The 132496-nt window shown below is 28.9% G+C and overlaps 1 protein-coding gene and 1 non-coding gene across 4 annotated transcripts; one reads left to right on the top strand and one right to left on the bottom strand.

Moving 5' to 3' along the window:
- The first annotated feature begins 1986 nt into the window (after positions 1–1986).
- Positions 1987–2058, top strand: TRNAD-GUC (transfer RNA aspartic acid (anticodon GUC)). Its single transcript has one exon. It is a non-coding gene; the product is annotated as a tRNA-Asp (tRNA).
- A 17676-nt stretch (positions 2059–19734) lies between these two features.
- Positions 19735–126857, bottom strand: LOC136981629 (lysine-specific demethylase 2A-like). 3 transcript variants are annotated; one of them, XM_067277971.1, is made up of 17 exons: positions 126726–126857; positions 78947–79085; positions 66481–66559; positions 62521–62567; positions 59940–60112; positions 58805–58911; positions 54274–54367; positions 51598–51751; positions 48959–49074; positions 44962–45504; positions 43404–43496; positions 41641–41724; positions 35671–35913; positions 34506–34769; positions 31604–31861; positions 24278–24403; positions 19735–21741 (listed from the first exon to the last, which is right to left on the bottom strand). In XM_067277971.1, the coding sequence occupies exons 1-17, from the start codon at positions 126753–126755 to the stop codon at positions 20230–20232; spliced, it is 4062 nt and encodes a 1353-aa protein (XP_067134072.1). In that variant the 5' UTR covers positions 126756–126857; the 3' UTR covers positions 19735–20229. The 3 variants fall into 3 exon arrangements, with proteins under 3 accessions (XP_067134072.1, XP_067134065.1, XP_067134079.1); XM_067277964.1 differs by lacking the exon at positions 126726–126857 and adding an exon at positions 95297–95540; XM_067277978.1 differs by lacking the exon at positions 126726–126857 and adding an exon at positions 95297–95540 and having other exon boundaries at positions 34506–34754.
- Between the last annotated feature and the right edge of the window lie 5639 nt (positions 126858–132496).

The raw sequence follows: 132496 nt of genomic DNA, 5'->3' as shown, positions 1-132496 counted from the left end.
GACTTGCAAATTTTTAAAATCTTAGACCTTTCTCTGAATTCATGTTCACATATTTACTGTACGTATAAGAAAGTTATGTAGTATAAAAAATAAAAAAATATTTGTAAATTATGATAATTTCCAATTATTTTTTTAACTTTAATAATAAATTTCTAAATTAGTATTGTTTTACACTTCTATGCTCTATCACTTGTTTAAGTTACATAATTTGCGTTAAGACTCCCTAAAAGCTGGGGGCTCTGGCACAAGCCATATTAGCCTTTATATAACGAAAATTTGCCACTTCTATAGCGAAAATTTGAGCTAATAATACTGTATCCAGATAATTTTAAATACAGATCTCTTCATTCCTACATTATAAAATTATATTTCTGTATAATCATATATATTTAGACGAATTTCACTACAAGCAATCGATACGTATAATTAATAGAATTTTTTATTTCACAATAGAATAGCTAACTGTTTTTATTTACAAAAATGAATTATTTATATGTACTTAGTAATGTTTCTGTAGTGAATATGAAATGCATGGATTTGTTTTGTGAGCGATTGCGGTCTCAATTTCATATTTCCTGACATCATTTTGAGTTTCTAAACGACGGGAGTACCAGCTAAATCTTTATTTTTTTAAAAATGTGCTTATTATATCAGTCTAAAGAAATTTTTAAACTATTATATCATATTAACCGGTATCACAAGATTATTTTGCATTCATTTTACCTTAGTATGATTAAAAGATCAGATTCTTCACAAGTATTTGTTAGAATTATTGTTCATTAATTGTTCTCAAACATACGTTTTATTGGCACGAAGAGAACACAATTATTATTACTATTATTACTATTATTATTATTATTTTTCCTTAAGGAAGTCTCTTGATTATTACAAGTTTGGACGACTTTGCAGTGAAAAATTCAAAGAAAACACTATACATTCAATGTATAATCATATTACGGTATCTTTGAAAGAAGAAAACTGACTGCTTTCCTTTGTAAAAGTTATCAAAAATAGAATAGTTCAAACTCTGTTGAAAATATTTAATTAACTAAAATTTAAAGGTTACATATGGTATAGCCTATATAATATAGACCTTACTAATGGGGGATTAAAAAATCTTGAAGTGGTTTTAATTATAGTAAAACGTTTCTGAATACAATAACTCATTGCTTATAAGGGCAAAAATTTCCAATAAACCTATTTTTAATAGAATAAATCTGAGATAAAAAAAAATATTCAAGATAATCGTAATACTGAAAAGAAGTTCTTCTTTTAAGTATTACGATTACTGAAAAGAAGTTCTTCTTTTCAAATTCTAACACAATTCAAGACTGAAAAATATACGAATGAAGAAAGAAAGCATTGAATGATCGTTTGAATCGTATAAAATTTCATCACTCAATCGTATTTCTCAGAGTTTCATATTGCACTTATAAGTTATAAACGCATAAATATATCAATGTGGTCTAACAAAAATAACATAATTTCAACGAACAGAAAATTTTTGTTCTATTACGTTAAAACACCAAGTCTATTCGATTCGTTGAGATAGAAAATTTATATAAAAACGTGCACTATCTGTTTTATTTTTTAGAATTTCTCATCGTAAAATTGATGAAATGACGTCAGATTGTCACAAACACGAAGAAATCCAGCATTTAACAATTGCCTTGTGTGGTAAATGACACTACACTATCTGAATTCACTGCCGTTTCAAGTTATTTTTGAACAAAATTGATAATTTAAAAATATGTAGGCCTATATATTACTGTTTAAAAAAAATTATGATTTTGATAACTGCTGTCCAAATAAATAAAACGTTTTTAAACTTTTATAAGTTATGATTTTATAAAATAAAATCTAAAAAAGGGCATATTTTGTTTGCATTCAAAATCTCAACAGTCTATAATTACTTTTCCTATTCCTACACACTACTAACATTATTAGAACAGAAATAAGTAAAAGTAATTTAGAATTTAAGCTCGATCCTCGGTAGTATAGTGGTTAGTATCCCCGCCTGTCACGCGGGAGACCGGGGTTCGATTCCCCGCCGGGGAGAATTTTTTTTTCTTCTCAGATCAAATGTAAAATGTTTCACTAAATTTCCTCAATAGCTTATCCTTCAATATTATCTTTCTAGAACATTTTCAAAAAGAAAATTAACATATAAATGATCAAATTTAAAGCATCGTCCCACAAAGTTTTTGACCTATTAAAACTAAAACAAATTTAATAAATATGAAATTTACAATTCTTCACTTCACTTTTAAATGAATTAGCCACAAAGATTTGTCGCTACTAAATTAGTCATTAAAAAACAACTGGCGTACAGTTTGGCACGAACAACACCGGTAAAACTCTAAAATTACTCCAGATTTCCTGCATGACAAAGATTCCTCCATTCAACGATTTCTTGGGGTTTTTTTACTGCAAGACTTCTACATTAATGTAGAAAAACTGCTAATAGATGTTGTTATGGGATCTGCTTGTATAATAAAGCAGAAATAGCCAAAAACTACGTTGACGTTGTCATTGAGCACGTATTATCTTTTATGATAATCTCATCATCAATTTAAACGTACTTGTTCAAAATTTCTAAGCGAAGATAAAAACAGAAATAGCTGTGTCCTTGAACTATATTGTAGGCTGTTTCATTTACGTTCGTTGACCGGGTGCACTAAAATTAATCGCAGAAGGTTTTATTACATTTATGGTGTTAATCAAAATCACTTTTACTTCTGTTCTAAATTTATAAGGAACCTTTATATCAAATACCTTTTTATATAAAAGGAATAATCGTTTCTCGGTCATAAAGGTTTTCGTATTATAATAAATATTTTGCTATAGTTCCACCCTATAATAAATCTTTATTCTACTTTAGTTTTAGACGTAGGCAGATTTACGGGGGGAAACTAACTATAGACTGCGTGAAACCGGTAATATTCTCCAAAGCTATTAAAATCCGTCTAGAGTTATTTTTTCTTAGATAAGGAATTCCATTTATATGTTCAATCGCTAGATAACTCGAATCCGATCGCCAATGTCCAGTATTAACTAACCAAAAAGCAAAATATTATAAATATCTTCTGGCAAGTAAAGACGTATCTCCAGATGACTGGACGTTTATTAGATAATACAGAAACAAGATATTCAATGCCTGAAACGATAGTAAAATTTTCATCAATAACTATATGTTTTTGGGCTGCAATCTGAAAAAAATTGTAGACCTATGAATTCCCACTGTCGTCCGTTGTCTGTCTTTCCATAATCTCGAGAATGTGTTACATAGATAAAAGTCAATACTAGATATAAAAAGTTTAGGAGCAGAAGCCGATTTAATTATATATTAACTTCCGTTTAGAACGGATCTCACGTGACTTCAATTCAAATTAATGTTGTCTCTCCCCTGCACATCATATTTTTCCTGTTAACAATGGAGTCATGCCACAACTTCTGCTCATCGTGCAGATGCTATACCCGGCCTCCGTCCGACATTTTCCAGAATAGTTCGTTGACATCCCAAAGAATGTCGCCAAACTATTCTGGAAAATGTCGATAAATATCAATATTGCCACCAACAAAATATTATATTATGACATCGAAAACGATAAAATTTAATTATAATAGAGAAAGTCTTAGCTCTAAGCATGAAAATTAATCAAGTGTTTCCAAAGATGAATAATGTTAACCATTTGTCTCTGGAAACGTTTAATATTAGGTGAACATTTTATAAAAAATAAATTGTTTTGACTGTTAATCTAATCTTTAAGAAATGTTACAAAAATGTCATTCAACACAGTACTATATTTTTCAAGCTTAATATGATCTATCTTTTAAATATGTAATCTTTTCAAAATATCAAATTTTATTTAAATAAAATAAAATAAATTAATAAATAACGAAGTTGGATAACACTTTTTTGTGTTATTTAAAATAATCACGCGTTCTATCAAGGACACGAACACAATTCAACAAATAAATGTGCAATATCCCATCTTCAATCCAAAGTATAATCTTATCTACTCCCTATATCAAGGGTGGGCTAAATGTGGAATACCAACGAATAGAATATAATAGAATACAATTTTATCGATAAGAGCGATACTAAATAAAAATGCAATAAAGATATAAACACAATCAACTCTTACAGTAGTAATAATAAGTATTAAGAAAATGAAACAAACAACCTATTTCCAAGACACCTCTACACAATATACTGACTTGCGAGCAGAATTGCCAAATTTAGCGGAAAATTGTCTAGCCGCTAGATCAAATAACACGCTCCCAAAAATTTCGGTTGGCTCGTGAGAAAATTTCTCATCACAGATTCGGAATGCTGCGGTGTATCAAAAAACAAGTTTAAAATTCACATATTTTTTGACTTCGCGGCGGCATCGGAAATCGTTGAATCGCCACGAAAATTTTGAACAAGTGGACAAAGCCCAAGAAGCGAGCGAGCGAAACGAGCGGGGGTCGAAGCTCCAAATAATTATAAATTTATTTACAGCATTAAAATATAAAAAATAATGGCAAGTACTGTACATATTTTTCTATTGTTTTATTAAAGACTCGATCATCATTCATTTATCTAAAAAATTATTTTACGAAAAAAATTTAACAACTTCTCGCGTCACTGGAGTATACTTTTTTCGGGCTGAAATTTTCAAAAACTGTAAATCTATAAATTCCACTGCCATGGTCTGTATGACTATCCTTCCTTATTCTCGAAAACGGAGTTAGATAGATACATGTCGAGACCAGATATGGAAACCTTAGGAGTAAGAGATCCCGATTAATTATATACGAACTTCTAGTTTCACACCAGACGTCACGTGATTTCAAGTCAAAAATCCCCCCCCCGAAACGGAGAGCTAGATGACCGGCATCACTCTACTGTTAACAGGAAAAGTATAATGTACAGTACAGAGGAAAGACACTACTAAAGTTGAGAGCATTGTGACGATGTCACGGTTAATAATTGCTCATTCCGGAGTCCCATTCAGAAAACCCGCAGCTCCTCGCCAAGATTCTCAATTTGAACATTTTTAAAACTTCCAAATTTATCTTTACAAGTTTGTTTTGTTTTGTTTTTTTTTGACTTGTTTGAGTCTAAAATTCATTGTTTTAACTATCAAACTATCTCTATAGATCCAGTCTTTATCTCGTATTTGAAGCGTTTAACAAACACCGCATGTAAATTCTAAGCTGAAAACTTTTGGCAAACCACGTTTTTGTATTTACACCGAATTACAGAAAAATTCTACCAAAATCTTAATTCGATAGTTTCGATTTTCTCGTCTAATCCCGCCTTTTTGTGTTCTGAATTTTTCAACGGAAGTTTATAGATAATGAATAAAATACTTTTTGTGATTATCAGATTTATCGTTTATGGATAGAACTAAAGAAACATTTTAATCACGTGACATTTTCTAGTCACCATTTGTAGTTTTTTTAATTTTTAATAACGTTATCAAGGCTATTTCTAATAATAAAATTACCGGTTGGTCCTGACAATATTCTATCGATTTATTTTTATCATCAGTATTAACCTATCGTCACTAGTCGTCTTTCTCACCTTTTCCCAGATCTTGAAATTTAGCTGTGTGCACGGAAGTCCGCAGAGGGCAAACGGGGCACTTCCCCTCCCGAGATTGAGTAAAATGTTCCAAATTATAATCGTAACCGAGTGCCCTTAATATGAGTAAATGAGCAGTCATTTCGATTAAAGAAAAACTTGAAATTTGTTTACACAAAGAGAAATTTCCAAATGCTAGTCAACAAAAAATAGCAGAATATTTTTCTTTTTTTGTGGAAGAAAACAATCAGTCGCAGAAAGAAAAAACAAAGTGGCTGCAAGAGCCTTCCTCTAAGGCATTGTATCTTAAGATCTGCTAAACATGAGAATCTTGCAGATGCCCTGCCCTAGTAATGTGGATTAGCCAAGTTAATGTCAAGCATGGAATTGTAACAGAAGCTGTAATCATAGATAAAGCAAAAGAATTTGGATGAAAGATGGAAATTATAAACTTCCAATATAGCATGATTGGTTGGCATGATTCAAGAAGTGTCATGGATTTTCACACCATATGAATCAGCTGAAGTGGATGATCAAGTTGTATCAGATGCTCGTGAAACATTGACATGATTGAACAGTATAAGTTGCAAAATATTTATAATATTGGATGAAAGTGGATTATATTACCGCATGAAGCTAGACAAGACAATTTCCTGTAACACCTGAAACAATCCAAAATTGCTAGAGCTACACAGGGTTAATTCCACCAGTTTATAGTCCATTACAGCAAAATCATATTGTAGAAGAGCTGATACATGTTTTGAACCAGTTTCAAGTAACAGCATCATTGGAAAATCCCTTAACTTTAGAAGAACGTTTAAACCTTGGTGACAATTTCCCAACTTTTCAAGAAATGAACATAGAAGAGATCCTGTAAACTGCAAATCACATCAAAAATTCTGATTCAGATGATGAGACTGAAAAAGTGCATTATCCACCATTTGCTAAAGAAGCAAAAGAAAGCATTAGAATAGTAAGTGCCTTCCTAGAAGCATACTTTGTTGATTCTAATGTAATGTTTAATGTTTATGCCATAAATGATATTATTGATGAAATCCTTGAGCATAAAAGAAGTCATTAATACCAGATTTCATCATCTCAAAATAAATAATGTGTTTTGTATTTACTTGTAGTGTGTGTACATTTTACTTCTACACTTCAACTCTCATTTCTGCTGAAGAGTTGTATTTACATGTAATAATTAATTTTCTTTTCTTCAGCAGTACATATTTTCTAATTTCAAAATAGTGTCAAAAACGAGGGAAAGCACAGTGGCATACTGTCGAGAGTTGACTGTATATGCTCTCCACCTCAAATTAGTTAAGGCTTGCCCCCGTACCTCAAACTTTTCCTTTAACAATAGAGTCGTGCTGGTCATCTATTAACTGCTTTCAGGGGAAAATATTTGAATTAAAATAACATGACTTCCGGGTTGCATCGGAAATTTGTATATAGATAATTGGGACATCCTGTTCCAAAGCTTTCCATATCTGGTTTCGTCTTTCATCTATCTAACTCCGTTCTCGAGATTAAAGAAAGGCAAACGGACGGACGACAGTGTGAATTTATAGATCTAAAATTTTTTTCAAATTACAGCCCAATTGTTACTCATAAGCATCATTATTAGAATAGTAAATAACCATTTTTCTACAATTTTTTGTGAAGACATTTAAGAATTTATTTTCGTATTAATCTGTCATTTGATAAAATTAATACGGAGATAAAACCTTTCAAAGAGTCTAGAATCTACTACCGTAAATCCTCACCTAAACGTCCATAAGCGATTGATTTTTGATATAATTTTATTGGAAACATTTCACTAAATTTCCCATGGCCGATTAGGTGGAAGTTTCATCCATTTCACTCGTCCGTTACAGAACAGTGAAACGGATACTTGATCACGCTAGATGTTTTTCATCCTAAAGGCGATTTCAACTATGACCGACTGGACCGATTTCAAGACTTCGGAAGACTCGATAAATAAATAGACTCGATAATATCCGCGAATTTAAGATATTAATTAATCGTCCAGATCACAAAGGTAATTTTAAAAAATTCGAAAACCTTAAAACGATTGGCCGGTGTTTCGATTGGTCGTAACGAATCGGCTACCGACGTAAGCGTATTCAATACGAACGTTTTTGCTTATAGCCACGATACTCAACCTGCGGCCCGCTGAGCTTTTGTGAGTGGCCCGGACGTGACCCGTAAATAATGCAGTCAAAATATAATTTTGAAATTTTTGTGGCAAAAAATAGATTTGGTTACTTCGCCCACACTGCTAAGTCCCTTTTATCCTTTCTGTAAAAAAATGTGCTCAAATTTGTTCGCATCAACGTATCTGCGTGAAACGTCATACTCAAAAATGAAATATGCAAAGAACATATATATAGAAATCGGCTTACTGATTCACACCTAGATGCCGTTTTACGAGTAGCATGCAGCAGTTACAAGCATAATTTAAATGAAATTGTGAAAAAATGTTCGCAATATCAACAGTCACACTAAATTTCTAGGGTGAGTGAGAAATTATAAGTTTTTTATTATAATCGTTATGTTGCGGCCTGCGTGTAATAGCTATCATGTGTATGTGGCCCGAGAAAAAAAAAAAAGGTTGAGTATGGTGGGCTTATAGTATGAAATCTCCCTAATTATTCCGGTCCAGTAGCAGACGAACAGAATTATCAATTTATTAATTATTTCAGAATTTTCGCCCGTATATTATTAATTTAATATTATCGTAATACTCTGTACAAGGCCGATCGTATAAAAATGGATTTCCTTCCCCCACCATCTCAATAAGGTTTTCGTCGTAATTTCTGAATAGGATAGACTCTTGTTCGATGACGTCTATCCGTAAGAGTTATTTCGACGTCCGTAAATCGATTTTCTAGACAAAACTGTATAGTGAAAATTAGCGTTTACGATACTACGATGGCGAAAGTTTCACTCGATCGCCCGTGGGCATTTAAACGAGCAATAGGCAATTGGGGAGGACTCACAGTATATTTCCTTCTTTATTACTTGGATCATCTCTCTTCAATTCAAATAAATCGCCAAAATATTTTACTCGTAAAGCCTGGATACGCCATCGAATTTGAATTGCGATCAAGCATATAACAGGTGTCGGCTGCTTTCGGAGATTTTTTAGATTAATCTCCCTGGAATGCTATAAGTCAATTTTCAGCATATTTCTTTTTATGTATATAATATTTTAATTAATTAAATTATTATTTCGAATATTTTTTAAATAAAAAATTTTACATTCAAAGGCAGGTAAAAATAATAATTTTAATTCCATGCAAATTTTTATTCGGAAATTTCATAAGTTATGGTGATTTAAGTCAATGAAAAAAATAATGACTTTCAAAAAAGACAAAAGCAATAAAACAGATATAACTACATAAAAATCTAACTGAAAGTAATTGTAAGCTTCAAACCTTTTCCAATCTCTTATTACTTCCTGTGAATATACATAATTTATTAAATATAGTACGGTTACTGTATGCGGTCAGTACGTTCTAACACCTCTTGCATAAGCGGAAAATCGGATAAAATATAGAACTCCGTTAATTATTTTCTATACTAACATACTTATCGCATTCCCTATTCGCCGAATGCCAAATGATTTTCTAAAGTGTTTGTCCACACGTACGAGCATATTCATTATTTGCCGAGCATCGGTTCATTGGGGAACGACGAATGTTTTACCAGGTACCGAGATGTAGAAAATGAACAATTCTCAAACAATAATTTGTGCTGCCACTTTTATAGCTACGAGTATTTCATATCTGTTAATGAACAAAAGCCTAAAAGATGATGATGGTGGATGGTATCACTTCACCAAATAAGTGATGTGAATATGAATGTAATAAGTGATGTAATAATGAATGTGAAAAAGAATTTTTAAAAGACGAGCAATTATTTATCGTGACATCGTCACAATGCCAAGCTGTCATTTTTATTTAATTTAAAATATATACAGTCAAACCTGTTTTTATGCGGTGGGTAGCTATAATAAGTTTATTTAGCTATAATAAGTCAACGTGAGACATGACGAATCGCACGAGACTAGTCGCCAACTATACCGCACAAATTAAAAATTCGCATTAAAAAATCGCACAAAAAAGACCGCATAAAAACAGGTTTGACTGTACTCTTAATTTTAGTAATCTTGCTCCTGTACATCATACTTTTCCTGTTAACAATAGTTATGCCGGTCATCCTGGAGAAAATTTTTGAATTGAAATAACGTGACTTCTGGTGCAAACCGTAAGTTCTTATATGGTTAATCGGGGCCTCGCGCTTTTAAGTTTTCCACATCTGGTTTCGACTTTTATCTTTATTTTCGACCTTTATCTCGAGATAAAGGAAAGACAGACGGACGACAGTAGAAATTTATAAGTCTGCAGTTTTCAAATTGCAAAAAATACCAGATAAAACAAAACAATACATATTTAAACTATAAATTAAATTCAAAAATAGTTTTTTCCCTTACATGGGTGGTATCTTTGAAAAATATTTAAAAGAACACTTCATTAAACGCGACATTGTTTTAGCCCGGAAGTTGAAAAACAAAATTAACGCTACTTTAAAAGCTAGTAATTCGACAAAAATAAATACGAATGCAAAGAGGCGAATACTCGTCTCCTTTGATTGGGCACAAGAATCGGCATTCGGCGAATAGCCAACGTATGGATGTGCACTAAGGCAAATAACAAGATATCATGCTATTGTGAATATAGTAAGTCAAAAACTTTTAACAATTTTCGATAGTAGACTTTTTCGCTAAATTAAAAATTTTCATTGTTTCATCTACAGTAGGCACTTAACGACTTTTCTTTGGCCTATCAGAGGAACCGGCATCACTACCCTTGCAATTTTTGAGCCATGTTTGCAATTAGAATAAATGAAACAAAGGGAAGTACTAATATTAAACGGATATTACAAGTATTATAAGTGGAAACTCCAGATAAAGAGTGATGCAAGTTTCAAGGTTTAGTGCAAAACAAAGAAATAAGTCACGGTAACGCTTTCCCAGAATGAGAATGAGCGTGACTTAGCCAGCAGCAGCGAGACAACTTTGTCTTAAAAAATGGCAAGTTATTTAGTGCTCAATTAAAAAATTTTATTTTACGTACTTTTCATATTTTTCCGGATTACCAATAGCCTAAACCTGACCCGCGTATGGCGGATCCTGCTGTAATTATAAATATCTAGCGACTCTATTGAACAATTACTACTTAATTAGGAAAATACAATTTAACCATTGCATTTTTTCTGTTTTTCTTCTACTACATGGATTACTCACGGTTCTATTTCCAATACAGTATTTTGCAGTCTATACTGATCTATTATTTTATAATTTATCCTCTATAGTGTACATTATGCTGAAAACAACAGGAATTATTCCGTTTTGCAATCAAACACTAACTTTTTCGGTTGATTCGCATAATTTTATGATCAAAAGTCCAGCAACGAGTTGTGTAACTTTCCCAGCAAAGTTAAAATTGTGTGTGGCGCCACCTGTTACGGAATTTTATCATTAAATATTAATTTTTACATTATTAATTACTACAAAAGGAAAATGGCTTATTTTAGGAGAGGTCATATTGGGTTTTTAAAGGAATTGTAAATTCTAATAAGCAATTATTTATTGTAACGAAGTCACAACACTGGGCTGCAATTTTTAATCATATTTTTTTAAAATATGTGCTCTCCGCCTCAAATTAGTAGTGTCTTGCCCCTGTACTGTACAGTCAAACCTGTTTTTATGCGGTGGATAGGGACCGCATTAAAAAAACGCATTAAAAAATCGCACGAAACTTCACGAGTGGCTATAAAAAATAGTTTTCGCAGCACAATTAAAAAAATATTTTTTTATGCTGTGAATAGGGACCGCATAAAAAAGTCTCACATAGAAAATAACTCGTTTTAAAATCGTAGTCTTGGTTTCTAAGGAAATTACCTTCCTCTTCGCTTTGTTTTTGCCCTTATTCATTTTCAGGGATTATGTCTAAACATAAAATAAAAATCCTAAAATTTTATATCTAAATAGAAACAATAATACAGTACATTTACCTTTAATTTACGCTTTGAAATGAATCTTATCTTAATGGTCCAGGAATGTGAAAGCACTTTGAAGGTTTAATTAACGTAATTAAAACACACGTAGAATTTATTGACAACAGATGTCAGCACTTGACTGCATTGTCTTGTCTATCGTCTGTTTTACATATTTTTGTCCAGGTGGTTTTGTTGACTTAAAAAATAAATTATTTCATTTTTCGCATATTCATGCAATAATATTACTATAATAAGTTTATTTAGCTATAATAAGTCAACGTGAGACATGACAAAACGCATGAGACTAGTCGCCAACTATACCGCACAAATAAAAAATCGCACAAAAAAAGACCGCATGCAAAGAGACGAATACTCGTCTTCTTTGATTGGGCACAAGAATCGGCATTCGGTTTGACTGTATATCATACTTTCCCCGTTAGGCAATGGGGTTGTACCATCACCTACTCCTTACAGGAAAAAACTTTTAAATAGAAATAACGTGACTTCCGTTTTGCACCGGAAGTTCATACACAGTTAATCGCGGCCGGGGATACTATAGATTGCACCCTATGGAATTTCAAAACTTTGAGTATACATTTGAACTCAGGGAACCGAGATGAGTTCAACGATACCCTACTTTTGGACGGGGCGAAAAATAAGAAAGTTATCATACTTTTATGGCGATCGCGCGATGATCGGGAGTCGCGTCGCTCTCTCCGCTAAGCCTATCGCGTGTTTAAAATCGTCTACTTCAAAACCATCGATAATTACAAGATTGGATACATCGGTGATTCGAACAGGATTTGCCTGGTGTACGTATAAGTTTAAGCCTATGGGGAACTGCAACCTCCCGGCTCGCTTCGCTCGCCGCTTCGGCTGCGAGGCAGCGCTGTCCCGCGACCTCGGAATACACGAGAAACATCACCCAGATTATGAACAGTAAAGGATGAATCACTAACGTCCGGGAGGTCCGTCGGGAGCACGAACAGTATTGCCTTTCAGTGTTTTTTTTAATGGTTTGCAGACTTTACCGCAAGATGGCGGTACTAGCAACTACGGTGTCGTCTGCATGATGGCATTAAAAAAAGTATAACTTAAAAGTATGTTGACTTTCTTGTTTGTCTGTCTCCGGTCCAAAAGTAGGATACCGTTGAACTCGTCTCAGTCCCGAGTTCAAATATATACTCAAAGTCCTGAAATTCCATAGGGTGCAATCTATAGTACGGCCTCGCGGCCTCCTGCTCCTAAGCTTTCCATACCTGGTCTCGGATTTCATATAGATAAGGCTACATCCTACGTGGCAGCGTCCAGCGACCACGGGCGTAAACGCGCTTCCAAGCGGAACGGACAAACTGATTCAAGCAAATGTGTAACAGCGTTTAGAGTGCAGCGACCAACAGATGACGCGCTTCTACACGCGCGTGCAGGAAGTAGCTACCAAGCAAGTTAGATCGCCTTTCCACTGCTCGCGCTTTCCAAAGAAGAAAATGGCTGATTTTGTAGATAAAAAAAAACAAAACAGATATGATAAATGAATTGTGTATATATGTTGTATGTACTTTAATTAATGCCGTATTTTACGGACTATAAGACGCACTTTTTTCTTCGAAAAATTGCCTCCAAAATTTAAAAATTACGGTGCGTCTTATAGTCCATAGCGTCTTATATTCCGTAAAATACGGTAATCTTTTACGTAATTTAATAATTTCTGATTTTGTATAAATGTAACGTTTTAAAAATAAAACTTTTAAAAACTTATTTATATATCTATATATATAATCGAGACGAGTTGATGATGATGATAATAATCAGCGCAGAGCCCAAACGGTTAGGACTTGAAAGTTGAAATTTGGTACACAGTTAGGGTACGTCACAAGAACGCACACTAAGAAGGGATTTTTCGAAATTCCTCCCCATGGGGGAAAGGGACAGAATTAAGTCTTAACATTTCCATCGTTGATGGAAGTGTTAAGTAAGTAACAATGTAAGTGTGAAGTAACAATGGAAGTGTTACGTAACAATGAAATTGTTAAGAGAAAGCGACGCAGATGCAGTTTTTTTCGTTTTTGCCGGAAATCCAACATATTTTTAGACCCATCTAAAAATTCTCTAATTAGTCTGGAAAAGGGGGACCCAATTCTTAGCATTCGTTGATGAAATTACGTGTAAGCTGTTGACTATAACGTAATAATCTTAATCTTCGCTATCGTTACTTTTGCCCGAGCAACGCCGGGTCTATCTGCTAGTTATTCTATATTCTTTATATTTGTTGTGTATATAGTTAGTGATAACATTTACCTTTCAGATTTACCGTTTTAATGCTTGTCACTTACCATAGGGTGCGTTTACTTCTGAGCTAATTTTACTGACAGCTCGCTCAACCTATATACTTTTGTCCGAGTGCCGCGCTCGTTGGCAGAGTTGTGTGAACAGAATTAGTAAGCTGGAAGTGCTAGCCAGTTCGCTGTTGAGCTTTGCGCTGTTGTAATTCAATATGGCTGTTCCCATGAAAAAATTACTTTCTGTACAAAGTAATGAAAATTGAATTATTTTTGGAAGATTAAACGGCAAAGTATTTTTATTGGTAAATTTCAATTATTTGTTGTATAAAATGTTTACAATGATCTTTTTTTATTGTAAGGTTCAATAGCTTTAGATGACTTTTTTCATAAACGTATGAGAAAAAATTAAGTTCGATTCACTGTTTATGATTAAAAGTGAAGTTTACCTTACATGTGTTTGGAATCTTCAAGTGTTATGTTCAGAGCATTAAATAAACGAACAGCATTAATAACAATCCAAAATTACATAAGTTTGTATACTTGAATAAATTTTCACTTACATATGGGAAATGACTTCTTAAGAAATTGTATCATTTGAATACCATTTTCTCATTACAAACTAAACTTATATGATAACAGAATAATACTTATTTCTATTGAAACAAATTGCTGCTTCTTCAGCTGTCTTAATAGCCATATGCTTTCCATCAATAGAGCCTATAATTCCAGGAAAACCAGATTGGGTATTAAAAAATTCCATTATTCTTACAGTATTCTGCTGTGGTGGCCAAGAGATTATTTTTTTTTCATTTTCATTTAACACTAAGAGAGAATTAACAGCCTCATTTAAAATATTCCATGCAGTTCGTCTAAACACATTAAAACGATCGCCAATGAACTTAGAGAAAAGAAAGGAAAAAATGTTTTGTATTTAATATCAATTATTTGTTGATTTTGAACTCAGTTTAGTTCAAGGGTAGCCAACCTTTTTGGGAAGTGCCACTATCTGAAAAAAAAAATTATACGTGCCACTTCCTACTTTTCTAACATACTAAAAAATATAAAAAGGTGAAAAAATGTATAAAAGATACAGTCTCTTCAAGTCACTTCCGGTGTTCAGAAGTAGCACTATTAGCTCAAAAGTAAACACATCCATAGTAGCATTCGACGAAGTCTTCTCGCCGCCATCTTGTAAACAACACGCATCCACTCTGGACAGAAGTCGCTCGCGAGTTGGAAGCGCGTACAAAGATTAGTCGCTGGACGCTGCCCACGTAGGATGTAGCCTAACTCCGCTCTCGAGATTAAGGAAAAACGGACTATAGTGAGAATTTGTCTACAACTTTTTCAAATTACAGTCCAACAATAATAAGACTATGGGCTGTGCGCTTTTTCGTTCGTCTTTGTCCTGCCGTAAAACAGTGTCACGAGATTCACTAGATACGAACAATTTCTGATCTCGGTGTGGTGTTTGACTCCTAACTCACCTTTCATACATTTTCAACATTGTTATTGAATTGGGGAGACGTCGCACATGGCATTCGTTGAAGACAGTTTTTCTTCTATCTCGTCTAAATTTGTTGTACAGTACGTGCAGCATTTTTAACAAATAATTTTCAGTCTAATGGACTACGAGATCACGGGACATGAGTTTCTCCCACACTCATTGATAAAGTTGCACGCTTTAAATAAAATTTAAACTTTTTCCTAAAGTTCAGCAACTTACCTTTTCATGCGATGCATGTGCAGAGATAGTGCGTATCAGTCTTGGTCTTCCAAATTTACTTGATTGCATTGAAAAATATTTTGATACTCTTTCACACTATAAATATTTTTAATAGTCTCCGATCGCATGCTATTAAATATTAGAATAGCCAACCCAACAAAGTGAAACAGATTATCTTTGGAATTCTATTTTACTTTGTGTGCTATATTTGTATTTTTATTGGAGTTTGTTTAGGGGAGGCTGACAAGCGTGTTACATGCTGTATAATTTAAAAGGAATGTTTTATAAGTAAGTTTAACCTAAAATAACGGTATATTGTTTACGTTAATACATCTAAATCCAGCTTATTTAATAATTTACCAAATCTATTATATACAGAATATGCTAAGGCTATTTCCATTTTTTTAAGATATGAATTACATTTAATTTTTACATCTTTTGAAGCTTATTTAATGTAGATTAGTGGTATTGTATCCTCTTTACCGTGTAATTTCATTTAAAAGAATCAGAAACGAAAATATTCCCAATTTTCCTCTTGCTGTAAAGGCTTTCCTCCCTGTCATTCCGGCTATTGAACTTGCCTCCATCTAGTATAAAAAACGCTTCCGAAAAACTTTTCGAACAACACTGGACAACAAAAAAAATGTTTTTGAATGTTTCCTTTATTTCATGAATGGAATCTTACTAATTTTGGGGTGATAAAATCGAATATGACAAAGAAAAATTTTTATTAGCTCTAGTTTCTGTGATATACAAGAGGTGGCAGTATGTGATTTTAATGGCTTAAGAAGAAATGGCTAAGACATTTTAATCACATTTGTTAACAACATTGAAAGTGCTTTTGAATTTTTGAAAATGTTTGAATTTCAAATTCAAACATTTCATCAAGCCATTAACGTCACAGCAAACAACCAAATTGTTTTTCTTCTCAAAAAAAGGAATCAGATCCCTCTGACGTTCTCTGTACTGTGAGATCCTGACATCACGTTGGAGAAGATTCCGTTGCTGTAGTCTTGACCCTAGAAGTCCCGCTTTATTCTTTCACAAGACTAGATCTTGAATGAGATCACTAAATTTCGCTTAATTCAGTCTGCGGTGTATCATCTTTTATCTCAAAATCAGGGCCATGGAATGTGGAACACTTGTTGGGTTCTTCTTTTCCCACACTTTCTTCATTTTCTACTTCAAGCTCATAATGTTGGAATGGAGTAGGAACTGGTAAACTATCTGAATGTGGAATAGGTCGAATTGCAGATGGAATATTTGGGTATTGAACTGTTTCTTTTTTCTTCAAGTGACAATCCTGCCTTTATAAGTGAAGTCAGCAGAAATAGCAGTCATCTGTATGGTTTGTAGGCTCCCGCCAAACCTTAGGCACAGCAAAAGCCATAGATCATTTTTTATTTTTCAGTCATTCTCGTAGTATAACTGAACAAGAGTTGCAACATGGAGCCCATGACTTATCCTGCCCCTACCTTTATATCCAAATAATGGTGATAGGCAGTCTTCGGAAGAGGCGTCAGATTGTGTTTCTGTGACGAAAATGTTATTTCACTACGAATATAACAAAAATTGTTCACTAAATTTACACATATTCGTGGCATTTTGGTATAACTAGTATTACACTTCAAAAGTACTCCAAAACCAGAAATTTTAACCAAGAAAAACAGAAGCAATATTAAACTCAAAGTCATAGCTACATTTATTATGTTTATAACCTACAAACATATGGAGAACGTTTTGCTATTAGTGTGAGAGGTGTGACAACTCCCAAAAAATAAATTTTCTCCAAAATACAAATGCAGACTCTAAAAAATAACATATAACTGTATCTCCAAAGCAAGAGCTAATCAGTCATTTTTATGGAGATTTTTGAATTCAGCAGATGAAAATACATAAGAATATGCTAATTTTGAGCCCGAAACAAAATCATTGTTGTCCAGTATAATCAAAAATTAATAAAAGAATATCTCGTTATTAACGACAAGATTATTGTAAATTAAATTTTCGCCAGAATTGAAGGCAATTCTTTCGAATAAAATGGCACCTAAACGAAGACAAACTATTACAGGTAGGCGTAAAACGAAAAATTACATTCGATTAAATGCCATCGACTTAATTTGTAAGCAAAAATAAGGGAACATTTTATTGTGAACGTATTTACACAAATAATGTTGCTTACCGAGAAATTTAAAAAGTATTAATAAATTTTATGTAAATAAATTTCTTTTCCCATTTATTTGTAATTTAACAATAAATTTTTACAGCAAATATTTTACTGAATACAACTAGTACTCCATGTTATACGAGTTTTTGATTATCTGAAGTAACGTTGGGTCCATATTATCTTCGATAATTGCGACTACCATCCGTATAAAAGAAAATTTGACAAATTCTGAAAAATGTGCTATTTAATGCTGTTTATTCCACTATATTATTTCTTTTTACCTCCATTAATTATTTTTATTTAATATTAAGTGTGTTTACACAAAATAATAAACAAAACTCGATATTTTAAATTCAATAGTTAAAATATATCACAATGTTATAATATCACGTACAACTGACTTATCGTTAAGATTTTTTTTTGTGTGTGTGTATTATGTATAATTTTAATAAATTTTAATGGCTTCAACTTCAATGTTTAAGTCAAAACATTGAATCCATTATTAATATCTAAACATTTAAGTCAACTTAAACATTAGTCTCCAAAGAACCAAAAGCAATTTTTCCATGAAATTCTTTTTTCGTTCCAAAATCCATTTTTGCAGATGATGATATTTGCCATCACACTAAAATTATTCAAACAGATAAATCTTGATAATTTAAATTCCGTAGTCAAGAATTTTTTAATTAAATAAAATTGTTTCGTTTTATTCTGTCTTATCGAGTAAAATAATAACCTAGCCTTTATCATCTACAATAGAATCATTAACTGTGAATTCTAAAATTCTGAATAATATAAGTAATGTGTATTAGAATAAACAGATTTGAGCTCATCTCACTACAATGAAAATATACAACGATAATCCATATTGTGCACGTCGATATATTATGTTTTATTATTTAAATATTAATGAGAAGTGAAAAAAATATTTAAATTAATTTTATTTACGTACAGATCGAGAAGCGTGTATCAGAAATTTATCTTCTATTGTTGGTTGAAATCGTTGATAAAATAATCACACCTACGCACTTCAAATTTAAAAAAAATACAGCATTTTTATAGATAATACTGCCAAAAACATTTTGTTTCTATATTCATGTGTACATATGTGTATTTGTTGTTATCATCATAATACTAAATATTGGAAAAAAATTAATAAATTTTTAATCTTGAAGTTCTCATTTATTTTCGAGTGTTCTGAAAACTTAAGGATTAAAAAAATGTATCTAACTAAAGGTGATTTTAAAAATAAAATACGAATAAGTACAATAAATATAATTAAATAACTTATTTAAAAAATTCATTTTTTAATGAATGGAGGAGGGGGAAAAACTTTAAATCTGAGTTCTGAAATATAATTTATCTACAAATTTTACATCTTCACTCATAAATCGTTTAAATGGGATATATACATATATAAATATTGATCAGCAGAAATAAATATAACATTACTTTTTATTTTTTATTTAGATATCAGAAATCACCGAAATATTGAAGTACTTTATACATAAAAACTTTTCGCATTTTATTCAAAAGTTATGATTTTAATATATATATATATATATTTTTTTTTTTATTAAAAATGCTTGTAGTAATTGTCGGTATCAACTCAATTCAGCCATTTAAATATGGTATCGTAAGATAAGAAAATAACTGTTAAACCAACGAACAAACCAATCCAAAGAATATTCTTTTGTTATGTAAAACTTTGTTACTGTGCTCATTTTCCTTCCTGAAAATCTGATTTAGAAAAAAGCAATAGAAGTGTTTTCTTTACTTCACCACAATTTTTTTTCCTTGTTAAAGCATACACAATAATAATTCAATTGAAAAAAAATTATGATGATTATTTGATATAATTTATAATGATATAACTGTAAAAAAAATCTTTAAACAATGACTATAGCAATCTGAAAGCTGGACTTATTCATACAAGTTTTACTATATAACATACATTTTGTTGCTGTGAATGCAACAAACAGTGCTTAAAAGTTTGCACATATTAAAAGTTGAACATTTTAAGAAAAATAAGTACACCTAAATACATTTCTATCAAGAATTTTTCTTATTATAAATACAAGGCAATAAACAATAATCACTGATTGTGAGTTTGATTAAACTGTACAACACCAGCAAGGTCTCAATTGTGTTTATGAAAGACTACAAAAACAATCATGAAGACATTTCAGAGATTATACAACTTCCAACGAAATGAAAATTACACATTGATAATGAACTCATTTTATCCAATGTAGTAAACCTTACCATATAATTTCTAAGTTTTTAAAATTTATTTAGCAGAATATCATTTATGTGGCAGTATGTTACTGTCTCTCTGTAAGTATTTTGGAAATGTATTTTTGAGAAAAATACCATTGTAGGGGACTACATTTTTGTTTTACAAGGAATCACTTCAGTTATGTCTCTGCAATAATTTTCCTTCTCTGAATACAAGCATCTGACGACTTTGAGAAATAAACTTCTGACAGGCTGCCTCGGTAACCTGCATACAGTCTCGCATATCTAAGCAAGTCAAATTAGTACATCGTTTCAATGCCTCCAGACTCGTATCTGTAATATTTGAACATGAAGAAACATCTAAAACCATTAAACGTGAAGATTTTGCTGCACCGAGAACAGCTATTCCCATATCTGTCACTTTGTGACAATGACTGAAATCTAAACGAGAAAGAGAAGGTAAATGATGTGCAAGGAGACGTACAGAAACATCAGATATATCTGCTCCAGCTAAACGAACTTCAACCAACTGTCTTAAACGAGTTTTTGTTTCTACAAATCCTGGCCTCGAGTCAGGAGGAGGAGAAAGAAGATCTCTTATCACTGAATCAGTCAGTCCTTCAACCCAACTCAGATCCAAGCAACGAATAAGAGGACAATTACATGTACACAAGGCTGACACGGCAGCAGAAGAACAACCACTGAGAATCAATTCTTTCATTTGGGGAAGACGAGCAATCAGCCAAGCTATTTGTCTACGTGACACATTAGTCCAACTCAGATTCAAAGATATGGGTTGTCGTCGAACAATACCTATTAAAACATTGGCGGTTATTTTCCTTCTTGTTAAATCCATATGAGTCCACAATCTAGGATCGATAGACCAACGGTTCCACGTTTTACATACAAGCTGACATGTATAAAGATCTGCTGATGTTAAATAACAAAACACTGGAAACATCACTTCCTTCTCTAAAGCTAAATTAATTGTACCTGTCCTAGATAATTTTTGCTTTTCTTCAGCGCTCTCTTCAATAATTGGTGCAGGCCGTACAACATATTTTGGTTTGCGCAAATTTGCATTATTACGAAGCGGAATAGTAAATTTCTGTTGCGAAGGTGGTTTATCTCCAGGACCAGTTGTGTCTCCCTTTAAAACTTTATCAACTGGAGCACAGGTTCCTTGAAGAGCTTTTCCATTATCTAATATATTGTTGTTTTCATTTGTATTCATCTTTTTTGGTATCCCATCTTCTGATTTATCTAGTTTAATACATTTAGCTACATCTTTTTTATCATCTTGTTTTGTATTTCCAATATCTCCCAAAGTCCTCGCCTTCATTCTTAAGAGACTGTTACGACGAAGTTCAGAATTCTTTTTTAATCCTTTTAAACTCCTAAAAAGTCTCTCTCTAGCAGTTTCGCCATGTCTTCTGGATGCCATTCCAGGGCTCAAACGTGATGAACGAGGGCGTAATTCAAGTTCACTTTGTTTTGACAGAATAGATTTATTGACAGGTTTTGTAGCAATTATTTTTCCATGTTCGGTTTTTAGAGGCTTTTTAATGCTTACGGTGTACCTCGCACATGATCTTACATGTGACGATGCACTCTGGATTCTTCTAAGTTGAAGGGGATCTAAGGTGGCCTTATTATCTTTTGGAGAACTTCCATTATTGTTATCATCCTGTAAGCATTAACAAATTACTAAATGATGTTTATGCTAACATATGAACATACACACACCACACATTCATATAAAACTAATGAAGTGCATTTGCAAATTAAAGAATAGAGGTGTATCCATGCAAGAAAATACATCATGCAGATATAATATTCAAAGAAAATTCTCTAGCAATACAAGCTTATTAAAATATAAAATTCAAAAGAATGAAAAGCAGCATCACCACCACATATACAGATATATAAAGAAGTAAAGCAAAGCAAAAATACTAGAGGCTTTATTTGATTCATAGAACTTACAATTCCCAGATTAAAAGCATCAGAATAATGCATATAGCTGATAATTACATGCATAATACAAAAACAAACAAAAAAGTATTTATATATATAGCAAGCAATATAGTAAGTATGGATGCAACAGTTAATTTTAAAAGAACAGATAATAAACTTTTCTTCTATGTTCACAGCAAATTTAAGAAATTAATTTCTCTGCAGAAACAATTTTTATAATAAAAAATTAAATTTAACATATATTAATAATATCTTTTTAATTCTATATTTTAAAAAAATTTTCAGTATATTAAACAACACGTAATAACTAATAATAATGCTGAATAAAAAGCATTAGTATTTTTAATTTTAAAATAAAGTGCATAATTAAATGAATAAATATTTAAATAATTATATGATTAATCTGTATGCAAAATTAATAAGATAAGATTACACACAATATCTAAAGACACAATTTAAATAAATAAAATATAAAAATAATATAAGCACAAATAAAATAATTTGAAACTTTAAATTTAATAAATACAAATGCATAATAAGACAATACATAAGCCTTAAAATTAACTGAATAAATATTTTATCATCTAAATAATCTGATTATAGAATACATTCCAAGTGAAAAGTAAAAATAAAAAGCTATTCCAGAATTTTTTGTTATGGTTATATGCATTCAGCGCGGCTTTCCTGTAAGCCTAGAAATTTCACAATGGTGTTTGGAATGTCGAGCATGATTCCACTGACTTTCCAAACACCATTGTCAAACTTCTAGGCTTACATGAATACAGCACTGAACATCCGACGTACACGTTCTCACATTTAAAACTTCAGCCTCAACCTCGCTATTAAGCTTCAAAGTGGGTAAACAAAATCATGCGCTCCACACACACACAAACAAATCTATACATACAGAAAAAACCCACAATGTTTTCTTGCATTTCTGAATGTTTTGAAGTCCTGAGACCAAAAATGTAAAAATCTTGAAAGTCAATTTTTCACTAATTGCCATACATCCCCTCAGGAAAGTAATAAAACAGATTTTTTGCTAAAATTTCCACAGCTTTCCACAACTAATATTTTATCATAATATTAAAACTATTGCATTTTTTGATACATATGACAATTCTTTGTATTAAATTATTATTTCAACAACCTAATTGTACTGTTTTTTCATTGTGATAAGTTTGGGAAAAACAGCACTATATAATAATTAAATATAATTCGAAACAAGAAGCTAAATGAAGAATTCTTTGTATGTTTTGTTCAGAAACAAAAAAATAATTCAAAAACAACTTACTCAAGTTGTTTTTGGATTTACAATTAAACATTCATTTTTTTTTTAAATCAAAACTTCAGAAGATACATGTTCAAATAAACAACATCCATATTCTGAAATTTCACTCCAGACGTGAAGTGTAGTCATCACTGAAATACTTAAATTTTTTCGTTCACCTCATCTCACTGAGTAAAGCATTTTAGTCAAATGATGTTTATGAATGATTGAAATTATAATAAAACGTTTATTACTAATGGTTGTAACATTTTATGTACGATTTAAGTAAGTGACAATTTTGTGCCTATTATAAAGTTTTAAAATCATCATTGCTTTTTATATGTATGAATTTTGAAATATTAGATTTAGTAAACTCAAACTTTTTCTAAGTTTAAAATTAATATTTTATACTATCATTTAAAATATATATATTCTTGTGGAGAATTATTTATCCTGTTTTAGCTATTTTTATATTATAAATTAACCATTTTAAATAACAAAACCTGTATTTAAATAAATATTGCACTTATAATATTAAATATGGTTTAAAAAAACAATTGTTTTTAATGTTTGTAATTCAAATAGGGCATTGAATGCTTCAAGCAAAACTAAACAGAAATAGGATTAAACTAAAATAATTCTGAGTTACATTAGCATAACTTTTTGAATCAAATAGATTAATAAAAACTAGAAGTAACATATGCATTCACATTTTCTTTTTCTGTGTACTACATATTTTATAAAACAAATGCTTACTTGTATTTTATACAAGCAAGCATTTATTTTACTTTGTAAACAATTTATGTAGTAACGCTTGTAAAAGAATGCAATTTAAAAGAAAGGAAAAAAAACCAAACTAACTTCTGACATTAAACAATTAAAAAAATAAAATATGTGTTCAACAAAAATAACTTAATTTATCAATTTTACTAAAATGTTTTTAATACTACTAGTAAAAACAATCTTTTACAATACTTACCTCTTCTTTTTCTCTTGATATGTTATTTAGAGAATTATGAACATCTGAATTCAAATATTTACTATCAATAATATTTTGATTATCTTCATTTTCCTCCTCTTTTATGGTAAAATCATCCGTTTTTATCTATAAAAAAGTAAAAACATATTTAAATATAAATTTTAATGTAAACAACAAGTTTATATAAAATAGTATCAATCCATCAAAATAATTGTTAAAATTATTCTAGTTCATTCACTAAATGAAAATTAAACGAATAGATTAAAAGCTAACGCCTGAAAAAAACTTATTATTTCAAAAATAATTTTTTTTACTATAAGAAACCAACATCTTTTTATAGTCCTTATACTATTATTATGTTAGTTTTAGTGAGTTAGTTATACTTGGTTGCTGTGTACTATGCTAGACCAGAGTCAAGACATAGCAGACAAAACAAAACAAAAAATTAAATAAGTCTGTCAGTGTGTGTATTATTATTTTAGTTAAATATTTTAACTAAAGACAGATTTTTAAACTTTTGTAGATATTATTCATTAACATAGGTATGATGTTTTTTTTTTTCAAGTTCCAATGGTCCATTAGAAAAAAAAGAAAAAAAAAGACAAGTGTAAATAACAAAATGAATTTATTACCAAAAGTTAGGTACAAACATGCTTACTTTTTGACATAATCACCGTGAAGATTGAGGCATTTTTCATATCTGTGGACAAGCTTTTCCATCCCTTTGTCATAGAATGTTAAAGATCGTCATTAGTCTCAAACCTCTGCCCTCCTAGCCATTTTTCCTGTTCAGGAAAGAGGTGGAAGTTGCTTAACACTAAATCAGGGCTAAACGCTGGGTGTTTAAAGGTAGTGGAGACTTCCACCCCAGCTTAAAACTTTTTAATGTGAAGACTTCCACCTCTTTCCTGAACTGAAAACGTGGCTAGCAGGGCAGAGATTTGAGACCAATGACGATCTTCAAAACAACATTGTTAATTAATTAAGGCCATCTCAATTCACTGGTGGTAATATTCTATGACAAAGGGATGGAAAAGCTCATCCACAGATATGACAAATTCCTCAATCTTCACAGTGATTATGTCAAAAAGTAAGCATGTTTGTAACCTAACTTTTGATAATAAATTCATTTTTGTTATTTACATTCTTTTTTTTTATGGACCATCGAAACTTGAAAAAAACCTGCCCTAATATAATATAAAATTAAATATAATACTGAATACAAATGACTGTATTGATCCAAATATAAGTTGACCCTGAATATAAATCAATTCTCAATTTTGGAATCTACTTTTAAAAAGAAATTAGATCTGAACAAAAGTCAATCTTACATTATTAATTTTATTTGCATATAAAAAATTAGCAATTTTTTATTAAAAAAACATGGAAAATCATTAAAACAATATTTTATCACTTTCATCTTCATCAGAATGATCATTGTCATCATCCCAATTTCATTGCTGTCATAGCCATTGGCCTCCTTAAACAGCATATCACCTCTGTTCTGTTCAAGTGGTTGATATATAACATTTCTTAAAGATCTTTATAATTGTGTTTTCACCAACAATTTTTTTATAATTTCAGGTTATTCTAACCGTTCACAAAAATATGTGAAAGTTTTATTACTTTTTATCTATGTTATTGATTATGAAAATGAATCATTTTCAGTTTATGTACAGTACAGTACTTTTCTTTCTTTTCAAAACTACTTTAGTTAAAGATAAAAATTATTTTTTTGAATTTGTATTTACAAATATCTGGAAAATCAATCATCATAAATGTATTTCTTGTTTTTTAACTTTCCTACTAATTTTTACAAGTTACATTTAAATCAAATGTAAATGATAGGAAAATTTTATTCAAAGGGTTTGTTTTATACAAAGAAATATAAGTATCAAACACTTTCATTATAAGCAATAAATTGTAACTTATTGCTTCTTTTTGTCAATATCAATAAAAATGAAATTAATAAAAGTTATAAAGGGGGGGAAAAAATCGAGACATCATCCTATATGCTGGGTAGTAAGCTGTCTGGCATATTTCATGTAATTTTCATAAAGTATACTTATAGTTTTATGACTATACAAAATGAAACCAATTTTTCCTTGTATTATTTTTTATAACTTCCTAAAACATTTTTTATAAAGTCTAAAACATATAATCATATCAAATACAAAAATTTATAATTTACACTTTACAATAGTATAAATTTTGCAGTAAATTTTCAGCAATCTATCCCCAAGTTTTGATAACTGGAGTAGTAGAGACCCCTAGAAGTAAAATAATAAAATTTTTGTAAAAGCTATCAAAACTGACTGAATCTGTTGAATATAAAAACAATCAGCTTAGTTTGATTAATTGTTCAGAAATAATTAACTAATTATTAATTGGTTATGTACTATCATTCCAAACATTTAACTCTTGGCATTGTTTGTGAATTGTAGCATGGTAAGTCACAACTTGACTGGCATTTAGCATTACTAAATAAATCAAAGTACACCTATCCCTCGATTTACACGGAAGATAGGTTCCTGAGAAAAATGTGTAAATCAAATTTGTATCTTTTTGAATGTAAAACTGTGTAAATCGAAAAGTATGCAAAAAATGCATAATTTCGTTGTTTATTAATTACGAATTTTTTCAATTTTTTAAAGGTACATAAATCAAACAAAAATATTGAAAGGCAGAAAAAATATATTCTTTTATTAATTAAATACAAAGTACAAAGGAACAAAAAATAAAATCTGAAAGATTCATAAAAATGTAATGTAATTGTGTAATGTAATGTAATGTAATGTAAAAAATGTAATTAAAAATAATGTAATCGTTTGTTTCTTATGAATATGAAAAATTAAAATTTTCTGGTTTAAAACTATGTGCAATGAATGCAACTTCGTGCATATGGGGAGTACCCTATATCGGTTTATCGGTTACTATTTGACAGATTGAAATAAAACTGTCACCTAGTATCCTAAATATCAACTATAACATATAATTAAGGTGGATTGGAATATAGATGTAGATTAGAGTTAAAAATTGTTCCTTTTGATCATAGCCAGTTTATTTTCTACATTTATTTTTTAAACCGTGTAAAAGCGAAAACATGTAAAAGAAGTACCGTATAAAACGAGGGATAGGTGTACTGAATTTTAACATCAGAAAAAAAAATTAAATACCTTCTAAAACCGATAACCGGTGCGAACTATTTTTCGAAATGGCGAACGTTTTCACTGCCCCTCCTGGGCTCTTCCTCAGGCCAATTCTGGATTTGATAATCGAACAGCATAAATAAATGGAACGTGTTCCGAACGTGTAAAGACGGAACACGTTCCATTTATTTATGCTGTTCGATTATCAAATCCAGAATTGGCCTGAGGAAGAGCCCAGGAGGGGCAGTGAAAACGTTCGCCATTTCGAAAAATAGTTCGCACCGGTTATCGGTTTTAGAAGGTATTTAATTTTTTTTGTTTATACAACCCAGTGTGGGAGAAGTGTTAGTTTTAACATCAGTTTAACACTGTATATTATGTACCACAGACAGTTATATAAATCAAAGAAAACTTTAACCAGACTCAAAATATAAGTTGAGGCTCAAATATAGGTTGAGAGCTATTATTTTATCCTTTTGAAACTGAAGAAAAAACATCAATATTTGGGCCAATGTGCAATAAACCTAATTTGTTAAAATATTTTACATTTCTTTAGAAAAATATTAAAAATAAGTGAGAAACACATCTTCATTATCAATATTTAGAATACAACTGAGTCATTTTTGTCCATGTCAATAAAGTTTAAATTCTGAAATGTTTAAATGCCACATAAACTAGCACCTTTTCATATATTAATTTAAATGAGCTATTTCCCATTCATCATCTGTGAAGCATAGGAATAGGTTTGTGGTATTGCAAAATGTCATAGTTTCCAAGCAAAGTCATGGATGGTTTGATTAATTTTCATCTATGTAAAAAGGTTAAGAAAACAGAACATATTGATAATACTAATAGGGGCTCTTTTCTATTTAAAAATATACATTAAACAATTTCTTACTATAATGCAATTGCTTAGGTCAGACAAAAATAAGGTCAGTATAGTAAATAAAGCAGTGGTTTACATAAATCATTAGAATGTTCACTGAAAAAATATTATGCTTTAATTAGTAGAAATAATACTAACTGCACTACATTGACATGATGAATGTGTGACACTGAAGTTCAGGTTTCTTAGAACAATCCTCTTTTAATATACAAACTAAGAGAACATTGTCCAATCCATTTGCTGGAACAAATGTATATTTATATTTTCTCTATATATTCCAATGTAATTAATACCAGAGATGTACTTAATTAGAAAATACTTGGAAAGGAGTACTTGATTCACAAAATAATTTATAATTTCTATAATAAAATAATACAGTGGTACCTTGTATTTTCAATGACTCAAATTTCAAATGTTTTAGAGTTTGAATGCTAAATTAGACCAAAATTCATTTCAGGGTTCAAACAATGATTCAAAGACTGAACTGTAGGTGCAATGAATACATGCCTTGGAAGTGTAAAATAAGCTTCTAAACGAAGAATATAATCTCAAATTAGCAATTAGGTGTTAAATTTCACAATTGTTATAATTAAATTACACATCTACATTAAGTAAGGACAGCTCTTAAAAATATCCAAAAACTTTCTATTCAACCCAATATAACCTTTACTTATTAACCATGGCATCCAAGAAATGTGTGAAAGCAACAAAATCTAGCAAGCAAAAGGAAAGCTGCAATATCAGCAATTAACATGAAAAAGAAATGTATTACAAAGCACAAAAGCAATACATGTGTGGCAGATCTGGTGGCCATGTTTAAGATGTGGAAGTTGATGGTGTGCAAACAGTAAATGCAATTTTCATTTTATTATATGATATTTACATATTTTATTTATTGTTTTCATGTTTTAATTTATTATTAGGGTATCTTATTGTGTTATTTTTATCTTAAATTATATGTATTTGCTGTTTTAAGTTTATCAAAATGGGTATCATTTACAGTCTAGGAATGGATTAATTCACTTTGTTATTTCTAATGGAAAAAATTGATTTAGCCTTCATTGGCCTCCTGGAACAAATTAAATTTGAAGTATGAAGCAACAGCTGTATGTTTATTTGAAAGATAAAAATTATATACATATTTAACATGGATTGTCAATATCTTGTAAAACTTTTTTTGGCAATTAGTTCATTTTAATATATATTCTAAATGATTCCATTTGAAAATTCAAATATATTGTGTACTGTAATAATTGAAAATGATATAATGAAGGTTGAAAATGTTTCTAAAGTTATTAAATAGTTTTGGTGTCATTAACAAAAGGACATGTCAACTTTACATTTAAAAATGGTGCCGAGCTTTGTTCATTTTGAAAATTGTTTAAATTATCCTGAAGAATATACAGAGGTTCCTTAGAATATCTAAATTCATAAACCTATTTCCATTACAATGAAAAATCAACCAATAAAATTTTAGTCTATTTTTCTCAATAACTATATATATATATAATCGATTAATGTTACCCTAGGTATACAAAATGGCGGTGCTTCTGGTCGCCATCTTGACAGCTAGTTATGATGCCATATTCATGCAAATTATGCTACGCAGATGGTTAGTTACTGACTCCCTAATTTATAATTTTGGGTTTTAAAATTATAAATAATATTTTGAAAAAATACAATTACTTACATTAACATGCATCTTTTCCCCTTTTCCCACGTTTGTTTTCTACAAAAGTTGATTCTGGTTGACTTATCAATGTTCTTTTTTTCTTACTATTTTTATTGATCTTTTCATCAATATTGCATTTATTTTCTATTAATTTTTTAAACTTTTTCTTATTATTAGAAACTGGAGTAGCTGGAACAGTCTCAAGTTCTTTCCACTCAGGAATTCTTCCAGATCCTGGAAATATCTTGCTTAAATGATTCACGAATATGTTAAACTTTTCGCCTGGTTTTTTAGATGGCCAATTCAGGAACTTTTTGTACATAAAGGAATACATGTAGGAGTTCGAAAGATCCTTGGTGTAATGCCTTGGTAGATTTTTTTTTCATTTTTTAAATAGCCCCACAGTTTTTCGATATTTTGAGTATGATCTCCTGTTATTGGATTAACAAAGTTTTCAGAATGATTAACTGTCCTGTGTTCAATTTCTATTCCTTCTAGATCATCTATGTTGTTATACCCTTTCCGTTCATCGGTCAGAACTGCCTGAATTTACAAATTTATAAATAATCCAGTTTAACGTTACTTCGGATCAATCGTTCACTTGATAAATAAAGCAGCTCTTGTCTTCCCTACTTACGTCTTTTTTCATATTTTTGTTTGCATATAACTGTTTCGTCTATTTCAACGGTTTTGTTTGGTCCTCCAATTTTAAATGTGGTCAGATTGTGCATAGCTACTAGCATTACAAAACGTAGGTGATTTGACCAGTCGACTCCAGCCTTATTAGAAATGCCTGCTGCAACAGCTGATGTGGTTATAGAACAGTCCAATCTAATATATTTGACTCCAGGAAATTTTGCCGCATTTACCTTTAAACGTTCCGACAAATACTGAACTATTGCTTCTACACATTTGGTAATGCATAACACATGAGTCTCAGTCAATTTGATATGTTATTTTACTTAGTTGAGAACACTTTTGACACACATCCTCAATATGCTGTATTCCTAACTTTACTGCTAATTTAAATCCCTTATCAATTTTGGTATCCATACCTAATTCTAAAAAATCATATTCAAGCAATTGGAAAAATATATGGGTAGTGCATTCAGCCCAGAATTCTTCGGATTTAATATCAAAACTTGCCATATTTACCATATAATTAGTAATAAATTTCTACAAATTGAACATTCTACGTTGAGGTTACTTAAATTACCAAAAATCACAATTGTTATTATAATCCAACAATAGCTTTTCGCTAAATGCGTCGTTAGTATTAATTTGCATATTACAGCACGATACTACGCAATTCCCTCTACTACTGACGTCATTTGGTAATCAGGGGCGTTGCTATTATTAATTTGCATAATAAAACACTATACTTCACAGCTCCCTCTAATGCTAACATCATTTGTTAGTATGTTTCGAGATTACTGGAAGTGCCATCATTTTGTATACCTAGGGTAACATTAACCATATAATCTAATACAAGATTTTGATTTTTTTTTTTAAATTGCTTATCATCAATGAAATGTTTTTATTATAGTTGTATTTAACACATTGAAATAGATATTCTAATGAGTAGAAAATATTTATTTATTTATCAAACATCAAGTTACCTTTTTTCTAACAGATCCCGGTCCTGTCTGATCACATTCTTCAATTCTTTGATTTGGTTCAATTTTCACGGAAACTGATGACATTGTAAGAGAAGTTGCTGAGGTGGCATTTTCTTCTAGTTTAACTCTTTCAATAAGTCCTTCATTTACTTCATATATAGGAGGTGCTCCTTCTATTCCAATGCCATTTTCACTTCCTGTTAAAGAGGGCCTTCGTGATTCTGAAGGCTTCTGACGCCCTCCTTTCATCTGACGAGGCTATAAAAATTTTATATTATTTTTACATTAATTTCTGTAATAAGAAAAATTTATTATCAAAGCAATTCAATATTTTAAAATAAAGATCAAAGGCACGTTAATTTCAAAATTAAATTTAATAAAATAAATCTTGACAAATAATTAATTCACAAATTGAACCTATTTGTAGTAAAGTGTAAATAAATTTCAAGTTTTGTTTTAAGTATTTTCATCTTTCATAAGAGTAGTTCAAAAAGTTCTCAGAATAGAATTATAAATCTAGCATCACAGAATTTTTCAGTGAGAATAAATAAATCATCTACAATTATAAAACACTCCAAGAATGACTTGTACTGCAATTAGTTTAATGATAGATGGTATGAGAAATTAAACTTTGTGAACTGTAAATTTTTAATACAGAGCCTATAAAAAGAAGAGAAAGATTTACATCTATGCATGTAAGCAACACCAGAAGGGATGCAACCAAAATTTATATACTGTTTATGGTAACAATGCTTGCTTATATCTGACAGTTATGAAATGAATTTGTCAATTTCAAGACAAATATCTGAGTTTGGAAGATTAATCCCCATTAAAGGTGACCTTGTGCGCAAGCTGTAAACAAACAAAACACTGTTGCTATGATGACATTGCTGATAGAAAATTTTCATATCATAGTGTAGTTAATTATGCTGTGTTTATGTTTATATATACAGGATGATCACAAAGAGGATACAGAGCTCTGTACAGACTGTTGAACAAATTTCAACCAAATTTAGTATACAAACTGTCCTGGTATGCAGCTTCAATTTCGGAAAATAATTTTATTTTAAAATTCAGCCACTATGCAAAATTTGGCATTGCTGTCCATCTAACATGCATATTATATTTTTTTTCTTAAATTTTCAGTATAAAAGGAATCAAACAAGTCTTTCCAGAACTGCAGCAAAGAAACTGTCTGAACACCACAATCTTTATACAAGATCCATTGCATGTTGGCTTAAATGTGTAAGCCTTACTGCAACATTATTTTTCACGTGAGAGAATGGTTATTTGATAATTTCAAATATCATGATTGCCACAATCAACAGATCTAAACCTCTGTCATTTTTCATTATGGGGTTACATAAAGAGTTCTTTATCAAAGCAATGTTCCAAACCTCATCTTAAACAACCAAAAAAAAATCATGTGTCTGACAACTCTAAACAGGTCAGTTGTGTTTTGCAGTTAAATGTATAGTGCAGCAAATACAGTTTTCAGAATTTGGAGATGGAGAGCACACAAAATCATATCTTTGATATAATTGTCAATTCCACATCTGTAATTGAAATAAAATTATCATCTTTTGTTTCTTAACCCCGAGGGAAGGGGTTAAAGAGTAGATTTCAGAACTTTCTGTTGAAAGAACATTGTGCAAATCAATCCAATTTGATACATATATTGTCATGAATATGCAATTCTTTTAAAATTCAGCTGCTAGGATGAAATTTGACACCACTGTTTTCTTAATGTGCATATTACACATGTTTTCTAATGAATTTATAGAGTTAATTATGATCACCCTGTATACATTGATAACATTGCAATAATTTTTCATCTAATTAAAACAGTTTGTGAAAACTAACTCCAAACGCATTGATCAATAATAAAAATAGATCTTAACAAACAATACAAAGGAATTGTCATAATAATTGTTCCAGCTAAGCAGTTCAACTTATTGATGATGATACTGAAGATAATATCAATAAATTGAACTGCTCCAAATATATCATAAACTTTCAGGAATAACTGTGTTTGAATTGGTAAAGATAAACCTCTCCCTCAAATTCTGCATCAAAAGGTCCATATTCTAGAATAATTTTAATAAATACACCTAACCTTTCTTTTTATTCAGTCTATTTTTATGCAATTTTGAAATAACATGGTTTGACAAAAGAAAACTGATCCTCTTTTTACACAATCAATTTTTTACATGGGAAAAACATTCATTTGAAAATTTTTAAATTTAACTTTTTGTTAAAATTATGTTATTGTTAAAAATACTTAATCTTTTTATTGAAAAACTGGTTTTAACATTACATGTTTCTAAATCAACAGTTCATTTATCTTTTTAAAGCATAATACAATACTGTTTATACATCAAAGAACACTTTATGCTGATTTTATGTTTCCTATGCTTCTTGTGTATACTATATTTACATGCAAATAATATTAATGATAAATGATGTTAAAATGAAAAAAGCTTAGATTTCTTATGTAAACTCCTTATTTTTTGTTCCATTAAAGTTGTAGATCCTATCAAGCATTTTTTTATTGGGATGTATGTAGTGTTATTTTTATTTATACAATTTTTTTTACGCACCATTCTTTGAAACATATCCACTGCACAAAAAGAGAGATTGATGTAAATAACACTCAAACTAATGCTGAAAATGTTTAAAATTTTAAATGTTTTATAAAGTAAATGTTACCATATCATTTTGTAGTCATTTCAATTTATAATTTCAGCAAACAAATTTTATCAAGCATTTAACAAAAACTGTTTGAATATATTTATTCTAATTTTCATTACAATAAATTACTTAAAACAACATATGTAACTTTTTAAAACACTTTCATAAATACATTAAGCTTGAAATAAAAGCTTATAAAATTTTATTTTACCTTGATTTGTTCTGGTTTCCCATCTCTACAACATTTTGGACATTCCCAACTGTTTGGTAAATCATCATTCACAACTAAGCCATCAGTAGGAAGATCCGGAAATCGTTCTTTTAAACAAGTAGGATGAACAATTTCCCAACACTGTGAACATTCCATTAAGCTTGAATTTTCATGTTCTTGAGGATTACTCACTTTTTCCCAACCATCTCTTCCACAAATTGTACAGCATGCTGTATGAGGTAATATAGGCTGAAAACAAGACATCTGATGCTGTGAGTATGTACATCAATAGCTTAACAGGCAATAATAAAATTAGGAAAACATCTCATTACAATATATTTCACTTTAAATAATAATATAATAATCAGCTTAGTTAAACAATATTATAATAAATTGTTCTAAAAACAACAAATTTCAAATGACAAAAAAGTGGCTTTATGATAAAATTAAGTTAAGTAATTATTAGTCTTATCTTAGAATTAATTGTATAAATTTATTTACTCTTAAAAATGACTAACATTTCAGGAATATTATAACACTAATAAGATTATACATATTACAACACACAGATATAAGGACTATACAATGAGATCAAAAATCAATGACAAATGGACTAAATTATACAATATGAATTGTTCTTTCTGCCATTAATGTTATTGGTATTGTTATTATTATTGATCTATATAATCATAAGCAAATATTTCACTTAAACCAAAAACAAATATTCAGTTTAAAAGGGCAAAAAGTATATCATATATAAATCAGTTAATTTTATCTATGCTGCTGTTTTATGTTCTGCTAAATATTGTTACCATTGATCTTTTTCGCCATCAGTAAGTGATTTAAATCAATTACATAGGAAAAATGAAGATTATTGAACTTTTTCAATCTCAATTCAATCAAATTATTTCAGATTTGTTATAAAAATATTTGTTACACAACTTTTTATGTGCAGAAAACAGAAGGCATATGCCTAATTAAAAACTTATTTTATGTTAAAATAAACTGTCTTATTTTTCATGTCAAAATAAATAATAAAGTTGATTTCCTCTTACTAAATGACTAACAACAAAAAAATAATAATAAATACATTGTTAATTGTGCTCTCTTATAAAAAATAAACAAATATATTAAAAATATAAATTATGAAAAAATAAATACATACTGCCATACACTGTCTGCTAATACATGACTGTTTCATTCTTCCTGGACCTCCAAATTTTTTCATATCTTTGCAAAAATGACATTCACCACAATCGGCTCTCAAACATGCTTCACATTTTTTACATCGAGTACGCCGTCTTCTAGAACTACCAGCACCATCTTTGCCATTACTACCTTTTGCATTATTTCCTTTTGATTGTTTAGATGAAGTAGGTATCCCAGTACGAGGTTTGGGTCGAGGTTTCTAAAATTCAATACATTTTATTCACACTTAAAAAAAATGCATTATTAAACAATAATCTGTCAATATAACATTTATAGTGATAAACTCAATTCTGGAATGGTAAATTTTCACTTCTATTTTGCTTTCTTTTCATAAATTTATGCAATTTATAATGACATGAAGTATTCTGATATAAAATATTTACCATATATCTTGGCAGATAAGACAAGGTATAAATTTTTGTCGAAGTTTTATAGTTTTAGCTTGTATCTGTCCTGTAAGACGACCCCCAAACTATCAACAGTCTATGAATTTAGTTTAGATCAGTGTTTATCATCTGAATAATAATACTGTGTAGCGTATACGGAATTATGTCCTATTTGTAATTTTTCAAATAAACAAATTTGTTTTTTTTTTTTTTTTTTTTTTTTTTTTTTTTTTTTTTTTTTTTTTTTTTTGCATCTGGCAGCATTGCCTTGCGATTGTTGCAAGCGTTCGCAATGATTCGGCATTCTGGTAATGACCTTGACTGGTCACAAAAATGTCATATGGGCTATTCTATTTTGTGCACATACCCTACTCTCTACTAGTAAATAATTACGATTTGTCCGTTTTTTTATAATGGTTTTAATTTATATAAATTTCAATCTAACTTTTTGTATCTGTCCTATAAGATAAGGGGGCTTTTTTTTATGATTCAACTATCGTCTTATCTGCTGAGATATACAGTATTTGCTATTAAAGAAAATCATCAGTTAGAAATGCTGAATTGACTCTTCACAAATTACCTGATAAGCAAACAAGAAAAATAATTATTGGTGATTGAATAATTTAAATTATTAAAAGTAAGTTTATTTCTTACTGTTTTTATTATGTTTTTCATATTTTATTTATTTTTGCATTATTTTTATTTATTAATGTTACTATTTGAACAGAAATATTGTTGTTTTGTTTCAACTGATTTAATACTTATGATATTTTTGATGTTTCTAATTCTCTATAGATTTATAGAGAATCATAAACATCAAAGTATATAAGTATTAATGTAAGTTTTATTAAATATAAAACAGTCATAAAAATAATATAAGCTGATGCTAACTCTTATAGATACTTCATTTTCATATGTTTTATCAGAAATACTTTATCCCTAATTTAATATCTACAAAGATTCATGGTTAAAATTCTGATCTTTCTAACTGAAAACTCAAAGTCAATTTTTTAACAAGAATTTGTTGACAGCCCTCAACTAATCAGGTCACTTCTTAGTAAACTATGATCAACAAAATTCCTTCTATAGTAGTTACAACATGGCATCATACAATGTCACAAATATGCAATAACAATATTATCAAGTTCTTGACAAAGGAAAAATTAAACTCATGTAAAGTGTTAGCTAGTTAAGTTAAAATTTTGGAAGTGACAGAGTCACAGACAAGTATATGTATAAATGGTGTAAATAATGTCAATGTTTATCATGTCAAAGATAAACATTGACATTATTTACACCATTTATACATATACTTGTCTGTGACTCTGTCACTTCTTCACATTATTTCTGTTCACATTATTTACACCATTATCTACACCAAATTGACTTTTCAAGACAAAAAATTAATTTGTTTGGTATTGTATTTGTCATTGTTAGAAAAGATTCCGTTAAAAAATCAATATAAACACATTTCAACCAAATAAGTGTTAAGTAACTCCCAAAAAGATTGATGTTGGAATATAAGGTATGTAATTTGCTGTATTTGCTGAAATTCTACATGATTTTAAACAGATAAATTCTGCCTACTTCTGATAAGACTCAACTGCATTGTTTTATTCAGACACAAAAAATAAGTCAATATGGATTAATGTGTTAAGGAATTTCCACTGCTCACAAAGTTCAAATAATAGTCATTAGTAAAGAAAGGGAATGCATGTTCTGAAACTCTGACAATGCTAGTTATGCTGATTATCTTCCATATGGTGTTACAATTAATACAAAGTACCATATTAATCTGCTTCAAACAACATGCACAAATCATTTGACAAAAAAAATTCAGAAAGTTAGTTACCAAAGACCATCTTTCCCTAGGACAATGTCTGTTATCCACATAGACCCAATCTAAGATGATTCTGACAAAAAAAAATTCATACATTACATTATCCTCTAGGCTAGTAATGTGTACATTGTAGAGCATGTCTGAAAGAAGAGGCATGAAAATGCTCATAAGTGCACAAAAAACCATTCATGCCTTTATTTTATAGTAATTATTTAATTTTTTTATTTGTACAAACAGTGCAATTTTTCCACTAAATGTTCTACCAAAAAAAAAAATCCTAAATTAATTTTTAAAAACAAATTAAATCTATCTGTAGTCTTTTTTTACTTGCTTTTATATATGTTACCGTTAAAGTATGAAATCCGTTATTTCATAGAATACCTAGTTATTCCATGGAATAACTGATCGTGTCCGTTAAAGTGTAAAACTCTCTTGTATTTCATGGTTTAACTAGTTATTTCATAGAATAACGATCTGCAGCCCGTTAAAGTGTAAAATAATCTATATCATATATCTCGCACGACAAATACATTTACCTTCCACCCCTACTGCATTTATGAACTATTCCAGGCCATAGGAAGAGAACTTGTTTAGCGTGTTGGCGCCAGTTCATTCCGGTTAATTGATTGCTTGCACGTACAGTGCCGGCTGCTGTTCGTCAAATACTGTTTCCACGTGTCAGGTATTGAGATACATTTATTTTTTTAAGTTTTATAATTTAGTCATTTGTTATTACGTTAATTTAGTTTGCTTACGTTAAAGTGCAATTATTTTTAAGACCTTAAATTGCCTTGAACAATGAATTCTTTAAGTGATAACGTAAAAAAAGCTGCAATGAAAGAAAAGTTTGAATCTTTACTAAATAAGCGTGATGTGAAAGAGAACAGTGCTTTGCTCACCCGTGAAAAATTATTAAGTTTGATAGCTGATGTAAAGAAATCTAAAACATCAGATAAGAAAGTGCCACGTGATTATTGGTTACTTCAACATTACGATGTCCTTGAAGTTCAAGGAGTAGAAAAATTAATAGTCCCAGTAACAAATGCAACACCAGATGTAATGTTTTATTGCTCAAGTGATTCTTTGTTTGACATTTTGTACGAAACTCATTTATCTATTGGGCACGGTGGTAGAGACCGAATGATAAAAGAACTTAATCGTCGTTACAAAAATATTACGCAAAATGATATTAAGATTTTCCTGAATTTTTGTGAATCTTGTCAACAAAAACGCAAAGCGGGCAGAAAAGGTGTTGTTGTTAAGCCCATGATTTTTTCACATATGAATTCAAGATGTCAGGTTGACCTCATAGATTTTCAATCACAACCTGATGGAAACTATAAATTTATTTTAGTTTATCAAGATCACCTTACAAAGTTCGTGGTTTTAAGACCTCTTCAAACAAAGAGAGCAGAAGAAGTTGCAGGACAGTTGCTTGATATATTCCTGTTGTTTGGAGCCCCATGTATATTGCAGTCGGACAATGGAAGAGAATTTTGTAACAAACTTATTGATGACTTAAAAGTAACTTGGCCAGAGCTTAAGATCGTGCATGGCAAACCAAGACATAGCCAAAGCCAAGGCAGTGTTGAGAGAGCCAATCAGGACATAGAAAATATGTTGACGACTTGGATGCAAGACAACCAGTCAACTTCGTGGAGTAACGGGTTAAAATTTATCCAGTTTATGAAGAACAGAGCGTTCCATTCTGGCATTAAAAGGTCCCCCTACGAGGCTATGTTTGGTTGCGCAGCTAGAGTTGGACTGTCAACAACTGCCATTCCGAAGGAAGCACTTAATTCGTTGGTCGACGAAGATCAATTACAAAATACTTTGACTGCAATGAATGTTTCTTCTCAACCTGATAATGAAAAAGTAGTTGAACAAACAGTATTAAATAATCCCATTACGAAAGTATGTGTTGTCTGTTTAAAAGAATGCAGTGAAGATATAGTTTGCTTCAAATGTATGGAGTCTGTCCATATATCATGTTCGGAAGATTATGTTTCAGAAGATGAAGTTGAGCAGAAAATCTGCAAATTGTGTTTTAATGAACTTAATGTTCAAAGAGAAAGAGAAAAGTCTAAAAAATGTTTAGAAATTCAAGCGAAAAAGATGAAATTAATGTCGGATAAATCTCATTCTGAAGCCTCTGTGGGGTTTACCGTCCGTATCCCAGTGCCTGAAGTTGACAGAGGAAAAGGTGATGCCAAATCTATTTTAGCTATCATCATAAAAATAACCGAAGAAGGATTTTTCCAATTGGGCACAAGAAACGGCCGCATAAAACAATTATATTCCCGATCCCAGTTCAGTGTCTGCGAACAAAAATTAATTAAAATCGAAGAAGTACTGGATGTAGAAATATCGCTCCGGTCGGTTGCTACAGCTCAAAGTTTAGGTACTGGTCAGGGATTTAAAAAATGTTTGTGTAAAACCCAGTGTGTCAACAAAAAATGTTTTTGTTTTAAAAATAATGTTCTTTGTAATTCCAAGTGTCATTTTAGTAATCCTTGTTGTAACAAATGATTTTATGGTACGTTTCCATAAATACCATTTATACGCTGCATAAATTAGATAAATTGCTTCTTTTTCATTTTAATTGTCTATCATTAGTTTAATTTTATTTTAGATAAATTGTTTATTTTACACTTTAACTGTCTCTCATTAGTTAATTTATAGAATACCTAGTTATTTCATAGAATAACTAGTTAAAGTCTCAAATTAATAACATATTACATATTACAACGGACACAATCAGTTATTCCATGGAATAACTAGGTATTCTATGAAATAACTGCATTAAATACTTTAACGGTAACATATACATATATATAGGGTGGTCTCTCCTTGACCAATTATTTTAAAAACTAATAGATCAATGACAATAGATCTTTTCCTGATGTATAGTATGTCAAGCATGCACTAAATGAAGATGCAAATTCCTGTCTCCTTCAGTCCTACTGGAGAGAGCTATTATAATGTCAGTCCATAATGAATTGGTTAACATTGTCAATTACAGAGTTGTAGAACATGAAAAAATATTTTGGAATGCACTAAAAAAATAATAATACATATCAAATGGAATCCTAAAATAATGCATTGCTACCCACATGTTGTGCAGTACTTGTCAAACATAAAAATACTGCACAATGTGCACATAGTAGCAATGAATCATTGCACTTATTAGAAATGGAAATTTAACATCCATTAATCAATTCCATGTTCTACTAATGTTATTTTCATTATTATTTTAAAATTAAATGTCATTTTAATTAAAAATATTATCAATAAACATTTATTTCTTATAAATTGCTTATACTGTTTTGAGTAGTTAAGGAGTAATAAAATTCTTACATATAATATTAAGAAAATGTTCATGTATTAAAATTAATTTTTCATTTATTACAGAGAAGTGCTATTTAATAAATAAAGAAAAAACATTAGCAATAAATGAGTTTAACTAAACAATAAAATGAAAAAATATTTTTTATAGATAAATCTCAAATCAAAATTCTTAAGAAATGCATTCAAAAAATCTTAACAGATAAAAAGAAAAGATTCTTTCGATGGAAAATTTTAATTTTTACAAACTAGAATAATAATCATATAATTACAAATTATATTAATAATACTGCTTATTTTTTTTAATTGAAAATGAGTGGTTTTTAGATCTGATGCAAAATGAACATTTTATTACCTTTGAAGACTCTGACCAAAAAAGAACAGGTTTCCCAGTAATAGCAAGTTTTTCATCATCATTTCTATGTTCATGTAATAACATCTAGAAAAAATTTAAATGTTTATTAACATTTATAAATTAAATAACAACTTTGACTGAACACAAAAAGTAATTTAATAAATCATTTCTTCTAATTATTAAAAAGTTCTTTTGGACATGTTGCATACTTCTATTAAAGTGCATTCTTACTAAATCAAACTAATAATTAGTGAAAAATTTGATTTTATAGGATTATATATAAGGAAAGTCAAAAAGCTGTTAACATTTTCTGAACAGTAAGTTTTCATTTCGAAGTAATTTATAAATGTTTTTCTTACAGTTAACAGCACAATTTCTATAACAAGTAAATGTTAATTTTAATATTTTATTTATGCCACTTCCTGTAAGATAACCATTTTAAATAAAGAAAAGAATAGTTTTGCCTTGTCATATTAACTGCTCACTTTTCAATTTTTCTGTAGCTCTAATCTTCTCTTAAAAGGAGGCCTTATACACCTGATGTTACAGATCACAATAAAACTTTTTTGAGTTATTCTACAATAACATACATATCAGGCAAAAGCATTTTTCATATAACCTCTTCAATTCAAAAATAAGAAGTTACAATAATTTGTCTGCAGCATATAAATCAAATGTGTAGACAATTCAACAAGTACTTTTTTATTTCAAGCTACTTAAAACAAATTTGTTTGTTCATTAATATTAAAATATTAAATCAATTTCACATACTTTATTCCATCATTTAAGCTGGGCATAAATGTTGAATAAAGTATAAAAATCTCTTGTCCCCGATCAACTATTCACGTTTCTTCTATACTAAATTTAATTTCTGCTTTATTAAACACCATATTACTTTTCATATATACTTTCTTTTTTAATCCATTAATAATAGACAAATGTTCAATATTTAAAGTCTTGAATGATCAAAAATCATCTATTTTTAGTCTATATTGTGTTCAATTATGCAATTGCATTTGTTTCTTAAAATTTCTTAAACATTTCTCATTATTTTTATGAAAATTGAATACATTATTCTTCAATAAAATAATATTACACTTTATGCCAATGTACAGTAATGGATGATTAACACATCAGTGTTGTGGCGTTACAAGCGGTGGAAATGAATTGTATTTAAAAGCGATGCACTTGGGGATGAGTCCAGTTTTACAACACTTTAACAAAAACCAAAGTTGCGCCTTTTGCTTCAACCACAATGTTCTGGTATTCAAGAATATAAGGAAGTGTTTTCTAGTAGTTTCCATAATAAAATGTTATTACACTTCATGCCAATGTACAGTAATGAATGATTAACACATCGGTGTTGCCACTTGTAACGCCGCAACACCAATGTGTTAATCATTCATTACATTATTCTTCATTTTAATATATTCTTATAGTATAGTTTTATAATCTAAGTTACTAAATACAAGCAATATTAAGCATTCATCAGATAATCACTGGATCAATGAACTTTGGGAAAAAGCTTTGCTATGATAAAATGTTTAATTAAAAAAAGCATTTATCTTTCATAAAAATATGAGAATGCTTAGTTAAGTTTGAGGAGAGAACCCAAATTCACATCGTTTGCATTTTCACAAAATTTTTTAAATATCTTTCTTAAAAATAAAATACTGCTATTATAAATAAAACAGTGCGCACACTTTCAATAATTCAATAGTTAAACGTTTTTTAAAAATAATATATTATATGCTCAAAAATACCTTAACATCTGTAAGAAGATGATCTGGATTACGAATTAAATCTGGAACATATCTCTTATTAACAGGAAGTTGTTGAAGCCATCTCAAAATAGCCTAAATTTTATAAAATGCAAAATTTTAATAAATATGTTTAAAAAGTTAATATTTACATTAATGCTACACACATTTTAAATAATCTGTATTTACATGTAATAATCAAATAAATGCTTTTATTTAGAGCTGAAAATACACTATAAAAATATATAAAAATAAATTCATTTAAATATTTAATTCTATAAGCTCAAAACAAGAGTAATTATAATTATATTACAATCTAATTATTTACTGTAATAGCAATTATAGGCTATCAGAAAAATTAATATACACAGTTCTAAAATTAATTTAATGATTAATATTAATACAAGGTGGTGACCTAACCTTTATCTCTAATACAAATTACTTAGTTACAATGATTAAAATCTAGCCAAAAGATAGCCTCAAAAAAGTTCCAACTTTTAGATATCTAATTTCAAAATATTTTCATAAACTAGATTTATCACTTTCCTATCTATGGATAGTCTTGCTTGTTAAGCCAGATTTCCTCTGAAAGATGAAGGATGAGACCATTTGTTCACAGTTTTAAATGTTTTTTGATAGAGCTGGATGGCTTAGACTCATCTTTGATAGATATAGGAAGTATAGCTAATAAAAAAATGATTATTTCCACCTCTAAATGGCACACATTGATTAACATTTGATATTTTGTAAAATGGCTGCATGCAGAAAATTATTGATTAAGGTTTATATTTAATAAATGATAATTCAAGGTCAGCTTGCATTAGCCAAAAGAAGTGACAAATAAAAGTTTTAAAGCTTTTGTTTTCTATCCCAGTTGGTGTCAAACTTCTTAAATTAAAAAAAAAAAAAAAGATGTTTTATTCTAATTTTTAAAACATTTTTTCTTTTTAAGCATTATTCTGTTAATTGTTTCATGTTAAAAAAATACAAAGAAACAAATCCCAAAATATCATGACAATTAAGTTATTTTTGGTTCTTTTTTTTTTAATGATTTTTTGAAAATAACCAAACCCCCCCAACCTCGTCTGAACAGGAATTTTACAAGACTTATCATCAATCTAGGAAGTGTTAAATAATCTCAGATGTTTTGAGTCATCAAATAAAATAAAAGCAGTATTGCAGGAGACATTACAGATGGTTGCAAAAAATGGTTTACAGCAATGCTTCCAGAAGCTGTATGAGCACTGGAAAAATGTATCAAAACCCAAGGAAATTAGTTTGAAGGTACAACAGTGTTTTAAACCAATCAAGGAAAGAACTAAATGCCAAGTCTCCAAACTCTTAGATACTACTATACAAATTTTTTTCTTTTTTTGTAAATCATACCAAAAAAAATGGAACCACCTACCAAAAAATAACTCCATTCCAAGTCTTATAATGCTATTTATTTATATATACCATCTTTACAATTAATGATGCAGTTTTCAAATTTTAAAGATATTTTTTTTTATCATTAATAAAAATCATTAAAACTGTTTTAAAAAAAACAAATAAGACTTACTTTCAATCCATTTAATTCATACTTTGTTAAATGAACATATGGTCTTTGAGAAACTTGTTGAGTTCTTGGATTACATTTTGAATGTTCATCTTCAATTTCTATACTTCCAGTAGCATTACCATTTGTTAATTTAAGTGGTAATCTTGGTACAGCAGATCTGAATGAATTTTCTATTTCAGGTGGAATTCTACGACTATTTATTACAGTTGGAAATTTTGGACCTTCGACACCGACTTTCATTAACTGTGGTTTTGGTTCAAGCGGGGTTGGTAATTTTCCTGCACAACTAAATAACTTTAATTCACCATTGACTTCTGACAAACTAAGATTAGGTAATGGATTGATAGGAGCTGTTAGTTTAGTCAAAGGAGATGGTAACAATTTTTCTGGTTTAAAGCCATTCAAGAGAGAAGTATCAGGCTCAATTGGTTCTCCATCTTCTGTACACAGCAGATGAGATTTCCCAATTACACACTGAACATATCTTTGAAGTACATACCATAACATTTCCATATAAAATGGATATCTAAATTTCAATGGTACCTGTAAGAAATGAAAAAGAAAATATATACGTATATAATGAAATTCATCTCAATAAATTCCTTCATAACAAATTCTTGTCATAAAACATGATCATTAATAAAATATTGAAAATAAGTAAGTAAATACATATGTGGCTAATTATTAACTTTTTATGATGATAGTTACTAGTCACTGAAAAATAAATAAACTAAAATATATAGTAAAAAGAATTTTAAAAAATTACATTTTAACTAAATTTTTGTGAAATCTCTTAATCTGAATGTTTTTTAAAAAATTCTGAATTGTGTAAAATATGAGGTCTCTCAATTATAATTGATTTTCTGCATTATTTATTATTACATTAAATAGATATATACGTTAGGGTCGAAGACAAAAAATGCACGATGAAACCAGAATGCATTGTGACTTTAGAGAAAAAGCAACAACAAAAACTTTTGCACTCTGGTTACTTATAAGGACTACAATGCATTCCACTATTTTAAAAATGCCATGATAAAAAAATATGTATCATGACTATTAAAAAAGAATAACTACAATGCATCATGGTCATTTCTTGCTTATTCTGCAGTAGAAAAAAAAATAGAGTTCAAGATCTAAATGACTTAAATATGTATGATAATTAAAAACAATGGCAAAGCTAATTTGTTTTTATACAAAGAATGACATTTAGAATTACAGTTGATATCTTTTAAACAATATTCTTATAACTGCAGCTTACAAAACCTTGCTTTCTTCTGGATGTTATATTTCAGACTGACCAAAAACATAATAAACTTGAAAGCACATCATGTACATTGATGTTGTTATCAGCAGTTGTAAACTCACAGCAAGCATAGAATGTTTAAAAAAGCTTCTTTGGTTCACAACTGATAAAGCCTAGATGACTTGACATCAATGACAACTGTCAGCATATTTCTTGTTCAAGCCAAATTCAACTCAAATGCTCAAAAACCAATCATGGGCTGTTTGCTGATGACATCTGAACTGTGTTTTGCCCTTCTTCCTCAATGTGATTAAGATGGTAGATTGTTGTATGAGTGTGTAATGAAAATGCCTCCTTATTGTTTCTACATCATATTGCAATATGTTGATAATTCTGAAACATGTTCTAGCTATTTTTTAAAAAATCAAGGTATGAATTTCACATCATAATATATTTTAAACTTTCAGAATGCATCGTGGCTCTTTATAAGCAGCCAAGATACAAAATTTCTTATAACTATTTCTGTAAAACCAAAATGACTTTGCTCATTTTTTCTGTTCATTGAATGTCTTCAATCTTTGAGCTTAACATATATATAAATAAATTATTTTGATAGATTTTTTATGACAATATACCATTTAAGCAAACATCATCACTAAAATCCTATACATTATAAAATTACAAACTAACCAATGCCATATGTCATCAGGCTAGATAACGACTATAATACTAATTATGGTTTCTCATTTCCCAGTCTTTTGCTTGTCCCGGAATTGCAGGACAAAAGTGAACTGTTTCCTGGGATCCAGGGATAGAGTTAATTATTTTTAAGATATACAAAATATCATGAAATCAAATGATATAATTATTTTTCAGTTTTTAAAGTAATTTAATACATTCTGCAACCTCAAAAATCATATTAATAATGCTGTGTAAGATATATATTAAAAATTATCTTTGAATTACGTAGAAATTTTCACAAATAGATAAAATGTATTAAAGTTTGGTGGAAACTGCATACGATGACGACAACAACAAAATAAAAAATGCTTTGAGTTGAGTTGAAAATTTAAAAAAAATGAACTTAGATCAAACTTCTAACTTAAAAAGTAATTTTTGTTTTTAAATAAAACATAATACAAAATATTATTATAATTTTTATAATAAGATTTTAAAAAGCAAAGATGGTCAATACTCCAATCACTCGATCTGGTTCTTATTTAACTAATGAAAACTCCTGCTACTGAGAATGCCCTTTCCAATTCAATGTCTTTAATGCATTTAAGAGAAGACGGATATTATGTGTTTTTTCACCTATAGCCTGGAAGATTTCTAGTTCGTTTTTGAAATTGTAGTACTTCTTTTGCTCTCTAGTATTCTTGATTTGTCTACCTAGGCTGCTTTAATAGAAACATCAAGCTTATAGCCAAATAATTCGGCAGTTCGTTTGTCTTTAATAATCAGTTTATGAAGAAAAACTTCATACTTGCAGACTTTGTACTCGTTTGTATCCTTGCCCAATTTGCACAACTTGGCATTATTGAAGCTACTGGGCAGGGTTAAAAATTAAGACAGGATAAGCACAATTATTCCAGATATTACAGGTTCTGACAAGTAAAGAATTTTCAGTCCTGCCACAAATAAGCTACGTATTGATTATTGAACATTTGTGACATGCCATAATGAGCAAAGATTTAAAAAACTAATAAGTAGGTTTAAAAAATAAGAAAAAAAGTGAATTTTTAAGAAATTTGTGGGATTTCCCAGGATGAGAATTTCCCGGGTTAAAAAAACAACTGGGATCCCGTTTGAGAAACCCTAATACTAATAAATTATGAAATAATTTGGTACTAGAGGGAGATGTTAGGCACCATCTCTTAATAAATTTAATAATTACAATTTTTAATTAAATAATTTAGAACTAATTTAATTAAAAATTGTACTTATTAAATTTATTAAGAGATGGTGCTTAACACCTCCCTCTAGTACCAAATTGTTTCATAATTTATTAGTATTATAGCCATTATCTAGCCCAATGATCTACAGTATTCGTTGGCTTGTAATTTTATATCATTTAAGTTAAGCTGAACATGATTTTGTCACAGACCATTAATAGTTATAATTTTCTAATTTATATTTTTAATATGCTTAAATATTTGAATTATTTTAAATCAAACCCATCTGTTATAGAAAAGAACACCAAGTATAATTAATATCTTATCAGAAAAGTATACTTCTTTGTAATACTTTATCAATTTCATATGAATATGTTTAAACATACATTTTTATTATGTTATATTTTAATTGATACTTTATTACAAGACACTTATTTTTAAAATATAATCCATGCAGAATTTCATTACAACATAAAAATAATGTTAAAATTTCAATTCCTATGATTTAAATGCTGTGTAGAATAATATGCTATATTTATTAATTAATAAAACAAACAGGACAGCAACAATACATAAAAATATTCAATAAATAGAATAAATAATAAATATCTTCATAATTCATCCTTTCTGAACATCTCAGGAACACAACAGTCTCTACAATGAAACTGATCTTTTATTGGAGGCCACTTATTCTATTTTATTCAATATTTTTATGAATGTTTAAATTATGATTTTTACATTTAACTCTCTCTCTCTCTTTTCAAAATATCACAATAAAACAAATTATATAAATATATAGAAGAGTAATAGTTAATATAAATTACTTTAGAAATATGAAAACATTTTTAATTCTTACATGAGTAACATCTTCCACTTCAGCAATTCTTAACTGTTTTTCAATTCCAAAACTATGGAGGAAATTTCCTCCAAATACAAGAGTATCTTCTGGAGTAAATACAGCATGAATCCATCCTGTAAAATATTTCTATACTTTAACAACACATTGCTAATTATTATTTGTCATGATTATGTTTAGCTTATTTAAATTATGTGTTTATATGTAAATTTGTGTTTTTATACTTGTGTTTAATAATATATTTTATATGAACCAATATACAGAACAACCTTTCCAGATAAAATCATTCTCTATAAAATAGACTAAAATGCTTTTATAGAATGCAATTTATATTTTTGAAACTTAACACAACTTTTCTATAGTAACAAAATAAACTTTAATAAAAAAAATTATATTTATTCCTTTATAAAATTTTTTCTTAACATTATTTAAAGCAACTTTTAGTAATTTCATAGAAAAGTTATCACTTTAAAATATAGTTATCATTCATAATTTCTTCTATTAAAAACAGTTAATTTAGTAGTAAAAATTGCCATAATTTTAAAAAAATGAAAATTTTATATTTTATTAACTTTAGATGATAAGAAAAAATATTGTCAGAACGAACCAAAATGAATATCGAAAGCATTTAATTGGGGTGCATTAGTAAGCAATATGTTCAGTCAGCACCAACTGAATGGTACATCATTGTCTTATGTCTTGAAGCAATAATAATAATCATTAAACAAAAAGCAATTGATATCTAAACAAAAATATTTGAAATGTAAAAAACTTGTAACAAGTTAAAACTTATGACAATTTAGACCAGTGGTATGCAAACTGTGGGTCATGAGAAAATTTTTCAGGGTTGCCAAATTCAAAAAAATTTATTTGACAATAAAAAATATAAGGCTTTTCTTCAACAAGTATCAGGTACCAGTAAAACAGAGAAATAAAATTATATTATTTATAAAAATAGAATAGCATATCTCACATTGAATTCTTATGATGTAAAGTTTTTTTAAAAAGTATTTTTCATTAAATAAATATTTATGCTTATATAAAACCATTATGCACAAATAAAACCATTGTTTCATATAATTATGTTTTATTCAGATCTCTAATAAGGCAGAAACATAAGTGGAAATCCCAGAAAGAATTTCACTTAACTACAATTAAAGAAACGTCTACCATCTATCCAGGAGTTGTGACAAAATTTTACACAAAATAGGGGTCAGAAATGAAAATAGTTTGCACACCACTAATTTAAATGACAGTCAAGATTTTTCTTAGAAGTTTTTCTTTAGTAAAGATAAGTTTGGTGCTTTTAAGCAGTACTCAAAAGATTTTTATCTGTATTATTCTTTTTCACATTTCACCTCAAACCACCAAGCTTATCTTACCAAAGAAAAATTCCTAAGAAAAATTTTGACTGTCATCTAAATTGTCATAAGTTTTTACTTGGCACAATTTTTTTTTACATCTCATGTTTTTGTTCAGATTTTTAATTACCCAAATTATAACCAAATAATGAATCTGGCATTATCATTTTATTATTTTTACGTCTTAATTTCAACCATATTTACATTAAAAGAAAAATAGTGTGTGTTTAATCCAATAAACAATTAATATTTTCTTATTCATTATGTTATTTCTGATGTAACTTAAAGAATCATATGGATTGATTTAAAAATACGGGTCCATACAACACTTAAGAAATATATTGTTTTTCTAATTTACCAATCAATGATTATGATGATAATGATAATATATTATAAATACTATAATAAATAAACAAACAAATCAAAGATAATTTTTACATATATAACAACAACTCATAACCTGATTTAATTAATGAATGCCAAATGTTTTGCCAAAATATCAGACAATTTTTGGACTATGTTAATGATTAGTTACTAATTAACTTGACTAGAGGTAGGAAGATATACCACCACCATCTCATTTTAATTTTAATAATTATATTAAATTAATTTTTCATTTAGAAATTTCTGGAAAAAAAATAATCAGGTCAGAGCAGGTCTCAAACCTGCATGCAACTTCTGCATACTGTACAATTGGCAACACATCTGCTGCACAGTAGAAGTTGCATGTTCAAGTTCCATTCTGGCCTGATCATTTTCTTCCAGATATTTCAAAATGAAAAATTAATTTATTATAATTACTAAAATTAACTCAAGATGGTGGAATATCTGCCCTACTTCTAAACAAGTTAATTAGTAACTAATCATTAACATAGTCCAAAAATAGTCCAACAACAATCATTTCAAATTAAACAATATTTACAATTTATTATTTCAATTTACAAAAAATGGTACAAGCCTACAATGTATAACATAATTAATATAGTAAGATATACTAGGTGTTAACACACAGATGTAAAAAGAAATGTGTAAGTGAACAATTTTTAATTAATTTATTCACTCAAGCATTTATTTTTACATATGTGTGTTTATTAACCCCAGTTCATCTTATCAGATTTCTCATTATTTCAATTGTAAATAAAAGTCAAAAATCCTATTTCTGTTTAAATTTTTATAAAATTTTGAATTAACTAAAAAACAACAATCAGAGGATTTTAGGAAATATTTTTAAAATATTATCATTGATTATTATTATATATAACTGAAATAAAAACTAACCTGTTGGTATAAAGAAAGTATAACCAGCAAAAAGATGAACTCTTGCACATTTTTCAACTGTATCACCAAAAAACACATCACCCTGTTTACCAGATAATACCCACTGTTCATAAAGCTGCAAATTATGTTCAGTTGGTGGAATCAACCAAAACACCTAGAATGTAAGTTAATTTAATTAGTAATAAAAACTTTTCAAATTTATCAATAGCTTAAAACTAAACTTTACAAATATAATTTAAATTTTTGATTCATTTTCATTTATCTTAAGTACAATTTGATAAATTCTTTTTTATTTTGACAAGTGATTTAAAAAAGTGATTTATTAATAAAATATGAGTAAAATAATTACAAGTAGTTTCATTTAAAAAAAACAAATGCTTTATATGACTACATTATTCAAGTATTTTCTCATAAATCACACTTATATTAAATATCAAAGAAAAACAAATATTTAATATTCAAATATATAATGTAATGTAGGTTTATCTCCATAAATTATGGCAAATAGTAATCAATATAAAAGTAATTTTAAATTATATACTTTAAATTTTCATTTTAATTCTTGCATACTATCAACAACTTACTTCTTTTAACAAATTTGAACTTTGACTATTGATATATTTTATGATTCCTCTTAAAAAATATTCTTATGAACATAAAATTCTAATTATCATGATTACTTTTTAATATCCAGAATACTGTACATTTGTATTTTGAATCACAATTTTGTAGAATTATCCATGATAGTAGTAATTGAATATGATGTCCCCTTAGTGTATCAAACTATTTCTGTAAAATTAACACTTTAAAAAATTTTTCATTACATATATGAAATTTTTATGTAAAATAACAATATTTAACAAATTTTAATAATACTGTGAGAATCTGGGGCCAATACTTTTTGCTTAAACTGATAAAATTTAAAAATTTTAACAAACAAAAGCTTTTTTGTTTGTAGTTATGAGTCACAGAGAAACTTCTTTCAATTTAGAAGGAAGTTTTTGAGGAAAGATGTTGACTTTTATATTAACTCAACAAAAAAATTCCTTGCTGCTTCTCTCTTCAGGTGACACGAATTACCCCTAATTATTGGACAAACAAAATTTTATAAATAGGGCCAAACACAAATGCCCAATGCAGAAACTGGAAACCGAACTCGCAAGAAAATTTTTCCTTGTGAGGATGTATGTAAATATGTGAAAATAAATGTGAAGAAATAAGTTTTATTTAACAACATAAGAGTAAATCTACAATGTCTTGTTTTCATTAAACAGGAAATGATGTCAAAATTTTTAATTTTTTTGTTTTATAACCTTTAAACGTAAGGAATGATGATAGTAATAATAATGCTAATAATGCAGTAAAATAATAAAGTTACACATAAAAAAACTAATTTTGTGCATATATACTAATTATATACACTTATGCTACCTGTAATATCTCTCTAAATCCTTCAAAATCTCTCTAAAATGGAATGTGGTCTACCAATTTAAAAAGTTCTCCAGCTCTGATCTGAACTATATTAAATAGGTGTTTTCTAAGAAAATGAAACTGAGCTATGTAGGATAGGTTTTTCTGTTTTGGCTTGACACAAAAATGCAAATATAGTGATATGCTTCTAACATTTTGTATAAAGCAGTTTAAACATCCACTTGTGTTGCCAGAGGTCTACCAACTCCAGCAACCTGCATGATATGCATGCAACCAATTTTTTAAAATATGCACATTACATCATTGTGCATGTTATTTGTAAAAATTGTAAAATGTGCTCATTGTAAAAACCAAAATAAAAAATTGTCATAGAGATCAATGTAAATTAACAGCAATGGTAAGCTTGGCTGACTTGAAGCATGCAACCCATTTACAACTAACGATTGGCTCATAGACTTTACACAGCAAATTTTGATCTCAAATATCTCAGCCCATGATCAAACTTCAAAATTCTGGCTTTGGCATGACATCACCCTTGCTGAGTTGAATATATATGCAAAAAATCATGTTTAATGGTCATGTGGTTGTTTTAAACTTCAATCACAGGCAAAACACTGTGGCTTATGAAAAGCTCTACTCAATAAGAAAAGTCATTTGTTATTAAGACATTAAAACATTAATGAAAAGTTAATAAAGCATTTTCTACATCAACTAAAATTTTCTCTAATTAAATTTATGAATTTTATTATTTTTTATAAAGGAAATGCATTGTAATGTTACATTTTAAGTTTAATTGATTACATATATTTATTGGGGTTTTCATTCTAAATTTTGATGCTTATGCATAAAGAATGATCTTCAGAAATTATTTGTTGCCATCCTAAAGATATTGACAAAAGCATTTAATTTTAACAAAAAAGTTTGTAATGAAAAATACATTTAATTCTCATAATGAATCATTATGCTTAACTATTTATTTGGTATATAACATTTAAAAAAAGCATTTATAATCAAATTAACTTAAATAAAATTTTTATTTTGTCTAATTTTTTTTTCTCTCTTTATTTTCATTTTTATTAACTAAATTTTCTTATTTTGTTCTAATTTCAGTAATGTTCTATATGAGGATAAATTTACTTAAAATCAGTTAAAATAAAAGGGTACATTTACTTATTATTAGAATATATTCTTAAAAATATTAAATTATTTCAAAATATGAAGATTTATATAAAAACAGTAACAAACCTTTTGACCTTTAAGAATATGATACCAAACTGATGTTCCACCAAAATCTATATGAAAATCAGTATAACATCCTTTCACACTCATTAGGCAATATCTATATAATAATAATATAAAGTTCTTATATACATCTTCGATTGTACATAAATTATAATAATAATGATTATAAATAAACAATAACAAATAGTAATATAAAATTGAAATAAATTCTAAATATATTAAGTTATTTTTTAAGTTTCCATCCTTCAATGACAGCATCTTTTATTAGAATAGAACACTGAAAGCTATTTTACTATAACATTTTAATATATAATACAATGCATTCACTAGAATTTTTAATGGAAAGAATTGTCAGCAAAAAACATTACTTATTGACATATTCTTATCATCATACAACTAAGCAACCTATAGCCTCTAGTGAACTGTAATCAATAATCTATTGGGCAAACTCTGGTTAATGAATGTATTTAATCCAGCCTATGGTTTTGTCAAAATGCATGTAACAAATGAATAACTTATATTATTAACTGATACAATTCTTTATTTTTATAAAAATAAAGAATTGTAAGAAATATTCATTAAAATATTCATAAATATTCATAAAATAAAAAATTGTATTAGGTTGTTGCAAATGAAATGGCCAATTTTTACTTTTGACTTTGAACATTTATTAATTTAATTTAAAACTTAACATATTCAATCAAAATTGTTTCCACCAATGTTAATACACTTTCCCTAATGCAATAGAAATGCATTAATGTCAATTTGATAGAAATCACAAGAATGAGAAGCCAAAAACTAATTAAAAGTACTTGTTATTGCATCCTTTTTCCTTGCCAAAAACTGTCCAAATGTATAAAAAAGCAATAGTCTGTTGACAAAAAGTCTGGAGAATAAATCAGATGGAAAAGAATTTTATTTGAATATTTTCATTTTTGTGAAAAGTAATTAAAGAATTGAAGACCTCCAAATGATGCTTCCTATCTCCCTCAGAGTTCATGTGATACCCATTTGTTGAGCTTCTTGACTTTCCTTAACATATTTAAATGTTGAGAAATGGTTGAATAATGTCCAGTATGTTCAACCTTTTTTGCAATTTTCCAGACAGTCAAGTGATGTTCTGATGTTCAATAATGTACTTCAATTCTGATTTTTGTATTCCCAGAATAAAATTTTTTGAACCAATGCCTGGTGACTTGCTCACTCACAGAACTTTCACCAAAAGATTTATTGATATTTCAGATGCTTTGGTTTCATTATGTCCCTGCTTTATACTAAAAAAAAAAATTCTATTTCCTTTTTCCATGCAGTCAGAAAAAATACTCTTAAACATGTAGAACTCACAATATAAATGAGTTTACATTTTCAAATCCACATATTATATATGTGCTTCTCCAATTGCAAACATATAGCATTGTACACATGAAAAAAAGTTGAACTACAAGGCTGGAAAGTTTAAATTTTAAAAAAACACTGATTTCATTTGCAATGAACCAATATATAACAATCTTTCATTTCACAAACACACACAAAAAAATTTTAGTTGTCTTCATCACTTGAAACCTTTTGGACATTGCTATAACTTTCAACTTCTTTGAATTCTGTTGAATTGGTTTTCAAAAAGTCGGTTATGAGAGTCTGCTGAATGCTTTGTTACAATTGCTTTTAAAGGTTGTTGCATAAGACTAACAAATTTCCAATTGTATTTCAATAAGATAAACAAATATTTTCATATGAACTCTTATATTGAAACCACATTGTTTAAGTACTGTGTTATAACAAGGATTACCTGTATACCTATTTTCAATCATGGATGCCTGGAACACATCCCTATTTATTCCTAATAAAATAAATTTATTTTCTGCCAATTCTGTTTATGCTGTCTCCAGCAGGAAGGCATTACTGGCAATAAAGTGTATATCATCAAGATATCTTGGTATTGAAAACACACATTAATTATAATTTTTCTTTAAAAAAATATGTAAAAAAGACTAAAATGTATTGATTTTTGCTATGTCATTTAAAAAAAAAAAAAAAAAATATATATATATATATATATATATTATAAGTATCCCTTGTACAACACAATACTTCTACAATACAATTTCACTCTAACACAATTTTGGAAATCCTCAATACAAAATTTCACAATTTTTAAGTGTAAACTTCATTACTCGATATTTTTTTATTCGAGTAAGCAGACATATCGTCAAATTTGCCAACAGATTTTAGAATATTGAAATTTATAATTTATTTTGTGCCTTTCATCAGGTTTACTTTAATGAAAACTGATAGTGCAATTTTCTTCTTCCTTGCCCTAGCTTTCCTATCAGATGTTGTTGCCATTGCTTCCAAACTTTAGCTCTTAAGATTGTCACCATGTTTTGTTTTTATAGATTAATCTTTGTATTTTGTAAAGTTTATTTAAGCATGTTTAGGTATGTATTAAACTTTTTTAACTGTAGGTAAGTTGTCATAAAAATGACAAATGAAATACAGTGGTATCTTGGTACTCAAACTGTTCTGAACTGAAACAATTCTGTATTTGAGCACAAATTCTGGAAAAAATATTCAATACTCAATTGAACAAATGTGACACGCTACAACAAATTATCGATTAAAAACATGTTTTTATTTCGTCATTCATAGAAAATTATGATAAAAATAAAAAAATGAAAATTGTGTTGATATTTCTGATCACAATCAACAAGAAAGCTCAGGAGATGACAATAAGTTGGAAAAAAATGCCCTCATTTGACTAAAATTAATACTAACACATAATACAGTACTTTTAATTGAATATCAATTAATTATTGATTGGAAATAAATCATTGTTGTTTTAATAAACATATTTCTCTTCATAATAAAAAAGAATAGTATACTTTTGCTAACTTCTGGAACATAATCCTGTTTTGCATTAGTCCTTTATTTCGTATAGCACAGATTTGCATAATATGGCACTTTTTCAGAACAACTACCACATTAAATAAGGGATACTTGTATATAATTTTTCTGTAGTCAAGAAATTTTAAGTTACTGGAAAAATTTGTATGAGTTGGTGGAATCTGAGTTAGGTAGTTCAAAAAATTTATAATGAAGAAATTTGTTAATAATTACAAATATGTCGTACTAACCTTGAAAAGCCTTGCAGATGCTACTAAGAATGTAACACCCATTTGACCCATTTCTAGGGTCTTCTTCAGGTGTTTTATAAAATTTTCTGGTGTGATACAAATTCAGTTCAGATTTTTAGATGTTCGGTCTCCAATGTTTCTATCTTCAAAATTTATTTTTTTAAATTTGAAAATTTAAAACTCCAAAAGACGTGCACCTGCACCTGATGTTATAGCATCTTGTCATGAATAGCCTGCCATGCTCTTGATAGTTGTTTTTCTTCTTTAAAATTGATCGACAGGCCTTTGCAGTCCACTTTAAAAATTTCTAATGCCTCCAGACTTTGCAGTTGATTTATATTTCGGGTTTGTCAGATCACTGCTGTTTGTTGTAGATTAGGTGTAATGCTGTTTTCACTGGCATAGATCGCAAAGACGGTATTGCTTTTCTTTTTCTCAATGTCCGTTTTGTGCTTGCAGAAGCATTGTTTGAGTGATCTGACACATACAAGGTCTCTATCGAATCTTCTATCTCTTAGTGGATTTTTAAATACTCCTGGCAGTCTTTCAATTTTCACCCAATCCTTCTCATTTCTTAACATGCTGAATGTATCTGGCTCACGTCTGTAGGCTATTTTTGCATTAGTGTAAACCCCAATTTCTCGATGCAGGGACTGCATAGGGGTGCTCATATGTTATAGCTATACGGTAGGGAGATGCATCTTGTTGTGGATCCTTTTCTGGAATCCTATTTAATTGGTCTTTAGAGCATATGCAAGGCTATACAAGGTTAGTACGATGTATTTGTATTTATTATCGCTTTGTTCATTAAATGGATGTTTTTTAATATTAAAAAATATAAATATTTATGATAGTCTTTTTTTAAACTCTTTCCATCTTGCAGGTACTAAGAGGATCTTCTTTTTCATGTCCATTATTGTTTAGGCAGGTCAAGAAAAAGTGTGCCTTATGGTAAAAAATAAGGTTTAACACATACAACCCAAGACTTTAACCTGAGTCTCTAAGGATGGTAAGCTGATATCTTTATTGTCTCAGTCATTCAATCAACAATTGAGAAGCTTGTTTCAAAATGGATCAAGTGCCATATTTGTGATATTTGAACTAATGCTATAATATAACTCATTGCAAAACTCTACTATTTATGTAATAAGTTTGTGAGTCAAATAGCCTATATACATTTGGAAAAATAGCCTTTAATTTATGTTTTGTTTACAAATGAACATATTAGCTATGAAGAATAATGCCTTTTTGTAAAGTTCATATTTTCTGCACTTATGTCCATATGGAAATATGGTCCTCAATTATAGATGTCATCAATAATGAATTATATTATATAAAGTTATGCATAAAATTGAAATTCACATTTTTTTACATTTTGCTTATGATAACACTATACTTACTTTTGCACTTTTGGATATTTCATGTCTTCAATAACATTTGTACCTTCTGTTTGACTTTCTTTTAAGTGGCGTGGCCACACCCAATCTACCCAGTCAATTAATCTCACCTAAAATGAAATTAAAATCATACTTGTAAAAACTTAAGACATGATTATTATATAATTTTCTATCTTAAATTTTAACCTAATTAAACTGTGTATTAATTGTATGTCAAATTATATTTTAAAAATTATTATACAGACATAAACCAACATCTACAAACCTGACATACAGTACATATGTAACAAGCCAACAGTTATATCCAAAATTATGTAAACCCAAATTTTTTCTTATTAACTTTTGTTAATTAGCTACTAACATGACTGTCAATACTTACAATCTTTCAAAATAAATTATAGAAATTAGTAGTTATTATATCTAACATAACTGATCTAAGTATATGTTCAAATTGAAAATGTTTAACGCGTTCAGCCCTTAGCCCGAGATATCTCGGGCAAGTAGTAATGAGCGATACAAATAATTCTGGGTCAGCTAAAATCCTGTTTTTAAATTTTCCAACTAGAGACAGTTGGTTAACATTAAAAACCAACATGATATTAAAAAACACATATACAATATACATAAGACATTGACCTTTTCTTTGAAGACCCATTATTTGAAAAAGAATTAATGGAACTTTATAATTCATGTCAATAGGTAAATTGTGAAGAATTTCCAAATTTCCACCAGGGGTTTGCAGATGTGTATAAATACAACAATATTGACATGAATGATGTTTTGAAAAATTTTTAATACTGTGTCGTTGAAATCGGATCCTCAAAGGAAAGGTCGACATCAAATGTATATTGCATATGTTTTTTTAATAGCATGTCACTGGTTTTTTAATGTTAACCATCTGTCTCTAGTTGGAAAATTTAAAAAAAGGATTTGAACTGACCCAGAATTATTTGTATGGTCATTATTTGAAAGTGAATTAATCGTTGAGACTTTATAATGTCAAAGTTAATTCCATCTTACATCAAATGTTATATCCTGAAGTACATTAATGTAACTTTCTTCTTTACATATTATGATGTTTAATCTCAACAAAAATTACAGTGAAAATTTTACTAAATTAACAAGAAATTATACTTACTACAGTTGGTGATTCAACATAATTTTCTAATCTTGTATGACTAAATTCCAAACTAATCACATTTAACAATTTTTCTCTGTTTGGATTTTCATAATATCGACACCAGTCCTTCATTGTCATTTCTATGTCTTTTTGAGTGGTAACATCCATAACATCAAGAATGCGGCGACTGCCTAAAAGAAAAGAAAAATATTAAATTGTAAAAATATTCTGTAACAAATGTTTACAAAATCTTAAACAAAAATTAAAATCAATAAATATATCAATCTTAAAATTTTTTAAATTAACTCTTTCCTGAAGGCAGAAAATTTGTGTAGTTTAGTGAGTTGTTTAAAAATTTTTCTAATTACAGGTATACCTCATACAATATGGCACTTGTGGAACACAGTTTTACTCTAACACAGTTTGAGAATTTGGGAAATTTTCCATTCAAAATTTCACAATTCCATTATTTAATATTTTTTTTAATTCAAGTACACGTGTCATCTCAAATTTTCCCATGGATTTTAGAATATTGAAGTTTTCAATTTGTTTTGTGCCTTTTATAAGGTTTACTTTATGAAAACTAATAGTACAATTTGTTTCTTTGTCCTAGCTTTCCTATCAACCAAGTACTGTTGACGTTGCTTTCAGACATTAGCATTTAAGACTGCCACAGTGTTTTGTTTTTACAGATTCATAAACTTTACTAAATAAAAAGATTAAATACTTTTTGGTAAATGTTATTAAACCTTTTAATGTGGGTAAGTAATCATTTGTAAAAATGATGAATAAAATACAGTGGTATCTCAGTACTTGAATTGTTCCCAACTCGAACAATTCAGTATTTGAACACAAATTCTGGACAAAAATCACTTGGTACTTGACTGAACAAACAAGAGCCCTTAGGACAAATTTTCAATTAATAACATCTTTTTATTTTGTCATACACAAAAATTTTTTATGATAAAAATCAAAAAAATGAAGATGTTGCTGATATTTCTGGTCAAGATCAAGAAAAAAGCTCAGATGATAATACTTTGTAAAAAGAAAATGCCCTTGTTTAACTAAAAATAATATTAATGCCTAATATAGTACTTTTAATTATGTTTGTTAATTAATTATTGATTGCTTTAATAAACATTTTCTCTTAGTAAACAATAATATACTTTTGCTAACTTTCTGGAACCTAATGCTATGTTTTGTACTATTCCTTTGTTTTATGTAGCATGGATTTGCATATCACAGCACTTTTTCAAAAAATAACTACCATGTTAAACAAGGGATATCTGTATCTTAACAAAAAATTTTTGTAAAAGTTTTATTACTAGTTAATAAACACATTTTTCATAATTTTTTTACACAATAATTTTAACATGCATTTTTATATTTATGTATTTTTAATTTTTTAATAAATGTTTTTCTACTTTTTGTAACATTTAGCTCATTGCATTGGCTAAATTACAATCTAAAATATCAGAGAATTACATATTTCTGTACAATATACCAAATGCCATGTAAATGATGTAATTTATTAAGCAAATGGAATACGGCTACATATACAGAACACTACTTTCATTAATTAATAATTAACAGTAATAATATAAATAAACTGCAGGTAAACAGCAATTGCAATAAACAAATTTCTAGTAAGTAGCTTAAACTTATGAATTGCTAACATATTTAATAACAATTGCTAAAGAAAACTATGGTATTGAGTTGTTTTTCTTTAAATCAACGAACAAAACTGGACAAATTTAAACAAGATGTAATAAAACTCGATGTCAATATTTTAGGGATAGATTCTAGAGTTATAAATACACTTAAAATCCTTTTAAAGGTTTTTCAAATTCTGCTTCTGTTTTGAAATCTGGCCTGCCGAAAAATAAGTATTTTTCAAATTTCTCACCAAAATACTATTAGAGCTGCCAACTTTTTATTTTGTATTTTTTTTCTTTCAATGCTTCTCTAAATAAACTGTGGTAACTAAATATTGCTCAAATAGATCTTACTATAATTAAATGTAAACAAAACTTAATCCAGCCTAAGATTTTGCAGTATCCACCTGCTTTACAATAATAATAGTGTTTGAAAAGCAAGAATTTTTTAAATGTAAATTTACTTTGAATAATTTCATTCTTTTTTTACAAGATTAAACAGAATAATTTATAATTATTTACAACAGAATAATTGCTCAAACTATCCTCTGCAATGCAAGACATTTTGGGCAGTTCAATTTCCACATATTCAAAAAACAATCTTCAACATAAAACAAAGCTCCAATTTGTATGTGTTGGTAATACAGAAGTGGAAAACAAACAGCAGTATCCTTTTGACATAAAGTTTAAAGTTGATTTCTCTTATAATTTTTTGGCAGGCCTTGAAAAGAAAGTGGAATTTGTAAAATGTTCGTAGAGAATTTTAAGCTTATTTTGACCCTAGGACTTACTCTTAAAATATTAGCATGCAGTTTTGTAGTTTTGTTACTCCATGTATATTACATATTTATTTAAAAGTAGCTTTAAAATTTTATCAATAAAATTAAAAATTAATTAATAGATAATTAAAATACATATAAAGTAAAACTATTATTTGAACTTACCTACACACTGTCGAACATCATTAACAGTGAAATTACTGCTTGGCATCCTGTAAGATATAAAATTAATTTTAAAATAAAACTAAACTATTTAAGACTAATTAATTTAATACTTTAGTATATTTTAGTAAAAGTTTATACTTAACAACCTTAAGCATTCGGCAATACCAGGAAATATAAAGAAGATACTAAAGTGAGATAAACTTTTGTTATGGTTAGATGATAATGTGTAAAGTACAATACATTGAAACTATGTGAATGAGACACACAGTCCTAAATATTTTTTCTGATTTTGTAAGTTTCCATTTTGAAGAGTTTTCTTTTTAACACAGAAAATAACTGAGTTCCTAAGAATTCTTCTTGTTTAAGCAGGTTTCCATTTTATTAACATCCAGTTTTGGACAGATTTTATTGTATATATACGTACAGGCACTCATAGGAGTGCCTGTACTTATGAACAGGTTTTGTTGTAAGTCAAAATGTTCGTAGATTGAAAACGTAGGAAGTACATTTGAACACAAAATAACCATGTATTTTTAGTTTAAGATTCTTCAATGCACTTGATAGAATACATTATGCTCATTTATCTGCTCGCTACTGCTAAGTAGCAGGTGTTTCAAATGTGACTTTTTTCACCTAACACAGTTTTATAATGATAAATTTAGTTTCCATAGTAACAGAGCCATACTTCTTGCATTTATCTCCACTACTAAATTAACTATTAAATTTTGGATGCATTTTTGAAGCACTAATAGTAAAAGTTTATAAAAATTATAAACAATAGCGAAAAATACCATTATTCGACATTACCAACTTCAGTGCTACCTTGTGTGGCGATGGAATGTCAAAGTTTGCATAAAAATAAAAAATGACAATACACAATAGAAATAAATTCACATTAATTATTTATTATTGGGTAAAGACAGACTTCAATGCCACCCCACAACTGGAAAGAGAACCTCAGAACAGTGCAAAATTTAAATTTTAGACTGTATGGTCAAATTGTTTGCAAGTTGAACATTCACAAATAGGGGAGCACCTGTAAATCCTGCAATGACACTAAATTTTATTAAAGTGTTACAATACTACATATGAACTGTCCCACAGACAAAAGAATATAAACTTGTTAGAGTAGATAATTTGAGAACAAAAGCAAAATTTAAAATGGAATGAATTAATGTTCTATTATTAGCAAAATACGAAAATGTTTTTGCTCAATTTTTGTAATAATTTGTAATAATAAAATTCCATATTCAGATTGCTAACCACAATCTGTACATTATTTCAATGCTTTAACTAACTGCTCTACCATAAAAAAAATTGTTATAAATCTGCCAAATTTTCATCAAATATACTTAATTTATTATTTTTCAAACTAATTGTCCAAAGCAGTACTTTAAAAAAAGTTAGACCAGACATTTTGGAAAGTATAATAAATTACTAATTCCTAATTTAATCATTGGAATAGCTGACATATTGCAACCCAGTGACATAATGATCCATGAATAAAACTGACACTTCATTTTTGGTGATATGAAAGTATAGTTCATTGAATTTTGTTTATATTTCACAAAATAAATTGAATTATTGACAGTTTATTAATAAGCAAGTTAATAATGAGCAACCTTTTCTGGATGCAAACTGAAAGTGAACATCATAACCTTCATATGCATTTTTTCTTATGAAGTTGTAGGCTTTAATGCTGCCAAGTACTAACATACTCCAGAATGATTAGGTAGTAAAATAATATATGCTAATGATCTGCAAACTAGCAATGTATAACTTATTTTCATCTTTTTACTGGTCAGCTTAATTAGGTTGCATAATGGCATGAAACAGAAAACAGGAAAATAAAATTACATTGCCAAAGCCTTAGGAAAACATATTAGGACTTCACAGGTTACTAGGTTGATCACAGCCAGATTAGATCAATAATAAACAGAATAAAAAAAAATCACTGTCATTTAATGTTAATTCTTTATTTGAATATAAACATGTGTATGTTTGTCAGTCAATATAAAAAAGTTATAGAGAAATACTCAGAGCAACAGACTTTAAATAACTGAATTCCTGATCTCATTACTACTGATAAAACAGAAACATCTCTCTAACATTATATTAAATGCAAAAAGGAGTATTGTAGTTAATGATGAGTGTTGTTGAGTTTTTACAGTAGTGATATATAGCTAATTCTACAGAACAGTTTATTGTTGCATAGCAATTATTGCTGCTAAATAATAGTACAGAGAGTAACCCAAGACTTATGTCCAGTACTATGAATAGGAAATTGCATTCTCATAGTATTAAGGCATCTCAATTGGAAGTAAGTCAGATGTGTTCAAAGCCAGTATATGCTTATTTGTATAAGAAAACACATGTGATGGAAAAAATCATTACATAATAGTAATGATAGTTTGAAATTTAAAATCAATAGATTGAGCAATGAAAACCAGATAAATCTGAATAATTACAACATTGTTAGGCTAGAAGCAATAACAATAAAGTATATCTACAAGCATTTGTCAAATTAATGAGGTTCATACTTCTAGTTCTTCAAAAATAGATAAAGCTAATCAAGAAACTATAGAAGTGAAAAATCAAATAAATAATAATTCTCATGGAAATATAAGCTGTATTTATTTTATTTATGTTATTAATTTACTAATAATGCTGATATATTGGAGAAATTTTAATATTACTCTTTTTTTGTAATTAATTAATGTTTGTAATGAGCAAATGCTTAATACATTCAATAATGATATTAAATGCAATAAACAAGATGTCTAGAAAAAATATGTCAAATTTTTTTCTTCTTAAAATTTGATATATTCATTAATTGAATTAATACTAGAGAAAAGAAATAGCTTCCAGTTGCCACCTGAATTCGGATTCAGGTGGCAACAGGAAGCCATCAAATAATTTAATTAGTTGAAATTCCATTAAAAACCATTAAGTGTAACCAATTCCATGCACATTTAGATAAATTCTTTCATAAAAAAAAAATCAATTGAAAAATTGCTTTACTGGAGTTGACATGTACAGTGAAACCTGCTAATGTGACTACCTGCACTTTGAGTTGGTTCTTGAAAAATAATGCATTTTGCAATGGGAATATATCTGTGTACAGTGACCACTTGTCTATTGTGACCGTTGACCACTTTGGTCATGTCCCAAGGTAATAAACCATCTTGGGTAAAGTGACCATTAAAAAAAACCATTTTAAACAAACAATTTTATACAAATTTTAATTCAATTTGTAGTAATCATATTGCAAATACACAATATTTGAAACTATTGTACTTTGTAGATAAAAGTTTAAACTAAATTTCCTATAATCTTTTACTCAAGCTTCCATAATAAAGATTTCAAAAGAAATAGCAGTTTGATAAATTTAAAATAATCTGTATCATAAATTGAAAACAACAATAGCAACATGCCAACAACTGTGCATTTTTAGCAGTGAAATTTAAAAATTTCTGTTATGACAGAGATCATGTTGGGTCACTATTTTATATTTTGACTTTGCCTAGTAAAGTGAGCAAGAACTAACAATAAGCAAAGAACACTTTATGTGTTCTTTGCTTATTGTTAAGTTTCTGTGTGTGGATTTTTAATTCAAAGATGAGATTCATTTTCTTCTTTTTCAGTAACTACTCACTTGCTGACACTCATTAACTTTTAGAATGGAGAAGAAAGGGTATGAAGAGCTAAATCATCGGGAGAAGTGCAGACTGATCCACTTTTTGGAAAATCAAAGCAAGAGATAAACAGCTGAAGAGTTTTGAGAAATACACAAAAATTTAAATATATTTAAATTCTGTAATACATCTTTAAATGTATTTTTTTTTTTTTGAAAATTCTCTTATTTAATGGCTTAAAACTTTTCCAATTCCATTTTTTGTTTTCAAAATATTTACAAGAATATAAAATCATTCAAAATTAAAATTAATGAAAAATTATTACCGCATTCCTAATCCAGATTTATCTTTAAATACTATAGGGACTTCAAAACCATGTTCCTGAAGATATTTCAAGCTAAAATCTGTAAAAAAAAATGTTAAGAATTAAAATAATTTTTTAAGGGAATGTTCTATTAGTAAAATTTCACAAAAATAACCAAATTCAAACCTAATTTTAAATATAAGATCAATAAATAAAATAACTATAGTAGAATATGAAACTAAATGATAAATTTATCATAAATTTCATGAAAAAATCCTGGACAATTGGCCAAATATATACAAGGTGTATAAGCTTAAATCTACTGTTTGCTAATAGATGGCATAAGTGAACATATTAAGCTACCATGGAGACACCATACTTTTTTTTTATGATTTTGACATCTGTCAACATTAATCAGTGCACATCATCAGCAATTTCATACAACGACATACATTTTTCCTTTGGTAATCATGTCTAATTTTGTGCCAGAAAAAGAGCATATGCGGCAAGCTCTGCTTTTCAGTTTCAATTTGAAGAAATCGGCTACCAAAGCACATCGAATGCTTGTGGAGGCCTATGGCAACAGTGCTTTATTGGAAACCATGTGCAGAGATTAGTTTCGTTAGTTCAAAGACAGCAATTTTGCCCCGAGCAACAAGCGTGAAAATCGGCCCAGGAAGGTTGAGGACCATCACTTGCAGACTCTTTTGGACGAGGACAATACCCAATCGCAAAAAAATGCTTGCTGAGCAATTGGGTGTTACTCAACCAGCCATTTCTACGCGTCTATGTGCCATGGGAAAGATTCAAAAAATCAGAAAATGGGTGCCATACGAATTGAATGATAGGCAGATGGATTGACACGAAAACACATGCGAATCTTGCTCGCCAGATAAAAAAGAAAGTCGTTTCTGCATCAGATTGTAACAGGCGATGAAAAGTGGATATATTTTGAGAAACCTAAACGCGAGAAATCATAGGTTGATCCAGGCAAATCATCAACATCTTCCCCAAGACCAAATCGCTTCAGACGGAAGACAATGCTGTGTGTTTGGTGGGATCAGCATGGTATCATCTACTATGAGCTGTTGAAAGTTGGTGAAACTGTCAGTCAATGCCCACCGCTATCACCAACAACTGATCAAATTGCACCATGCTCTGTGTGAAAAAAGGTCGGATTATCAGCAAAAACACAACAAGCTGATTTTCCTACACAACAATGCACCATCGCACGCGTCAACATTGGTCTGAAACTACTTGGAGACACTCAACTAGGAGGTGCTATCCCATCCCACTTATTCACCAGACCTGGCCCCTTCTGACTATCACCTGTTTTCGTCGATGGACCACACGCTCACTGAGTGGCACTTTGATTCTTACGAAGGCGTCTGAAAATGGCTTGATGAGTGGTTTGACTTGAAAGAAAGGAATTTTTTTGGAATTGTATTTACACATTGTCGCTAGTGAGGGAAAGTACTTTGAATAAATTTGTTTTTCTTTTCTATGAAAAAAACACGTGTTTTTCTGACTAAAAAACAGCAGATTTAAGCTTATACACATGGTATAAAATAAAATCTACTTATTGCAATCACATTGCATATACTGATGATAACCAACTGACATTGTGGAGTAAGTAAATAAGATAACAATCATTGAAAACTGACGACAATGCTAGACAAAAATATAAGTTCAAGTAATATTTTAGACTGTAAATGAATATATCGTTTAAATGAAATGACAGCATGCAAAAATAATCAATTATATCTATTATTTTATTATGTTAAATAGTTGTGTAGTTACAAATCATTTGAAAACAAAATACAGTAAACACTTCCTTGATTAATGCTAATTTCATTTCATATAATGCCGTCTGCTCAAAGCCCCCCCCAAAAAAAAAAGGTCAAAATTTACACCAATTCAAATTATTGCAGCATTTTGTCGATTCATATATAATACAATTATTCCTGAACAAAAACCAATCAACAAAGGGTGTCAATTCATTGTGCTGCCTAAATCTATGTTTGTTTGGTTCAATTTTGGAAAAATATAACATTATGGATGCCATAGACATTATCAACTTCGCTTGGCAAGAATCAACTGATTAATGCATGAATAGTGTGTGGAAGAAAATATGGCTAGAGGTATCCAAGGTTTCTCACGAAAAGAGTCTATTGTTGACCAAATTGTCAACTTAATCAATACAGCAAAACTAGAAAATGTAAATGAGCAGGCTATTGAGGAGTTACTGCAGGTTTCTGGTGAGTGTCTTACCAATGATGTCCTTCAAGAACTGGCAGAACAAGGATTTCATGTAGAACTGGAAAATAGTGATTCTGAAAACAAAGAACCCAAAGAATTTCTCTACAGATTTCCTTAGTAAAAGTTTGGTAATGATAACTGAAATTGTCAATCAAATTGTAGCAAATGATCCAGATTTTGAAAGGAGTGCAAAAACATGGTGAGGCATTTAGGATGCAATCTCCTGCTACCGACATTTGCTTAAAGAAAGAAAAAGAAAGTAACAAATGACACTAGATGACAAATGACATGCCCCATTGCAAAAAAAAAAAAAAATCAAGAATTTCAGAAGAGCCAAGGCCTTCATTACAAAAATGAACTTTATATTTCTGTGTGCATACGTTTGTGTGTAACATACAGTGGAACCTCGCTTAATGAGCATAATTCATTCCAGAAACTTACTCGTAATGCAAAACACTCATTAAGCGAAACAATTTTTCCCATATAAATTAATGTAAAATATAATAATGTGTTCCATGCTGAAAAAATACTCTAATATTTATGTATAATGTTTATTCAAAGAAAACTGTACAATATACATTGTTAAAAAACGTGAATCATCTTCATCTTTTCTTCTAGCATAGAATGAACTAACCTGAAATGCAAATTCAAAAAACAAAAAAAAAATTACAGATAATATGTCTGATAAACATGCCAAACAATATGCAAAATTCTTGGGCTATGTAAAGACTATAATTAAATATTAGAAATTAATTAATTTGACTAGAGGTAGTGTCATCTCGTATTAAATTTAATAATTATAATTAATTAATTTTTAATTTAGACATTTCTAAAATTTAATTTGGAATTGGTCATTAAATTTAATAAAAGATGGCAGCATAACTGCCTACCTCTAGTCAAATTAATTAATTTCTAATATTTAATTATAGCCTTTACATAACCCAAGAATTTGACATATCGTTTGGCATGTTTATTATATAATGGGCTATAGTTGTTAATAATTATACGTAATGTGTGTGAACACAAACAACACTAAGATGCTAGCGGAACAAGTTCTAAACACAGACAGATGATGGAGCATGCGCACAATCCGGGACTTCCCCTCTCCTCATCACTCATTAAGAGAGTCATATTTTTACAATTTGTTTTGCTCGTTATGTAAGGTGCTCATTAAGTGAGGTTCCGCTGTATTATTATGCAAATTAATATAAAAATAACTTAAAATTAAAGTAAAATTTGTTTATTTTTGGTTGTCTATTCCCCTTTCTCTATTTACTATGGGTTAAAATGATCTCATTTAACACTGTTTCATTTATCGCTTTGTCATATAGGAACACATCCTAAGTGCTAAACAAGGTCTTACTGTATTTAAAAAATTTAAAAACTTAAAGACAATTATAATTTCAATGTAAATATCATGCACAAGCATGGAAGAAAGTAGCAAATGAAGTTACATAAAACAAATATGCAAATGAAGTTATATAAAACATTTACATATAGCATATAAAGATTTATTTATTTATTTACAAATGCTACAGGCAATTGTAAATAAATAAAAACAACAAATAACAAAAAATAAAATTACAAAATTGTATGACAATACCCAAGTTAAGAAAAGTTTAAAATTCTTTAACAAAACAGTTTAAATTTATGAAAATCAGCATAAAGTTTATCTTCGATTATATTAGTAACTTTATGGTGACAATAGAAAAAGAATTTGACAAAAACAACAAAATGACAAAAAAGAAGAGAAATACAGGTAGACTGTCTTGTATTGACTGAAGTAATATGTAAGTTGATGTAATGAGATTGGAGAAATTCATTGAAAAATTTGTAAGTAAGGATTTGATCAAAGTAATTGATACGTTTAAATAAATTTGGTAAACAAGCAAACTATGCAACGTCAGGCAATTCTGTATATAGTAAGTGAGCCAGTCTGTTAATTAAAAGAAATATTTTACCTATTTGTGAATTTTAACAGATAGGGAGATGCTGAAGCCCAAACAGGAATAGCATAATCAAAAATAGAGACTGGATGTTAGTAAAAAAAAAAAATTGAGATAGTCTTAAAATTACACCAAAACATGCCCCAATATATTGCTATTTTTTTTAAATTAAATTTTCAATATGTGTTTTAAACATAAGTTTGGCATCAAATATGATCCCAAGATCCGAGACAGAACAGACTACCTGTATGAATTGGTTTTCTATATATAAATAAATATTAGTACACATTTTCACTAAATTATAAATCATTACTTTACTTTTTGTGCTATTAATTAGTAAATTTAAAGATTTTTGAAAATTTGTTTAATTTAAGAATGTCAGATTGAAGAATATCCAGACAATTATTGGCAATTTAAATACCATCTGCATATGCAATAATAAAAGAGGAAAAAATTGTAGTAACTGAATTATTTATATAGGCAATAAAAAACAAAGTACTGAAAACTGAACCCTGAGGTATTCCTACAAGAGGAGAGAATTGTTCAAAAGAAAAGTCAGAGATTTTCAATGTATATATGCACAGAAGTAAATACAGTAATTGTTAAGCCATCCCACAATTTTGAAGTCAATGTCAAATTCAGTAGCTAGCTTTTTAAGGAGGATATATGGTATTATAGCATCAAAAGCTTTTGCTATGTCTATGTAAACAACATACATAGGAAGTTTAGATTTGAATTTAGATAAGATAGCACTTTGTATTTCCAGGAAATTACTAGTAGTTGAATGATGGATAATACCAGAGTGTAGACTGTACTGATATGGGAGATGATTGGGTGGCAACTAGAACAATATAAGCACATTTTAAATATTTTACGCATTGCTGGGGCAAAACAAATAAGACGAAAAGAACCAGATTCCTATTAGGCAAAACTGACATTATAGATATGGTCCATTGAGACAGAACAAATCGAAGATCTAGTATAACAGGTAATAAATGGAAAAATAGCAGCTGATAATGGCACTAATTTTTTGTAGAGTATGAATGGAATTGAATCAGGACTGTATGTAGAAGTGACCAAATATGTACATTACTTGTAATAATCATTGAGAAAACAAGAAACATGGCACTGGATGCCAACTTGCAGAACACAAAACTAGAGAAATTTAAAGATTTTATGGCAGTGGAGCAACCCAGAGGGAAATTGCTACTGCAATTAGCTGTTCTCAATGTGTTGTAGCTAATGTTATAAAACACATAATTGATGGAGTCACTAAAGTGTCATGGAAAAAAGTCATTTATCATCTCATTACAAAGAAAGACTTTTCAAAGATAAAAATCAAAGAAGCTACTGGACTTTCCTGTTCAATTTTGCCTATTTCTCAAGTTTTGCATTCTGAAATATACTGTATTTACTTGCATATAAAACAATCTCGCATATATGATAAGGTGTGACTTTCAAGATCAAAATAAATAAAATTAGATTTATTAATGCAATTCTAATTTCATTTTGTTTAATCATAAATAAAACATCAAATGCATGTAAATGCACACATTGTCCTGCAACAATTACTGACATTTTAAACTTTAAGGAAAAATCTTGTAAAATCGACAACATAATTTGTTCATGTAAAACTGGACAATCAGGAACCGTTTTTTGCCAATTTTTAATAGTTGAATCCACTCTCCATTGATTATACTTATGAGTTTTCTCTGAATTCTGATTTCTGAATAATCATCTGTTTTCATGTGGGAATAGATTAAAACTTATATCAGGTGCATGATTTTGGAATTTCAATTTGCAATTCAATTCAAAAGCTTTGCTTTTCCTATTGCTATTCATCTTTACTCCTGATAATACACAAGAACGATTCAAATGACCCAGATAAAATACTTTTGATTTTAAACACCAGAGGGTGAGTTCCGGTAAAAAATGCAAATACACAGTTCACAAAAATTATTGCAAAAATGCAAAGAATCCTTCACTCACGCATATAGGACAACCTAGGTTTTTTAAAAGTGAAAAATGATAAAGACCTAATCTTATATGTGAGTAAATATGGTACTTAAATACACAAAACTAATGAAGAAAACACCATTAACAAAGAAACATAAAAATGCTCGTTTGGATATGGCAAGAAAGATCATGAGCAGGAACTCATCAATGGTATAGTATATTATTTTTAGATAAAACAAGTTTAACCTTGATAAACTTGATGGCTGTCAAAGGGTACATTCGTAAAGTCGAATGAGTTAAACAAGAATGACATCATTGTTATTCTTATTTTGTTAACTTTTCAACCAATTCGTTTATAACTAAATGGCTGTTTCTAAAATCAAAGATATAAATGTTGCTAGTGCAGCCTTATCTGAAATATTTCTCTTAGATTGCTTCGGGTGAACAGTTATTTCTATCATTTCACCTTTTAATTCACAATTTAAACACTTGAGTAGATTCAGAAACATCAATATCATCAGGCACCATTTTCTTAACAAAGTGAACTAATTCTTTCCTTCGTGAACTTCATTAGAGTTTCGTTTGGAATGTCATCACTGCAGAGCATGTGCACTGAGCAAGACTACTATTTTTGGACCAAATTCATTACTAATGCGTTTAACTCGTTCGACTTTACAAACATACCCAAAGTATTGGCATGAGTTAAGAGTCAAAAGTGATTTGAAAATGAGTCAACAAATGAGTAGTGGCTCCTTGATGATTTGGACTGCATTTTCAGCCCACAGATAGACTGAAATTTTCATTTCTGGATGTTTATCATCTAAATCCTATTACACTCTGTTGAAAGATCAACTTAGTATGTATGGTCACCTTCTTAAAAGTGAAAATTTTTCCTCAGCTTCACATAATGCATCTTGACACAACTCAAAAATGATGACACAATCATTTTCTAAAAATAATATTAAAGTTTTGCCATGGCCTTCATACTCTCCAGATCTAAACCCAATAGAGAATCTGTGGAAGCTTCTTCTTAGATCAATTTACAAAGATGAGAGACAATTTTCAACAATTGCAGACCTGAAACAAGCATTAAAAAATGTTAAGATAAAATTCCAGATGAGCTGCTGATTAAATTAATTGATTCAATGCTGGATAACAAGTATGATGTTTTTTGTCACCAAGGAGGTTACCCAAAGTATTAATTCCTTAGGGTGCGACTATGCAGACGCGAATTTAGAGCGAGAGAGATGTTACAAACAATTTAGTTTTCGCAAAAGAAAACCATGCACAAACGAGAAGCGAGAAATAATGCTGGCGAGAGCGAATTTCTGGTTCTCACACATTTCTGACAGGTTTTGATATTTATTGCGTCTCGCCACATATTCTTGCTCGCTCGCGTCTGCATAGTTTCACCATTAAATTAAGACATTAATTCTTTTTAACTTATAATTTTGTCTCTGTAAAATTCTGATTTTTTTAAAATATTTTGTTTCCAAATAATTTGTGAGTATAAACTTTTATACATATTAAAATAATAGATATAATTTATTACTTTTGCATGTTACCATTTCACTTAAACAATTTACTAATTTAGTCTAAATATATTACTTGAACTAATATTTTTGTCTAGCACTATAACATTAAAAATGCATTAAACAATTAAAAAATATATAACTTAATAGTTATAAGTAATAAATATTCATTATTAATTAATAACAATTTATCCTAAAGATAACTGAAGTATCAAATGCTAATTAATAACATATTATCAGCCAAGTAGTGGTGCATATGATGCTACTAAAGCATATATACATTTGGCAGACTGAGGAAACAATGAAATATTTTTTCTTTCAAATGGCTTTGATTTTTGGGAAGAGAAAAAAGTCACAGAGAGCAGGATCTGGAGAATAGGATGTCCATTGTTCTTGTGGAATGTTTCACAAAAAACACAAATGCTTATAACTGTTCCTTCAACATGTCCTTTCTCCTGAATGCTCTTGTCTATACAGTACTTTACAAGTTAAATCAGTGCTGCCTAAACTTTTGAATTGGCAAGCCAAATTGCACATAAGTTGAAAATTGGTGGACAACAAATATTTAGTATATTTCATATAGGGCTGTTCATAAATTATGTAACACAGATAGGGATGTGGCTATGTAGATAATTGTTATTATGCATTACAAGGGAGTGACAGATAAAATATTCCAATAAATTATCAGGTTATCCTTCCTTAATTACTAGAAAAATCTGTATTTTACTGTTTTGTACATTATACATACAATTAATAAAAAAAAACATAACATTCAATACTCCTTCCTCTGTATTATTCTTTAGTATAAGTAAGGAGATTGATCAAAGATATACATTACATAAATTTAGGGGCAATTATGTATGACAGAATTATGGAGCATTATAGAGGGATGGGATGGTAGTTGAAAAGTATAACAATAACATACGATAATTTATGGGCAATCCCATACACAAAAAGTAGACTTGCATTATCATTTATAACTAAAGTGTCAGTGGTGCCCAAATGTGGTCCCTGGGCCAAATTTGGCCCAGGGACCACATTTGGGCACCACTGTTCTAAATGATATGTTTTAAAATTTTATTCATATCCTTTCTTTGAAACAAAAGTTTTGATAAAGTTTTCAACTCAACAGATTTTTCTAGTAATTAAGGAAGGATAACCTGATCATTTATTGGAAAATTTTATCTAGTATTTATAAAACTTCTAACACTATCAACAGATTACAACATTCTTACTTTATAAGTTTAAATTATGCTTTTGAACTTGGGAACTTGTTAGGCATTTTACATACTTATCAAGTTACCCAAATTACATATAGTAAGACCACTCTGAAAAAACTATCCCAATTTGCAATTTTTCACAAAATCTGGCAATTCTGCATATTGTGAGGGTGATTTAACCTTACTAATGATAATATTGAAATCCCAGATATTTACATATTCCAGACAAAATCCTAGACAGTTACATAAATTCTGGATGTCTGGCCTAATACCAGACAAAGGGCAAACCTAGTTACATTGTTTATATGTCTTCCAATTTATAAGAACAGCTTTAGTTCTTTAACTTATAAAAAGTCCATGAATTGTTTTTATAAATAATATCTTTTATAAAAATGGTTAAAGTCTAATTTTAAGAAAATTAAAAACAAAAAACCTTGATAATTCCAGCAAAAAATATTTAATAATAATAACGTTTTCGACTAATAATAATAACGTTTAAGAAAATTGTTTTCAAATAGATAACCAAAATAATATTTATAATATAATGTACAATATACATACAAATAACATACATGTATGTGTAAAATGGCATATCATATAAGTTAAATCATATAATTAAATGCAAGATGAATTTATCTTTCACAATAGGAATTAATAATTTGCAATTTTTATTAACATCAAACTTGAATATAAAATAATCCAAAAATACACAAAACATTCATTCCAATGAAAGAAAGGATACTGTAAAAAGACATCAAATTACATTAATTTCAGTTTTTATTCTGATTTTATATTTTAGTCTGGTTTCACCATTTTACATTATAAACTTTGTCAGTTTATTCTAATTGAAATAATTTCATTCCTTTTTTTAAACATTTGCACATCAAAGCTTTATGGCTTCAAGTTAACTACAGCAAAAATTCAATTTAACATTTTTAAGGAACCAGTACAAAACACATTGAAGTGTGAAATACATAAAATTCAAACATCTTTAAAACATGCAATTATGTACAAGTACTGTACATATTTATATGCATTCAGAATGGATAAGGTAAAGCAAAAAACATACTACCAGTATAAACACTACCATGAAAGTTTTATTTCATACAATATAATGTACTGTACAATAACTGACACCTGTAGATATGTTTTACACAAAGATAATGAATTGTTAATCTGTCTTTTGAAAGTTCTTATAGATATATGTTTCCTGTTAAGAATTTGATGAGTCCAAAACTATAATGTATGGCTGTGGCATCCTCTCACTATCTCAACATTACAAAACAATATAAATTGTTGAACTTTCTCATAACTCATTTCATGCTTGCATGGTCAGGAATACAAAAGTTACTCCTGACCATACAAACCTAAAATACAGTATATTTTTTCTTTTTCTTTTTTTTTTTCAAAAGCATTATTTGAGATAAAAATTCATCTAGTGATTTCAGTTTTACACGTGTTAAATTCCAAAATTATGCAAAAACGAAAGATTCTAAATGCAGTAACATTAACAATGTGATTTATAAAGATTTGAAGGGACCAATGAAAAAATACATTAAATAGTTTCTTTCCACTGTATGTTTATTTGCATATTTTTCCAAAAAGTTTGTATTCTGTAGATAAACTAGAATAAGCAGTTTATCTATGGAGCATGAAAACTACATGACAATAGTTGATATCTATATTACAAATGATTTATCATAGAAAATTTATCAGTAGAATGCAAAATCTCCTTTATTAGAGTTTTAAAAAGTTTCTAACCATTTTTGAACCTCTAAAATTCATCGTTAGTATATAAGTTTACAAAACAAATAAAACTTAACATAAAAATTAAAAAACAAACATTTTGGGATGACTTTCAATTTCAAAGCAGACAATATGTTCCACTTCTATAAGTATTCATGGCACAAAATGAACTTGTGATTTAGTGTCAAACTCCAATGATGTAGCAGCTTCCTGACACCTACCTAACTTTAAAATTATTCATTATCTTGAGTATAGGCTGCACTCTAATTTTGATATAAAAATTTTTGAGTAAAAACATGCAACCTATACATACATGCATACATGTAGTAATTAGATTTACTCATTTTTAAACATATTTCATTTCTTTGTTCAATAGTAGGCTCTAATCAATTATATTAACTTTAGTTCATGTACAGTACCATCATGTTGTTAGGAATAAATCATATATCTCATGTCTTTGAAACAATTTACAAACTTGTTAATGTTAAAATTACTTCCAAATCCAAACAAAATAGCAATACATTTGATTCCTTTGTGTTAATATTTTCAATTCAATACTTACTTTAAGTTTCCACCTGACAAGTTCAATCTAATACAAATAAACAACTGAAGTATAACACATGTAGCTTTTCCATTGACATCTGGCAGGTTCCATATTAACAGAAGACACTTTATGATAAAAATTTGAAGGTAATGCTAAAATAATAACAGAAAGCTAGAAAGCTTCCACAGGTTTCCATTTTCATCTTAACATGGTGAGTGCCAATTGACCACCTTTGATCATTTTGTTTCTTACTATTGAAATAACGTAACCACCTGTGGACTTTTCATTATTGGCTTTAGTGTTGCATACTTACCACAGTTACTGAATACTGAGGTCCAACAGGCATTTAGCACTGGTGTTGGGTTGGGCATTATACCATTGGAAAAACATATGCCTCAAATGAAAACGGGTTGGTATAATAAAACACGTAAACTTAATAGAAACTAAATTAATTAATTTTATTAAATTCCTACTATTAGTTCACACTCTCCCTATATATATATATTTATTTATTTATATATCTTGTTCAAATTTTCAATCGTTAATAAAATACTTTTTATTCATCCACTCAAGTTCAAATACATTTTTTTAAACTTGTAGTGGATGACACTTGATGTTAATACAGTTTTTTCAAATATTAATTCATTAATTAATTAAATTTAAACTGTGACACCCATCAGCAATATGCCGATTCAGACTGATAGAGGGCACAAGGAGAAAAAAAGCAAACTTTGTAATTATTTAATAAAAAGTAACTAAAATAAAATTTTTCTTTGTTGACCTAAGTAGGAATTGACTTTAAAAAAAATTTTTTATATTACTTGATTTTGCATTGTATTTAAAAAGAAGAGAGACAGATTGGATATTTCACTTTTCACATATCATGTTCACATTTTTGGCCTAGCATTAGTAGTACCATTTTGCCAACTAAAATTTTATAAGAAATATCTCTTTCTAATCACTCTGTTTTGACTTTCAACTTTCTTCAATAAGTAAATTTGCTTTGATTTAGAAAACGCTTTTATTAGATGTCCACCAGTAGAGACATGTACAAAGTAAGCAAAAATTGCTTATGGGCACTTGTGTCTACCTGTGGATTTTTCCAAAAATGCATTTTTCCCACAAAAATAGATGACAAACATTAAAATAATGGATTAGTCATGATTTAAAAATGCACAAAGAGTTTGGTCTCAGTTTCATACGAATATTTTATACATGGTACTAAATGTGTTAATAAAAAGAATTATGTATGTTTCAATAATTAAAAAAATTAATTATTGTTACCTTCGCCTTTCATTTCCTTGACAAAATATGATCCAAACAAATCACTTGAAAGTTTGTCTTCAACTGAAAACATTCGCCTGCCTTCAATTTCTTCATCTTGAAGACAATCTTCTGTGTAATGTCGTCTCTCCTTCACTCTCTGCAAAGCAAAAATTTTAAATATATCAACAATAAATTAACTCGTATGTGAATTCTTCAAAAATTAACTCTAGCTATTTGCTGACAAAAGTATTTAGAAAACAAATGTTTGCAGAGTATAATGATGACAATGAAAATCATTAAAAAGTAACTAGATCAGTTTTTCTCTTTTTTAATATTTGAAATAATCATATAAATATTTGCTCCATAACTTGAATTAGAACATTAAGATGTCTATAATACTTCACAACTTCTTTCTTAAGCAATTTACTTCTTCTATGCTAACATTTTTGATGTATTTAGCACCCATCTTCAGGAAATCATATATAAAATATCAATGTAAATTCCAAAAAACTATACTCTTTACAAAAGTATAAACATATGTAATGTTCCATGTTTCAAATTGTGCAAGTGTATAAAACCAACTGACATCTATCAGTGCATGCAGATACAGTAAAAAAAAAAAACTGTATAAATTGCACTCAGGTATATAAATAGCATTCTAGGTTCAGAGATAACGACAGTTCTATGGAAGATTCCCCAAGGCATTAACTGCATTCATTGAAGTCCCAGTTGTGAATGTGGTCTGCAAATGCTATATCTTTTAAAATGTACTTCCTGTAGCTTCTTGTATTTATGACCTGATCTTATTTGACAATCATGAATCCTTCAGTCTCTTCAAAGAAACATTCATGGACCAGTCAGCAGTCTGATGCAGTTCTATCAATGTGATCCTGGCTGAGATCATTAGTGTCTATCTTGGAGCTCTTTCTCAGCCAAGACTGTCTGATAATGTTTATGCACTTTTTGCAGAGTGCAAAAAAATAGATCCAGATCTTTTTTATGTACAGTTAATGGTGTATTATTTTTATCTGCAAGGATTACAGCATTATGTAATTGTGATGTTTCATGTTTTCTATGGGAAAAACTCTCACATTGTCTGTATTTGTTTATAGTTCAGGTTTAAAAATATCTGTGAAACCTCATTCTCCTCTTTACAAAAAGAGAGCCTTTCTATGGATGACTTAGGGTAGTGCTTGTTGTGTTCACATTTGTGTTTTTATTTGGAATGTGTGTCAAATGTGCAAAAGAATACATCAGAACTGGGATGACTTGTGTTGATAGCTTTAAATGTTTTTTCTTGCTTTCAGCTGTGTTGTTAGTATTGCATTTAATCTGCTGCTATATTCTTTTGTTAGTTTTTATTTTATTTGTGATGTTCTGTGAGTTAGCTTGTTGGAATCCTAAATATTTGTAGACTTTTGCCTTCATCCATAAATTCAGCATTGTCTCCATTTCCAAGAACAAAATTACATTTCCTCAGGAGTTTTTTGTTTTTTCTGTGTGAAATATTCTGATCTGTCTAGATCAGAAATTCCCAACTTGTGTTCCACCAATAAAATTTGGGGTTTCACAATGAAATCCATTCAGTCTAGTAATGTATGAATGTGCCAATGCAGATTTAGAACGTGAAATGTAATTATTCTAGTCAAGAATATAGTCCTCATATGCCCCATACACATAATAGAGTTATAGTTTTATAAACAGTGGGGACCAATTTATCAATAATGGAATAAACCAAAATCATGATATAATGTTTGACAAGGTAATGGAATTTAACTATCATGAATCCTTCAGTCTCTTCAAAGAGACATTCATAGATCACTCAGTAGTTTGATGCAGTTCTGTCAGCATCATCATCATCAATTCTTTATTAGGTACAACAAAGTAAGTACTGTACATACCTAGTACAGCTAGGCACAACTAGGTAAATAGAACATTGACAAAATTACAGTAATGTCACTATAATAATAATTAGTTACAGTATGCATGGAATTACAAAATGAAAAGATAAAATAGGGAAATAAAGTAGATGTCGTGACAGTGTTACAAACATTAAAGAATTAAGATTGCATTTGCTTATGAAAATAAGTAGGTAATTACAACTAGTACAAAGGATAAAATATAAAATTTAAAATGTTAAAAAGTAATGCTACTTACAAATATATACAGATATAGTTAATAGAGAAACAATACATTAATTTAGATTAATTTACAGATATTTACACAGAATCACACGAAAAGTGTTACAAAAAGCTGGTATATATACATAGGTGCATATAGTTGAAACAGCATAGGTTTATACATTAAGACTATGACATCTGTTTGAAGACCTAAGTGCATGGAACTTATTGACAGTTTGTAAAAAGTAGTGGTAAGCAGTCTTGTTCTTGACAAGGTCGCTGTAGTTGCATGGCCACTGAGTACTATTAGTTTGCACAGTAGTGCTAAGTTGAAGCCTTTCAGCTTCTAATGAAGGACAGGCACATAGATAGTGACGAGAGCTATCCTCAATGCTGCAGAAAGGGCAAAGATTCGTGGGAGCAATAGCAAACCTGTAGAAGTAACTATAAAAGCAGCCTTGATTGGTAAAAAAACTGGGTGATCTTATGGTTGGGAGTGATCCAGTTAGATCACTCCCAACTATAAGATCACCATAAAAACTTCAAAGAATCACTTATATTCAGAAAGAATTTGTGAATGACTGATTCACTATGTTGATCCCAGTCCTCCTGCCAGCCTTGCATATGGTCTTCCCAGAGCATTCTTACCGTTCAGATGCAGATTTTATTGTAGGCAATGGGAAGTGTGCTGCCATTGCAGGGAGCTTTTGCCAAGTTGTTGGCATGTTCATTACCTAGGGTGCCCTGATGAGAGCAGGTCCAGTTAATATCGTAGGAATCGTTGGAGTTGTTGTTATTAACTATAAGGTGAAGGGCAATGGCTGAAACACTGTCGGTGATAATGTTAATTTCCTCGTTATGATAATTGTCGGTGCACCCATGGATAGCAGAGGAAATAGCAAATAGTTCTGCTTAAAAGACAAAACAGTAGTTGCTTAGATGGATTTTCTGGTAGTAAATTTCACTGTTATTGAGGTACATCACAAAACTGCATCCTACATTGTCTGAGCACTGCGAGCCATCTGTGTAAACAGTAACATTGGAGTTGGAATTAAAATTAAAGTGAAAATTGTGTTTTATACTAGGATAGATGGAACTTGAGAAGGGGATTTCCTTTCTAGGTCAACACCATGCATAATATTGTTCCTCCCTCCTGCTTCACCTCTCATATATCACAATGCAAATCAATTAGTGTGTCGATAGGTAATAGCTTCCTATCAATTACTTGAAGACTAACTGGGGGCTGTACAGTATGCCTTTGTAATTAGAGGTAGGGCTTTTCTCTGTGCCAAAATCAGCTTCCTCTTAAGATGTACTTTTTGAGCTGATATTTCCCAGCTACTGGCAGCATATGTAATAATAGGCATGAAGATTTTGTCATGGATGATGCCCATAGCATCAGCATCAAGATCCCAGTTAATTTTGGCCACACTAGCAAAAGTATTAAAAATAAGACTGGTGCATTCAGTAATATATTTAACATGGTCATTCCAAGAAAAGGTTGTGTCGAGTACAACACCAAGGTATTTATATTCTTGAACCTTGACAGTTCATTTTAATAGTGGGGACTCTAGCATACAAGTTATGTTGACCTGGTTTTGTAAAAACAATGCCCTTGATCTTGTTAGGGTTAAAGGTCAGCTTGTTCTTCTGGCCCATGTGTAAATTTTGTCTAGAATATTGTTGAATCAGTTCTCCAGAACTGCTCTTGACCTGCCTCTGATCAGAATCATTACATCATCAGCTACAGTGTGATCCTAGCCAAAAACTGCAATCAAAAAAAGCTGTTAAATGTAATATTCCATAAGAGGGGGCTGCAGACAGACCCCTAAGGGCAGGCAGCCACAAGTAACCTCTTTTTGGAAGGTATAATCTCCATACTGTGGGATGGAAGTTCTATCTTTCATATAATCCTTTACTAGTCGAAATAAGTTTGTAGGGCATCTGATGATTTTAAGACAGTGCAAGACCATAGACCACCATGTACTGTCAAATGCCTTGAAAATATCTAAAGTGATGCCTAAGACATACTTGTGTTGATTGAGAAGCAGTTTGGTGTTATTAACAACTTCATTAATAGCATCATCCATTCATCTTTGGGTGAAAACCATATTGAAGCTCAGACAGATGGCCATTTGCCTCCACATGCCAAGTGAGCCTGCCGGCAATGAGTTTTTCTAAGATTTTCCCCAGTATGGGGAAAAGCGAGATAGGGCAAAACTCATCTGAGTCACCTGGCTTAGGAATTGGGATAATTTTTGCAGTTTTCCACACCTTTGTAAAGATTCCATGGCAGAAACAGCTGTTGTATATATTGCATGTGATATAAAACATCAGGGGTTTGATTCCATATTCTTTTGATGATCTCAGCAGTGATGTTGTCGATCCGGGGCTTTGTTTTTGTCAAGATTGTGTATCAATTTCCTGACACTCAAAATCAAGTATGTTGGAAGTGTCTATATCTTCTTAACTGCTATTCCTTAGGTCCTTCTGCCATTCTCTGTCAACCTTCTAGGTGGTCCTGAAGGCAAAAGCAATTCATCTGTGCCTCAATAGTATCAGTGAGACTGGCAGTGTAGTTGTCTCCTACCCTGATAGTACTGAGTATATGATATTTTTTTAGCTTGCCTGTGCCGAGTTTAGTCAGGTAACCCCAGGGTTTGGAGGCCTGCACACAGAAATCACACCATGAGTTAATTTTTGACTTCCTAATTTCATCTTCATATTTCTTTTGATGTGTAATGTAGCTTTGCTTGAGCTCAGAACGAAGTGGCTCAGTGTGACAGTGCTGGTAACTCTTCCGTAACCTGTTATTAAAGGTCCTTAAACAGGTTAATTCACTACTCCACTATGGAGCAGGCTTATGCTTTAGAGTAGATGTTGAATATGAATGTTACACGCAGTGATGATGTGATGAATGTTGCTGTCAAGTATACACCAGATATTTTCAGTATTATTGCTGTTAGGGTTGATAAGATTCTTGTATTCTCTGGTTGGGGTTGGATAAGATTCATGCTGTCCCAATCAGTATGAGACAGGTTGAAACAACTGCCGTTGCTTATGGGAGAGAAAAATGACTTGATGGGAAACAAGATGTAATTGTGTTTAGTCAGGGTGTCCTTCTGCAGAACATCTGAATTGCAAATTTTATTGTAACATGATGAAGAGCAGGCTGTCATATCAATCCAGCTTTTACCTCTAGTAGTCATGAAAGGAAGAGTCAGGATTGTTAATGATCAGTAGGTCGTTAATGGCATAGAATTCCTCAAAAGAGCCCCCATGGTCATTGAGGTTCTCACCTCCACATGTTTGAGTGGGAGTTAGTATTGCCTGCCAGAATGATGTGAATACCAGGAAAATGATTGATGACAGTTTGAATATGATTAATAGTATTATTAAGATCACTATGGTAGGGACAGTAAAAATTAATGAGGACAAACCTCTCATGTGCAATGTTTATTCCCACACAAACAACGTACTCATTGCTGAGGTTCCTGTGATGTAAGGTGGCAATGTTCTTATGAGTGAGAACAGTCATAGTCCATGGATAGTTAAGGGTGCCCTTTATGGTTGTATAATGAGTGGGGAGAATGTGATCATTACTATCTTGGAGCTCTTCTGAGACAAGACTGTCTGATAATGTTTAAGGACTTTTTGCACAGTGCTAAAAAATAGATCTAGATCTTGACAAGGTAATAAAAACCATAAAAATGGTAAAAGTTGAAGCAAAGCTAGAAAATCATTCAAAAAGGAAAAAAAAACCTTAAAACTACCCAACATATAAATAATAATACAATCTTTAAATATGCTTTAATTTGTCGACATCTGCAAAGCGAATCTATTGAATCTAATGACAGGAGTGTCACCTCCAATGGTACAGTACTTTGATACTAGGAATGGGATACTTATGTCCCATTATTTGTAGCATGTTGGAGTGCAATGATACAGTATACAAGGGGGCATATCAGCCAAAGATTACTAGTGTTTTGCACTGATATCATTTTCTGATATTTTAAGTATTTTTCATATAAAAATATAGTGGAAATCATATAAATTTATAGTACTTTTAGTATAGTGTATATCCCAAATTAAATTACTATGGAGCATTGGATAAGAAAGAAATTCTGAAAAAAAATTGAAGCAAGTATTTCAAATGTTTCTAATGACAAGGAGACAAAAGGCAGATATCAATAAAGATAGAGATCCAGACATTAGCACTGTTTAAAATATTGAAAAAAAAAAAAAAGTTTAACTCTTTACATTAATTACCAGTTTGAATTAAATAATATTTGCTTTCCATTATTAATTTGATTTTTTTGCATTTTCAATAAATTGTTTGTTGTTTCTATTTGTTGTTTTATTTATAATTATTAAAAACAGTCAGGGTTCAAACATTTTTTATTAAGGTAAAAAGAGTTTCATGATAATTCTAATAGACAACTGTACTACCATATAGATGTCTATTAGAATTATCATGGAATGTTGTCCATGTATATGAGAAGTATTTTATTGTTCTATTGTATCAAATTTAGTATTGTTTAACCTATTGGATGTTGGATTTAAGGCCAAACAAAATTGAAATGGACTAAATGAGTCTCTCTGGAAAATGCTTTGCCTTATGTATACAGGTAACCCCTGTATAACACAGGAGTTATGTTCCAAAAAATCGCTGTGTTATGCGAATCCGTGTTATACGAAACAAAGAACTAGTGCAAAAAAAGGGGGTTAAGTTCCAAGAATTAAAAAACATGCCATTAAATCCTTCTTTAAATTGGATTTATTATTCACAAGTCGAAAGGCAAATACAAAATTACAAATAAAAATAACAATATACCGAATATTATACCGTAAAAATATAAAATAATTTATATTGTTAATTTAAATACTTGCTAGAGGTGCCCCCAGTGGCCATTTTTGACATACATTGATAAAATCCAGTTTTTCAGCTTTATATAGTAAATTTTTTTCATGGGTAAAATGCTTATTTATTATTTTACCAGAGGATTATTCATCCTATATGATGATCTCAGCATGAGTATCATCAACTAGTAACAGTTTTTATTACATTTCATGTTGTACGAGAGTTTTATTTAATTCCCGAATCGTGTTAGAATGAACACGTGCTATAAAAGCACCGTGTTATACGGGAGATGTTCCCAATTCTCAAACCGTGTTAGAGTGAATCCATGCTATAGAAGTACCGTGTTATACAGGGGTTACCTGTACTTGGTTTGTGTATATGCTGTGAAGTCTCAGGTAAGATGTTTTCCAGTATTTCATTGTGTTTTCTAAACATGCAATGTGGTGGATATTTTTTTTAATAGATGTAGCATATACAATAATTATGTGGGGTATGCTGTTGAATGCCTTCCTGTAATCTACATATATTAGGTATAAATTTCTGTGATGCTTGAGTGCTTGTTGTAGAATGACTGAATCTAAGAATAACTGTTTTTTCTCATCCCTTATAGTTTCTATGAGAGCCTTCTAGTTGCTTTTTGAGAATGATATGTTGTTCTATGTGATGATATATTTTATTTGTGATTCATGAAGTGAGTATTTTGGAGAATGTAGGAAGGCACATGATTGGTCATTATTGTGCAGGATCAATGGAGATGTAATTTTTGGGTTCATGTATATGATGCACTACGTAAGAAATTTTGGCATATACAGTGGGTTGCTGATTGTGTGGGTAAAATATTTAGCTAGTACTTGGTGCATTAATATAAATTTTCTGTACAAGAATTTGTGAATGTTGCCTGCCCCAGGTGTTTTCCAACTGTGTGTTCTTTGTACTGCATGTTGAATGTTGTGTATGCTTATTTCAACACAAAGCATGATTGGTGTTTTTGTGCAGGTTTTCTTCTTTTTCTTTGATCCAACTTATCTTTGTTTTGTCTTTGTATATGACTGAACTAGATCAAAGAGCATACCAATTTTATCATTATTATTAATATACATTTTACTAGTTTACTAGTATCATTACTTTTATTTCTGCTTAATTTGACAAATTAAGAAGAAATGAAGTAAAATGATAAAAATGTTGTCATTTGGCAAACATTTTGATTTCTTGATAATGCAGTTTATGCAGCTCAATTTTCAATAAACAATAATAAATTCACAAAAAAACAACAAAATCCAGTAGAAATAAAGTGAGGTACCATATTCCCATTTTCTGTTGGATTTTCTGGTTTTTGTGTATTTATTATTGTACCATATCCAGTTCTGTGGGATACTGATTATCTACAATAAGCTGTTAACAAATAAAATAAAAGAAATGGGAAAAAACAATGTTTGTGATGAGATCATCTGAATTGCATAGTGGAAAATGTTTAAAGACAGATTTTATGTAGGTTTTATTTCTTTTATAGAATATTTTATCAAGGTACATGTCAATAATTAATTTCCAAATGCTTTAATACTTCTTCAGTCCATCATCAGGAAATAAGGCCATAAGAAACAAAAATTTTGAAAAGAAAACAAAGTTTAAACACTTCAAATATATTCAAATGGTAGTGTGTTCTCTACAACAAAAATTTTAAAAAAATTTTAATTATGTAATAATTTGCAGAGATAACTCCACTGGAGATGGGCATTTCATCATCATTAAAATTCAGTGATCCAAAATGTTTATTTTGGTTTATGTTAAAATTTTTGTGGAAATTTTGTTTATATTACAGACTACAGACTGATTCTTAAATGATTAAGAAGTTTAAAAGTATTGAAATTAGTATTTGTTTCAATTTTTGAACATATAAAATAGCCAATAAAACAGTTTTCAGGTGTAATGAGACAAAACTAAATTATTTTATTTTAAGAGAACATAAATTTCAGTTGAATGGTCTAAATACATTGAATTGAACTGAAGTTAATAAAAACAAAACAAAAAATGCTATTCAGAGTACTTATTTTGTTAGTACAGTAGAGCATCAATTATCCGACCCCTGATTAACTGACTTATCGGTTAACCGACCGCATTCTAGTCGGCAAATTCAAATGTCCACTAGTGATGTAGCACTACAATATTTAGTTATGTCTTGGCTACTTTAATATTATTTTTGTTAAATTTTTGCATGTTTTAGCTGGCAGCACTGGCTTGACCATGAAAGGGAGGATAGTATTTAAACCAGGTCTAATACACTATACTAATAATGTATTTTTTCATACTTTTCGGTTATCTGACTTTTCAGTTATCCGACCAACCCCAGTCCCCAATTAAGTCGGATAATCGATGCTCTACTGTATTAGACTTTGTATTTTTTTATAAATTTGAAAAAGTTCAACAAATCCTTAAAACTACTTTAATGGAGAGAGAAACCACAAAAAAATCAACACACTTACATCCAGTCCTAACACTTTTGAACCTGCCAACTCATTATCAGAAGTTAAAACAATAATAAAAGTGTTCATTGAAAAATTCTTTAGAATTCTTCTATTCTAAAAGCCAAATTCATTCTAAACTTTCTGAACTGCAACCATCCAAACAGACAATCTCTGAATTCCAATATCAAACCATCTTAGTTTTCTTTAATTCAAAAATATATTCTCTCTTACTATCTTTCACTTTAACTGAGCACAATCTCTTTTTCTCACCTTCCATCACTGGTATCTTTCCCATTAAAGCAGTTTCTAATGATTTGTAGTTTTAAAGAGAGTGATCCAATTAGTCTTAATTAACCTAATAAAAGGAGAGAGAAAAAACTTAGCAGAAGAAAAATACTTCAACAACTCCAATAATTTAAAATACATTCCCAAAAGCTTGCTTATAGTTGAACAAAAACATCTTGTCACTGATGATTGTAAAACTGACATCATATTAATAAAATTTTATAAATTTATAAATTTTTACTATACTATTTTAATATTTATCAATGAACTCAACAATACTAATTTGCTATGTTAACTTTTTTAAGTGCTAATTAATTGAAACAGATTTCAAAATAATTAATGGTTAATTTTAAATCAATTTTTAATGTGGTTCAAAAGCATATCAATTTTGAATTAATTTATTAAGTAAATTTAAATGGCATGTTCAGAGAAAGATGGAGTGAACACAAAGGGCCAATTTTATAACCATTTATGTCACTAGACCTAATACTGATCAAATATTTCTAAGATGTTTCATAAAGGATCAGTAGTGTTTCAACAACTGACCACAAATCCAGATATATAACAAAAATAAGTGAATTTTTTAATAGAGAATCCAAAAATATAAAAAAATGGAATGGTTCCATTTGAAATCTCAAACTTGTCCTCAGTCCACTGAGAAGGGCCTCCCCTTCTCAGTGGACTGGGACCAGGCTTTATTTTTATGGCATTAGAAAGACCACTCAAAAATCATTCTTATCAACTTTTTTATCAGAAGCAATTTTTTGAGTTATTGACTTGTAACACCTTATGTGAAACATCTTGTACATAACTTAGAATAACCATACAATCATTCAAGTTTGTTACACAGACCAAAGTTATCTCTATCCACAATTGACTACATTAAATAGCTTGGAAAATCTAACAAGTTTAGCATAAAAATTCTAGGCTTAATTAATTATATGGTTGAATCTGCCATGACATTTGCAAAGTCCTTTATTGAACTGAACCTGTTGTGTAAAGAATTAAAAAATGTGTATAAGATTAATTAAGTATTTATAACTAGGACATTGTGTGACTTTGTATTTACAACTAGGACATTGTGTAACACGATAGAATTGAGGTGGAGCCAAGAAAAAGTGATCCTTGCATAGAAGAGGCGATTCTTGTATCTAATGGATATGGACAAGTAAACTTTGCACTTGCTGCCATAAAAGAGGCTATCTTGTACATACTGGCCATGGGAAAGACAATTCTTGTATCTGCCAGCCATGGAAGACTTGATCCATGCACCGGCCAGGTATGGAGAGATGATCCTTGCACTTGCCAACATGAAGAGGAAATCCAAGAACAAAGCAACACCATCGATTGATTTGTTCTTGCTTTTCACACCTATTTTCTGTGAATGAACGCAATGCTGTTTTTATTTTTGATCCCTAAGCCTAAATTCCATTAGACGTGCGACTGAGCACATCTAATGGAATCAGAGATAATGTCACTTTAATACCTCTATACATAGAAAACAAAGTCAAAGACCACTATTTTTTACATTTAAATGGACCCTCATTTTTTTTTGAGCCACCTCCCCATTAGTTTCATAAACTTATATCCAACCCCCCCAACTCATTTTCCCTTGTGTGAGAAAGGCTTGGAAATATTCTTAGAGAAATTCTATGAACCTCACACACTGTGTTCTTACCGAAGTGTATTCCATATATGAAAACCATTAACACAATGTTTCTTCTTACCCATTTTAATGGAGGAAAGGAAAAGGTTGTCAATGACCCTATTTCTTGCCTATGGTTACTGTCTGTACCCTGCCCACTTACTTCTTTTTGCCCCCTCTAGATTTATAACTGCCACGGGCAGTAGCACCCACTTTGGAAACCACTGCTGTAGAAAAATGTCTGACAAAGTCACACGATTCATGCAATACCAGCAATACCACTTTGTTGCATGTGCCTTTGCACCTTATATCTTGAAAATAAAGTCACAGACCCCCATTTTTTATTATATTTTTGGATTCCTCATTGCAATTAATGGAAAATGGTAAAGTTTAATCAAAACCGATTCAACAGATTTTGAGAACTAACACAATTCTCTATGCCACCTAAAGAGGCTTCATTAATGCTCCACCTCAAATATTTAATTTAGTCTATGTTCCTTGTACATCTTAATCACATAATATTCCACATCACACAGCAGCATTTCTGATCTCATTATTGATCTGTAGAATCTGTTCTTTAATCTTATAGTCACTTATCTATCTTTTTCCTATTTCATCCAGTCAGTTATTACTATTTGGTTTGTTACGTCTAGTAATCTACATAATATATCACAAGTCTCAGTTTAAAATCAGTATATTAAATCATTTTAGCACTACTAAAAGTTAATTTTTCTACAATGATGATAACTTCATTAAATAAGATTTTTAAAAAATCCAAAACTTTTGGGTTTTCTTAGAAATAAAACAGTAAAGTTTTCTTATGTTTTTTATATAATCCTGAAAAATATACTAACAATATTCATAGTTAAATAACTTGACAAGAAATCAACTATTAAATTTATCTAATAAGATTACTGAAAAGATAATATTTATTTAAATAATTTCTTCAGTGATTGAAAGGTAAACGATAAAACTTTAATCAGATAAAATAGGTACAGTGATACCTTGACATACGAGTTTAATTCGTTCCGTAACCTTGCTCGTATCTCAAAGCAATTTTCCCCATTGAAATTAATTGAAATGCCATTAATCCGTTCCAGCTCCCAAAACACCACCTCAGTTGTTTTTGTTAAGTGTTTTTGAATAAGAAAAAATGTATTTACAAGAAGAAACATTTATTTATAAATAACAAATACATATTCTATAAAAACATAATAAAAGAAAAAGTGAAGTGCTTACGGAAGCGCTTAATTTTCGTCACTGGTCTTCGCTTTTTTCGTCACGCTTTGCTCATTTTCACGCAGATCGTTTAAAAAAACTGTCCAAGGAGGTTTGTTTTTTCCTCTCTTTCAGGATATTGCGGAAATGAGTTAGGCAAGTTTCGTTGAACAACTCCGATGCACGACCAGTTGCAACTTTTTCGGGGTGATTTTTATCCACGAACTCTACAACTTTCTCCCACATTGCCAAGATCTCCTTTATATCTCTTGTTGAGATAACCTCCTCCATCTCTGGCTCCTCTTCAAAACTAATTTTTCGTTGAACCACCATTTGCTGCTGCGAATGTAGATCGTGTAACTCCTCGGTTGTCAGCTCCTGAGACTGTTCCTCGACGAGTTCGTTCACATCTCTCTCATCCACCTCCAGACCCATGGATTTTCCCAGAGAAACAATCTCCTCTACCACTGACACTTCGGGTTCCAATCCCTCGAAGGCCCTTTCAACTACAGCCTCAGGCCACAGCTTCTTCCATGCAGAGGTTAAGGTCCTCGTTATAACACCCAGCCAGGTCTGATCAATAATTTTTAGGCATATCACGATGTCAAAGTGGTCCTTCCAGAACTCTCGAAGGGTAAGGTTTGTGTTCTCCGTCACCTCAAAGCAGTGCCGAAAAATGTGCTTGGTGTACAACTTTTTAAAATTAGAAATCACCTGCTGATCCATGGGCTGCAGGATAGGAGTGGTGTTGGGTGGTAGGTATAGAACCTTTATAAACTTGAACTCTTCGAGTAAATCATCTTCAAGATTTGGTGGGTGAGCAGGGGCATTGTCGAGGACGAGAAGGGCTTGCATGGGTAGGTTGTTTTCCTGTAGATATTTTTTAACAGAAGGGCCAAACACCAGGTTTATCCACTCCACAAAGAATTTCCTGGTGACCCACGCCTTCGGATTTGCCCTCCACATAACTTGCAGTTTTTCTTTTAAAATCTTATGTGACTTAAAGGCTCTGGAATTTTCCGAATGGTATACTAGCAGAGGCTTGATTTTGCAGTCGCCACTCGCATTGGCGCAAAGTGCTAGAGTTAATCTATCCTTCATGGGTTTGTGACCTGGCATCATCATCTCCTCTGCCGTTATGTAAGTCCTATTCGGCATCCTTTTCCAGAAAAGCCCTGTCTCGTCACAGTTGAAGACTTGCTGGGGGATGTATCCTTTGGCTTCTATCAGTTCGGAAAACGTTTTGATGTAAGCCTCAGCTGCCTTCACATCCGAACTTGCTGCCTCACCATGCCTGACGACGGAGTGAATGCCGGTCCTTTTCTTAAAGTTGTCAAACCAGCCCCGACTGGCTTTAAACGAGTCTTCCAATTCCTCGTTTGTGGAAGTGTGTGGGATCTGCTTCAGCAAATCACCGTAAATCGCTCGTGCCTTCTCACATATGATGCTTTGTGTTAAGGTTCCTCCTTGAAGCTGCTTCTCTGTCACCCACACCATCAGTAGTTTTTCCATCTTTTCATGGAGAGAGGTCCGGAGCTTAGAAATTATTGTAACGCCCTTAGCTGGCGTTATACTCTTTATCAACTCCTTCTGTTTAAGCACAGTACATATCATTGATGTGCTACACCCGTACATCCTCGCCAAGTCAATTACTCGGACACCTTGCTCATGTTTTTCTATGATTTCACGCTTTAACTCAATAGACATCTTCTTCTTCTTCGGACCCATGGTTATAAAAATAAATGTGATAATATTTTGTAAATGTACAAAAAGCAAAAAACGCGAACCCAACTTATCAAAAATGCTTCGAAAACGAGGGAACAAGCACACAGACTGAGGTCTAGTCTGAAGTGGGAAAAACCGTTAGACGCTGCACACACGTCGTGTGCAGCGGTGTAGTGTGCGATTCCTCGTATCTCAAACCTTGCTCTCATCTCAAAGCAAAATATCACTCACTCGGCAGCTCGTATCTCAAAACACTCGTATATTAGGGCACTCGTATATCGAGGTACCACTGTATATGTGAACCACAAAAACAACAAGAGTATATTAAACAAAATATTTGTGATGTTAATTAATAAAAATTCATTTTTATCAAAATGAAAATAGTATCACTGCATTCAATTTTCACAGTATCAACTTCACAGATAAAGACATCTTCAATATTATTTATTTAGAAAATCCTATAAGAAATTAAAACAATGTCATTAACCTCACAAACTTTGAAATACAAAAACAAATGACTGTTTTTTATGGTTTCACAGTACACAACTGAAGATATTTTATTTATTCTATATTATGATACTGAGAGATTTTCAAACAGAACAATATATAAATCCAATAATTTTTTATTTGTAAAATGGAACAAGTGATGGTAATTGATTTGATTCATACCCGATTTTCAGATATTTACTGGAATATATAAATATACCAATATATGAAATAATTACCACTTGGCTACTTTTGTATGTAAACAGACCAAAAATTCATATAGTATTTGTTTTGCATGTAATTAATAATTTCGAATTTGATATTTCTGTATACAGAGTAGTTAACCATGTATAATCAATCAATTCTATATAAAATGTAAGATTCTACACAACATTCCTATTATCAAATATATCATATCTTACAAAAACATAAAAATTTAATTTCCTTTCCATGCTGGTAAATACCCTTATTAGTTTATATAAACTAATTTTTTTCTCACATTACTCTTTAATTTAAAGCCAAATGATTGTGGGATTAGATCTGGTTATAGGGCCTATATTAATAATCAAATGCTAAGTAATTTGGCTTTTTAATTTAATAAATTAATAAAAACATAAAAATTTCAAGAAATGCTTTAAGTATTTCCCCCCCCCAAAAAAAGATCTCAATCAGCTTTTAATTCATTTAAATGTCAATGTTTAGCTTATAATTTAGTATATACCATTCTGTTTTTAGAAATACTGTACTATAGTAAAAATAGAATGTTGAGATGGACGTGTGGAGTGTGAAAGAAGGATAGAATAACAAATGAGTTTATTAGAGGTTCTGTTAAGGTGGGTCCATTGAGCAGGAAGATGCAAGAATTTAAGTTGAGGTGATTTGGCCATGTAGAGCAAAGTAGCAAAAATTATGTCAGAAAGAGGTCAGAAAACTGGCAGCAAAAAGAAAGGAGGAAGAGAGGAAGACCAAGGCTGCATTGGAGAGATAATGTAGAGGAAGAGTCGAATCAGAGGAGACTTAAGAGAGAAGACACTCTCAATAGGAAGAAACGAAAGAAACGTATTAGAGAAGGAAACGTCGACCCCATATAAACATGGGAAAAGGCAAAGATGAAGTAGTAGTAGTAACAATAATTTTAATGACTCCAATTTTACTTTAAACCAGATTAAAACATTAATTTCTTCATCTGGTTTCATAAATTCCTGTAATTTCTTCTTAAACAACAAATAAACTTGCAGAATAAGAAAAAAATTAGACATGTTTTAGTTCTAAATGTAAAAATATTTTAGTATTGTTTTTCAATAGATGCAGACAACTTTCAATGTACAGTGATCAATAACAAACGTGAAAGTGATCAAAGGAATCAGATTATGTAAACAATTTTGTTTACATTCTTCAAATCAAAGAAACTGAAGGAAAAAAAAGATGAATAATTAAAAATATTGCCAGATAATTATGACAATTGCGAAAATTATCATTGACGTATTGTCAGGATTGATTATATTTTAAAATTCAAATTAATCTTTAGATTTTCTAACTCTAAAAAGTAAAACTATTAATACATACCATTTCGTCGCCAGGCATTTTGATTAGGCTTAACATGAATCAATATATGATTTATAAACAAGTCCAATATCTTTAAAAATGTTCACTTGTGCATCCCAAATAAATTCCTGTGGCCGTCTCGAGTTATTTATTTACTAAAAAAAAGGCATGCACCAAATTATTTATCAAAAACTGGAAATTGATAAGACGATAATATCAATGTCGCTTTGTGAGTTGGCTGTCTTTCGGTAGCGCCCTCTGTTGAGGAAGAATTCAACCGGAAATGAACGATTTCGGAATAGTCAGAAAATTACAAATTTACAATAAATCTATAAAAAAACGCTTTAATTATAAATTGTATCGTGATAAATTCGCTTTATCTCGAGTAGAATATTTTTATTTTTAATATTGCATTGGTATAATTAAATGTAAAAAAAAAAATATTGAAGTTTTTTCCCCGTATTTATTGGAAAGGAAACTAAAGCTAACCTTAAACTGATCCAGCTTTATTATTATAATTTTCGTTAATGAAGAGAATAATAATACATAATATTTAATATATTCAGTAATAACGTCTATATTAGTAAATTATAATTGAATTACAGCATATAATATTTATGAAATTAATTTCCACTGTTAACTTTTAGTTAAAGCGTTCTATTATTATTCACAATAAAATCTTTGAATACAAGTTGCACGAATTTCTGATTTAACTTTAGGTTTCTGGTATTTAATCCGTATACAAAATGGGAATATCTAACTATTTTACACTTCAGGATTTAATACATATAATTTTATATCCCAATGTCCGATTTATGCTTATGAATAAATGAATAACGCAAAATTCAGTAGTGTAAGAACATATATCTCGGAAATTCAATACGCTAAGCGCCAGCGACATAGCTCTAGAAACATTTTAAGTTATGTAAAAAATATTTTGCATGGAAAAAAATCAGAAAGTAGCATAAACGCTTAATAGACTTTGTGGAAAAATTAAAACCGTTAAAATGAAGCTAATAAACTTCCAACTACGAATTTATTATTATGTTATTATCAAATAAAATATCATTTTATGCTACATCAAGGATTTCAACGATTTTGTAAATGGAATCGGAAAAATTTGGTTGAAAAAAAAACTTTATATAGAATTTTGAATTTATGCGTTTATCCCCTTTTGATACTTTCTTTTTAGTTTTTCTTGGATATAAAATAGTAGTAGCGTTAGCGAATTTATGACTAAAGCCTGGTTCCTACCAGAAAGCTACAATCCATCTGCTACCGTCGCACCGCCGTTCCATCAAAACTATTCCAACTTCCGCTACACATCGATCTGTCTAACAAGTTCCCTTCTTTCAACAACAAAAAAAAAAAAAAAGTCAACGTCAAAACAATTGTAAATGAACTCTTACTAATCAAAATATATATACAGTATATAGCGAATGAATCATCTTGAGTAATTTATTTACTCACATTTTTCTAAAGAAATTATGAAAATCAAATACATTATACTACGTATAGGTTTGTAGAACAAGTATTTTATAAAAGCTAATTTATCTTACTTAATGCCATTTTCTGATGATAAAAGACACATTAAATATTTGCAATTCATTTTAAAACTTTACAAATAAACTCTAGAAGAGTTAGGGAAAAATTAAATTGTTATAAAAAAAATAAACTTATTTTCAGTATAAAACAATAATATAAGGAAATTCTTAGAAAACGACAAAAATTTATTCTGAGATAAACAATGTTTAGTAGGAAATTAAACATGTTCTTAGCAACTAATCACTGATATTTCTGCTCTATATCGTTCCAAAAATGATTTTTTTTTTTTTTCATTATTTATATAGGCCTACTATTGCTATCCTACTTAGCATAGCAAACATGTGGCTTAAATTTCGCCGCCGAAAGATATTTAAAAATAATCTAAAATTATTTAAAGTCGTGTGAAATTAAATTATAAATAATACGAAATTTTCGTTATTCTAATTTTTTACTTTTAATTTAATATGAACTTTTAGTTAATGATTTGATATATGAGATAAGTTCTAAAGCATTTTAATCTGAATATTTATGTAGAATTACTTTAAAACTCAAAGTAAAATATTAACAGAACTAATTTGAGTACTCAGAAAAATCACCTGTTCATCGATAAACAAAACTGTTAATCATATTTTCAAAATAAAAAAACAAATCGAAAAAATTCAAACAAGAGTTCTCAATCTGAAATGCAATAGCGAAGAATTTAACAGAAATCTAATAATCAATCAATTTAATAATAAACTTTTGTATGATATATTTCTCCCATATTTTTTATTAAAAAAAAATACTTCCTCATTGACTACATATCACACGACGAATCGTCCTTACCTTCATGATCATCAGAAATATCCTACACCATAAAATAATATTGTGACTGTCTTTCCATCGATTTGTTTCCCGTTTGGACGTTATCAGAATCACAGAGATCAACTTCACTTCGTAGATTCTGAAGACAATACTTCTCTATAGCATACACAGTCTATATTTTCTTGAACCTATTACAATCTAAATTTAATTTTTATCTAATAAACTGATATAATAACTAATATATAATAAATTTTATTTTATACTCTTAAGTACTGCAATATCAATAAAGTTATTTATATCTGTCTATTTTTTTATTTCTATTTTTAATTAAATATATAATGATGTGTATATATATTTTAATCAGAATAATTAGGAAACCTATAAAATTAGAAAACTGTGAAACATTTGTAAATGTTCTCGCTTCTATATTTCTTTCTTAGTTTGCTATAGGCCTATAGCAGGCCTATATTTCACTGTATATATGTATATATAATTTCTGTAGCTTTACAATTTAAAATATTAATAAAATTCAGTTAATCATTAAAATTATTTTAATACTAGGGAGCTTTGCCCCCGACCGCCGTATGTGGCTCGACTCCCATTCTCTTGGCTCACGGACTTTACCCACTTATTCTCATTATGACTATTCATAACAAAAATCCCAAAGACATGAATATCTTCATCTGTTTATAATTATATAGATAGATGAAAAGAAGAATTCCGTAACGTAAACTAAATTCAGATCCATTTCGAAATGCACCTCTATATTCAAATTAATTGGAAAAACAGCTTTTTATTCTTATCACATAACAATACATTTCTTTCAGATTTTTATCATCAAAATCGAACATAGAACAATCTCCAGATCCAGAACAAAAAAAAAAAAATTATAAAATCAGCCGAACATCACGAATTTTTGAAAGTCCCACAGAAAAACGTTCCAATTCCAGTTATGTTGATTCGCTTTGCTCGCTCGTCCCACAGGTTTCGCCCATTTATTTCCAATATAGAATATTCATTTTAAAAAATTTCCTGACACATCAACCCCGCAAGGAGCCAATACAGTTCCATTCGCTTCGCTCAACCTCCCGCAGGATAGGCATTCCAATTTCCCACACCCGTTCGTTTCGCTTCCCTCTCGTTCCAATCCTCTTTCGCTTCGCTACTTGTTCAAAAATTTTTGCGAAGATTCTTCGACTTCCGGTACCGCCGTTTCTACTTCCTTCTTGGCTGACATAAGTGGCTCAATCCCTCGCTCGCTTCGTTCACTCTCCCCCTCATTTCCAATATAAACTATTCATAACAGAAGTTTCATGATGATTTTAAGCCTAAGTATTTTATATAGAGAGAGCAGATTATTTTTGCTTCGAACGTTCTTCCCAAAACTCACAATATTTATCGTACTTTAATTCGATTGTTTGCAGTTAAACTGATAAAGAACAAGAAAGCTTGCTTCTATGTAGTAAACATAAACGCAAAATATTTATTTTAATAAAATATTAATAAATAAATATTAGCATATTACTTGTACAGTATTTTTAACTACTTTTACATTAATGAAAAAATCAAACTCAATATTAAAGCAACAGTTACATATCGCAGATTTTCTATAAAAATAGTAATTACACTGTATAATAGAGTGCAAGTAATTAAAGTAATATCTTATTCTTATAATTCTTCATATAAAAACTTTTAACTAAATACAAATTTATTTACTATAAGCAGCAGCAGCAGCAGCATTTTCATCATTAATAATACTAAATGTTTGTATTTACGTTATTAGAAATGATAGCGTATGTCTTACAAATAAATTACACAGTAAAACCTGTGAAAGTAGGAATTGCCCTATTATAAACTTTTCACTAGTTCAGCCTTGAAAAGAAACTGATTACTACTTCAGAATTTGAACGTACTTTCTTTGCTACATTCATTGAAATGTCCTCAAAATAAAAGGAAAATTCGCAGAAAATAAAATATTCATATAAATGTAAAATACATTCACAAACTAAATTAGAAAATGCACTTGTTATCTCACTGAAGATATAGACTTTTAATATCCATCTTGGGTGGTTGCTCGAATTCGATACTCTCGAGCTCCGTCTGTGTGTCATAGTCATAATTACTGGCAAAGTATATATTTTCGGTAATATTTTAAACGTATGGATAGGCTATACAGGAAAAACAGAGCACTCTCCTGTCTGTTTTAAAACCAAAGTATATTTATGCCAGAAGGAAAAAATGTAAAATACAGCTTAAATAATGTCGGAAATAGAAAATATTGTTAAAAATATACGTAGAAAAGACTAAAATGTCTTGATTTTCGCCGTGTCGAATCACCAGAACAACAGTCTTTTCTCGGAAAGACGAGACTATTCCTCTAATAAAAGATTGTCTCTGCCAAAATAAATGCAATTTTATAAATTTTCGTCTTAGGGAGGTTACGCCTGTCGCAAGTTTACTATGTATAAAACAAATAACATATCTAATGTCTTAAACTCTGCATTATTATTAAAAAGACAAGTCAAAATTTTTACGAAAATTAGATCAAGATAATGTTGGGTATTTTCAAAACTAAACTGATAATTTAAGGCTTATATTTATTTATTACTGAACACACTTTAATTTTATAAATAAATTTTATTATTAAATTTTTAAAATGGCAAAGAATGTCTTCTTCTGTTCACTTGTTGCAACATAAATAGGTGATTTTTTTATGGAAAACAGAGCTTGTAATAATAAATTTTAATTGTGTATTTTTAACGATGAAAATAATATATATAAAACATTTTATATTACTGTATTATCTAATATACAAATATAAACGTAATTAAAATTTCCAATAAATTTTCTTTGACATCTAATAATTTTATAATAAAGAAATTGAAAGAAAATAAAACTTTAATAATTATAAATATCAATATGAAGAAAATTTTTTAAACTATATTTCTTAACATTATGCCATTTTTATTAGTTTTTTGAACATGTTTAAATGATAAAAGGTGATTTTTTAGACAAAAGAATGCAATAGCATACATTAAACAGAAGACATTAATAGTTTAATTAGTTCTTACGTTTAATTTTATTAATGGAAAACAAGTTTTCTCAAGACAAGTAAAAAAGATTGAGAATCTTTACATAATTTTGAAATGTCTATTTCAGAATGTTTGATGACCAATGAAACAGATTTCTATCTAATGATATTCAAAATGAAGTAACATAATTATGCACATCCTTCGTGTGTTACAGATTTTTTTATGTTTGTTCCTTATATTTGTTAGAGACGTCGATTCGGTATTCAAGAATATGCCACGATTTAGTACAAGCAGAAATTCATTCTAAAAGTTATCCTAAGCGATATATTTTCTATGAAGTTATTACAATTTTTGCACAAATTATACTAATAATACACGTTATACTTGTTACAAACATTAAATGAGTAAAAATAATAATAAAAATTGACGATCAAATAAATTTCACAGATGAAATATTTTAGTAAATATCCCTATCACCCAAAACATAACTCATGAGATTTTCCTTATAAATTTGATATTTATGGAAAAACCCCGACTAGATCTTTTATAAAATACCCATCATAAAATAATAATAATAACGAATTTAAGAGAACTTTTACACTTTTAATCATATCGATCACTTTCAATATGGTCTACTAGCTCTCATCTGGATTACAAATAAAAAAACCTCCAAATTAATAACCTAATTAATCTTTATAAAATATTAAAACAGATTTTTGTCATTTTTAAATTTGTATGAATTTTTATTTCACAAACTATTTATCATTTAAATTAAATATTAACAAAAGTCTTACATTAATAAAACAGTTTAAACATATTTATGATTTTTAATATTTCGAATCTAAGGATTTGACAAAGATTGATTAACTTGGAAAGTATTGAGGATGCTTCAGAGGAAATCGAACTTGGGACATCAGATTTAAAAAAAAAACTAATCAAGCTTCTGTTGTCATTCAGGTAGTCAGTAATCAATATCGTGATCATAACTGTCTTCGATATTATTATTGCATCATATTTCATTTTCATACAGAACACAACTATAGATTGCTTTATATATAAACTATAGTAAGTTATAATTTAATTTTACTAATAAGCATTAATAATCAAGAGCTTTTTCAACGAAAATAAAATATTTCATAATTGCAATGCGATGTAATATATGCATCCTTTACTATTTCAATTGAATATATTTCATAAATAATAATAATACATTAGTACTTGTACTAATCACAATATTACTACTTAACTGCTGCTTTATGATGTCATCAACGCTACCGATTTAAAATGAAAAGACTAAATTAATAATAAAAGCAATTATAATTTACTTTTAATCTTTGTAAAATTATTTACAGCCTTATAACTATTTTTGAAATTATAAACTATTCGTTAAAAATATTTCGATTTATGTAAAAATTAGGTTCGTTAACACTTTAATTTCTTAAAAATTGCTATTTCAATATACATTATTTTCAAGTGTTAAATATTCTAGTTAAAGATTTTATATTTAAAACTATATATTTAAACTAAATGGAATCTTTTGCATATCAACAATAAACGATCTCTTATCAACGAATACAAATATTTATCTTTACAATTATATAATAAAACTAGTTTACGACAAACATTTCGCATCTCAACTTTAACGTAATTTGAAGTGCCATAACTATTTTTAATTTAATTGCTTCTAAATATTTTAGATATTTCCTTCAATATGAAGCGGATAGAAAAAAATGAATTAATAATAAAAATATCATCTTTTACAGAAAACAAAACCATTTATGTGTGAAAAAAGTGGTAAAAAAAAGCCTTAACCAAAAGCCAGAATCAAACCATTGAATTAAAAACAATTTGCTTAAATTCAAACTTATCCAAAAGCCAATCGCCTTGTCGAGTAAATACGGGAATAACTCTCAATTTAGGAGTCCGATAATTTAAAAATTTTTGCCAAATTCTGGGAGTTATCTGGTGAGTCCAAGAGTTGGCAACCCCATTACAAGATAATTGAAATATTACATAAGTATTAGGGGAGAGAGAATGAAAGAAAATCTTAACGGTTGCTTACATGAGGAAAGCAATAAAGTTAATGACTGTAAAAAGTATTTGAATATTTTAATAAAAAATTTGAATACAATACAAGTATCCGTCGTACAACACAGTACTTCTACAACACGGTTTCGCTCTAACAGGATTTAAAAATTGGGGATATCCTCCGTATAACGAACCGTACTTTTAATTGGAATTGTTTCTTAATCATTGATTGCTTTAATAAACATATTTCTCTTAGTAACAAAAAAGAATAGTATACTTTTGCTAACTTATGGGACATAACCCTATGTTTTACATTAGCCCTTTGTTTCTTATAGCACGGATTCGCATAACACGGCACTGTTTTGGAACGTAAATACCGTGTTATACGAGAGATACCTGTATATTTATTTGTAAAATTAATCTTTAGCAAATACTTAAAAATATTATTTATATATTTTATTAATTATAACTTAAAACAATTTGGAAAATAAAGTTTGAACGTTTGCTAACCTATTATGGAAATAAACCAGTGTAGTTTATCAGTAAGATTTAAAGGGGAAAAAAATGTATAAAAGCTGTTCATATTGTATGTTAAAAGTTATTTTTAATTAAAAATAATTTATATTTAATAATAAGTCTGTTTTCAAATATATACGTTATATTCTTCAGTATTCTACTTGTTTATAATCAGAATTGCGACCATTGATATTCAATATTGAAGATAATTATACTGTAATTCAAAATTTGTTACATCTAGTTTATTTCTTTACGTAATAAGCGTAATAATCTTACAATGTTTAAAAGAAATTCAACATAATGCTATACAACAAACTTTAAAAAATTACATTCCTCCACATTTTAATGGAAAAGCTAATGGATTAAAATAACGGTTGAAATTTTTTACATTCAAATTATTAGCAATCATTCATTAATATTGAATATCTTAATTGTATTTAAGATTTTTTTTAAAACGTATTTCATTATAATTAAATATTTATTAATCAGAAATCCATTTCACTAAGTTTTAGTGGTATATGTCTATAAAAAAATATTTTTTTTAAATGATTAATTTGACGAAAGAATAAAAACAATGAAAAACTTCGGTCAATTTATATTATAATGTTCATGTTCAATTTACATAAATATTTATATAAAAAATTATTTATATATACGCGTAATTTTGTTAATCTTGGACTTTCATAATAGGTCAGCTCCAATACCAAAATTAATCCCGATTGGCTTTTATGTCAATCGAGATTAACAAGCCAAATTGCAAATTTCTCTTTGTACTGAAAGATTAATCAATTTACAAATTACCAGTAAAAGCGTGTCTTCACTTGATTGCATATACTATATCAATTAAAAACTTATCACGTATTTATACTTCTCTGTAAAAAATTTATTTGCTAATGATTTACTAGTTTTGTAGTATAAAATATAATATACGAATTCTAGTTGTTTTAAAAAACAAAATTACTCTTATAATTGATCTAATTGGGTTGCAATTTAAAAAAATTGTAGACCTATAAATTCCCACTGTCTCTCCTTAATCTCGAGAACAGAGTTAGATAGATGAAAGACGAGACCAGATATGGAAACCTTAGGAGCGGGAGTCCCCGATATGCGAAATTGTCGATGCAAACCGGACGTCATGTTATTTCAATTCAAAAATTTTCCCTGAAAGGAGTTAGATGACTGGCACGACTCGATCGCTTAAGGAAAAGAATGATGTACAGGAGCAAGACACTGCTAATTAGGTGGTGAGTATATATTTTAAATTAAATATTAAAATACATAATTAAAAATTGCAGTTTAGCGTTGTGAGATATATAAGAACAAATTATGCACGTTTTTAGTAATAGAAATATCAAGGATACTGTTTAGTTTACGAATGATAGTTAAATATGACAGTTGAAGTTTTCCTCATTGATTTTACACTGTCAGCGAAACTTTCAATAAAAGCAGCAACGAATTTAACAGGAAACTACGTCTTGATATTTACTACTATAGAATGAGATGTAGGTTTAGTTTAATTACTATTTTAATATAGTCTATGGGAGACCTATTAAGTAAATGTTACATTACTTAATAAACTTTTTTAGAATATATATGAATAAAATTGAATAATGAATCCAAACTGAATGTAATAAATGGAAAAATTTTACAAAAACCCGAAAGATTATAAAATAAAATTCTTTCGTTTAATTGCGTTTTTCAATTCAAAAGTTTACTCTCTGTCCTATATATTTATTGCAATATATAAATACATATGTTTCATTAATATACGGACCTAAAAATACAACGCATTAATTGAATTTGATCCTTACGAAGTAGCTCGTTAGGTATCAGCTTGAAAGTTTCTTATATGCTAATAAGCCTATTGGCATTTCAATTAATTACGGCTCACTTATGCATATTTCGTTTGAAAATGACTATCGTGAACTAGTAAATTCTACGAGAGAGAATAGCGATTAATGACAAAATAAAACAATTTAACGATCAGTAAGGCACTTTTCAGGCATGAGAAAAAAGGAAACATATTATACATTTTTAGATCTTTAATTCCACTGTTTGCGATTTTTAAATGAACTGTTTTAGTTTTAATTATTATTAAATATAAGACACTGCTGATTGCCGATTTTTAATTTTTAAACTTGCCTTAAAATACTCTGATTTTTAACTTTTAAATTTATATGACTTTACATTAAATCTATTTTTAAATCCAAATGAAAAAATTGAGCTTTATACGTCTGAGTAATTTATTTCTTTGTTAATTTGTGAGCTAAGATTAACAAAGAAATTGTAAGTTTGTTGTTATTATGTATCTCAAAGCAACAGAACCTACTACTAAAGCAACAACTCCCATTAAAATCTAAAATCATCTATATAATGCAATTTGAATTCTCGATTTGAAGAACAAGGAACAATTATTTATCCACTTATGTAATAAGATTAATTGCTATTACTACTAAAGTTTTAAAGCAGAGTCATTACATCTAATTTTGAATGGAATTTGAGATGTTTAAGATGGATTCAAAACTAATAGAGAATTGAATAACTATTTAAAATTGTGGTTAAAATTGATTATATTTAAATTATATTTTAGTTTCGGGCAAAAAACTTCTAAACGATTCTTATTAACTATGAATTAACGCGCAAATATAGTCTTAGAATATTTTGATTATTACATTTTGATATTTTTAATCGGTAATTCGAGTTGTTGAATACTATATCATATATGATATCAGTATAATCCTAAATCATTATTGTAAAGCATCGCCAAACACAATGGGCTTGAAAAAAGCCCTCTTACCTCTTAGTTCCAACAGAGTAAAAAAAAATTTAAAAAGATATATATACAACACACACACTTATGTAAATCTATTATAAAGCATAGCAATGTAAATTTTTAGATTAAAAATCAAAACATTATACGATATTGCGGTAATTAAATAGACAATTGTTTAGACAGGTTTAATACATAGTCGCCATGTCACTTCTAAATGGCTCAGTTCTTAAATAGAAGCTGACAAATTACACATCGAAAATTTGTCGAGAATGTCTTAACTGATAAGATAATTAGATTTAAAAGCAGAAAATAATACTTTTTCAAACTGTTTAGAGTTTTTCTTGTTCAGCCAAGCTTCTATAGTTTCGTGAAGATAAATTAACTAATAAATTAAAATATAAAATCAAATTTTAAAATAATTATCAAAGTTAATTTATTCTGATTTCAATATTAGACTATAGGCCTATATCCATATATAATAAAACAAATACTTTTGACGTATAGCCAAATATTTATATTAATTAATTAAAAAAGAAAAAATCGAAATAGTTTAAGGATCATGATATAAAAGAGAATATGAATTAAAATTTTTAAAATTAACTAACATTTACGAACTACCCAACACAGTCAAAATAAAAAATATCATAGCTCATTACAGACACGATTTAAAGTTACAAGATTTCATTAAATTCTACTAATTTTTAGACAACTCATTTTAAATGGAAATTATAAATTTTGCTACACTACAGCACAGGTATATAAGTTAAATCAGTATTAGATGGTGAATAAAAGTTATGGAAGAAAGTGTGGAAATAAATTTTGTTTACAAAAACTGACTGAACTGGTGTTTTCTTACCATACCAAACAACACAATAACGAGCAAAACAATAGTGTTTTCCGAAAAAAAGATTCGAAAAAACAAAATATAATTTTTTGCTAAATCACCACGTCGCCCTTTGTGGTATGGGTTAGTTGGTGAACAGTATATGGATGAACCCTCTAGAGTCTACTCTGTTATTTTTGACTGATTACAGGTTAGACTCATTATTCAAGCTGCTAAAGTATTATATACAAGAAACAAAAGTCATCCGCTAATCTTAACTTAATATCTTCGAGGCTACAGCAAACATGAACATGTGTAAAACATTTTGCAAGTCATAAATAGAAACATTCGATTTTTTCACTTATTTTTACAGCAATTGAGCGTAAACAGCACACATGCAAGCATGAACAACGTATCAATATGTGGCGTTACCTTTTAGTTTACACAATAATTACACCTAACCCTCATTTACCCTAGATGAATTCATAAATCAAGATATTATCAACGGTTTTTGCTCGTCGGCTCGTTTCTAAAATTAATTTGATTCGTCGTCCTCCTATACTGGTACGTAATAAGAATAAATTACAAATAAAAATTATCATCTTTAATTTTCAATTTTGAATTTTTTTACTAAAATTTAAAGATTTTTATTATAACTGATACAATTTTATATATAATAAAAACAAATACTATATAGTACGTCCCCAAAAGACTCTCCAGATAAATCGACTGACCTCTCGAAGAAAGCACGTTGGGAATCCCTTTTCATACTATCATAATCTAAATCGAAAATATAGTATCACTTACAAAGTCAACTTATGTATGAATAAAGATTAAATTAAAAAGGATAAGGGGTAAATATGCTCCACATAAAAAAACAATATAAATATTTTTGTATGTTTAAATTCACATTAATAACTATTTAATGACTAATAATAAAGTAATAAATAATCGTCATTACTTATTTTTGATTAAAAAAACACAACTTTTTAAATGAAATCATACGATTTTATATTATTCTGTTTAATTCAACAACGAATTCATTCTGTTAAAGGTACTGTATTTGCAAAATTAACATTATACGAATGTATTAATTTAATTTGTGCCATAATCTTCTTTGTCGATTGAAAGCTATTCAAAGATTTTCCTTCCAATTTTTGCTAAAAAATATTAGGGATTAGCGAAAGTGATTAAGGTGATGGAAGTATAGTTAAAGGTAAACTAAGCGTTAATTCAAACTGGAGCTCGATTAGTCATTAAGACATCTGGAAAATGTTAACAAAAATATAAATTATGAAATTGTTTTCTCAACAAACAATATGAAATATAAAATAACTTTAATTCTGCTTTAAAATAACGTTTGTTTCATCGATTTTTCAGAGCATATATAGTAGTATAGTGTAATTTATAAGGCAAATACGTATTAGATTACTGTTTCAAAATATTGAAAGAGTTGTGATGATAAAATTTATCTTACGTAAAAAGAAAAACTACAAAATTAAATTTATTTAATTAGTCTGGCATCATAAAAGGAATGTGTGTGTGTGTATTTTATTGTGTTTTACACAATAAAATACGAGTATATTCTGTAAACAAGGAAGTCGAGAGCTCGTATGGAGCCCGAAAGTGAGCGGGTCCTTTTGCCTTATTTATTTTTTTTAACAAATGAAATATATAGAATATTTCTTTATTAATAAAAAGCAATTTAAAGATTCTATGTTTTCTAGTAAAAATAACATTAATTTATAGGGATAGGAACCACTACGGTTCCCTGTTTCCTGTGGACCCTGAAAACTTAGGGACCCATTCTTACCTATCTCACCCCGACGGTTCTGTCTGTATATTTTTCAACAATGCAACTATGTATCCGTTATTTGTTTTATTTTTAATTTGCAGATTGAAGGTTAAGCGTACCGACATTAAATTTTACGTTATGTTTGATTACTTTTCGATCACTTCAATAATCTATTTTAATCGAATATAAGTCGATTATACTTATTATTGAAAATATAAATTAAATAAATATTAATATACAGTACACATTAAGCTCTGTAACATATTTTTTCCATATGTTTCATAAATGGTAATATTTATTATAATAAATGAATATATTGTAGGTATTTAAACTTTCAGAACAAAATTGTGCTAAAAGCGTATTAGTGTAATCAAGTTTATATCGGATTTGATAATGGTAATTTAAATAAAAATGTCTCAAAATGTAATTAGTTAATTTATAACATAAAAAATGAAGTCGAGTTGTAGTAAATATAGTCCTACAAGATGAAACAGAGTGAATTGTAAAATGAGAGAAGGAATTTTTCTTTCTTTTCTTTCTCCATACGTTGGTCTTTGTCACATCACATACGTTAGAAAATGGTAAAATAAATTTTTTTGGTTGAAAATTTTATGATAATTTCAATATATTCAACATTTTACGGATACAATTTTCATCGGAATTAGTATTTGATAAAAATATTTGTTAGTTTTCAAGAATATTTTCTACATAAATCAATTATAAATATTCAATTTGTTATCTCATAACCTCGTATTATTGAAAAACGCATATTTAATAATGTCTTAATGTAATGATGCCATATAATTAAATTGGTTGTATGTAAAAATATTTATATATAAAATGTTTATTCCATAATACGAAATGTATTATTTGCTGTTTGATTAATCTTTATTATTATCTATATGACATTTTTGATAATTATTTACTCATAAGCAATATCAGAAAAAAATGCATTTAATTGTTAATTACAAGAAAAATATTTCTCCTTAGTTGACATTTAAATGTATTTATTCAGTTATAATGTTTTAATTAGGAAAATCATTTTATAAAACTGTATTGAATCAAATAGAAAATTTGCAGGAGATATATTTTCTGTTATGACTTGACAATTTGAATGAAAGAAAAATTACTTCTGTCATTTAATAGAATCTAATTCGATTATTTTTTTAATGAATTTATATTAGTTTATTTTTAAAACTTTTATAGTACGAGCATCTTAATTAGATTACAACTAATAAATATCAGCAATAAGTTTAAATGTTTGCTTGCCTTAATCTCGTAAAAGAATACATGAATGTGAATTTGTATCAAATGAGTATATAAAATCCAAAACACGTATTCAAATACATATTAAATTGTTTTTATCAATTGAATATTTAATTTTAAAACTGTATTCAAAATATTGATATCAAATAATAAAGTGATAATGATAATTTATATTAAACTCATCCTAACTTTTTATACTTAAATATACCTATGAATAAATTCCAAACTTAATATATAGGGAGCGTAAAACATAAATAACTTCGTACCTTATAAATAAAATCTTAAATATTATCATAAATTTCTTATTGCTTTCATTACGTAAAAACTAAACCTGACTGTGTTAAAATTTGTTGGGAAAGTAATATTCTATCCATTGTTATTCTCAGTATTATTCTCTGAAGTATTGTAGATTACTATAATTTTTATGAAGTTCTAAAAGAGTAAAAATAAATATTTATTTTGCATTTAAAACTTTCAAAATATCGAAAAAACATTAAAGGATCGGTTTACTTTGGATGTTTATCTTATAATTTTATTCATGAGGGTAAGTTTGTGATTATGTTTAATTGATACTATTCATTTTTTTACCCAATATTAGAAATGTTAGTGTATAAATTATTTATATTGTAAATATTTAACTGCTATAAATTTATTACAAACAGAAAACGAACCAAATTATTTATTTTACATTTGACAGTTTTTAAATTAATCGAAAGTATGATTTGCGGATAGAGCTAATAGTAGTATTGAATTTACGTTTAATTTTTATTTATAATTTATCATATTCGTCTAATTACGACCGGATCTTATTATTCAGGCGATTATAAAATTTAAGTTTTCAAAATTTTCAAATTAATTTCACTGGTAATATGCAAAATTCTTTCATAATTATTAAAGAATGAAAAGATTACTTTGATTATTTTTATATAGCATTTTATTTATTTATGCTAAATCTCTTTTTAAAAAATAAATACAGCAATTGCACAGTGCAGCGATTTCTTAAATGATCGTTGTTTTTATGGCGAACAAGAACGGAAATTGTTTTAACACGTAGAGAAATTTCTTCAATTGCCTTTTCCACAATCAATAGAATCTGAATTGTAATCACTTTCTATTCGTGTAAAATAATAAAGTATTTAACCTATTAACATACATTAAACCTTAAATCAAATAGCCAATTACTTTCAAATTGAGGAAACGTTTTCAAACTTTAACTATCAGCGACCACAAGAAACATTTTAATTGGAACAATTTATTTTCGTACATCTTCAAATCTAAAAATATTAAATTTGTTCCCTCTTCTATTACTTTCTTAACCAATTACTTCCTTTACTCTCACTCAAACTTAATATATATATATTTTTTTTAAAGATTTAAAGATGTTCGAAAATAAATTGTTTTAATTGAATGTTTCTTGTGGTCGCTGATGATGATAAGTTAAATCTTCTTTGAAAGCAAGCGGCACTCTGATTTAAGGTTTGATGTATGTTAATGGGTATATCACGAGAGGTTTTTTTCCGTGAGTTCAAGATAAAAAATTCAAATTTCTCTTAAGTAAACGCATATTTTTATTTGATTCATTTATTTATTGCCAAGAGTTTTCTCTAGAATTATTGCTGCTTTAAAATAAAAGTAATATCTCTACTTAATGGTAAATATTTTGTATTATAATAAAGGAAAAAAAACTGGTTCTCACATTTTGGGGGAGGAAAAAATGCTATCAACCGCATTAATCTACTACGACAGTGCTTGAAATGTAATGGTGTCAGACACTTCAAAAATTATAGCAGATAAACTTTCCCTATAGCTTTTACTGTCAACTCAAGAAGATTCACTGTAGAGCTACCTGTATAACCTGTCAGATTAAAATCAATTGTTTGAGAATTAAAGCTTCAGCATTTCTACTCTTTAAACGGATAAATATCTGTTGTTTTCTCGATATTTTAACATCGTAATAACTGTTTAAATTTGTTTCTTCATTGACCTTTTAAAGCTTTTATCCGTAAGACTGTGTTCTTACAGATAAAAGTAAAAGAACCAAGAAAAAGTATGGATAGAGCATATGTGTTTCAGTATTTTCAATGTCTTTAAAATAGATTATCGTAAACATATGATAAAATTTCTTTTAAACATTTCATTTCGAAAATATTCCAGATTAATTATTCCTACTACTACTTAGATTCGAACCCAAGCTTTATGACTTTTTTAAAACTTATTTTAAGTTTATTATTAAAAATAATACACTAAATTATTCTGATAAACAGCATTCGTTCAATTAATTTATACAAATAATAGGCCTACCTACTTTTAAAATTATCGAGTCTATAGGAGATTTAAAATACTTTTACGCTTTTTTGGGGGATTTCTATTTTACCTGTAAGGCTGAGTAAGACGACATCACAAAAAATCAAAATTTGAAAATACGAACATTACAAACTAATTAAAAAAATTGAATAACCTATTAAATGAGATTAACTTCGAAGATCAATATAAAATTAATAGTGAAGAGAATAAAATAGTTACAATTTAAATACTTATAAGAATTTAGCAAGGTATTAAATCCTTATTAATAAGATCCATTTCGCTTAAAGAAAATAACTTTGAAATACAATTTTATGCAACGAAATTGTTATAATTTCATTTTTGCTCTTTCTAGTGTAATTTTTTCCCACAAAATTTGCTACCGGAATATGCAATCCATCCAAAAGCAATCGAAAATGAAAAACTCTTGAATATTAAAAAAAAAAATAATAACAACTGGAGTGAATAAAATACGTTATCGATTTATTTTTCACCTCTTTCTTTCTCTCTCTTCTACTTGGTAAAGTTTTTAAAATTACATTTCTTAAGCAAAAGCAGTGATTAAATAAACTATTACATTTTTCATGCTATCTCAATTGATTCAATTGTATACGATCTGTTGTGTGTAAATTTTAGAATTGAAAAGAAAAATTTACATTGAATAAGTGTAAATACAATATTTTCAGATTAAAATTTTATTAACTGTTGATAAATTCGTTTAATTAAATATATTAAACAAAAGAAATTAAGCAGGCAATTACTAATCTCGAGAATTTACTTATATATATATATATATATAGGATTGTTTATTTTAAATTGCATAAAATAAAATTTAAATTATTTATCAAAAAAATGTTTTCATTAATTTGTTTCCTAGGAAACTCTAAAATAAATGTAAAATGTTTCTTAGCTTTTTATAAAAGAAATAGCTTATAATGCAATTTTCGAGTAATATATCATAGATAATTTTTAATAAGATATGTTTAAAGTTATTTTAAATCATAGGACTTAATCTTATTAAGATATAAAGTAAATGATTTAGAAAATTTTTTTTCGGTCTAGCTTATAAAGATTTTCAAATCTGATAAATAAAAGCCAGATTTACGAATCATCCCTTCGTGAACAACATCCGTCAAATAAATATTAATCACAGGCTGTCATCTGCTCTCCATAAACTGTAATATATTTAAGACAAAATGCTCAAACTTAAGCCAAATAAATATTTTTTTTTTTTAATATCTTTTTCGGTTTATTATTTCTACTACAGATAAAAGCTTTTTTCCCTTTAATTATAACGAAACAAAAAATAAATTACGAATTTCTCTTAAATATTGCAAGACATACTTAAAAATGTTTCAATGCATACTAGGAATGAAAGTACTAAACGTCGATTTTAATAACTCATCTTCTAATTATGATTGAAAAACTAAAAATAAATATATGACATATTCTAAACTATTTTCAAGTATTTAAAATGTTTTTGCCGATATTAAGAAGTAATTTAAAAAAATAATAAAGGATTATTTAATGTCAGATACACAATCCTAAATACTGATAATCCGATCAAAATCGGATTATGAGAATTTTTTTTTAACTTGTTAACATTACAATGTACCAGATTTAATATGAGTTTTTATGTTTTAAAAGATATTACAACTCTAAGAAAATAAATCATTGTGAAGACTAAAACGTTTTACGATTCGGAAAACTTCAAAGTTCTCAATTAGCAAGTTGATTTACAAAATTTCTCATCAATTCTGTCGGATCTATTCGATAATGACTACAAATATAATACAGATTTTGTTCTTAACTTTTTGTTAAGTATTAATTCAATTAATGTTTTTTAATTAATTCGATTTACAATGTTTTTACCTTGGATTAAATCTGTGCATAGTTTAAAACTTTTTTTTTTTTAACTAGAAAGAAGTAAAATCACAATGGAATAAAATTTCAATATCGGGGTTCCAGACAATGGGAGATTTCTCGGAACAATGAAGTTAGATTCGTGTTTCTTTCTTTTTAACACTTTAAAATCGATTCCGGTTTTCTGAAACGATTATAAACTTTAGGATGAATAAAACTTTTAAAATTCTTATAATTATAAATATTGATTTTAAATAAAAACTTCTTTTATGATAAAAAAAAATTTTTAAAGAAACTTAAATAATCGGCGAAATTTTGCTTTCTTGAATGATTAATGGAGGAACTAGATTAAAATTCACGTTGAATTCGATATTTAAAAGTCATTATTTTCAGATTTCCAATTTATAGATCACGGATAAAGATGAGAAAATTTCTAATGCAAATAAACTTTCATAAACTATTATTTTTTAAACTAATGCAAAGACCGCTTTTAAAGCAAGATCTATTTTTAAAACATTTAAGCTGATAAATATTTATTTAAACAATCATTCTCCAGAACTAATCCCAGATTTACTTCATTAACCAAGGAAATTCGAGTAGTACAAAGGGCACGAAACGGTGCTTCACTGTTCCGAGAAGCGTCGAAAGCTTTATGGAGAAAAGCGGGCGACAAAGAACAGAAAGAATTTCAGTTTAACACTTGGAAAACAAGTTGGAAAAATTAAGTGGGTCGAGCGAGACTCGGCAGAAACAAAAGCAAAGAGGAAATACAGAAATGCAAAAAGCAGGAAGTCACCTACTGTCGAGACTGCCGGCGAAGCAGCAGAGTCCCTTCTGCCGTCGTCCGCCATATTGACGGGAGAATAGCCTTAGGTGTCGCTGCTGCTTGCCGACGACGTTCTCCCTCCCTCCCTCCGTCCGTCCAACAGTCTGCCTATTCACATAATGAAGATAGAAAATCAAGTCGCTTCCGTTTCTTTATCTATGCATTATCATTTTCTCCAAAACTTATTTTTTTTTAAACAATTTGTGCGTTTTTCTGGTAATGAAAACTCGCTACCTAAATTCTTTATATTCGATTAATTTCCATTGATTGAAGCTAAGTAATCGATGATAACGTTCTATTTCTAAAAATTAAAAATGTAATTATAACTCCATAACTCGAATCCAACGCACCGTTTCGATTTATTCTATATTTTTCTATGCTGCGATGTTTGTGTTTAATGACGACGCTTGTTTTCATTGAAACTTCCTTTCCATCCATCTAATCGTGCTAATTTATAAGTAAATAAAACAGTCGTACGTCTCCTTATTTATATATTAAATTGTTCTATAATAGGCATTCGTAAAAGATAAAATAGTTAAGCAGTGACTATTTGTAAACGTGGCAAATTTTCATTTTTCGATAGTTTTTGCCGAAAATTTTGCGTGTAGTTAGATAAACAGCGAACGATTGCATAACTAGAAATGATGTGCAAAGAATGGCTGATGGGGAAATTATAATTGGATCGAGTCTATTTGTTAAACAGTGGGTTTTCGCAGATAGAAGGTTGCTTCCTTCGTTAGAAAGCGAAGTTTATCTGCAAAGACAAAAGGCGATCGTTTTGTTAATATTAATGGTGGAGAGGGAACAAAAAATTTATTTTAAAATGTCTTGAACAGTTGAATTATCGATTTATTTAGCAATAATGAAAAAACTGATTCATCGAATATATAATATATATGTTCTTATAATCATGAAGCGGTTAAATTGTTTAAAGATAATTTGTAAAGAAAACTGTTTATTTTAAACTAATAATTGAAAAATTATAAAGTTATTAATACTGACTATATTAAGTCTTTAAAAAATAAAAATTAGTAAAAGAAAATTAGTACTTAATAGTAGCTTAAAAAAATTAAGTTAAAAATGTATTAGTACAACTCTAAAATAAAATTTATGTAATTATAATGGGAAAAAATTCGCGATAACTATTATAAATACGGTCTAAGAATGTTCATAATTAAAATAATTAAGTATAACTCTTAAATATTTTGATTAATTACCACACTACTGATTATTAAAAAAAATTCGAGGTTTAATGATAAAAAAAATCTATGCACGCAATAAAAAAAGTATAAAAAGATCTGATACTAAGAAGTTGTTTTTACTTTCTTTGTTTTGTTTTCTTAATGATTCTGGTTGATGTAAATAAGATTATAGAAAGATTGAATAAAGAAAATTACATCCCTAACCACTTATCTCGTATTTTAAATTCAATAAATCTTAAATGTAATTACGTAAACTTTTAGTTATGTTATATAAAAATTAATTTTATTATTTCTAAAATAATAGTATTTAAAAGTATTAAAACGTGATATGAAGTAATAATAATCAAAAGATTCATTTTTCACGTATTAAGTAGCACTTAAATAAGCGTATTGTAATTACGATGATAAAGCTTCATTTAATCTTTACACACAAACATTTATCCAATCGTTAACTTAATTAACCTATTCTAAAATCATTTAATAATTATAACTTCCATAAGTATTTACAATATAAATATTATGTTAGATATTATGTTATTAAAAATATTTCTTAAAATTTATCAAATAAAATAAAAATGATTTTCCTTTTTTTTTATTTTCTCGTGGGTCCAATGAACTGTAATATATTAAAGACTTAATAATATTTTTATAGTAAACATTCTACATTTTCGCTGTAAATGATGATAGCGTAGTGAACTTAATACTTTCAAATACAGTAACATAATTGTCGATATTCGTTAAAGCGTAACTAATAGTTTCATTACCAAAGGATTGTCAGTCTTTACATAATAAATAATCATAGTTCATATTAATGATCCGAAAAACTGCTTTTTAGAAGCGATTAAAGCATTACATTTCCACAGCAATGGACCGTCATTGGATCACTTTAGCACTATGATAAATATGAAAAAGTATAGACGTTCAATTTAAAATGTATTTAAATTATTAAGATCCTCCATATTTTTAATACAATATATATATATATATATATAAAATTCTCAAGCTACTTATAAATCAAGCTAGCCAAGTTATTTATTAAGAAAACCTTTCTAAATGAAGGAAGATTTCCTTAATAAACAGTGAGTTTGATTTATATATAAATGTGATACAAACTTTTGTTTATTTAAAGATAAAGAATTTTACACAAAAATAATTTCTATTATGAGACCACGTTTGAGCTATAATAAATGTGGTGTGTGTGTGTGTGTGGTGTGTGTGTGTGTGTGTGTGGTGTTTTTTTTTTTTTTTTTTTTAATGTTTTAAACGCACTTATGAAATCCATAAACGTTATTTTAACATAAAGATTACAATTTTTATACAGTAAAATACATTTTTTAATAATTCAATAATTTGCCTTATGTTGTTTAAAGGCGAGTACTGGGTTAGCAAAGTCCGATGGCCCCTGACTCGTTGTCGCCAGGGCGTGTCGAATAGTCAAATCGTTTTCGATCGTCCGACATTTATACCAACCAAATGAAGACTTTTCAGTGCCTAACGCATCGTGTCCATCATTATTGACCTTTATTATTAAACATAAATTCAATAAAGTTACGTTGATGTTCCTTTTATGTTTAATTACCGAATCAAAATAACAGTTGAAGTATTCGTGAAAGATCGATTTAATCTTATTAGCTTTTCTCAAATTAAAATTCACTCATGTGAGTATTGGACAATTTCTTATATTTAAAAAAAAAAAAAAATGTTTAAGACTTAAAATGAATAAGCTATTATGAAACATTTACAAATTACTTTTGAGCATTTTGCGTTAAAGCAAGCTTTTAGGATCTTTTCAAGGACATTTTTCAAGGCTTTCTGCTTAAAAAATAAAAAAGAGCTTGTAGAAAATACATGTCAAGCCAGAAGAATAAATGCCAAATTGATCTTTCTTGTTACATTTGCGTAATAATTTTTAAACTTATCTGCTTTACAAATTTATAAATTAACAGAATACAACTATTTAATAAAGAAGAATTTACAAAGAAAAAGTAATTATACAGAATTACTTGTCAATTATTTTTAATCAAATATAATTGAACCCTTTAAAGACGAAAAATAATTTTTTTTTTTTATTCGAAAGTAAAATACTATACTAAATTTTCTAAAATAATTTTGAATAAAGAAATTACATCGTTTGCGAATATTTATTCGATTATGAAAACTTATCGTTTAAATAAAGCAAGTACGATTGTATTATTTCTCTACCTAGAAATTCGTTCTAACATTTAATTAATAATTTAATTACATATTTAAAATTAACTATAACCCAAATTACGTGTATACTTACTTACATGCAACTTAACTATAAAAATTAATTTTTTTTTTCTAAAATTGCTTTTCTAAATGATTCGTAATTCGCATCTCACTCGAAATAAAAGTTTCCTTACTTATTAAATGAAAAGTTCTCTTAATTTCTCCAAAAATATCATTTCATAAATTGTCTTACCTGTTAAGTTTCTACTGTAAAAAGTAGATTTCGTACAGCGAACTCATTGCAATGTTAAAAATAGGCCTATATTACCGAAATTGGCTTTAAAAATTTTACATAAAGCATCTACCGGAAAATATTGCCGTGTAATTATTGTAAAAAGTAATTTACAAATATCTTTGGAAATCACGCAAATCTGACATTTATCGAAGTATTTTTATTTTTTAAAATATCTTCGTCATCATTTTGAATATTTATCATGGAATAAATACAGATAAGGATGGATGTATCTGGATGACAATGATTTTTGAATTTCGTTCTTTTCCTATTTGTATGCTTAAATAAATTTTTTAGCTTTCAAACTTAATATATTTCTTCAACGTAATTGAACTAAAATACGAGATAATAATTCTATTAAAGCTTATAAAATCGCATAATTTTTAGAAATAGAAAATAACGTATATCCTTTCCAGGGCTATCCTAAATTATATTCAGGATAGCCCTGGGAATAATATAATGAAACAGTAATAAAGCTGTCAAGTTTTGTTAGATAAGTAAAAATTAATCAAGTACATAAAGACAATTATGTTTATTAAATTAATTTCAGGATGATTCTGAAAGACATGACGCGACGATTGTTCTTTGATATGTGACATTATAATTATTAGGCTACTTTCTTCCAAAGATTTTACTTGGAGAGCAATTTTAGGTATTATTTTATATTTTATTTTTTGGATTAGAGAATAATTTTATAATTTGATGACAAACTTGCACATGTACTACAGTATGTAATAAGTACAGTATATTAAACACTTTTACAATTGGAACAAATTCTATTTAGCAAATGACTCTAAATCAAATTAGTTTACTTTTTTCACTTGGAATTAAATAAATTATAGGCCCTATACAAGTCTAATATTTTTCATAAATAATAGCAGTTATATGTATGGTATGGCAAATTAAGATCGATAAAAAAAATTTTAAAAACAACTTTGAAACTTGATTCATATGCTTAATAGATTTGATTTAGAATTAGTTTCACTTGTAATGGCATATAATATACTTATTATATACCGTTGTATATGTTGAAGTAAGTTATATGCAGTATACTTGTTCAATAAGTACATTTATAAATTAATGTCATCAAATTATAAAACTATTCCCTAATCCAAAAAATAAAATAATAACAGAGAAGTTACTCTCTAAGTAAAAATCTTTGGAAGAAAGTAACCTAATAATATAATGTCACGACATATTAAGAAACAATTAATCTCTGCGTCATATCTTTCATAATCATTCTGAAATTCATTTAATAAACATAACTGTTCCTTACGTGCTTGATTAAATTTTTAATTATCTAACAAAACTTGACAGCTTTGTTACTGTTTCATTATATCGATTTTCAAAAGCAAATAAATTAATTTTTTTTTCAAACCAGATAACAAAATAGAAAGTGACTGAAAAAATAACCACTCAAGACAACTTGCGAATTAAATTGATTTGTACACGCTTCTGATACATTCAATTTTTATTACTGATTTACAGAAAATATTCCTTAAATCGGACACGAAGACGCAATTACGAGTCATTCTGTGAGAAATTATTTCTAAATATATCTGAAATATATATTTGAGATGACAAATATATCACAAATGCTAACCATTTTTTTTCATTTTCCATTTCGATTGGTAAACATTCAAAGCTTAATGTTCATTAGTATGCATGAATTATTAATATGAGACGAGCCTAACAATACTTTTTGATATGTTTATTATTAGATTAAATATAAAGAAAATTTCACAAGACTATCGATTCTAAAATCCTCACGTAAATGTGTTAAAATGACAATTCTTTCTCTTTCTAATATTTTTTTTAAAAACGTTTATAATATGATTAAACAATAAATTTTTGAAATTAATAATAAATTATCTAATACAATTTTCGTCGTAATTTAAATGTTAAGTTTTTCTTAATTCCTTCCATAAATTCTAAAATATATTTTCATAAAGTTAAAATATTTAATTAAATAACAGTTTATAACTTAAAAATAAGTTAAAAAGAAATGCATGCTTATGATAAATCAGTAAAATAACATAATGGAATCAACTAATGTTTTCGAACACACCGTCACAAATCTTAAGAGGATAATTATCTGTAAGGATCGATCATGAAAATATTTAAAACTAATTTTAGTTATTAAGTCAATAAAATGTAATGAAAGCAATATATAAACGGCGTGTATTGTTGATATATTATAATATATTGCATTAGAAATCTTACCGAATAAAAATTTATAAATTTTTGACAGATCTGTAATTTTCACTATAAAATATAAGCATGCACTTATGTAGAGAAACCGTAGTATTGATTTCTGGGCATCGACATTTCAGCAGTTTTGGAAGTGAAATTTTGGAGCATTGACATTTTGAAATACAACCATACTCACTGAAACCAAGCAGAATCGGTTGTCTGGAGATTTCAGAATCTATACATTCGACAAACAATTATGATCACAGTTAAATTATATACATAATATGTATATACGTATACAACATACATAAAATTGATTGATTGCTTTTAGATTACTAATTGTCTTTGGTCAGTTAAAGAATTATTAAAGCACCTACGATTGAGATGAAAAATATCTCGACTTCCACTCATAAAAAGGCAAAAATATGTAACTTTTTAAGTACATTACAAATAATATGAAAATTAGTAAAATTAATCAATATCTTAAAAATTAATAATTTGTATAAAACACCAAAATAGAAAATCCGTAGAAAATCGCAGAATTTAAATATCAGTTATGAATAATTATGCACGTGGACGAATTTAGCGTCAAAATGAAAGGAAATAATACTTTAACGCTGCAAAAATTATTTCGCTACTATACAAAATAGCGAACTTAAGGAAAACTTTCTAGACAAACGACAACTTTTTTAATGATTGGAAATCAAACTGAAGTACTGTACATACAAGAAGCCAACCATTCGTTGTCAGATGGGACCTGTTGAATCAATTTCGTGTTTATACCAAACAAATGCTCTCTTTTATCTCTAGCTTAGCTTAAAAATGTGGTTCGTCATCTTGCCCTATCTTCCCATTACATATTCTTCAAAAAAGAAAAATTGAAACATCTCCGTAATAAGTCAAAAAATGGTATTTATATTATTTATTTATTAGCCAATTATATTCTATAATTTTTAAACCATTGACACAATTATTTACTAAAATGCATTTATCTTAAAATTTATCTATGCTTCAACTTTACAACTAAAAACATCGTTAATTATCGAAAGGACCGTGTGAAAAATTTAATATTCTAGTACTACATCAAAGTGTTCTATCATTTACCACGATTACGTCGTAATCGCTCTCACAATGTTATGAAAAATCGTTATGATGTTCTTAATCTTAATAACAAACAATTCATAAAAATCATTTTAAAACGTATTATTTATGATAAAAATAAAATAATAAAGACATTTATTTAAGTGAAAAATTTATTATTCAATATTATAAATACATTTATCTTGGGCTTTAATAACTTAAGGATATTGTAGATTATAACAATTAAATTCAACTATCGAACAATAATTTGATTATATATTTGTTGAAAATAACATAGTGAGATATCAAATAATATTTTAAAATTGATATTAAGTTTACATTAGACTATAAGATAAATAAACTCTCAATATTAAAATTTAGCATACTTAAATCTAAAAATGAGTCTTAATTGACACCTCTAAATATAAATAGATTTAGATTTTGCACTAAAACATCACAAAAAGATAAATAGCTAATAAATTCCGCAAACAATTTAAAATCTTATTGTCCTTATTGCTACTTTTCATTGAAAGAGAATACATACATATTAGTTTTCAATGTATATACTATGTCATAATAATTATATCTATTTACTAAATTCATAAAATATTACATTAATTGTTTCTACGTATAATGGATTATTATTAAAATTGTTTAATAAATTTATATTTTAGCATTTCTATTATATCAACTGAATCGTTTCATTTAATTTCGGCATTTTTAATCGAATTCCATCTTCGTCCGAGGCGGTTAATGCACGATTTTACGAGATAAACTGATCGAGGTTTTACTATCAAACGATTTTCTTGTGTACCTACAGGCATGAAACGCATATAAACAGACAAAAGGAACTGGATCTGTTAAGAAATAGCTGCAAACAACAATGTCGGCACTACAAAAAAGAGAGAAAAGAGAAAGTAAAACAAGCAATTTAACAGTTGCTAAGACTAGCCATAAAATAAAATCTTTACAAGTGAAACTTCCATTGTTAAAGAAAATATCTCAAAGACTTTATTATTTTATTAGCTCATCAATACATTTAAAGTCTGTTAAATCTTTAATTAAATTTTGCGTTAATGAGTTTAATGAATAGAGCAATTTCGATTTAATTTAAAAATTAGGATTATTTTATAATCTTATTATCATCGATAAAATATTTGTTCAAATATTTTATTTCTATGATTACTTAAAGCAAATGAAATTTAATCATAAGAATATGAGAGGAGAGTAATTTCTATAATTTCTGTTAATTTTTGTAAAGCTGCAATTAAAATCTACTTACGAAATTACATTTAATAGCCTACATAGAGCAAAGTTCTTAAAAATTAAGAAATTAGACAACCAGAACTGTATTATTACAGGAAATACTGTATATTTCTTAATAGTATTTCGTGGTGGTACTCTTTAACGCACTGCCTACCAATCTCTTAAGACAGATGGGAAACCTGTGGCCTTGATGTAACGTGAAAAGATAAAATAGAATAAGTTTTAATGATTCTGATTTGAATTGTGAATTATGAAAATATGTTTATTTAATTATTTTTTAATAACAAATCTATTTAAATAAAACGTGTATTTTTTGAACATTTATACTGAACGTATACACTTATGCTACTGCTACTTGCAATACATGTAACCTTATGAGATTCCTCTTAAATGTGGCATTCTGATTAAAAAGGCTTCCCCCATTCCCGATCTAGACCAGGGCTTCTCAACCTTTCTCGTGTATCGACCCTTTCAAGAAAATTTTTTCCATCGATCCCCCTTAAACAAATATATACTTTATTTTTTTAATGCATTCTTTTATATTTGTATAATTTTGAAAATGAATTTATATTTTATAGTAAAAATAGTTTCAAGATTAAAATTTTTAAACGATTATAATTACTAAATAATTAAACAACATTAAAATAATTATATATGCATATACAATATGTATATAATTTGCTCATCGACCCCTTTCAAACTTTCATTGACCCCGTTGAGAAACCCTCACCTACACCATCTAAATTTTTCCCTCGCCGACTCTTAATCAAAAAATATGAGAATTTTAATTTTTATGAATGAATAATAAATAAAATCTACTAAAATAGCACTAATAAATAAAACAATAAAAATGATTTTTATTTACTTATTAATGCTTTTTTGGTTTATTAAAAACCACACGCTATTACATATCCATTTTAATCATTAGCATTAATTAACAAATTAGTATTTCTATACTATATCCAGTATATTTTTAATTCATGAGTCGATCCCTATTCGATCTCGACGTATATCGACCCCTATTTCAAGTCGTTCGACACAGGGGGTCAATACCAACTCCCCTTGAATCCTTATTCTAACAGTAAACAGAACTAAGTTAATAGAACTTTCTTCTTCATACATACAATATATACAGTATTTTCTATTTCTTACAATACGTAAAAAAATTAACAGATATTTTTCTGTAAACAAAAAGTACGATAGTGATGACAATATGAATATTTAAACTTATTTAATAGGACATGTATTTAGAGCCATGTAAATTTTTTAAATATTTATGTTAAAATATCTATTTTATTTTACATATTTTAAACATTAAAATCATAGTTGATAAGTGCATGCCAAATAAATAAAACTTCTAAATGTGACGGCGCATTATGCTTTTTGAAATAATCATTTTTCTTTAACCTATCCGTTTTATTCTAATTTTAAACAAAATTATTTAAAATCCAGTTCGTAAGAAATTATTTCATTTTTCATTTATTAATATTTCAGCATAAAGTAGACCTCTGCTATTAATTTTTGGCTATTGAGTGTATGCAACAAACAATATTTGCATATTCACAGTATTATACAAGTATTTGGTTATATTGTTTATTTTATGAGATATAACGGAATTAAATTTATTTATATCCATTTATCTTTTAATTATAAATTGCGATTATATTAGAGATTTTGGAAATTATGCATCTTAATGCATAATTTCCAATGATGCCTAACAATATTAGTAAGTGGATGTGGATAAGATCAACATTTGTTTCATTATACAGTGTAAGATACTCGTATCTTAGATCAGCGATACTTAAACTGTGATCCGCAGACAGATTATTACTGAGACACAAGATCCACTTAAAATTGTATTACGTTAATAAAACTATTTAAAAACATTTAAAAAATTATTTTAAAAACATATTATATTATAACTTTCGTTTTAATTACTATTAAAACAGTGCCAAGAATAAATGCAATCGAAATTGGCCCGAGAAATTACTTGAAAACGGCTCATAAACGCTTTTTTTTTCCTTCTTCTTTCTTTCTTCTCTAAATGAATAGAACGATGTTTTGTTATTGTATTCCTCTTACTAATTCGGTCTGAAAATTAAAATTAAAAAAATGCATTTGAGCTCTGTTCTCCCCGTTTTATAATTATTTTTATTTAATTTCACAAAAATACTGGTCCGCTAGGGATTGGAATAAAAAAAAAAAAAGAAACACTGGTCCGCGAATACAAAGTTTAAGAAGCAATGCCTTAGATCAGTGGTGGCCAACTTTTGTGCACATAAGATCTACTTTTTATCGTAAAAATGTGTCGCGATCGACTTTTTGTCATAGGCATAGTCTAAGTGGGGAGGGAAAAGTGTGAAATACATACATGTTTATACACTGTTTCAGTACGAAGAGCACTCACTGCTTATGAGTCGAGTCATAACTGCATGCATATAGTTGCGTTCGGTTACAAATATAATACATTAAGTCAAGACATCGCTAGCGATCGATCAAAATTGGTTTGGCGATCGACCGGTCGATCGCGATCGACTTGTTGGCCACCCTGCCTTAGATCATTTTTCTGGAAAAATATTTTTAAAAATATCCTTCTTGAAATAATCCAATTTTCTAAATATAGATTTTATAAATTCCATTTTAAAAAATCAGATTTTTAAAAGTCCTACAAAAATTCATAAAAAGAAACGAATCAACTTTTAATTTCATCATAAGGCTAAACTCTAATCAAAACAGTTATACATATACTATAATAATTATTATTATGACAACAGAACAATATCGAAAATAAAATTTTTATAAAATATAGAGTTAAAATTTATCATCAATTAAAAATATAATTACGTGTTTTTTACATCTAATTATTAAAATTAATTCAGAATTCTTCATGAGAAATTTTAAAAAATCATTTGTAAAAATTTATGCTAAATCATGCATAAATTATTATAAATTTCTTTTTGATATTAATAAATTATTAATTAATAATTTATCAAGAATAAATTTGCTCAACGTATTAGATTAGAGAGAATAAAAATTCTGTAACATCGACCCCGATTATCACACATAATTATTGATTTTTAAATTAAATTATTAGTAGTAAAGTCATATTAAAATGTTTAAATTATAAAAGAATATAAATATAGTATTTTGATATTAAAATAACCATATTTTCATATCAAATCAATCAGTCAAATTATTAATCTGATGGCGAATTTCTGATTCATGTAATTAATATTTTAATTAATGGGTATACCCATTAAATGTGTATACCCTTATGAAAACGATAAAGTAGAGAAACAGAAACTGACTGACCTATTTAGAACACTTGAAACAACGCGATCACAATAAAAATACAAGTGGCACGCACACCTTATTTCCGGTATTTGGGGCTAACCTGTATCCAATATATTAACCATGTTATGTGTATTATATTGAATCTATTGACTCTTACGAGATACATCCAGATGTAAAATTCATCAATGAAATATCAGATTTGCATACCTTCATATATAAAATCTATAGCAATTTCTTAAGGAATAAGTTTCACTAGTTGAAAGAAATACACAGAATAACGACCTAAAAGTGTATTCTATGCAAAAATGCAATATATAGAGAAGATTAATTGGTATTTAAGTTAAGAGTATAAAATACAAACCAATATCCGATAGCTGTCTTCTATATCCATGGCAAGTTTTCAAGAACTACAAAAAGAACACGGTCATTGTCGAGGTCACGTTCCCACTCCAACGCTACTCGAACTACCCGATAAGTCACGTGATACTTGTCACGTGCACTCTAAACGACTAATTTAAACTCTCGTTAGAGTCGCTAAATATAATTACACAAAGACATTTTGCTTGTTTGATGTTATAATTGCGCTTAATTTTCGGATTTTGTTGTTATAAAAAGTTATTGGAATATTGATTTAGTAGAAAATTCGGTAAATAATAAAATTTTATATAGTTTCTATAAATTTATTATTTTTATAATAAATTTTGGGCTATAAAAAAGAATAATCTTTTAATCAGAAAGTTAATCATTCATATTATAAATTCTTAATATAATTTTTTAAGGATGTAAATAATACATTTATAAATTTAAAGCTGAAGCTTAAAATATAAATAAATGAAATAAACCATAACTTAAAAAGTTGCTGAAGTTGCTAAATTAATACATTTTAATTTTGCCAAGAAAAACTATTTTATATAATTTGTAATATGAATTCAAAACACTTTTGTGACTTAAATATAAAAAATATATTAAAAAGCAGACTGTTAACATATTTTCTAGGTCTTACTAAAGTTTAATTATAATCAAATACAGAACGTTTGTAGCATTTTAATAATTTCTATCTCAATCATATCAGATTGTGAGTGACTAAGCCTTTATTATGTGAAAAAATCCGACACTTTTCCTTTCATTTTCGTATTGGATCGTATCCAGAAAATGCTCCAAAAATTGATAACTAAAAATTTGTAGTAATTTCTCTCAAAAATATTTTAAACAATTTTTAAATTAATTTTATAAAGGATTTAATTGCATTTAAATTTTTAAAAGTTTTGAAGTTATTTTAACGTTAAAACTCGAAATGTTTAAAAATCTTTAAGCACCACGTGATTTCTGTCTGTCCCATTATGATGACGTCATGTCTGGTATGCTATTTGAAAAATATAATCAGCCTATTAAATGAGGATTAAAGAACATCTTCATGAAGTGAGATCAAAAATAAAAAGGTGATGAAAAACTCAATAGAACAATTTCTAATTATTCTATTTGATAAGTACTACTATAACTCCATTGTTGGTTTAATAAAAGCTCTTATAGCATTGGTATTTGTTTTAAAAGATATATTTTAAGTGCTAATCATATAGGAATTTCATATTTATACAATAATATTTATGCGATATTCAGAATTTTTGTGTTTATTCTTCGTTTATAAATGAAAATTTATTTAAAATAATAATAATAATAATTGAAACATTATTAAACATTGAACATTACCCTAAAATTCGCAATATAATTTAGCCAAATGAATACAGTTCCAATTAATTATATATTTTAATAATTGTCTATTAGAAGAAATTAAATGTTAAAGCATGTAAAATCTATAAATAATTTAAGTAAGCGATTAAATCGAAGAATATACTTTCAAGATTTGTTTTAATAATTAAATAATGCATTTTTCATCAAATATCAATAAATAATCTAGCTAACAATTGAAAATTATACTTAAATTTCATATTAAACTTTTATTGTATATTTATCATTACATAACGAGAATGCCAAATTATGTTAATCCTCGTTATCATCACATTACGATAATCCGTAATAACCGAACTGGGCTTAGACTCGTTGTGGCCGTAAGCTGTAACATGTAATAGGCTCTTTCTCTCCACCAAATTAATAGGCTAACGAGTAAGACATATTAAATGTGAGGCCCTAAGCCTGGGCCTTCTTAACAGCATTATAGGCCCTTGGGCAAAGCAGTACACTGAGTCCACCTGCACAGCCGGCGGGTGATCGGAAAATTAGGGTTAAATTCTGGTTTGTGTTTAAATTAGCGTGCACCCCGAGCAACTGTCCCTTCATCCTGCCCTAGAGTTAAGACGGCACTGCCCTAAACTATAAACTCACAATGGGAGGCCTCATGCTACAGCCTGCAGCATATTTAGTTTAATGCAAATCCGGCCCTGGTAATAACAAAAGATCTAAATGAGATTAAAATATGTCTCTAATTGTTATCTAGAATTATTCAACATAATTAATTGTAAATAAGTAAATGAATAGTTATTAAAGAATTAATTTTATTTTGTTTTAAATGAATAAAAGAAAATAAATTCTAAAAACTTTAAATTAAAATCCGAGTAAAAAGCTACTCTTTAAAATCCGACTTCGAGTGAGTTAAGAAGACAAAAAAAAAAAGAAAGAAAGAAAAGAAAGAACGAAAAGATGCTATACTTTCATAATTAAAACTAAAAAAAAATAAACTCTTTCGGGAATAATATGTGCACGTAGTGTGTTCAGCCGCCAGTTTAAGGCATACGAATGAATTTCTTGATTTTATTATTTAAAAATTTAAAATTAATGTTATGGAATGTCTGAGAAGTTGTTAATTACGAGCAAACTTTGTTGGATTACGTCTAAGATCGGAATGTCTGGTCAAAATGGTCGACATCTTTTGTTTATCAGACCGATAGTAAATGTAATTAATTTGATAGGTACGCGTATCTAGTCTCTTGGCTGGAGTAATTTATGCTTTCTTATGTTCCTCTCATCTCTCGCTCTCTCTCTCCAAGGAGAAAAAAGAAGAAAAGAAAATGGAAGGGAGAGGCAACAAGTAGTGAGATCGATTGGAATTTGTTCTATTCGCTGTAATGGTAAGTCTAACAAACTAAATATAGGAGTTCTAGATCTGGCGATATTTGTGAGTAGAGAACGAAATCTTTATCTTTCTCTATTTCCGATTTCTGGTGAAGATCGTAAAGGTTATCAGGAAAACCGAAGATGACATTACGCTCCTTCATCATTGTAACTTAATTGTACTATATATATATATATATTATATTATATCGCTAACTGTAAAGGGTCTAATAATTTTTTTAGTTTCAAAAATAATCTGAAAACAGTGCTGTTTCAATAATATTTCATTTATATCATGGTTACGTTTATATTTTCTAATTTATGATTCGCTGAGTCATATAAAGTATATAACGTTATTTTTTTAAGGTTTTATATTATTAAAAAAAATTATTTAAACTGAAATATTAATTTTTAAATTTAACTGTATTTTTTCAGTAAGTACAGTAGATTTTAACATCGAGAGGGGAATGAATGGTATATTGTAAGTTATATGCTATTGCAGCTGGCAAATAAGGAAAATAAATAAAATAGAAAAAAAGGTTTTCGTAAATGTTTCTCAAGATAAATAAATAAATACATTATAAATACGTGTAAATTTATAATAAAAAAAGTAGTTTAGAAATTTATTACTTAAATCTTTATAACGTTTCTTGTAATTGATTCAATATAATAAATTTCTCTATTTTTTTGTTCTTTCCGCCCTACGGGCACTAAAAGGAACTTTTAATCATATTCATAATGGATGATGCCAGGTCCACAATGGGGATGACCGGCAACGTTGAGACGTTAGCCTACCATTCTGGAGTACTCGGATAAGTAACCCCAAAAGTTTTTCGTGGGTGATCTGTCCCGGGTTTATAGGGCCCTGTTTCTCACCATTGCGGGTTTGCCGAATCTATGATAAATATGATTAAGACGGTCGGATGGCCAAGAGGTGACTCTCTGGGGACCAGGAATCGAATCCGGACGAGTCGAAAAAACTTCAGGAATGGTCCGTCTGGATATATCGGACTGTCCTTCACCGCCCGGCGGCCCCAGTGTGGTCCACACTAAACCCATAATAGGCTTATTGGAAAAAAAGGTCCTCAAGACAGAAAGAGTCAAAAAATAAAATAAATTTTCTTTTAAACTTTATTATTTGGTCAAAATGCTACTTATAAATACAGAAAAGTATATTCCCGACAAATAAAGATGAATGCTCTTATTTTATTCCTTACGAAGCTTAGATAAACTATAAAATTAGGAGAACTTCCTTAATATATTTCAAAACTCTTAAGTAAGAATTTCTGCAATCAGATTCAGGGCATCAGTCGATTGAACATTAAGTCCTTATAATGCAACTCGAAATCTGTTTTGTGAGGTGACTGGTTTTCATATAATAAATTGTCTCCTGTACAAATTAATTAAAGTTTACGTTTAATTCTCTAAATAAGCGTTTATGTTTAATTATAAATAAATAATTAAATCTGTCTCTTACGTACTTTATTGAAAGTTCTAAAGATTAAATACGAATATTTTTTCAGTCACACAATTGATAGCATAGGCTTTAAATTCTGCAGTAATCCACTTTTTTTTTTCTTGTCAATATCGTTCGAAATATATTCTTTAGCCTGTTTGGTATAATTTTAAGCACTTAAAGTTTAATTTTTTATTGGAACCGTTTTCGGAAAAGTTCGATAGTGTTAAAAATTTTGTTCAGATTGATTAAAAAAATAAATGAATAATAGATCAAATTTTTAAAACGTCAAGTAAGTTTAAAATTATGTTGTTAATAATACTTTTGGAGTAACATTATCTTTTTTCCTTTCTTTTTTTTTTGGCTGTTCGTCCGCTATTGATGACGAAATGAAAGTTCGATTAAATCAGATTATCCGATTATCTTTAATGTAACTTATTTCTTTCAGTTACTTTTTAAAACTTTTTTCTAGCGATAATATTCATTTATATGTATTTTTTAAACGTTTTATTGCTACAAATTTTACATATTAGAAATAGTTGGGTGCTACTTGCACCGATGTGAAAGACTATGTAAAGTTTAGTCTACAAAAAATTTTAAAGAAGAGTTTCTCTTCTTATTTTTTACGTGTCAGAAGGCAAAAAAGTATACTAACTTCTAACGGCGTTTCTTGTCATTCCAGATGTAAAGAGAAGCCAATCTGTTTAAGAGGAATCTATCATACAACTAGTGTCATATTACCTATTAGGCACGCGAAACAAATGCCAAGGCGCCACAGGCAGGGACACGGCCGTTGAGAGCTTGTGTGGGACTCGGGATAGAGCGGACCGCTTTTGCTTCTTAGCAGGCCCCTTTACTCATATTTTTATTTTTAAACAAATGAAATGCATAAAATGTTTATTATTATTATTATTATTATTATTAATAATAAAAGCAATCTTAAAAATTCTATTTTCTATTAGTAAAATTAAAATTAATTTTATAGAGATAGGACCTCTATAAAATTATGGAAAAAGTCTTTGCTCCAACCCTCACGATGGTCCGAAGTTGGAAAAAATAAAGCAATTTTATTGTTGCAATTGTATATTATAATCTATATATATAAAACTACTTGTCCTGACTGACTGACTGACTGACTGACTGACTGACTGATTCATCATCGCCCAGAGCAAACCGCTGAACCTAAAGAGGTGAAATTTGGTACACAGTTAGGGTACATCACGGAAACGCACACTAAGAAGCGATTTTTTGAAATTCCCTCGCGGGGGGGAGAGAACATTAAGTCTTAACCGGAAGAATGTCTTCTACTCTACTATTTTAGATGCGATTTTTTGTTTTTAACTGCGTTTTAGTAGGGTACGCCATGGGAATGCACATTAATTAACCCTGCGTAAAGCGCGGGGGGAGTTTTGCAGAATGGGGCGCGCGGGGTGCATCTGCACCCCTTGCGACTAAACTTGTTCCTGTAAAAATCAAAATTTTTTTCGCGGTTTTTTTGTTTTCGATGTTAGTGGGATTGTGTTTCTGATGTATTAATCAAAAATACTACTCAAAATATATCATTTTTGTTTACTATGGTGTTATGACGCCCCACACCATCGTTCCAATTA

This window comes from Centruroides vittatus, unplaced genomic scaffold (assembly GCF_030686945.1).
Source record: "Centruroides vittatus isolate TY-2023 unplaced genomic scaffold, ASM3068694v2 contig_1168, whole genome shotgun sequence".
NCBI lineage: Eukaryota > Metazoa > Arthropoda > Arachnida > Scorpiones > Buthidae > Centruroides > Centruroides vittatus.
The sequence above is the reverse complement of the archived record's forward strand: the minus strand, read 5'-3'. Positions and strand labels throughout refer to the sequence as shown.

What these genes read in the sequence shown, in the direction of transcription:
- LOC136981629 (XM_067277964.1), bottom strand. Translation starts at nt 95,332, where the DNA reads ATGTTAAGCCTAATCAAAATGCCTGGCGACGAAATG. An exon ending in AAATCTGGATTAGGAATGCG is followed by an intron (nt 62,568 to 66,480) that starts GTAATAATTTTT and finishes TATATCTTACAG; the next exon opens with GATGCCAAGCAGTAATTTCA. An exon ending in ATCTTCTTACAGATGTTAAG is followed by an intron (nt 41,725 to 43,403) that starts GTATTTTTGAGC and finishes AATTTTTTCTAG; the next exon opens with ATGTTATTACATGAACATAG.